Here is a 144,179-nt window from a genome sequence, read left to right as displayed (position 1 = left end):
AGTGACCATAAGGAAAATTCAAATTGATACTGCTTTGAGACTCCATCTTATCCCAAGCTGAATGGCTATCATCAAAAAGCCAAAAAAATAAGTAAATAAATGCTGATAAAGAAATAGAGAAAGAGGACCACTCATTACTGTTGTTGGTGAGAATGTAAACTGAAACCTTCACTTTGGAAATCAGTGTGGTGATTCCTCAGAAAATGAGATAAAACTGTTATAATAAGTGTACTGGCTAGTTTCATGTCAACTTGACATAAGGTAGAGTCATAAGAGAGGAAGGAGCCTCTACTGAGAAAATTCCTCTATAATATCAGGCTGGAAACAAGTCTGTAGGGCATTTTTCTTAATTAGTGATTGATTAGGAAAGGGCCTAGCCCACAGTGGGTGGTGCCATCCCTGAGCTGGTGGTTCTGAGTTCTATAACAAAGCAGGTTGGGCAAGCTGTAAGGAGCTATCAAGACAGCAGTCCTCCTCTGTGGTCTCTGCATCAGCTCCTGCCTCCAGGTCCCTGCCCTGCTTGACTTCCTGTCTTTGCTTTCTCTGACAATGAAATGTGATGTGGAAGCATGAGGCAAATAAACCCTGTCTTCCCCCAAGTTGCTTTGATCATGGTGTTAACTCACAACGATAGTGATTTTAACTAGGACAGTACTTGACTATACCATGCCTTGTCATGTAACCCAAAGACTTTACATGCTACTACAAATAAAAATCCATCATTATTCATGTGCATTACTGCCATTGTAGTCACAATAACTAGAATAAGATATCACCCTAGATGTCCATCAACTGATGGGTAGACAATGAAATGTTGCACATATATAGAGTTGAACTAATTCAGCTGTAAAATATAAATTATATTGCAAAATTATCATGCAAACGGGTGGAACTGGAATAAATTATATTGAAGGAGGAAAGCCAGGAATGGCAAAAAGGCAATTGTCCTACATTCTGTGCCATAGGTGGATCCTAGTTTCAAATCTCTAATTTCGTGTGATCTACTTGAGTTACCTGTGGGAGACCGGACAATAGAAAGAGGTCTTTGGGAAGAGATGCCTTAATGGAGGCAAAAGACTGAAGTGAAGGAAATTTGAAAATACAGAAAGGAATATGAGAGCAATGTGTGTAAAAAGTTACATAAAATATAAAACAAGGAATATGGGATAGAAAGAAAGAGAAGACTTGTAGAGAAATAGGTAAATAAGAATAGATAAAGAGAGTTAATCAAAATTAAGGGCACAGAGAAATCTAATATCTTATAACTAAATTTTCAAACATTATTTTTGAAAAAGAGGGTTGCAGGGGGATACTTTTGTGGCTGGGGAAAGCTGCTTTGAGAATCCATGTGTTGTTAAACAACATAACCTGCCAGACATAATATAGCTCTTCATGAGTTGTTGGTCATGGAGTCTCCAAGGCCCCCAAAACAATGCAGACTCTTTTCATTCCTTCTGTTTGTTTTCATCATAATTACATGATCAGATCCTATTGCTGAAGGCACCCCACCCCTTGACTGTACAAATTACACAGAACAAAATAGTAGCAAGGCAGAAGCTTCCTCCCTGCTAGTGCTAGCTTTCAGAAACACAGAAAATGCTATGCAGGCTCCTTTGGTACGAATCATATCTATGGTCTTGCCAGTTATGAATCCTGCAATCTATGAGACCAACCTTGCCTGGTCAGAAGCACACGCTTGTGCAATAGTGGCAGTATGGTTATGGGGGAACTAACTGATTTCTGATTGGATCTGAAGCCCACTCCATATGAAGGAATACTTGTCTAGTGCTGAAAATCAGATTGGGGAGATCATATGCCCTGTGGTGAAACTGAATTCGGGTGTTGAACTACATTGAAAACGTGGAGCTGCTCTGTGAATAATTGTGTTTATACTCATTATGGACACTACACCCAGCCTTAATGAGAGAAGCTTCTCTTTGAAGCTAATGGCCATAAAAGAAGAGAATCATGGCAACACAAGGCACTGAGATTAGGTAAGGGTTGTGTTTCACCCCTAAGAAAGTCATTTATACCATTTCCTAAGGCTCAGGTAATATTGCAGAAGGAAGAGCAGAAAGAATGTAACAGCAGGAAAAACGAGGAGAAGAGCTTCAAAATCAAGGATATGTCCTTGATAAGACATGGTCACACCAGTCACAGACTCAGAGCAGTTGGGAATATACACACAGGTTCTACACAAAAATATTCCAGTCAACAGACAGGTGTGGATGAAGAATGGATTATGGAAGGACTAACCACTCCCAGCTAAATAACTGACTCACAACTGATTCAAGGAGAGCAGAAATAATTTCCTTCAATCAGTGACCCACAAGTTAACAAACCAGGTGCTAATAGATAGTTCAAATCACCAAACTGCTGTATGGAATAAATGTTTCAAAACAAAACTAAAAATCGTGATCTCAAAAAGGAACTGGTAGAGAGGGAGATCATTAGATATGGGAGAAATAGTTGAGAGAGTTGAGGAGAGAAATCAGAGTACATTGCTTGCATAAATAAAAAGATCAAAGAACAAAGTTAATCAATATTGAATCGCTAGAGCAAATCACAGGAAATGTTTTCTACTGAGACAGAAATACATAGGGGAATGGAAACTTCCCATTGCAGGAAACACAAGTTACTGAGGTACTGACAGAACTGTGCCTTTAGAGACAGTGCCTGTACCCATATGTCTGCCATGTCAAGGAAAGTGGCAGAATGCTCACAATTGCAGCATTGTGAATAGTTGGGATGAGAGAAGAAAGGGAAAAAAGTACAAGGAGAGGGCACTGCCTTGGATCTCTGGCTTTAAACCTCCCACACTGCAGTCTGCCAGGCCACAAAGCTGTCATGAAGGACTTTCATGACTCCTGTTTCTGCAGAAATGCATGAGACTCCTTGGATTATCCATCCAAGTCTTAGTCTTAGTAACAGACTAAGAAAAAATGGATAATACTTTTAGAGAGAATGTCTCAAAAAGCATCTTACCTTTCCTCCATTCCACTTATGGGAGGTGGCAAGCTGGTCTGTGGGCAACAGGAGCGTCCCCTGAGTCAGTTGTTGATATGAAACGCGTCTGTAGTTCAGAAACTGCAGAGAGACTGGTGCTTGAGGAAGGATAATCAAGAGGGGAAGAAAGACCTGTGGTTTCCTGTGCCTGGATTGTCTACTCCTTTAAGTCGTGCTCTTCATGAGACTGTTCTCAATATTTGGCCTGGCTCCTATCTTATCCTCTGGCCATACAAACTCCTGTGGCTCCCATTCTCTGTTAATGCTTCTTGCGGCCAGAAAGCCAGCAACGCCAAGCAATGTGAGCCAGTGCTGTTGCATTATGTGGGCATCAGAACTATCTTTGTGTTTGCAGAACCAGGCCATGACTAAGCAACAAACATGAAGATAATATTCAAATTAGATGAATTTGCAGAATAGTGACTTCTAGACAGGAGTCTCAGTTTTGAAACTAAAACAGTTGCTTCTGTCAGATGCCCAGCCTAAGGAAGGATGTAGGGAATGTGTAGCCTGCAGGTTCCTGAGACAACATCCTTACTGCTAAGATGCCAATAGAGGAGGTCAACTCAGCACTCAGCACTGGGGCCATGAAGAAAGAAATCGAGATGTTGTCTACAAGAGTACTGGTTAAACCTGATTCTGCATAGGTGGAAATGAAGGAAATCAAAAATACAGCAGAATTAACCATGTATCCTGCCACTTTGCAGAAGGTGTTTATCAGCTCTAGGAGTTCCCTTGAAGAGTTTTTCCGAATCACTTATGTAAACTATCATATCATCTGCAAATAGCGAAAGCTTGACTTCTTCTTTTCCTATTTGTATCCCCTTGATCTCCTTTTGTTGTCATATGGTGCTAGCTAGAACTTCAAGTACAAAATTGAAGAGATATGGAAAGAGTGGACAACTTGTCTTGTTCCTGATTTTAGAGGAATTGAGTTGAGTTTCTCTCCAATTTGTTTGATGTTAGCTGTTGGTTTACTGTATATTGCTCTTTTTATGTTTAGGTATGTTCCTGTTATCCCTGATCTCTCTAGGACCTTTATCATGAAGGGATTCTGGATTTTGTCAAAGGTGTTTTTAGCATCTAGTGAGATGATCATGTGGTTTTTCTTTTGCAGTTTGTTTATACGGTGGATTACACTGATAGATTTTCTGATGTTCAACCATCCCTGCATTCCTGAAATGAAGCCTACTTGATCATGGTGGATGATTTTTCTGATGTGTTCTTGAATCCGATTTGCTAGTATTTTATTGAGTATTTTTGCATCGTTGTTCATGAGGAAAACTGGTCTATAGTTCTCTCTCTTAGTTGTGTCTTTGTGTGACTTGAGTACCAAGGTAATTGTAGCCTCATAAAAAGAGTTTGGCAGTAAGCCTCCTGCTTCTATTGTGTGGAACACTTTGAGGAGTATTGGGATTAGCTCTTCTTTGAATTTCTGGTAGAATTCTACACTGAAGCCATCTAGGCCTAGGCTTTTTTTGGTTGGGAGACTTTTGATGACTGCTTCTATTTCATTAAGGGTTATAGGTCTGTTTAGATTGTTTATCTGTTCTTGATTTAGTTTTGGCAAGTGATATCTATTCAGGAAATTGTCATTTCCTTTAAATTTTCAAATTTTGTGGAGTACAGGTTTTCAAAGTATGCCCTCATGATTCTCTGGATTTCTTCAGTGTCCGTTGTTATTTCCCCCTTTTCATTTCTGATTTTGTTAATTAGCATGCTCTCTCTGTCTTTTGGTTAGTTTGGACAAAGGTTTGTCTATCTTGGTGCTTTCTCAAAGAACCAACTCTTTGTTTCATTGATTCTTTCCAATGTTTAACTGGTTTCAACACGATTGATTTCAGCCCTCAATTTGATTATTTCCTGGTGTCTACTCCTCCTGGGTGAGTTTGCTTCTTTTTGTTCTAGAGCATTCAGTTGTATTATTAATTCTCTAGTATGACTACTCTCCAGTTTCTTCATGTGGGCACTTAGTGCTATGAACTTTCCTCTCAGCACTGCTTTCAGATTGTCCCATAAGTTTGGGTATATTGTGTCTTCAGTCTCATTGAATTCCAGGAAGTCTTTAATTTCTTTTTTTTATTTCTTCCTTTACCCAGGGATGGTGCAATTGTGCATTGTTCAATTTCCATGAGTTTGTAGGGTTTCTGCGATTTATGTTATTGTTGAATTCTAATTTTAATGCATGGTGGTCTAATAAGATACAGGGGGGTTATTCCAATTTTTTGTATCTGTGGAGGTTTGCTATGTTTCCTATTATGTGATCGATTTTAGAGAAGGTTCCATGTGGCACTGAGAAGAAGGTGTATCCCTTTGTGTTTGGGTGAAATGTTCTTTACATGTCTGTTAAACCCAGTTGGGTCGTAACTTCTATTAGTTCTTTTGTTTCTTTGTTAAGTTTCTGTCTGGAGGTCCTGTCTAATGGTGAGACCAGAGTGTTGAAGTCTCCTACTACTCGTGTGTGAGATTTTATGTGCAATTTGAGCTTTGGTAATATTTCTTTCACGAATGTGGGTGCCTTTGTATTTGGGGCATAGATGTCCAAAAAAATCAGCAGCTCTATTGATAAAGTGGCTGAAAAAGACATCAGAGAAACATCACCCTTTACAACAGCCATAAACAGCATCAAATATCTGGGGATAACGTTAACCTAAGAAGTAAAAGACCTGTATATCAAGAACTTTGAGTCTCTAAAGAAAAAATCAAAGAGGATACCAGAAAATGGAAAGATCTCCCATGCTCTTGGATTGGTAGGCTCAACATAATAAAAATGGCAATCTTGTCAAAAGTAATCTACAGATTCAATGCAATCCCTATCAAAATTCTGGCACAATTCTTCACAAACATTGAAAGAACAATAATCAATTTTATATGGAAAAACAAAAGACCCAGGGTAGTCAAAACAACCTTATACAATAAAGAATCTTCAGGAGGCATCACCATACCTGACTCCAAGCTCTACTACAGAGCTATAGTCCTGAAAACAACTTCTTATTGGCACAAAAATAGACAGGTAGACCAATGGAATCAAATTGAAAACCCTGATTTTAACCCACACACCTATGTACACTTGATTTTTGACAAAGAAGCAAAAATTGTAAAATGGAAAAAAGAAAGCATCTTCAACAAATGGTGCTGGCATAACTGGATATTGGCATTTAGGAGACTGCAGATAGATCCATGTCTATTGCCTTGCACAAAACTTAAGTCCAAATGGATCAAAGACCTCAATGTAAATCCAACTACCCTGAAACTCTTAAAAGAGAAAGTGGGACACACTCTCCAATGAATTGGTACAGGAGACTGCTTCCTGAACATAACACCAGTAACACAGATTGGGAACATGGCAGGAGGTCTGGGGGGGGAGTGGAAGCTGGAAAGAAGAGAGGGGAGGAAGAGGAGGAGATAGTAGGTCATGGGGGAACAGGAAGGTTGAGTGGGGGGTAGAATAGGGGGAGAACAGGATGAGAAATACCATAATAGAGGGAGTCATAGATTTGAAGAGAGATCTGGCACCAGTGAGACCTCTAGAGATCTAAAAGGATAACACCAACTGGCAAGCTAAGTAATAGTGGAGAGACCACCTTAAATGCCCATTCCTGATAATGAACTTGATGTCTATAACCATCCTGGAGCCTTCTTCTAGTGACTGAAGGAATCAGAGGCAAACACCCACAGCTAAACACTGAACTGAACCCATGGAACCCAGTGACTAAGAGAGAGGAGCGATGAGCAAATTGTCAAAAATGGCTGGCAAAACCAGCAGAGACAGCTGATCTGAACAAGGGGGAGCTCTTGGACCCCAGACCGACAGCTGGGAGGCCAGCATGGGACTTATCCAGACCCCCTGAGTGTGAGAGTCAGTGAGGAGGCCTGGGCAACCAATGGGGCCCTAGGCAGTAGATCAGTATTTATCCCTGGCATACAAATGAATTTCGTGTGTTCATAACACAAGGAGGGACAATCTCTCAACTTGGACTCTTAGGGGGAGTGTCTGGCCCCTGCCCTGAGTGAAATGACAAACTCTAGATATCCCCTATATGGAAGGATGTGGGGATAGGGTGGGAGGCTGGGGGGGGGATGGTGAGGGGGTGTGGGAGGAGAGGAGGGAGAGGGAACTGGATTAACATGTGAAGCAAGCTATTTAAAATTAAAGTAATAAAATAAAAAATAAAAAAGACAGTAGAAAATGATATATCTTTTAAAAAATCTAGCAGCTAGAATGGGAAGAGAGAAAAACATAAAGAGATCAAACCATAAAGTCTTGTCATGCATACCTTCCTGGAACCTCAAAGGTCCTGACCAACAGAGGCAGGCAAAGCCTAGAGAGAACCAACATAAAACAATAAGCCATAGGGTTGTAACGAAATAATTTGACAGATGTAATTCATTGCCAACTATTTGAATTAGGCAGTCTCATCAGGCCTTTACAGGATACTAAGCAGCAGATATAGACTCTATATCAGGGCAAATGCTAGCTGACCAGTGTTTTGGATAAAAGTAGTGATTCTAGATGGATTACAAGACATACAGGCAGTGCCCATAGGTAATGACACTGAGCATGCTCAGGCCTGTAGTGCAGGGAGTGTGACACAGTGGTGATGAATCTAGAGATGAAGACAGAATAATACATATGGTGATGGTGAATTTATATCATAACACCAGAGGATGTGGAAGTCAGCACAGAACAGCTCGACATTGTTAGACAAAGAAGACATCCTTGCCTATACAGAAGCCCAGGAGCCAAGAACATTCCATTTCCTTCCAGCTCCACCAAGGTGCTCAGGTTCAGGAAGCCCATATCCAGAGTCTCCTTATCTTAGGTTCTCAATATTTTGACAAAAGTCCTATAGTGACATTGGAATATTTGTATTCCCAACACTCTAACCTATGTCCCAAGCCATATTAAGCCCTAAAAGAAGAAAAATGGTCTGAGCAGGCTGTATGAGGCAGGGATAGGACTTCGGGCTCATTAATGTGTCTATCCTGGAACAGGGTGAGAAAACAGGAACCTTCAAGTCAAGATGCTTAGCCATTCCCAGTAACTGGGAAGGTACATCCAAGAGATGGAAAGATATCATGATGGAGATCCATGAAGGCACTGTCACCTCTTGCAAAGAAAGATGTGAGGATGGCTGCTAAGACAGATGTGAGGATAGCCATACTTCCCAACTAAAAAGTGACAATGGGGCAAGACCTTCTTATATATTGTGTATTGCAGGAGTCTATCTCAATGTGAATGTCATAGTGGATAATAATGAAATATAGGATCAACAAATGAATAAAGAAAGAAAGGAAGGAAATAAAGGCAGGAAGAAAAACGAAAGGAAAGGAGAAGGAATAGAAAACATTGCAGCTGAAAATTTCAGCCAATACCACAGATACTTTTGTTAATAAATTTAGTTCTTTGGCAAGTTCACACATACTCATAACACTTCTGGCTACTCCCCTCTCCCACTCTCTCTTCTTTCCCTCCTACCCTTGCCAACCCCACTTCTAACTTAAAACTATGTTTTCCATATTCATAACTTTGTGTGTATGTGTGTGATGTTGTGTGCATGCGTGCATGTGTGTGTGCATGTGTATGTGTATGTGTATGTGAGAGAGAGAGTCCACTGTGTGTGTGTGTGTGGTGTGTGTGTGTGTGTGTGGTGTGTGTGTGTGTTTGTGGTGTGTGTGTGTGTGTGTGTGTGGTGTGGTGTGTGTGTGTTTGAGAGAAAGGGAAAGAGAGAGTCAACTTAGGGTCATCTGTGGTGAAATATTATTTGAGAATTAATAAAACCACCGGAAATCAAAACTTGCCTGGTGTTTGCAGCTTTAACTGCATTAGAGAATCTGGTGCTCAGCTTATAGTGATGCTACTGACATCATGAAGTCCAGAGCAGGTTCAATAACACTTTCAACCACCTGGATCCATATCCTAACTTCACCCATATCCTAACTCACACAGCTGTGAGAAACATTACCTGCGTGGTGTTGCTGGGAAAAACCTTCACATTCGTGTAGAATGTGACTGTCAGCCAGAGGCTTATAGACACTCCCAGTTTCCCCTCACCATCTGTCTTCCGCAACACAGTGATTTAAGCTCTGAAAAACGACCAAAGTTCTCAGCCTCTCTTGATAATAGATGGCAGCTTGTGGCTTGATGCTTATAAATAGGAGATGGAAAGAGGTTTTTGCAAATATCTCTGGGTCCTGGTGACTGTATGAGGATGCATTTCAGAGTCAGGTAAGAGCAGAATATTGAGAAAAGTCCTTTCCAATGCATTAAGTCCTAACAAACTTTCCTTTGTATTTGACTATTCCTGTCTATAAAACCAAACCCCATACATTTTTAAAACACAAATACTGAGATTTTTCAGAGATCTACAAGGATGACACCAACTGGTATCCAGGCTACCTTAAATGCCTACCCCTTCTAAACTGTTCTATAAAGTGACAGAAAAAATGCCTACCCCTGATAATGAGACTGATGACTACCCCATATGCCATCCTAGAACCTTCATCCAGTGGCTGATGGAAGCAGACACAGACACCCACAGTTAAACACTGAACTGAACTCCTGGAACCCAGATGCAAAGAGGGAGGAGTGATGAGCAAAGGAGTCAAGACCCGACTAGTGAAACCCACACAGACAGCTGACCTGAATAAGGGGGAGCTCATGAACCCCAGACTGGTGACTGAGAGGCCAACATGTGACTGATCCAGACCCCCTGAATGTGGGTGTCAGTGAGGAGACCTCAGCAATCTATGGGACCTCAGATAGTAGATCAGTATTTATCCCTGGCGTACAAATGGACTTTGGGAGCCCATTTCACATGAAAGGATGCTCTCTCAGCCTGGACACATAGGGGAGGTCCCAGGGGACCTCATCTTCCCTGGGGAGCGGAGGGGGAATAGGATGGGTGATTGGAGGGGTTGGAGGGATGGGAGAGGAGGGGAGGGAGAGGGAGCGAGGATTGACATGTGAAGCAAGCTTGTTTCTAATGTAAATTTTAAAAACGAAAAGGAAAAAAACACAAATACTGACATTTTACTCATTTCGTTCTATTTTCACGATTGTTGTGGTAGCAGTAAGATTTCCACAAAAGTAACACTACATAGGATGTAATCAAACTGATAGGAGATAAAAGGAAAACACCAGTTTGTCATAATGAGACAGAGAAAGTTCTTAGAAATGCAAACTGTACGGATGATCCCGGAAGACACAAAGACACAAACTTTCTGCTGAATGATAAAGAAAAAATAACATTACCAAATTTGGGGGGCAAATTCAGCAAACTTTATTTTCTGTCCAACAGAACTGTCACCCTAAAGTGGGGTTTGAAGACACAGCATTGAACACAGGAGAAAGTAGGCTTTATATAGTCTAAAAAACTGCAAGACTAGGAGGTTTACAAGGATTGGGAGATTTCCAGCAGAATTTTGTTTATGTAGTAACTTGGCTAAACAAAAAAATTATTTGGCAGAACATCATATCTTAGCAGAGTACATTCAAGGTGCAAGTCAAACTCCACTGGGTGAGGAACATACCAAATTACAGAAACGAGTTAAAAGATGGTCAAGTTTTAATTTTACAGCAAACAGAAATGAGCTTATTCTGACCTTATAACAAAATGGCTTCTATAGTATGGATCTCCCTAGAAAAGAAAAATTGTATAGATTTTGTGGATGGACTCAGGGCAAGTTGGAATGGGAACAGGAAGGATCTGCTGGAAGAGTATAGAGAGAGATGACTGGAATTAGAGGGTATTTGGCAGTCATGTGGAAATCTAGTTCAGAAGAAACGCTCAGGAATTTTCAGGGGCTAGCCTAGTGATGGAAGAAACAGAACCTGAACTGTCCATCTTCTGTAGCCCGGCAAGGCTTCCAGTGATGGGACTGGGATACCAACCTAACCATAAAACCTTCGACCTACAATCTATGCTTTGCAATATGTGCTAGAGAAATTGAGATGCAGAACTTGTGGGAGTGGCCAACCAATGACTGGTCTAATTTGAGTCCCGTGCCATGGGAGGCGTCCCATGCTTGACATCACCTGGATTGCCAGGAACTGAGGCTGGATAGCCTGGAGATCCAGGATAAAGGGGAGAAAAACCAACAAAATGACTTCTAATGATGTTCTGCTTATACTCATAGAGCAGTGCCCAGTTGTCATCAGAGAGGTCTCTGCCGGCAGCTGATAGGAGCAGATGCATAGACCCACAGCCAAACATTAGGTGGAAAGAGAGATTAAATTAGAGCTCTCCATCAAGCCCCTCCCTTTGGAATTCAGTGAACCCCATGGAAGAAGGGAAGGAAGAGTTATAAGAGCAGAGGGGTCAAGAACACCAGTAGATGACCCGCAAAATCAACTAAGCAGATTTCATAGGGATTCACAGAGACTGGACAGGCAATCACAAAGCCTGTATGGGTCTGAGCTAGGTCCTCTGCATGTATGTTATGGCTGTGTAGCTGGATGTCCTTGTGGAACTCCCAACAGTGGATACCTGTTTCCTCCTATTGGGTTGCCTTGAGGGTTTGTGCCTAGTCTTACTGTATCTTGTTATGTGGTTTAATTGGTATCGCTAGAAGTCCTGTTCTTTTCTAAGGAAGAGTGGGTCTGGGGGAGAGAGGAGGTAAGGGACTGAGAGGAGTAGAGGGAGGAGAAATTGAGGTCAGGATGTATGGAAAACAACTGTTGCATGCCTAATCAACATGACAGTCACTTTTATTTGTTCTCTATGCTTGCATGCCTTTCTTTACAACTGTGTTGGCTAATTTTATGTCATCTAGATACACTCTAGAGTTATCTGAAAGGAGGGAACCACAATTGAGAAAATAACATCTGGACGTAGGGCATTTTCTTAATTAGTAGTGATGGTGAAAGACCCAACCTATTATCCCTGGGCTGGTGGTCCTGGGTTCTATAAAAAATCAGGCTGAACAAGCCATGCGTGAGACAGTAAGCAGTACGCCTCCACAGCCTCTGCATCAGCTCCTGCCTCCTGGTTCCTGCCCTGTTTGAGTTCCTGCCCTGACTTCCTTTGCTAATAAACAATGATATATAATTACAAGTCAAATAAACACTCCCCTCCCCACCACCAAAATGGCTTCCATCCTTAAGATGGAGTCAGGCTACTCCATCAGTATCTTATGTATCCTCTTTATATTTTTTCATCCTGGGGAAAGACATCACTGTGTCTCATCAATGGCTTCTCATTGGGGCTGATTTCTCATTTCACATAGGTAAAGCCGTATATTGACAGTAGTCAGGAGGAGAGCAATTTAATGGTGTGTTTATTATTTTGTTTGCTTTTAATTCTCTGCCTTGTTCTCTCCCTCTGTCTCCTTCTCTCTCCCTCCCTCCCTCTCTCTCTCTGTCTCTCTCTCTCCCTCCTCCCACCTTCCTCTCCCTCCTCCTTCCTCCCACCTCCCCCTCCCTCCTCCTCCCTCCATCCCTTTTTCTGTGTTCAATTGTGAATTGACAGTGCACCAGTACCCTGCCTGAACAAAGCAACACTACCTCGACAGTGTTCCTTTCCCACAACAGTGGCTACTACAACCAATTCTGAGGTCTTAAAACCTCCCTCCATCCCTTCCAGTTCTGGTAATAGTCATGCTTCTCTACTAAAATATGCTGCATGTTTCACTCGGCCCTCCATGCTTCGTGGTAAAGAGTCTGCATTGAAGATATCTAAGTTACACTTCTATTTCCTGAATTCTGTTACTATGGCATGTTTACAGACATGAGACACATAATGGAAAATAGGCCGTGAATAACAAGAAAGCAAAAGAAGCCTAAGGACATTAGAACAGCTTGGGAGGTGGGCTTCATTGACATCAGCCTTCTCTAAAACCATGAAGTCAGGTATCATCGGGTTAGCTGTGGACAGTTGTCACATGTGTGGCTGGAGGAAATGGAGCAATTCATTTAAGCTTGCTAGCTGGAGATGAAGAAGAGCCTCAGCCTGCACAGTAGGAGAGAAGGGGCAGAGGTGGAGACTGGAGGAGGCAGGAGATGTAAAAAAAGAAACCAGGTCGTGAGCACATGGGGTCCATGAATCACTGCATTAAAGGACCCAATCCTCCAGGAGACATCACTTTGTCATCTTGTTCTTACTGAGTAAGGAGCCCTTCCCTACCACAGGACAGCACATGGGCTTCTCTGATGCCTTAGGACACCAGATAAGACAGCATCTTCTATGGGGCTGTCCTCACTCAGAAAACAGAAGTTCATTTTAGGGTCAAGTAATGGCCTCTTGCTTCCAGGCAGCTCAGAACTGCTCTTGTAAAGCAAGTTCCTTCTAACTGAAACAGTCCCTCCTACAGGAAGGAAGGAGGCTCCTGAGGCTCTGACCTGCTGAGGCTGCCTGGAGAAGACTCCAAATGAACATGCCCAGCTGCTGTTTCATCCTGCAGGAAGTCTAAAGTTGAAGCTTTCATCTTTTGTTACCTGTACTGGGGTGGCCTTTTGGTGATGCAGCTGCCTTTGAGTCATCCATGCTCCTATAAGTAACCCCTCATCCATACTCCACTAGAAACCCCTCACCCCCAGACTTTTGTTAAGTTACCACGTTAAAATCTTTGGTCTGCCAAGACAGAATTCAGTAGAATTGCTAGTTTTGTCTGTTATCAAGTTCCTTACCTTAAATATTTAAATATGAGTAGATATTTACTAATGTATTCTGAGGAAAAAATCACAAATTTGTAACCATAACAGGGACTGACAACAACAAAGATGAGTTTGGAAGCAGTTACATATCCCTGTGATGACTCCTGCAACATGCAACAGAAACAGAGCCATCTGAGGAGATCTACGAAAACAATCATGATTTGTTTGCCTATGTGCTGTGTGGTGGTGTGCATTCTTTCTTTTTTGATGGCTTCGTGAGACTTGGTGTGAGATGCGTAACTTAGGTGAACCATTTTGAGCAAAAGTTATTGATGGGGGAAATTCAGGGTGCCAGCATTCTTTGTGTTATAGAGTGGCAGGCCTCTTCATGAGTAGAACTCCCCACATAAGAACAGAGACACCCCAAGAATGGTTGAAGATTTAGAGCAAACTGTGGTAGCTAGATAACCTTTAGCACGTGTGTTGCTTACTTTGGAAAAGTCATTAAAACAATCAATGAAAGAGCCTCTCACAGTCTACTTATGAGGCTGTGAGACATGGAGGTGGATTGGATCAGTCTGAGTGCTATGGAGGCAGCAAAAATAAATAACATGAATACCCATATCTCTGTAAGAAAACGGGTGTATAACCTGGGATGATTTGAGAGAAAGAAGTTCCTTTAGGGCTGGCACCTACAAGCAGTAGGGACACTTGATTATAACCAGCTTAAGTTCTCAAGAATGTCAAGGGGAGACAATGCAGGAAGGACAGGCACTACTTAAGAAACTGAGAGTCAGAAAGGTAATGTTTGGCACCGTGTATACAAGGCAAATTGTTAGGAAAGATGTTGATCCCTCAAGGACTTTGAGACTGGTGTGGGGCTTTCATGGCTTTGCTGGGTCCTGTAGTGGAATGATCTTTCCCAGGTTGGAGAGGCTTTGGTGCACATGAACAAGTCAAACCAGTTGTTGGTTCATCAAAAAGCTGAAGGCACAGATGGTCCCCATTGGACTTTCTGCGTTGGAAGATGCCCCGGATGGGAACCACTAAAGCCCCTCCTCTGATGGAGTATCCAGGCTTCCTAGAAGTTAGGGTCATAAACTATGAACTGAAGCCACATAGCAAATCACAGATTTCTTGGTTACCTACTCATGTGCAAAATGCTTGGACTCCAGTGGATACTGGAGTGGGGTTTACCTTAATTTATAGCAACCCCTGAAAGCACCAGAGTCAAGGAACAGCAATGAGTGGATATGGGATGAGAAAAAAGTCTGTCTTGCAGACTCTGGAGATCCCCCCACGGAGGCCCTCACCCTCCCTGGAGAGCACAGTGGGGATTGGGTGGAGGGATGGGAGGGGCTGGTAAGTGTCGGGGTAGGAGGGGAGAGAGAGGGAGCTGGGATTGATATGTGATGCAAGTTTGTTTCTAATTTAAATAATTTTTTTTAAAAGTCTGTCTTGAATACTCAAAGTCAAGTGCCGCAAGATTTGATTTGAGCCAGAATTCCTACCGCCAATCAACAGAAAACCAAACTAGTGAACTTCCAGGAAGCGTTAAGGCCTGGACAGCAGTTCACAAATGATGCAAAACATTAAAAAACCTAACCATAAGCTAGGGATGAGCATTTACCTCCCTCCCCACACCCAGGTGTGGTTAATGAAAAAGCAAGAGCAGTGGTGTTGGCCCAGAGCCTCTCAAAACCAAGGCTCTGGCTCCAGTGGCAGGCAAGGCAGGACGAGAATGTTTCCCGTGCCAAGCAGTGCGAGTCAGTTCAATCGAAACCTTTAGAAATGGGGGTGTGCAGATTATCACTGTGGTGGGAGCAGCGCATGAGGATGAGGAGGCTCAAGAAAAATGCCTGTGGGTCAAGGAGGGCCAGATGGAGTAGTGTCTCCCACCCATGCTTCTGTACTCAACATTGATCTTTTGGCTGAAGAAGTGATGAGTTATTTTCATGCTGTACTGGATCCTGCTAATGATTTTTCTATATTCATGGTTACACAAGACCTTTCTTGGAAAGGATGGTGGTGGGCGTTAAGTCATCTTCCCCACATTTACAGAAAGGTGCCCACGACAGTGCACTAGCCTTTGAGTAGCCGTAACTTATATTTGTTCGGTTTCTTCTCTGACCAATAGCTCCTGGGAAGGTGGCCCACCCCGTTACTGAGATCTCCTCCCAACAATCTTACGACTTTTCTTTTACTCGATAATGATGTTTTATTCAAACTCTCTAACTGTTGTCTTCACTGGATCTTGGAGAGAAGTACCAAGTCACTTACAAAGAACCCCCCCCCCCAGGATAATAGCAGACTTCTCATCCTGAAGTCCATAAGAGAACAAAATGGGAAACCCTCCCCCCATAGGCTCAGGTATGGAGCACTTAGTCCTCAGTTGGAGGTGCTGTTTGGGAGATCATAGAACCTTTGGGTGACAGCAGCTTGCTGGAGGAGGACCTCCAATTGTGGCGCCAGCGCCACAAGCAAGGTCCGAGGTATCAGGAAAAGAGAGACAAGACGTACAAACTGTTTGTACTAAGAGAATGCATGTGTTGCCTTTATTGCCAGGAGAATGTGTGTGTGTGTGTCTTCATTACAAGTGCTAAGAGGTCTCTCCCTTGTAGGAGGGAGGAGTTTTTTTATACAAGTTTACAGCACAGTAGAAAAAACCCCAGGTAGAAAAGATCATTGTTTTCCTCCTGCTGGATGTTGATGTCAGAGGGTCAAAGCCAGGGCAGTAAGCCAGGACTAGAAAACAGAAAGCACTTGGACTGGAAAACAAGTTGCACTTGTAGGCTGACCAGCAACCCACAGAGACCCCATGGGGCTGGGGCCCAACAGAAGTGGCCCACTACAGCAGGACTCGAAAGTTTAGAGCCTCATCCCACCTCCAGTCCTCTCTCTCTGCTTTCTGCCAGGAGTTGAAACTTTGTCTTTCTGCTTCCTGCTCCAGCTACCTGCTGCCATGCCTCCCACGCTGCCATGGACTCTTCCTCTGGAACCATAGGCCAAAATAAACTCTTTCTTCCACAGTTGCTTTTTCATGGTGTTTTTAAAAACAACAGAAAGTAACTAATACAAACATACATCTCAAGTGCTGAAAGAAAATAACTGTCAGTCAAGATTACTATATTCAGCAAAGTTACCCCCAAAATTCAATGATAAGTAAAGACTTTTGAAGACAAGCATAAACCAGTGTAACTCATGAGTAAGCCATTGCAGATGATATGAAAAAAAATGTGCACAGAAGGAAGCTTTGCACAGCTTCAGGCACTTGGGAAAGAATAAATCTTGCTAGAAAATAGATAAACAATTCAAATATAGAAATAAATATCAGCAACTCCGTAAACTAGAAAACTTCTAGGATAAAGGAGAAAAACACGGAGTATTTTGGGAGGATGGGAAAAACAAGCAACAAATCATAGAACTAAGTAAGCAAGCCTATAATAACCAAAATCATCCAATAGCCTTCTATCTTCTGCACAGCTCACATAGGAGAGGTAAGTGTAGATGGAATGTGAACATGCATCCATGAGGTCCTTAATGGTGGCAATAAGCTCTACAATACCCCCAGCAACCCATTACTGGTTTGGGTTTACTCTTCTCCCAAGTGACGGATCCCTAACAACTTTCATTTGGCCTTGCAAATCATAAAATCCTTTTCCCCATGTTAGGGAACCAATGTATTATCTTTCCAATTATAAATGTATCTATCCAAATTATGCATTATGAGACTGAGGAAATAGCCACCAGATTATTTCATAGACCAACTGAATAGCCTATGAGTCAGATTCTAAAGAAAACCCCATTGATCTCCTGTCCTCCATAAATCCTTACTTTGACCAGACAGCCACAATGCTGTTGGGATCTCCCAGAATCAATGACAATTTAGAACCCAAATCTAGTGGTTCCTAAAAGTCCAATTGTGCCTTTCTTCCCAATATACAATCATGGTGAAAAGGCTCTAGGTCACTTGGGGCAGGATGGAAGAATGGCTGACAATAAAGCTTTAAAGGAGGACAACAAGGTTCTTCCTCTATGGGGGTCTGGTAGCGCTACCATTCAAAGAGTTCTAGGCCCACAAACAAGGGAGGGCTAGAAACTGGTTCAGAGGCCACAATTCTCTGTTGCTGCGATTCAAGGTGGACTTTCCTTCGTTTGTTCTGCATCTTTTCACTAAGACTGTTGAAGAACGATTTACAGGTTTCCTATCTGTTTCAATTCTGGGAACATCATGATATTAGCCAGCACCATAGGTCTACAGGAGTAAGACAATGAAGGAAAAAGACCTGATTTCTGAATATTTTCTATATCCCCCCGGGGCGTAACTCCATGTGGCATGTTGTTTTCTCTGCATTTCCTCAAAGAATAAAAGAATGAATGGGGATCATTATGGTAGTGTATGGCTTGAATTTAGCAGAGAATAAACATGAAAAGGTAGTACAGCACAGGCATACCGAATGCAAATTTCACATTTGAGCATCTCTGTGCTCTGAAGTATGTGTATCCAGGTAACTGAAGTTGACTACTGAGGTACCTTGGTAGTGAGACTTTGACAGGGCTGTTTATCAGCACCTAGAAGCATTTTGGCATAGAGAGTAGGGGGAGGATTTGTTACTGTACTGAGTTTCTCAGCATTAGAGAAGAGGAAGTGGTAAGATAGGGCGAGGTCTAAGTGCTGCTGAAGAAGTATGTGAAACTTGGGAGTGTCTGTGGAGATCTGTAAAGTGATACGGTGTGGAGTGTACAGTGTAATCTTATGGCATCCATCCTATTCCATTCTGGCTCCCAGGATATCTTCAGCAAGGTCTCTCTGCTGATGAAAGCTTTTATCAGAGGAGACTGTGGGAGAAAGCACAAAAAAGGCAATGTTTGTAATGCAAGCAGATTTGTCTATGCAGACACCAAATGGAGGAAGAGAATAGTTCACACCTATGTGATTAATAATAGATGTATGAGAGTCCATGAGAGAATCTCTCAAACTTCTCAAGGGACTATTAGTTAGGAATTAATACTTTGTATAAGTGCAACTGGAGCACAAAAAGAATGATTTTCTTTTGGTCTCACAAGTGTGAATTTGAAGGCAACATATCATCATCAGTAGGGCCCACCCTTTTGACCAGTCCTTTGAACCTGCCAAAATCATACTCATCTAGATAAGGATTTTTTTTAAAAAATGATGCCCAAGGAGGAACAATTACCAAGAAACATCTAAAGACAGAAACTAATGTTCTGGAAGAAAATGAAATCTAGCATAAGCAAGGCAGACAGGAAACAAAGCTGTTGAGTGGAACAGAAAAAAGAAAATGCAGAGAATTCAATGGGAATTCACAGGAGAATTCTGGAGCCTTCCTGATTGGTACAGGCAACCACAGCTTCAGAACCCAGAGCACTAGGTGGGCAAGATTTCTCTCAAAAAGACAATGTGTCCTCCTTGGGAGGTGCAGAGAGTCATGCAAAGGGAAATGCCTCCATCACAATCTCTTTAGATACACAAGATCTTACAGATTTGGATGAGTTGAACAAGGAAGGTCAGAAAAACAAATTCTGCCATCTCCATTCAAGAACTTTACAGCTTGTTCATCTTTTAGGGTGGGTGTCTTCTTCACCAAAACAATCACTCTATGAGGATTAGATTGCAACTGTTTTATCAATTTTTATACCCTAGTACTTAACACGTATTCCTTGAAGACTATCTCTTGTGACATCTTCACACATAAAGAAACTGAGGCTTATATAAAGAGAAATTTCTGATATCAGATGAAGAGCATGTCCATTACCATCCAATGGTCTCCTGGAGTCCTCTCTGAAGTTTTCTCACTGTTCTTAGCCCAATAAGTTCTTAATTTTAAATAGCACATTTCTAGAACATATCCATCTAATCATTGAATCTGTGACAACTAGGAACTGAAAGGTCGATAATACTCTAAACATACATCTGTCTTTTGTGTCACGTAATAGCTGCCTAAGTTCTCTTTTATGGCTTCCAGTCTAAGCTGTTACTTTGGGGGATACAGGGGTTATCACAAAGCCATGTCTGCGTGTACACTGCCATGTTTCCTGCTATGGCAATAATGGGGAAGACTTTGAAACTGTAAGCTACCCCCAAATAAATGTTTTCCTTTATAAGAGTTGCTGAGGTCACGTTGTCTTTTCACGGCAATAGAACCCTTAACTAAGATACTACCAGACTTTTAAAAAAGAGTTAGTACCAATATTCCTTAAATAATCCACAAAATAGAAACAGAAGGAACATTGCCAAATTCATTTCGTGGGACCACAATTACCCTGATAACAAAACTACACAACGATTTAAGAAAGAAAGAGAATTACAGACCAATTTCTCTTATGGATGTAGATACAAAATTTTTCAACAAAATACTTGCAAACTGAATCCAAAATCACATCAAAAGATCATCCACCATGACTGAGTAGGCTTTATCCCAAAGAAGGGATGTTTCAACATACAAAAATCAGTCAGTGTAATCCAACATATAAACAAACTCAGAGGAAAAAAACTGCATGATTCCTCTCACTAAATGCTGAAAAAAAAACTTTGAAGAAATCCAACATCCTGTCATACTAAAAGTCTTGGAGAAATTAGGAATACAAGGGACATAATTTACAACAAGCCTATATCTAACATCAAATTAAATGGAGGGAAACTCAAAACAATTCCATTAAAATCAGGCACAAGAAAGTCTATCCACTCTTTCCATGTCTTGTCAATATAGTACTAGAAGCCCTTGCTAGAGCAATAAGACAACTGAAGGGGATCAAGGAGATACAAATTGGAAAGAAAGAAGTCAAACTATTGTTATTTGTACTGACTGGCTTTGTATATCAACTTGACACAAACTAGAGTCATCAGAGAAGTAGGAGCCTTGTGGTGATAGTTTGTTTATGATCTAATAAAACCTGCCTGAAGATCAGAGTGCAGAGCTAAGCCACTAGTCAGCCACTCACCTAGTTAAGAGTTAAGCCACTAGTTAGTCACACACACCTAAGCCACTGGTTAGAATAGAAGACAGGGCAGTGGTGGCCACACCTTTAATTCCAGCACTAGGGAGACAGAGACAGATGGATATCTCTGAGTTCAAGGCCACCCTGGGCTACTCTACATGAGAGGAAATTAGTCTAAGAGAGAAACACAGCTCCCACCTTTGATCCAGCACTAGAGAGAATATAAGCAGGAATCAGTGCAGGCTCAGTGCAGTTAAGATTTGGTGAACAGCATTGGAGTCTGCAGTCACTCTGAGGATGGGATTGAGCCTTCCCCCACCTCCTTTGGTCTTAGCCTTGGTAGAGGTAAGAACTCTTTAGTGGCTGGGCGGTGGTGGCGCACGCCTTTAATCCCAGCACTCAGGAGGCAGAGGCAGGCGGATCTCTGTGAGTTCGAGGCCAGGCTGGACCGACAGCCTCCAAAACAATCAGAGAAACCCTGTCTCGAAAAACCAAAAAAAAAAAAAAACTCTTTAATGGCTTGGCTGCTTTGCTTTTTCTGATCTTCAGCTTGAACTCCAGTATCTGTCTCTGAATTTTTATTATTCATGCTACGGGGCCTGAGTTGAGGAAATCCTCAAGAAGATCCAGCTGTAAGGTATTTTCTCATTTAGTGATCATTGAAGGAGGTCCCAGCCCACGGTGGGTAGCGCCATCCCCAGGCGGGTGGTCCTGGGTTCTATAAGAAGGTAGGCTGAGCAAACCAGGGGAAGCAAGCAAGTGAGCAGCTCCCCTCCATTGTCTCTGCATCAACTCCTGCTTCAGGGATCCTGCCCTGGTTTGAGTTCCCATCCTGACTTCTTCGGTGATGAACAGCAATGCTTAATAAACCCTTTCCTCCCCAACTTGCTCTTTGGTCATGGTGTTTCATCACAATAGAAACCCTAACTACTAATTCTAGGGGGTTGATGCCCTCCTCTGGCCTCGTCAGGTACAGGCATCCACTTGGTGCACACAGGCCCATGAAGGCAAACATTCAATAAATAAATCTCTTTCTAAACGAAAACAGCGCCTGCATTTATTCATTAAACTATGTATTTGATAGTCCTACCAAATTAAAGGAGACTAAGATTTTTTAATTTAATTTAGTCTATGTGTTTTTACATCATGTATCTTGATCCCATTCATTTCCCCCATCCCTTCCCATCTGTCCTCTACCCCTATACCTCCCCAAATAAAACAAAATCGAAAGGGAAAAATTCTTTAAGGAGAAAATTTTAAAATGTCCTCGTGGAAGCTGTTTGTCCATATATGTTTATTTGCAAGTGTTCGTTGCAAAGAGTCATTGGTCTGGTCCACAAACCTCTGGTTTCTGCTGCGCTGTCAATGCTGGGCTCTCACCGGGGCTCTTTCTAGTTACCCTGTTGTTTCCCTGCATTGTGGAGATCCTGCCGCTCTGGGTCTGTGAATCAGGTTCCTACGTTCCAGCAGATCATAGGTGGGGTGGATGGGAAACTAGGGTTATTTAGCTAATTCTTTTACCATAATCAAGACTTAAAGTATCAGGAATGGAAAGAGAACCCTGTCAAAAATGTTGGGGCTACAGAGATGGTTCCGTTGATAAAATGCTTGCTATGCGAATACAAGGATCTAAGCTCGCTCCCTAGAAACCGTGTTAAAAAAAAAAAAAAACCTGAGCACAGCAAAACATCTCTGTAATATCAGGCAGTGGAGACAGAGCTCCTGGGCTTGCTAACCAGGTAGTCTAGCTAAGTAAGTGATCCCTGGGTTCAGTAATAGAAGATAGTAACAGAATCAATTGATGGCCACACATGTGCACACAGGAACATGTATCCACAAACACACATGAACATGTGTGCACACCACACACACACACACACACACACACACACAGTAACATCCATTAGAGTTATCAAGTACAGCAGGTAAATAAATTGAGACTTCTTATACAGCACTTTAGCCTTGTGCTAAAGGAAGGATTTTCCGAAAGAGGAAATGGTCCTGCACCCTAGCATTTGCCAAGCTCACAGTGGGGTGAGTGGTAAGGCTCTGAGCAAGGCACTTGCAGACACACTGGGGTGGGTGTTTGGCAGGTCCTGACTTGTAACTTGTGAGGGAGATTATTATCTTAACTGCTCTCAGGTCAGCTGAACCACAGAACAAGGCTAGGGAAAAATCCTCCAAACTGATCGGGGAAATGCTGAAGCCGTATCTGTGTGTCCAAAGCAGAGGCTCTGGACCGCTCACCAGAGTGCCTGCGACTCTGAAAGCGCGCCTCCCAGTGGGTCCTGCACGGTCCATGGACAAGCATCCAAAAGATGTGCACACCAGCTTCCCCTGCCTAAAGGAAATAGAGAAGCAACAGGGTTGAGACAGCTGCTATCACAGGACAGGAGAACTGTTACCAGATAAAGACGACAAGAGATACTATGTGATGACATCAAAAAAAAAAAAAAACCGAAGTGGGAAGTAGGTGTTAGAAAGAGCCAGATACACCCCAAGCCTGCAGCTTTCCTATGATCCTAGCAGGCCAAAGAGGAGAAAGACCAGCACCGTGCAACCATGTACGTGATGGTATCTTGCAGCCAGGTTAGTGCGATTCTGCACAGTAGGGCTGGCTGCACTGTGCCTGCAAAGAATCAAGGCGTCACAAGACAATCAGCGATGCAGGCGTGATGAAATGAAATGCCCAACGCCAATCTTGATTAAGCTCCTTAAACAGGAAGCTCTGGCCTTCCCCTTCTGAGGTGCTCAGCAACAGGGAGGGAGTGCAGACTAGGGCACACATGATGTCTGGTGTGAATCTTGGGCTGCATCACAAGTGCCATGGGAGGCCAGGTTTGGTGATGCATGCCCTTAATCCCCAGCCCTTGGAACGCAGAGGCAGGAGGATCTTAGGGAACCAGAGGCCAGCCTATACGCATAGTGAGTTCCAGCACAGCCAGGACTATACAGAGAGACTCTTTCTCAAAACCCAAAAGCAAAAGAAGAGGAATAAGAAGGAGGAGAAGGAGGAGGGAGGAGGGAGGATGAGGAATTGTGTGTGTTATTAGACGGACACGCAGTGCCTGGAGGTAATGGCGCTGAGCAGGGAGGAGGGAGGACGAGGAATTGTGTGTGTTATTAGATGGACACGCAGTGCCTGGAGGTAATGGCACTGAGCATGTCCCAGCCTCCACCATAGACAAAGTGTTATGAGATGGTGAAGAGCCAGAGATACAGATGCAGAGGGAAGGAATAGGTAAGTGACATTCTGCGACTCATCGGTAATCTGGAAGCAGACAGAAGTGCTGGCCTTGATGAAAAAAAAATGTAGAAAGGGAGGCATTTGAATTTAATATAAACTTACCTCACAGAAAAATCAACTGGAATTTCACTCAGGTAAACCAAATCGTTTCCTATGTGTATGTACAGATTTGTGTTTAGTGGATGTAAATATGACAGATTTTAATCTGTCATACTTACTTTGTGTTGTTTGGGGTTTTATTCTGTTTATTAATTCTTAGAATTTCATGCAAAGCGTTTTGATCATACTCAACCCTTTCAACTCCTCCTAGATCTACCCCCTTCCCTACCCACCCAACTTGTTCTCTTTCTTTTTAACCCGTCAAGTCCAATTTCTGCTGCCCACCTATCCATATATCTGTACATACTCTGGAGCAGGCTTGACCTACCAGGGAGCACACTCAAAAAACTAAAACAAAAATAACATGTGTGCAAGAAAGTAAAAAGAGAAAGCTTGGCAAATTTGGGGTTAAAATATAACTATATGTTGTTTATTACACATTGATATAAAAGGAGAGACTAAAAGTAAAGGGAAATCACTTGTCAAGTGACTACAAACCTGAGGTAAATACTAAACAGACATAATTAAGTTGTATTAATAGTATACGGCTGTAAGATGGATATATGTTATTGTTCTTATTAGAAAATACTAATTGCATTTTCTATACAAGAAAAATGCCAAAAGCATAATTTAAGAAGATAACATAACTGTATCAAAAATGCACCTGGATTGTCATGAGTTCAAGACCAACCTGGATTACATAGTGAGTTCCAGACCAACCTTGGTTACAGAGTAAGAACTTGTCTTTAAAAAAGGAAAGTGAGCCACAAGATGCCTTATTGGGCAAAGGCATTTGCGGTGCTACCCACTTACAGGCGGAAGAGATGGTTCCAGGGCTAAGTGCTCTGGTTGCTCTTACAGAGGAGTCTGGTTCAATTAGCACCACCCACCTGGCAGCTCACAGCCATTTGTTCCAGGGAATCTGATGCCCTCTGCTGGTCTCTGTAGATACCAGACACACATGTGCATGCAGGCAAAACCACTCATTCACATAAAACCAAAACAATTAAAAAATCATAAGGTGTGAGAAAAGAACCAACTACACAAAATTGTTCTCTGGTCTCCAAGTGTATTTGCAGCATATGCACCAGATAGACAGACAGACAGACAGAAAGAAAGAATAGGCTCAAGGGATATCTTAACAAATGAGGTTATAGCATCTGTCCATGGACAGAAAAACATTCTGAAAATTAGAATTTCTCCAGTTTCTTTAATTATATATCCAGTGCTACTCCACTAATTCTCAACAGAATTTATGTACGAGTTTGGCAAGCCTTCTTTTAAATGAAAAAGAATCATCAGATAGAACAAATATGATTCAAGAAAAACCTGGGGAGAAAGGCCCATACTTCCCCTGAGACCATGATTTTAAGAACAAGGCCACGTGTGGTGACGCATGCCTTAAACCCACTAGAGGTCTAAGGGTCTCTATGAGTTTGAAGCCAGTATGGTCTACATGGAGAATTCCAGATCAGCCGGAGCTACTAACACATAAAAATACATTTAATTTTAAATTTTGAAAAGAAATGTATGGTACAGATCTAGGCTAAGACATATTAACCAGCACATTTGATGGTCAAACTGACCACCCATGCACCACGCTTCAGCTCGTAACAAAGCATGCCTGGGGAATGAAGTGGAAAAGGAGTGATCTTTATTAAAGCCAAGAAAAAATAATATCCTAGGGAGATAGGTAGTTGGGTAAGAGCAAAGAGCAAAGCGATTTCTTCGAGATCGCTCGGCTTCGGGTGAGTGTGGGTCCTCCTCGGGCCCCAACCCCCATCCATCGCACTCCTTCAACACAGTAATACTTAGATTCAAACCTAAGCCCAGGCACTGCCTCGCTCACTGTGTGAGCTGAATGACCTTGAAGGAGCCACTTCCGGCCGTCCCCTCTCCTTCCTCTTTAAAAGGGACTGGCCCCTCCCAACTGTGCCACTGGAATCGTTTAGTAAAGCGTCATGCTTCACAAACTAGGCTGTTGGCGAGTCCTGTGTGTTGGCTATCTGAGTAAGCCCTGGTTTTGAACGACAGCAAGCATTGTAGTGTTGTATTTTAATTGACATGTAAGTCATACATATCCATAGGGTACCATACGACAGTGCAATACCCTGTATGGTGCCCAAGATAGGATAAGCATACCTATTTCTTAAAACACCGTTTCTTTCTGGAAAAAAAAATTTCCTTTAGATTTTTGGAAAATGCATCGCCATTTTCATTATCACCACAGTGCCTGCACACCAACACTCACTCTTATCCAACTGCAAATTAGTCCCCACTGACCATCTATCCCAACCTTGCTACTTCCCCAGCCAAACCCCCACTTGACTCTGTGTGTAAGCGATTAGCTCTTGTAGGGTCCAAGGTGAGTTAATGGGGTATTTGTGTTTCTGTGTCTGTTTTATTTGAATAAGAATGAGTGGATTGGTTGACTTGAATGTCCCTTGCTTACTTACCTTCAGGGATCCTGACACTCGGAGAACAAAGAGCAATCTTTTAAATTGGCTTTGGCTTCTCAAAGGAAACACATTAGCCTAAGGCACGGAAAAGAAATGTGACATTACCACATTTGAACACTGGATGGCAGTCAATGGCGCTAAAATCAGGTCATCCTTGGTTTAGGAGGCACATGGGCTGAAAAGTCACCAGCGTCAAGAGCCTGCGACCCTCATCTTGGTATTCTTAACTGTTCCATTCTCCTCCTGGGCTTCTCCAAAACCTCTTAAGCCTGGTTTGGGGTGCAAGTCTCCAAAGCCACTCAGCACAGCTGACGCTGCCAGTCCTTAGGGTGGCACAGAGGACTGACGACAGAAACCAAGTAAGCCATGGCTCCCCTGCTGTCCTGCAACTGAGAGAAGCCCCAGGCTGCACCTATGCCGCTGCTTTCCTGTCACAACAGATGCCTCTCGTGAACATTTTACTTGAATAAGAACTGATTGGTGCCTGGTGGTAGCGGCTGCGCACGCCTTTAGTCCGAGCACTCGGGAGGCAGAGGCAGGCAGATCTCTGTGAGTTCGAGACCAGCCTGGTCTACAAGAGTGAGTTCCAGGACAGGCTCCAAAGCCACAGAGAAACCCTGTCTCAAAAAACAAAAATAATAAGAATAGGAATTATTATTCATTGGGTGGGTTGGTGGTGGGCTGGAAACCTTTCAAACAAGAGAGGATCATCTCCGCTTTTCTAATTCTCTCTCATCATAGGAATCAAAGTATGGAGACTGACTGCCTCATGGGTCTCAGCAGACGGCTCACCGAACACTGAATTTTGGGGCACCCCGGTGACCTCCCAGAAGCCTTCAGAAATGACACGGGCCCGTGAGGCCTGCTAGCCTAGTTTTTCTGAGTCAGTGCGCAGCCAGGGTGGGGCAGGGAGACTGTTAGTGGCCCCTGGGTGGGTCTGGGAGAGGTGGTGGCGGCTACCAGGGTAGGGCAGGGTGTGACTGAACTCCGAGGCACAGGGCTGGGTGACAGAACAGGGGGAGGAAGGTTCAGGCGCAGATCCACTTAGGCTCCGGGCTGAGGAAGTGAATGACTAATTCCCAGATGCTCCGTGTATTCTAGGATTTACTTGTTGGGATGGGAGAGGCTCTGAGTCAAACCAGCCCTTTGTGTCCAGTCTGACTGTAGGAAACCGGTTTGGGGCAGGCTAGCTACATCCAGCTTACAGACAGCTGGGGGCCGGGCTGTGCATGGGGAGGTGGGTAGCCAGGGTCTACCGGCTATAAGGGTCCCTATAAGTGTCTCCCCCAGCATCTGGACAACTGAAACCGATCCCCGGAGGATGGAAAAGGAAGAGCCTTGACAAGAACCAAGAGCATCCTGGTGTAGGCAGCCACGGGTTCAAGGCTCTGAACCAGAGCGAGTGGGCGACACATAGGGCTTGGGGATTGGGCTTATTCTAAGGATAAAGGCATTGAGCGAGCGGCTCTAAAGATGAGACCCAATCTGGACCACAAAGCACTGGATCACTTTCAGGCTGAGAGGAAAGGGCAGTGTACGGGCGTAGAGGCGCCTCGTGAAGCTGCTGCGGGAGCGGATGGCAGCTGGCCAGATGTGGTTCTGGAGGACAGTGGATGGTCTCGGATCAGGCCAGGAAGAACAGATGAGAAGGCACAGGGCGAAATCAGGGACGACTCCTTGACATCCCTGCCACCTGCTCTGCGCCCAGATGCCCCGAGCTCCTTTCTGCCTCGAAACCTCAGCTTGGGATGCTGGTCCCTGGTATGACGGGACCAGAGTGAGTGACGGAGGAGTAGGACTTGGGTGTTAGGCTTGTCTAAGGCCAAAGCCATTGCAGGGTTCTCGGGCAAGTGGCTCTGAGGGTCTGAGGCTCTGGGTTCTGTGGCACTGCAGTGTTGACCGTTCCCACAAGAGGGCGCCAACAGACCTCTTTCACAGGGCTCAACCATAAACCTCACTGCCCAGCTGTGTGTGCCTATGGTCATGTTTGCGGGGCCTTTTGTGTTTGCCCTTAGAGTTTAAAAGAAATGTTTCCCTATTGCTTGGAGATGGGGATGGAAGAGGGTGACACTCACAGGGACCTGCTTCTCCTAGTACCTGGCACCCTGTACCCTGGTGTGTTGGGCTGATTTTTGTCTCTACTGGCCTTTGAACTAAGGGAACAACACGTTAATGTTTCCTTGATCTTAACACTGAGCTTGGCAATTGACCCCAGAGATTTCTCAGCCAACTGGGTAAACTTAAGATTAGAAGATTGGAGAGGCTGGTCGGGGTTTAACGCAATAAAAGGAGGGGTGGGTCGGTCGTTAACTTAGCTCTAATTAGAGGTAGCTGTGGCGTACTGGGGAGAGAGCATCTTTGGAGGGCGGGTTTAAGTGCTGGCTCTGGCCGTTTCTAGCTGAGTGCGGTGTCTGCCTGTCTCCGCTGATGGCAGTGGTGAAATGGGGGGCGTGGTTCTAACTGCTGTCAGCCAGCATGCTTGGTTTGAGAGCCCCCTACACACCCGGAGTGTGTTCCTTAAATAAGGAGGAGGACCAGGAGTCAGTGCTGGGGGCTGGGGAAGGAGGCAGGGAACCCAGAGCAAGATGGGGCACGGCAGATGGGGAGAACAGGCAGAGGGGTGACCCCCCTGAGAATTATCCACCTGGGATAGCTGCTCCCTGCTACCGGCTCGGGCATGCTGAGTAACCGCTGGGGGGGAGACCTCGTTCCGGTTTTTGATACAATGTATTTTGATCATATTTCCCTTCCGGCAGCTTCTCCCCCACTTCCCAATCGATCCACCTGTAAAGCCCCTGCCCCTGTGTGGAGGCCAGGCCCCAATCTCCACGGGTAGCTTAGATGCCGGTCCACCTTGGTTTTTTGAGACAGGGTTTCTTTCTTGGTGCAAAGCTAATTCAGCTGGACTGGCCAGCCAGTGAGCCCTAGGCATCTCCCTGCCTGCCCCTCCCAGCCCTGGGGTTAGAAAGGCACGCCGCCACACCCAGATTTGAGGTGAGTGCTAGGACTCCAGCTGAGTGTTCCTGCTTGCACCCCATCCAGCCGAGCTGTCACCCCATGGCTCTGCCTTGCTCTGTCTGTCACGGCTGCTTCAAGGCGATGTTTCTGTGTGCGCTGCGGTTTTCACTGTGGGCCCCTAGAGTGGGGAATTTATAGGCTCGCTTGAAGGCTCACTCCTACACAGAGACTGAAATCGCTCCTGTCAGACATCAAGACATAGGGACAACAGCCAGGCGTCACTTGTTTTAACTGATCATCTTGGGGGTTTTGAGACCAGGCTTAACTTAACTGTTACTTCGCAGTCCCAAGAGCCTTCTTCCCCAAATCAAAGCAGACATGGAGTTTTATTTCTTTTCCTTGATCTTTTTCTTGATCACCTTTTTTTCGGGGCATAGCTACTCCTGATGGCTGTTTTATGCAGAGGCATCGACAGCACGATTCTGTACCCTGTACCCTGAGATCAGTGAGGAGTATTCAACCTTCCTTTTCTACCCAGCAAATTCTATGGCTGTAACGGGTTCCGTGCCATACATCGGCATAAAACTCAGTGCTTGCCAGTTCTCTCACACGCGTGCGCTCGGATCTGTCTTCGCTGCTGGCATGGCTCTCCTGCTTTAAAGTCTGTCCTGTGCATTGGAAAGAATGTTTCAAAAGATGCCCCTCTTGTGTGTCTGTGTTTCATAGGCTAAGGATTCGGAGACAGCCTCACTCAGGAACTCGTAAGACGTTTGCATCTCAAGCCCCGCCCACACCCACTGAATCAGAACCTGCCCCTTTCCCCGTGCCCTGGGAGTTACCCATGTCGCAAAGCACCTCGTTGCCTTTCGTATGATCCAGAACTGGAACGGGGTAAGAGTCTGTGTGACGGGTGAGGGTGGGACCAAACAAGACTGCTTCTCTCCGGGTCCAGTTGCTCAAAGAGAAAGACGCTTCGTTTTGAGATCTCTGTCACCTGTTGCCTGTCAGTCCATTCATTACACAGCACAATTGACAGAGTCAGCTCTGCTTGGGTCCTGAGTCAGGCATGGCCACCAGGAAGTGGGCTCACCGTTCTGCCTGGATCTCTCAAGGTGCTCTTGTATCTCCTGAGTCCTAACCTGCCACCAGCTTCCCTTACCCACACGCCCAGTCTGTGTGATTCTTAGACCCGTGCTGAGAACAGAAGATGCACCAACCCTAGGTCCCATCACTGCCCATCCTAACTCTCAAAGAAGGCAAGGCACACCCCTGTCCCCCAGGCTAGGTGCCTGAACTCTCAAAGTCTTCAGCTTCTCTCCATCGAGGATCTAAAGAAACTTCCTCAAAGCCAGAGGCATGACTAGACTTCCTTTGGCCGCTTGCAAGAATTTCTGACTGGCAGTGTTTTCATCCTTAGTGTGGAAGACATCCGTTAAGTGTCCTCAATGGCACAGCTAAAGAGACAGGACGTTGTCCTTCTGGGTACAAAGCCTACCGAGCCTACTTCTCTGGGAAGAAAGTGAATGGAAGAAGCCATCTGGAGTCTGGCGTCAAGAACTGTAAAAATAAGTAAAATTGCCTTAAATTCCCAAGTAAAATGTCCCACCGTCCTGCTCCTCACACACGGTTCATTCTGTACTCGGAATCCCCTGCCCCCTGAAGTGTGGCAGCTTCTTACAGCAGGCTCGCCCATGCTGCACCAGGAAGGAACTGGACTAATGTCCCCGTGAACCTCACCTCATGCTGTCCCTTAGTGTCCCCTCACTGAGGAGAGGTGAGATGATGATAGAAAGACTCAGGGAGGCACAAAGCTTGGGGAGGAGGATCCTGGGAAAGCTCGGGCAGCCTGCTGTCTCAGCTGGGCAGATAGTCAACCAACGGGGAGTGTGCGTGGCAGTGCGGGTGATCATGACACCCCAATCCGTTTTCTAGCCAGCCCTCAGCAGCCAATGAAGGGCTTGGCAAATAAATAAGCACTAAACAAACAAATGTTTGAAACAAAGGAACCTTGATGTGTGAGGATTACTTGGGTTTGGGTACCCTACGATAGGCAAAGGTTTTCTGTGTGTTACACATAGTCTCACAGAACCGAAACGGTTTGTTTTACCGATAGCCATACTAAAGATCAGGCTCTCTGAATTTCTCAGACAGGGTGAACGAGGTGTTGAGACAAGGTTTAAAGGTCTTTCCCTCTCTCTAAGGTGGAGGATTTAGTCTTGGATCACGTTGCCTCAGAGTTGACACATTGCCAGTGGCTCTGAGGACGGTGGGTGAGAATTACTCAGAGATGAATGATGGTTGGAAATGGGGTAGTAACCTGTAGCAAGTGACCATGGCGTGAAGACCGGAGCCCCTCAATACCCATGCTGTCACCTCATCAGGAAATCCCAAAGAAATGCCTTTGTGGGGTGGCTGGCACCATGACCTCTGAGTCCCCTTTGGTCTCAGTTGTGTCCCATGCCTCCCTTCTCTTGGTCAGCTCTGGACACGTCCTCAAGAATGACTTGACCATCCATCTAAGCAGAGTGGTTCAGAAGCACAGGTCCCCTCTCCAGGTTCCGAGAGGGTATCTGACAAAGTCTGGGTTGCTGAGGGGATCTGTGGAGAGTGCTTAGTGACTCCTCACTGAGACTGCCTCCCGTGCCAGCCTCTGCCAGTGACCATTGAAGAGGCCTGGTCTCTTCCATACTTAAGTGGTACACAGATGTGGTCAAGCCAGTAGGCTCTAATCTTCACTTTCATCTGTAGAGGGGACCCTGAAATAAATGGAACCCACTGAGACTTACAACTGAATGTCAAAGGTCTGCGCCTCTGAAACCCCGTCTTCTCATCGAGCAGTCTGAGCTCAGAGCTGCGAATGCTCTGGCCTGTGTTGGGAAAGGAAATGGCGTGTTTGGCCTCTGCCCTGCGTGGTGCGTTAAGCCAGCGTTCACCAGCCTGAAGCACAAGCATGGGCTCCTCCTTTCCGTGCTAGAACCTTCTCGAGAATGTCAAGAGTCACAGCTGACAAGATGTTCCCGGTGTTGCCCCTTTGATCCTGGGAGGCCCCATACCCACCATCAACACAGCATGCAACTCACAACACTTTATGATACTGGTGGAGGGCCCAGGCCCTGGTGACACAGAGGCCTTGGTTTCTAAGGAGCTCATCCAGATCCCCTTCACCCCTCTGTGTCTGTGTGTGTGTGTGTGTGTGTGTGTGTGTGTGTGTGTGTGTATGCATGTCCATGTGCAAATGCAAATCTGTGCATTCGGAGGCCAGAGGTGTCATTCCTCAGAACCCATCCATCTAGTCACTGGGAACTTGCCAATTGTCTGGTCTGGCTGGTGAACCCCAAGGAGCTACCTCTCCACACCTCCACACTGCTGGTATTAAATGCACCACCACCACTCCTGGATTTTGATGAGGGTCTAGGGACTGGATTTAGTTCCTTATGCTCTTACATCAAGAACTTTAGCAGCTAAGCTATCTCCCCATCCCTGTGCTAGATTTCTTTTCTAAAGGATCTGTTTATTTATTCATGGATTCATTCATTCACTCATTTTTATTTTCTATGTATGAGTGTTTTGCTTGCATGTATATATGTCCACCATGTGTGTGCCTGGTACCTCCAGAGTCCAGAAGAGGGCAGCAGACACCCTGGACTTTGAGTTACAGGTTTTTTGTGCGTTCCCATGTGGGAACTGGTAATTGAACCTGGGTCATCTGACAGAGCAGCAAGTGCTCTTTGCGGCTAAACCCCTTCTGCAGCCCCTGATCTAGGATCCTTGAATCTAAAGCTGATGATATGGATTCACTGCCCTTCCTGGGGGAGGCTTTTAGCTTCTTTCATCAAAACAGACCCTCAGAATAATTAAGTAATCATGAAGCCATCAAAGGCCAATACCACACACCTTGGACCCTAGTTTTACCCAGTAAAAGGTTCTGTTGGGGTGACGATGATATGCCTGTCTCATTTCACAAGAGAGGACAGTGTGGCCCAGGTTTAAGCCCTGACTCCCTCTCTGCTACATGGCCTTGGACAAATTCACTAACTAACCTGAACTTAAGTCTGAACAGTTGACCTTGGGTGGATACAATGATGGCTGAATGAAACCATAGCCTCAGAGAGCCTAGCAAAATATTTGACACGTTAGGGATACCCATGAAACATGGACCAGCCATGGATGTGCATGCGTGTATGCATGCGTGTGTGCTTGCTTGCGTGCATGAGTGTGTGCATGTTAATCACAGAGAGGCCCACACTCAGAGCAGCACACACTGGGCAGATTGCCCCAGGCAGTCTTCCCTGTGCAGTGTGTGTGTGTGTGTGTGTGTGTGTGTGTGCGCGTGTGTGTGCGTGCGTGTGTGTGTGTGTGTGTGTGTGTGTGTGTGTGTGTGTGTGTGTGTTAATCTCAGAGAGGCCCACACTCAGAGCAGCACACAGTAGGCAGGTTGCCCCAGGCAGTCTCCCCTGCACACCATTCCTCAGCTCTTCACAGCAGCCTAGTGAGGTTGGTGTTGCTACTGTCGTGGGCATCTGGAGATGACTTGCCAACAACCATCTTTCACACTATCAGAGCTGGGATATGGGCTCTGCTCTGCGTGACTCTCATACAAGATTCTCCTGTCACCAGTCTGCAAAGACCGAACACGTTGTGTCCTTGAGCCCGGGTGGTAACACAAACCCCAGAACTGAGATGACCTAGGCCTGAACCTCCACAGAGATAGAACTTTGTGATGCCTGCTGGATAGCTTGAAGCCCTCACATGACTCTTGGCCCCAGCAGCTTCATCTGCCACTCATACATGTTGGTTGAAGACAATCTCAACGGCCTGTCCTAGCTCTGGCCTACCACCATGCTCCTCAGATTTCAGAAAGGACTCCAGGACTCCACCCTTGAAGCCAGCAGACCTCCAATCTCAAATCAGCCTTCTTCCTTGAACCCATGCCTTTGTGCATGAATTCAAGATTTGCTAGGCGAAAGCTCTGTAATTATCCTGCGGGGACTAGCCTGGCTAATAATTACCCCTATTATTTTTAATTGTATTTTACAAGGTACCTTTCATCCATGATCTCAAAGGACTTCTCAAACATTTATTAGCCAGGCCCCACACTTACCTATATAGTATGAAAGACAGAGGCTGAGTTTTAATGTCAGAACTAAGAGGAGGGAAAGGGAGGGGGCTGCCATCCCTGGAGTTGATGCTACCTTGGTGTTCAAAGGAGAGGAGAGCAGACCTATGCGTGGAAATGCTCACCTTCTGAGCTAGCTCGTGGGACTTTCAGGAGGAGTGGCTTCATGGGGAAGTGTGCCTCCTTTGTGCTCAGCTCCTTAGGAGAGAGTGCTTTCAGCCTCGCTAAATTCACTCACCAGGCTGACTTCACCTGAGTCCTCTGCTGGGCTTTGGGCTGGTCTCCAGCAGACGGAAATGAGGTAGGCCACCCAAAAGACAAGAGTGAGCAAAACAGGCTAACCTCCACATCCCAGGACTTCGAAGCACCAGAGGGCTGTGCAGTGAGCACCGGGGAGGGACCTGTGAGCATGGGACAGTGGGCAAAAAAGTTGCCCAAGGGAAGGACATGTAAGGGTCGTCCCTGGCCCATGTCCAGTCTTTTGATGTCTGCCGGTGCCACCCTGGGCTCATACCTAGTCCCCAAGCTTCACTGTGCGTGGCGGCATCATCTCTCTACTTTGTGTCCAACCAAGCAGCACCCAAACCATCCTAGCCTTAAGATTTGTCGGCACGTGGCTCAGGCTGGGCCAGTGAGAAGTCTCTGGAAGCCCTTTCTAGAACTCCTAAGGGAAAAAGCGATCTTTTCTTTGGGGTCACCAAGTTAGAAGAATACAGACATGGTCACTGGATGGGAAGGACTAAGGACGCTGAAGGCAGAGGTTCGGGATAAAGGAGCCACAAACTCCTGGTGAGTTTTTAGCTGCTTACTGGATTTAATGCATTTCCTGTTCATCCCCGCATAGGTCACTTTGATTTACGTTTCTTACATTCATAACTAAAACACTTTGTTCATACGCCTCACAGATGCATAATGTTGTGGAATGGGTCCTGGGTCTGTCCTACTCCATCTTAGTGATCTTCCTCATCCACCATCCATCCAAGTAGTCATTCCATTCAGCCAGGCATCCATTCACTATGACACATTCGATGTAAATGAAAAGTTCTCTGCATAGGGCTCAACCTGGCCCCCTGAAAGTGGGTGTCAGTTGGGAAGCCTGGGCAGTCTATGGGGGCCTCTGGCAATGGAACCAGTATTTATCCCTAGCCTTTGGGAGCCCATTCCCTGTGAAAGGATACTCTCTCAGTCTAGATACACAGTGGAGGGCCTAGACCCTGCCCTAAATGACTTTGATGATCCTCGTGGGAGGCCTCACCCTTCCTGGGGAATGGATGAGGGATGGGATGGGGAGGTTAAAGGGGACATGGGAGAGGGAACTGGAATTAGTATGTAAAATAAGATAGCTTTTAATTTAAATAAAAATTACTTTTAAAAAGTTATTTGATGCATATCATTGCATGAATAGATGGATGGTTAACTTGCTATGACAGATTCAGTGACAAAGATCACTCACCCCCTATAATCCTATGTGGATATTAGTTGAGAAATTGTCAGGCAGACTGTGAGCTGAGAACTTGGAGCTGAGTCAGGATCTCAGACCCTCCCAGACCTTTACTGATGTCACCCACATGAAGTCAGACATAAGCCTTCTTTACCAAACAGGGTTCTGTCATTCTACAGTCCAAATGGGAGGGTCTGGGTGTCACTGGCAAGCATGTGGGTTTTCCTGTTGGAGCTGGTGCTGATACTGTGACTCCCTGGTGACATGAGTGAGACTTTCCAAGGACAACCCTTTATTGGACCTGTTTTTCTCCTTGTCCTGGGGTGGTCATTTCAAACGTGAAGCTGCCCAGGAGGTGAGGCGAGTACTAATTCCTCCAGGATGATTCTGCAGTACCCAAGGACCAGAGTATGTAGAAATACACCGGTCACCCTGTCCATACTCTGGTTTCTCCAGGGGAATTTGCAACTCACAGGGTGGAAGGGTTGTACCTAAGGTCACATAAGAATTATAAAAGAATGATCTTAAGCCCCATGTCCCCATCTGAGGTGCTCCAGATGTGTCATTCCTTCCTAGGCTACCATACAAAACAAGTAGAGTTTCTTCTCAAATGGTCCATTTCCTCTGATGAGTTGCTAGTGAGGCTGGTTAGTACATGCTTGATGGTACTACTGTCTCACTGCTGATGTTGTCTGTCTGTTGTCATCTGCTTGTGAACTATGTGCCTCCTTGACAAAGCAGTCACAGAGTTCGTGGAAAGGAAACTGAAAAGCTACACTGTCCAAACCTTGTCTGATGTTCCACGTCACAGCATACATCAGATTCTCGGGTGAGAGAGCCTGGCAGGAACTAGGAGCTGTGTTCTTGGTTCCCTTGCCTTCCTGACCCCTGTAGGACAAAACACATCAGCTGCTTCCTCCCCTTCTCTCTCCCGCTATAAAAACACCAGCCTTCTCCTCCTTTTTCTTAGCTAATATACATAGTAACTCCTTAAAGCAATTATGCTAGTAGTCTTCTTTTATTCTACCACATTCTAACAAGCTTCGTAGACTACATCCCGACACAGAATTTCTTGAAAGACACACGTGTGCCGCTGTCCACTCTTCATTATGATGTACCCACCCTTAGCCTTTAGTAGGATAACTTCTCCCAGTGATCACTAATGAATTAATAATGAAGCCTGGGGTCTTCACTTATCCAGAAACTTCCTTGTTCTTCACTATTGAGGTATTGCATTTGCTTTCTGTTTCCATGGCTCGTTTGCTTTTAGTTACTCCCCCCAGAGACCCTGTATGCACATTGATAGTTCTATTCATTCAGCTCTTAATTAAACGTAGGCACTGTGCCAGGAGATGGAGTTGCAGATATGGATCATATGTCATTTTTGAGCTCGGTAAGCTTATGATCAGTTGATACAGACAGTTAAGTTCATCCCCAACACCGTGCGGTGCTACGCACTAGACCACAGATGCAAAGAAACACAGGACTGGGAGACAAAGCAACCTTGGCAATCTTCAGGTTTGGTTCTTACACTGTGCAGAAGAGGGGACTGAGGCAGAGAAAATCAATCGCCCGTGGGCTGCAGTTAGCAGAAAAGTTAAAAATGGGCATGTGCTCTCTTCAAATACATTTCTCTGAAAATGACCAAAGATTTCTTTTCTTGTAATTAAAAAAAGGAAACTCCTAGGGGGCAAGGGGCAGGGGGACAGATGCATTTCACTCAGCTCATTCTGCAGCTGAACACCTGTCTTCCGTGCTGACAGCCCAATAGTGTGCCCTATTTGTGGAGTCTAGAACCAACCACCCTTCTTTACAGAAATGGCAGGGGTTGGAGGAAGCCACTGAACCCTTGCAATGAGACAGAAAACTAAGGCATAAAAGATAAATGACGCATAAATGTAGACGCTAAGTCAGGATTCGAATCAGGTTCCCTTGTCTGTTGCTCTTTCTTTGAACTGTGGAGCTGCCCAGAACAGAGATAAAACTCTTGCTGTAATTCTGCTCTGAATCCATCATAAGTTTGTAGATAGTAACCTGTGTTCATCCTTTTTCCAAGGCAGGGCCAGGATCATGAGCATATGATGTGGGCTTTGCTTTGTGTTGCCAAATTCTAAATAGTCAACAAGGGGCCCTGAGAATTACGTAGTAAGTTCTGTTCTCAAAGCCAAGGTTTCAAGGTTTCATTGTTGCTACTCAAAATGTCCCAGTTCATGAGTTTGACTAGTTTACCATTCTCTGTTTGTGTTCTGCAGGCTATGAAAAAAATTACACAAGAATGAGCCAAAACAAGGACAGCCAGGGGTCTCTCCAGAGTCCTTGAACTATTTCTTGGAAGGGCTTTGACCTTTCTAAACATCATGGAGTACTATTCTCCTGGAAATGACAGAGTGCATCAGACCCAGACACAAAGCATTCACCACTGCAACAGTCTTCTCCTCTGATTGATGAGCCTGTGGTGGCTCTCAAGCTCTAGGTAACTCTCCCAGCCACCAGAAGAATCCAGACTCCGGAGCTAGGATCCTCCATATTTTCCATGCAGAATTTTCATTCATCTCTCACATACACAGTCTCCTTAGCTGCTATAACTCTCCTAGCCACAGGCTCCTTTTCTTACCCTTATATTAATTCCTTACCCTTCTGATCAACTGATATTCCCTGATACTTTGAGGTCTGGCGGTGGCCCCATCTTCTTTGTGAACAGCTTTCCCTCACTGCCCTTCCAGACTCCCTTCCCCAAGACTGCACACTTCTCGAAGACAACCAGTGTTCATGCTGTGGTCTCCTTGCCCCCCACGAACAGCCACACACCCAGCAACAATCAGTGATGAGTTGCTGATGCCTTGATTCTCTCTGGAGGAGAAAAGGCAGGAAATCCACTTCCTGGTGTGACTGGGTCACAGGTTCCCAACTCCAGCTTGCCTGGCGTGGGTGGGTGAGTCAGAGAGAGCCTTGCTCAACCTGTTTCTCTGGCTGAGTCTCTCAGCGTAGGCCTGTTCCCTATGTCCAGGGTGAGCAGAGATCTCACTGGAGGAATCATGTTGCATTGGTGGCCCAGATGCTTACAGGAAGAGGTAGCTGTCACTTTAAGATCCAAATTGGGTGTGAATACTAGACAGAACTCTAAGCTCTGCAAGAGGGCCTTTCTACAGCTAGTCAGACTATCTAATGTTTGGTTGTGATTAAATCAAAAGAGGGGAATGAAATGCTACAGGGACGGGCAGCGCTCAGGAAGCCATGCCAACTGCGAAGAAGTTGTAGGAAGTAGAGGAAAGGGACCTTGGAGAATGTGCCTTATGTCTAAGGCCGCTGAGGGACTGCTGGGGACAAGTGGAGGGGGACTGCCCAGTGTGGCCAGGCTGGGAAGTCACAGGAAGCAAAGTTCTGCTCAACAGGGCCATCAACATTGGAGGCTGGGCTGACTTTTTCTCATTGGGAATGTCCAATCCAAGGTTCCAACCTCAGGTTCTAGTTCTCAGCGTGACTCCCGCTTCTCACTCACTAAATCTTCCTCTCGGTGCAAATGTGTTAGCTCTGCTCCACCCCCAATGCCCCATCTGGCTCCACTGTCCTTGGCGACAGTCTCCTAAGCACTGCCAGTCACCGTGCCTCTACACTTCCAGAGTGAGATCTCTGAAACAAAGATCTCGATGCCATCCTGTGAATGGTTGGCATTCCAAGGAATGGGATACCATGACCTTTAAGGGATTTTCATGTTTGGGCCCCGCCTCCCTTGTACTGTATAAGCCAGCAACACTGGATAATTAAGATCCCATGCCCACCATGCTTGCTGTGACCTCTGAGCCTTTGCTTGTACTGCTTCTGCCACCCTGGAAGACTCTTCTTACTCCTGCCCCAACTCCTCCTCCAGTCAACCTCACTTTCTACTGCTTATCCACTAGGCTCAGATTCTGGGTCACTTCTCCAGGAGGCATTTCTGGATCCTCTATCTGGATGAGGCATCTCTCTGGCATCTCTCTTAGCATCCTATCCCTGGTCACAGACCTTCAGCCGTCAGTGATGCATGTGTCTGTAATTACCCATAGAGCCACCCTTTCCTAATTTTAAATGATAGACTATCACATATAACAGGAATTTCCACTCTCTGATTCCAATAGCTTTTCTTAGGCTTGTATCATAACACACCAGGAAGCAGGAGTTTCCTGGGCACCCAGGATTGACAGCATTTGGTTGCACAATGGGATGACAGAGGAAAGACTCACTGGTTTGTTTGGTTTCTATAGCACCCAACTCCTTCTAGAACATGGGAGGGCAATTAATTTCTTGTAAGGGGCTGTTTACACATCCTGCCTCTCTGCATATTATCTTACTTCTGTGACTCTTGTAAAAACAGGTGTTGCCACCTCTCTTGGCAGAAACACAGGATAGAAAGTCAACAGTCAACAGCAAGAGTCCTGGCCTTCTCTTACACATTATACATGGACTCAGGTAGATCATAGTTATAAATGGAAGAGGCAAAGTCATGAAGATTCTAAATGACAACATGGGAAGCAATACTTGTAATCTTTAGTCAGGAAAAGAGTTCTTAGACATGGCCCCAAACAAATCACAGCACAAAATAAGGAGAAATTAATTGAATTTCATTGTCTAGATTGTTATGTTAGGTGAAAGACATTAAGTTAAGAAGGTTGAATGGAAAGTACTAAGTGAAGAAAAACACTTTCAAGAGATGTATATGACAAAGGGCCCGTTTTCAGGATAAAGAACTTCCAAACTCAAGGAACAATATAATGAGAAAGAGAAGAACATGGATGTTACTCTGTACAAGGTACATGGGTGCCCAGCATTGCTAGCTATCAGAGAAATGCAAATTAGAGGTGCCACATTCTAGTGCTTGTTACAATGCCAATTGCAAAACTACTGAGGAAGAGAATGCTGACCCAAGAGATGTTGGGGTCTTGAAGATTGTTAGCAAGCGTGTAACATGGTAGATCCACTCTGAAAATGTGCAGCGATTTCTTAAAATGTTAACGAAGCTCGTGCTATATGACAGGCCAATCGCAATAGTGGGTATTCATCTCAGAGAAATTAATAGTCACATAAAACCTGACAAGCAACACTCATAGCAGCACCATTTATAACAGAGAAATATTACAAATAGCCCAGGTGTCTTTCAGTGAACCCACTGTGGTATAGCTCCACCACGACTATGACCCAGCAATGAAAAGGACTAAATTACGGACAAAGAAAACAACTTAGAAGGACCATAAACATACTGTAGCAAATGGGAAAAGCCAGTCTCAAAAAGTGAGAAACTATATGGGTCCACTTACAGAATGACAGGGGGTAGAGAAGGGGAATTGCCAAGAGGTCAGGGTGAGAGAAACAGAGATGGGGTGAATCCACAGGGTAGCACCAGAGAGATCCTTTGTGGTGATGGACAGATCTGCGTTAGTTGTGCAAAGGCATTAACGAGTGAACACTTGCAGGAGCTGGTGATGTCACTATCACAGGTAACTGGGAAACAGGCATAAGGGACTTCCTTAGATTGTTTTTCAAATTTTCTGTTAGTATACACAATTATTTCAGCATAATTTGCAAAATAGCACATCATTAAAAAGCAGACTGAGAAGGACAAAGTAAGGTAGCCTTGCACTCGTTAAACATCTAACTTTCACCAACTTAGCTTGTTCACTTATTCAACTCATTTGCTGCTTTGTCTACACAAAGCGCTGTGCTTGGGAATACAAAAGTAAGCAAATTCTTACAGCCCTTTCGCTATTACAGCCAGGCTGACAAAGTTAAGCTAATGGATTCAAACCTGAGGCCCTGCTCTGGGCAAGACAATGGTGCCACTGGAACTTTTCAAGAGACCCGTAGCTCTCCTTTCCTGTTTCTCTTTGCTGCTCTGTAGTCCAGAGCCCCAAATGCCCTTGAATAATTAGCAATCCTACTTCCAAGAGTAGGACTTCAACCTTATTGGGATTTTGTTTGCTTTGTTTTGTTTTGCTTTTATCAGGCGAGACCAGCCTTTCCAGAACTGAAGCAGTATCATGGGAAGGCATGGTTTAGTTTCCCATTAGTTGGGGAGGGGGTGCAGAGGTGGCTGTGTGTTCATGTGTGTGCACCTCTGTGCGTATGTGTGCATGTGTATGTGTGTACGGGTCGCCAAGGTTAACACTGGCTGTCTTCCTCTATTGCTTGGCCCCTTATTTCTGAGATGGGGCCTCCCACTGAACTGGGAGCTCACCAGGCTGTTAAACTAGTTCTCCAGCGAGCCCCCCCCGGGATCCTGCTGACTCCACCTCCCCAGAACCGGAATTACTGGCTTGTACTTTCATGCCCAGCTGTTACGGGTGGGTACTGGAGACCCATCAAGTCATTTCCCAACTCTGACTTCTTTTTTTAGCACTTTGAACAGTTTTATTAATTTTTTTAAATTGTTGATTATAATTTAAAGTAAGTTTCAATAAGTATTTTTAATCAAGAAGGGATTGTATTACTTTAAAATTTCTAAGGAAAGAAAAACAATATCTGCTTTTTAAGATAAATATAACCTTTTGACACCTGACACCAAACTATAAGAAAAGAGGATAATTTGAGTCACTTAAGTGGTTCCTCTCCAATGTCTATCCTGACTGTGACCTCACTGACTTAGGGCTCCCTTGGTATGTTGTTACTTAGGAAGGCCCATCACTATGGTACTCTCTTCCCATATAATTAAGAGTGCTGAGATGCTTGAGTGTTGACATCACCTGGCCTTCGGGATAGGGCAGAGCCAAGGAGTCAAGCTTATTATCACAGCTTGAATGTATCATGAAATAATCCCAGCACATCCAGTGAGTCAGGGTCTCCACAGAGCACCCTGGAAACTTAGCATGTCATTCCTTTAACCTGAGAGTTCTTTCTGCCTTCCCTGTCCTCAGGGATGATATTTTCTGATCCTTATGGTAACTGACAGTCTTATCCATTTAAAAAGTACAGAAAGACATATAAAGGGAAAAACCGACTGTCACCTGTTTTTTTCTAGGTGTGTCGCGTTTCTTGCCTTTCACAGTCCTACACAAAATCTGACTGTGCCGAGGTCCATATTCAGTTAGCTAAGCAAAAGAATTAGCTGAGAACATTAACAAACCAAACGTTTAATTGAAATGAAAATGATAAAAGTGTGTTTGCATGTTTGATCTGTTACTCTAGCGTGCCAGTGTTTCAGCGTTGCTGCTTGAGTGGCTGCCAAAGGGAGTCCGACTCTGTCTTTCTCATAGACATCGTAATACCAAAGCAACAGGAAAAAAACCTAAAACTGTCTGTGAACATTCCAAGAAGATGATCCCAGCTCTGCAGGACAGCCCCACTCTCTTCACAGTTACCTTATCTACCCACAGGAAAACTGCCTTTGAGTTCTCTTGATTATTCATTTTTGGGGGGTCTTTCTATTTACATAACATTTAATTATGAAATTACAATAAAAGTGAACTGGTACACAGATAACTACACAGACAATTCCACAAGTGACTCCTGCTAAGCATACAAGCGGTCCACCAGGTGCAAAGGGGGTTGGGTGTGTGGGTACGAAGCCTCAAAGCCTTCCACCCTGAACTCTCAGCCAGCCTGAGCATCAGCCCTGAGGCTTCCCGTGGGCAAGGGAGAGGATTGACTCACCTGTCAGTTAACTAAGTGGTTGGCAGTTGGATAGGAAAGCTCATCCTGTCTGTCTATAAACACATTCGCGTCCCAGTGTGATTTATTTACAGAAGATAGGATCATATTATTGATATAATGTATGTCTTGGTTTGTCGTGTAACTTACCTCCAATAAATGTAGACTGACATCATTGCTGTGAGTGACAGCCCACTATCCTCTCTTTTGACTGCAGTGTCTTTGCATAGTCCCTTCCAAGACATTGTTACATTGTTCCGAGACTGTTACATTTGTGATTGTTTGTATGCTTAGAATGCTTCTGTGATTGTTCCATGGAATAACACTCTAGTCCTGGAATTCCGACACTGCGGGACACCTACATTATTAATTCCTTTGATGTATATTACCAACTCCCTGGAAGATGTGTAGCAACGTATATGCCCCTACAGGCCCCTACTCCTGTCCTCAGCCAGCCTCCCGCTGAGCATGAGAACCACAGGAGGAAAAGGCTTGGAGTGTAAGGTAGGGCTCCTCCATAGAGACAGTGAATGGGCTGAACAGTGGTACCAAGGTGATAAACCCAGAAAATACTGAGAAAGTGGAGTCAGACTACTGCCCGGCACAGTCTGGTAGCGATGACCAGGGATGACAATTCCAAAAGCCTGGATGTGGTGGATGGCTCTGTCATTTACGGGGCTCCACCAGTCAGACAAGTCACTTAATGTCTCTTAGCCTTAGTTTCTTTCTTTATAAAATAGCACCATCCTCTGATGACCACTAGTTGTCTGCTTTGCACAGCAGCTAGACATGTTCCAGCCTGACTCTCAAGGAACGGGAAAGGATCCAACATTGGGCTTCTGCTCTTGTAAGCCGGGTCCTGCCCAGCTTCTAAGAATGACTCCATGCTGTATCAGTGGCCTCTCCTTATATTTAACAACCACATTGCCCATACTTTGAATTTGTATGAGGCCGAGTCCAGGAACACACTGTGTGGCCAGGATAAGATACACAAAGAACAGAGACAGAATTGCTTTCTCGATATGGAAGTGTTATGCTGACCAGATGGTGATTAAGTCCACGGTAGTAAGGGTGGAAAGAATTATTTAAGGCAGGGCTATAGAGCAAAGGTAATTATTCAGAGCGCAGAGCCCTTCCCAGATGAAGCCTCCTCCACAAATAGCTTCTCCTGCATTGTCAATACATACTGCAATCTACAGAGGCTACTGCATCAGAAATCATCTCCTGTCTCCTGACACCCAATCTCTTCTATACTTTTAGGTTCCCAACCCAGGGACACCAGAGCATTGACAGTCTGCAACCTAAAGAGATGGTCCCTAATCTCCTACCCAGAACTGGACCTAGCGATCCTCCTGCTCTTCCCCCAGGAGCAGAGAAAAACAGCAGAATCCAGTACCTTGCTCTGTGACCAGCACATGGTAGGGACTTCCACACATACCTCAACCTTCCAGTTAAAAGCAAAGGCTATGGACAGCACTCGGGCCTGGTTTCAAAGCCCTCATCTTCTTCATGATCTTGGCTAAGTCTTTAGATATCTCTGGGCTTCTTATTCCATGTCTGTAAAGGGAAGTAATACTTGATCTATAATAGGGTCATAATGTACATTTATTTGTATGTATGCAAACACACACAACTGTTACCACTGGGATTGCCCCAACACAGTCCACCTGGTCTTGATCTTTGTGCTGCAAGATTTCAATTTCCTGGGCCAACTGCCAAGACTTTACTTGTGCTGGCCCCTGGCTTCTCTGTATGACCCCCGTTCCTTCCCTGCCCACTTGTGCCTCCTGCCTGACCTTATCATCTGTCTCGATTAAAGTAATCCTTTTAAAGTAATAGCTCATACAATCCTGAGTCTCATCCGATAGGAGGCATTATGCTAAGCATTTGACATGTACGGCTTCCACTAGCCATTTTAGAACCTAGGTATTAACATTCTAATGTTCCAGGCAAAACAAAAGGCAAAATCTGGGCCAGCAAGTTTCAACAACTTTCTCGTGGCCACTCAACTAGGCCGTGAATGAACCAGCATTTGAAACAGTTTATGTGTGACAAGCCTGTGTCCTTGGTGTTTGCCAAAATCCTTAGAAACCAGAATGGCAGCTGTTCCATCCTCTTCTTGTTTTATAGCAAAGAAAGCTTGATGTCAGTGCATGTCAGGGTCACACAGCAAGTTGGGCTGCAATAGAAGCAAGCTGTGAGCCAGTTCTCCATAAAAGCCTCATCAAAGCCATTTTGAGACACCGAAAGTTGAGGGACAGTTTTCCAGCTCCAGAAGAGGGAAATAAAAAATGAGATACTTGGAAACCTGGAGATGAGTCCCTGGGTTCATCCCATGAAAACTTGAAATGGACATGCAAATTGATGCTGGAGTTTGGAAAGAACTTGCTGTCTCACCCTAGTGGAGTCCATAGCTACTTGAAGGATTCTTACCATTTGAGTAGACAGGGTTGGTGGTGACCGGATGCCTGGCAAGCATACAGCCCTGACTTCAGATTATCACATACCAGACGGTTATTGTGAGCTAGGCAAGACTTGAGCACACAGTTTGAAAGCTCGATGATGTTATTTTTAAGCTAGCATGACTGAATGTTTAGTCTGTGTTTGTTTATGTTTAACATTCACAACCCGTTTCCCCAACTTACTGCATTTTTAGCCTTACACTATATGCAGAGGTAGGTATGCATGGAATGTTCCCATTTCATAGAAGAGGAAACAGATTTCTAAAGAGAAGTGTCAAATAGGCTTCAATCACACTGACTTCCCAGGAGGCACAGTTGAGAGTTCTGAGTCTAAAACCAGAGGGTAGACAAAAATTCGCAGTGTGATCAATTACCAATATCTTTGAGAAGCACAGAAGACTCAGGGTCCCTGAGGTGCAGCCCAGGGCTATTGCTCAAAGAAAGCTCATGGGAGGAACTAGAGGCTGACAGAGTAAGTGCTGGAGTAAAATGTGACCTCTAGTCCTAATCCTGAGATCTGTGAACATTACCTGATATGGTAAAGGAAGGAGATGGCTCTTTGCAGCTGCGCTTAAACTGGGGCTGCTGAGGTAGGGATGCTATCCTGGATTATAGAGAGTGGTCCCTAAATCAGTCACTGCATACTTTCAAAAGGCAGGCAAAGAGGTTCTACACACACAGGAGGGGGCAGTGTGTCCATGGGCCAAAGAACAAAGAATGCTGGAAACTCAGATTCTCAGAGCCTTCAGAAGGCTCGTGCCTTCTTGACTCCTTGATTTTGACATCGTGGATGCTGACTGCCCTCTAGGACTAAAAGAAGGAATTTGTTTTTGTTTTCTAATTATTTAATTATTTAATCAACTATGGTGACTAATCTTCTCTGTTAACTTGACTGGATTTGAAATCACCCAAACAATCGCTGGGCACATGTGTGAAGGTGTTTTCAGAGACATTTAACTGATGGGGACCCAACCCGAATGTGAGTGGCACCGTCCCCACGTGCAGGGCCCAGGTCTGAACAAAAAGCTAGAAAGGAGTAAGCCAGCTGAACACCAGCATTCATTGCGCCTCCCGCCCCAGCCTCCATGACTTTCCACCATGGTGGACTGGGTCCTCAGGCTGTGAGCCCAGACAAACATTTTTGTCTTTTTGTCAGATATTTGGTCAAGGCAATGAGAAAAGTAAGTGTATCAAGTTTGTGGCAACTGTTACAGAAACCATGGAAACTAATATACTTACTAAGTTTTCCTTTTCTTTCTCTTCCCAACCTTCCAAAGCAAAACACACACACACAAACAAACCTACATACATATGCACACACATTGCATAAAATATTATGTATTTTTCATGCACATTCCATCGCCAACAGGAACAGTCCCTATTATGAGCAGATATACTAAATATGATCTAGAGCACATTCATGCTGTACCACACAAGGTGTTACTGTACCTGGATACTAATTAATAATTAACCACTTGGTCTCCCCCTCCTGACAGTATGGTGTTCTGTCAAGCATTTCCTTCAGCTCGTGGACACAATGATAGCATTTTAAGTTGACGGCACTTGCCTAAGAGAAAGCTTTGTCGCTGCATCATAGCAGAGGCTTTTTCTTTGTTTACTTGTTTTGGTTTTTGAAGGTGTTGGGGCTGCAGGGTTTCCCCCTCTCCCCCCAGAAGAAATTGACAAGGAAGCAGAAGTTTGGTGTGGTACAAAAATCAACACACAGGCAGAGTCTAAGGCCATCAAACCAGAGACAACAAACCGTCTGATACCAGCTCCTTGCTTTTGGGGTCCAACTTAGGACAGAAAGCCATTATGAGAAGTGGAATTCTTCACAACGAGATCTTCTTGGATGACAGTGTTCTGTAGATGCCCTGGGACATGACTTGGAGAGGTTTGGAGTGCTAACATCCAGGACCCAGGAGATGCCCATCATGGGTAACCACAGTGCAAACATTATATCTCAAGCCAGTGTGCCACTGTGTTTTATTAACATTCTTCCCATGACGTACTCAGAATACAGCATCTGCTACAGAGAGACCAAGAGGACATGGAGCCAAATGAAAAACCACTTCACTCAGTGAAGTCTCCGCCAAAATGGACATGCCTGGTGTCTGGATGGTCTGCAGAGGAAGAGATTTGAGTAGGAGTTTAACCTTCTCCACCTTGTTGTGCAGGTGAAGAGTCTTAAGACTCAGAAGACCTACATTAGATGGACAATAGTGAACTAACACGAAATAAAAATTTTCCATTAAGAGTCAGGTGGTGGTGGCGCACGCCTTTAATCCCAGCACTTGGGATGCAGAGGCGGGTGGATCTATGTGAGTTTGAGCCCAGCCTGGTCTATAGAGTAAGTGCCATGACAGGCTCCCAAAGCTACATAGAGAAACCCTGTCTGGGGGGGGGGATTCCATTAAAAAGTGTAGCAGTGGGCACCTATAACACTAGCACTCAGGTCACAAGCTCCTCTGAGGCCAGTCTAGGCTACACAGAGTGACCTGCCTCAAATAACAAGTAAATACCCTCTACTCTTGGCCATTACCTTTTGATCTGCCATGCTGCATTAGGATATCACGCACATGACCCACACTCTCCATCAAAGCCAGGCTGTGCCTCATCTCCAGCCTTCCTAAAACACCTGCTGGATCAAGTTAAGCTTATAATTCTGAGATTCTGGCCTCTTCGCAGCTGCCCTGTTATTACTGTTGGCAAGCAAGGCTCCTCTTGAGCTGGGCGCCTGAATACAGGGGAAGGAAGCAGGACAGCTACAGTCCTCAGTCAAGGCACATCTTCTCTGGCTTCACATGACCTAAAATCCCTGTTGTCTCCATAGGGAGACCCTCCAGGAAACTCAACTGAGACAAAACTATATACAACTTCCCTCACCATCCCAGCAGAACCAAACCGCTCCAGTCTAAGCAAGCAAAACCTGTCCAGCGAATAGATGAAGTACTCCATTTCTGAAACTTGAATGATACATTTCAGTAGCTGCAAAGACCTGAAAACAATGGTGACTTTCTCAGCGTGGTGCTGGGAGAGCTGTGGAAAGCCAGGCCAGGCAGTAAAGAGCAATGAGCCACTGCTGTCCCCACTTGGAGACACGCAAACCATGATGGTTACAGTGGGCAGGTCCAGTGTCCCCAGCAAACAGTCAGCGAAGGATTATCAGCACTAGTGCTATTGGCTGACTTATTCATTGACTCCAGCAACTCTGGCAATTTCCCTCTCCTTGGCTTCCTGCTTTCTTGTGGAGGAAGCCTGTACTACCACCCCTCCCTAATTTCTGTCTCCCTTCTTCCATCCCCTCTCTTCCCCATCTCAAACATAAAAGTAACTTCCCTGGTGAGAGAGTTTTAGGAGACACACTTTGCAATCTTCGCTCAGCCGCTTCCTTCCTTTTGGGATCTGTCTGTCCCCACAGGGCATTCCTTTCTCTGCATTCCAGGATGGCGATGAGATGCTCACAGTGGTCCAGGAGCAGTGAGAATTGTAATGGGCTAAATTGCAATTGAAGAGGTGAGATGTTAAGTCATTAGCCAGAAGACCTAAGCATCTTTTCTGATTTTATCAAGAAGATAGAACATCTGTCTCTGTCCACCTGACTTTTCTTGGCATCTATTTTAATGGGTTTTCGATTTGTATGGAAGAAAGCACATACCATTCGTTGCCTGACTTCCACAACTCCAAACACAACTGAGCTTCTAACTGTGTATGAGCTAAGAATATACAAATACCAGATTGAGTAGGACAGGAGCACATCTCTCCAGCAACCATCAGGACAGGACAAAGAAATGGAAGACGATTTGCCCTAGTTAGAAAGTTCAGATGTGCTGGTTTGTCCTTTATCAACGTGACACAAACGGGGGTAGTCTGGGAAGAGGGGACCCCTAGAAAGAAAGAAAATCTCTCTATCAAATTGGTCTGTAGACGAATCTATGTGTCATTTACTTTTTTATTAATGAGTGAGGGAACAGCCTACTGTGGGTGGTGCCATTCCTGGTCAGGTGGTTCTGGGATGTATTTTTTAAAAAATGAACCATGGAAAGCAAACCAGTAAGCATCATTCCTCCATGATGTCTGCTTTAGGTCCTGTCCCTAGCTCCCATGCTGACTTCTCTTCATGAAGGACTATAAGCTATAAGATAAAATAAACCCTTTCCTTCTCCAAGTTGCTTTATGTTCACGGTGCTTATCGCAATCGAGAAGCAAACTAAAACACTAGCTATCCAGGAAGACTCTCAGTCCTTGGGGAAACCAGGCGATTTGTCGCCTCAAAGTGAAGGCTGTTGTGCAATAATGTAATGATAAAGAAGCGCGCAGAACCTTGAAGGGGGCCATAAAGAAAGCTGTGGCTTCCTGGAACAACGAACAGGTAACTTGGAGAGGAAGTGCCGCCTCCCTGGTAGTGAGGGGCAGGGGTTTGCAGTTGGAAGTGGGAGAGTAGGGTGAACAGGGCAAGTGACCCCCTTGACTATCTCTCTAGATTATCCAGTAGGTAAAGCTCAAAGTAGGCAGACATTTTTTAAGGTCACTTGATGCATTAGCCAGCCCAGAACCTTAAATTGGACCTCATGTCCCTTAGGTAAGACCCAAAGCTTGTTTCCGTAGAAATACCTTCCAATTTGTCAGTAGATGATGGAGACATTGTACACTATTCTGGTTTGCTTTTCTCCCTGAAGTATCTGTAACATTCTGGAATGAAAACACCACAGCTTAAAAAAGGAGAGCAGGCTGGGAATACAGATCAGGTGGCTCGGCGTTTGTTGTGTAAACAGGAAAGCCTTTCAGTCCCAAGGCCCTACATTAAAAAGCCGGGTGTGGCTGTTCATGACTGCAAATTTGATGCTGAGGAGCTGGAGACAGGTGGGCCACTGGTGCTCATGCCCCATCTCCGCCTAATCTGTGAGACCCAGCCGATGAAGAGACCCTAGCTCAAAAGAGAAGGTAGGTGGCACCTGAGGAACAATATCCGGAGCTGATCTCCAGTCTCTACACACGTGCTCACATGTGAACACGAGAGACAGAGAGTTATAATGACCAAGTAAGTGTGTATCTTGTACCAACATTCTTCTGCAGAAGACTGCCTGGAGGCTGGCTGATCCACCTCTACAGAGCCCAACTCTTTTGTCTCAAGCTGGGCAAACGTCCCAGGATAGTTTGCACTGCCAAGCTCTCTGTGGCTTTTTTTCCCCCAATGTCATGAGAGCTTTGGCTGGAACCCTATCTCTACTCTTCTCGGCCCGCATGTGAAGTAGTCACGATTCTCCAAGGAAAAAGACCCAATAGGAAAGACTGAATAAATACTAGATGACTAATGTATAAACACACAGGTGATAAGCAGAAAGGAGAAAGATAAGGAGACAGTTGGTAGAGATACATGCATCAGTTCATGAGTACATCGTTTGTAGGTTTGTGAGGAATTGGCTCATGCAGTTTTGGAATGACAAATCTGAAAGCCATATACAAGTCAGCAACCTGGAAAGAGATCTGGGTAAGAACTGATGTCACAGTCTTGAATCCAAAAGTTGGAATTTCTATATTGCTAGCTGAAGGGGGGGGAGGATCTGTTCTGTCTGGGTGGGGAGACCCTCAATCTTAGCTCCTAAATCCTTCAACTGATTAGATAAAGCCTATCCACACCACATATGGTGAAATTCTTAAAGTCTGCTGGTTTTAAATGTTATGTACATCTTTAAAATAACTTTATAGCAATATCTAGGCTGGTAACTGACTAAGTAATTGATCTCCATAGTCCAGCCCATGTTCCCTCTCCTGAGGATCAGCAGCTGCTAACACGGCTTCCAGCCTTTCATATCTCAGCCTTAGGAATGACAGCTTCCCCAGCAATTACTAAGCTGGAGGATCAACCTAGCCTTGGCTTTTCTCTCGGCCCTTCTAACACCACATAACCGCTTACGTTGTGTTAAAGTCACTGGCTTGAAAATTTCTAAAGAGGCACAGATTGACATGATGAGGCCCTCCCAACCATGATAATACCTGGGTCCTCAGATATACTAGCTAAATAAATCTTTGCCCACACTTGAATGTTTTTAAAATTCATAATTAAAAAAGAAAGACGCTTGTCTTTCCGAGAGTCTTCAGTGTTAGTTAAGTGGCAGGACTCTGAACAGGTTTGCTTTGCTAGCAAAGGCCTGGAGACAACTCCCTGGTCAGGTCTGGCTCCTGGACTCAGCGCTCACAACAGGCACGTACCAAGTGAGAAGGGCAGTCCACCATAACCAACGAGGGGGTACCCCTTTCCATAGGAGGGGCGAGATGGTAGAACCAACACTTTGCCAACACAGTCACTTCAGTCTGCAGGAAGAAACAGACAGGTCGACAAATGGTGATCATGTCACTAGAGTACCAGTGCTCACTGCTCTTGTCACCCAGATGCCAACGAGCAAACAGGAACTGAATCTTTAATGCTTCATTCAGAAAGTTAGCGATGCAAGAAAATGTGGGTTCACATACTAGAAACCGGCCTTCCATCCAATCTCTAGCTGACAGGTTATGCTGGGGGCAGGGAGCTAAGGCAACCAGTCATTTTAGAGCTGGTCCGGTGATCGCTGTGTTTCTGGGACTTGTGCGGTCTCTGCTTCTCTAGTTCCACCTTTCTCCTGCCCTCGTTCTGTAGATGTTATTCTGGAAAGTCTGAATCGAGTTAGTTTCTGCTGGTGTTGACCCTGTACTCCCTCCTGGGGCAGCTGGACTAGGAGGAGGTTAACTCAGAGAAGTCCAACCAGAAACGGCGTATCCTAGGTTAAAAATCACGTGGACATGGGGATTCGTCTTCACAAGGCGGAGTACACATGTGTCTATAACACAGATATGAACATGAATGTGGGGAAACCCCAGCTGGCTGGGAGCAAGGAGAGTCTATGCTGCAAAGTACTTTCACAGGTACCATGTAAGTTGTTCCCACAATGCCAGTCACTAATTTCACAAACCTCTTTGGACCTCTGTTACTGGTGTTTCCTCATTGTGATTCCAGTGTCCTTCTGGTTACACATCCTGGCCAGGTCACACTAGGCCTAGCTTTTCTTTTTAATTTGCAGAAATCTCAATAGCATTTCCCTTTTAACATATAATTCTCCTGATAAAGTAGTAATTACAGCTAATGTATCCTTAACCCGACAATGATTCTGGCACCATCCGTCACCTATAGCACTCATCCCCAAGTACGGTACGGTGCCATATGGTCCTCTCCTTTAGGCTTATAAAAAACCTTACAAAATGGGAGCAGACCTGTGAAAGATTGTGTGACTTGGCTAAGGGGACTCCGCTACTGGGCAGGAGTCCCTGGTGAAGAGCTAGCTCCATCTGTCTCCCAGATCAGCAGAGCCGATCACTTTGTCTCCATACCAACCGACGAATGGCTGAGATGAGTGAAGATGTTTAACCAGGAAGAGCACATACTGGAAAGAGGTGGTGTCATCGTGCATTCAGTTACCAGTGGACTTCACTGTAATGAGAAACGGCACCGAAAACGTGAAGACAAGCAGAACCAATAGTGATATAGAATTCTACCTAATATAATTGAAATTATGGATGATAGAGCATGTACACGCATTACTGTAGGTGTTCTGGAGATAACGGCACAGTGAAATAACCCTGACTCAGAGAACATGTGGAGTAGAGGACTTTTAGCATATTCATAAAATTTATTATTAATGAGCATGTATGTGTGTGTGTGTGTATGTGTGTCCGTGTGTGTGTATGTGTGTGTGTGTGTGTGTGTGTGTGTGTGTGTTGGGTGTTGCAGCACCTGTGTAGAGGTCAGAGTACAACCTAGTGGAGTTGCTTCCTTTTTCTGCATTTACCTGGACTCAGGATTGAACTCGAATCATCAGCCTTGCACAACAAGCTCCTTTACCTGCTGAACCATCTTGCAGGCTCTGAGTTAAAGACTTTTAATGACCATATGATTATGAAATTCTTTCTTTTCTTATTGATTTATTTGGGAGACAGGGAGACATGAAAGTGCCATAGCACACATTTGGAAATCAGAGAGCAAATTTTAGGAGTCTGTTCTCTCCTTCCACCATGTAGATTCTGGGGATCAAACTCAAGCTTTCAGGCTTGGCAGGAGGGACGACTGACTGAGGTATCACATTGGCCCAGAAATTACTTCTTGTATAATACCTTCTCCATTCCCTGAAGTTAGAGTCCTTGGAAATCTCGTTTATAATCTGGGTCCATCTCAGCCGATACATTGACCAGATAGATGGATAGATAGATAGGCAATAAATAAATAAACATACAACTAGAAATTTCCCATTGGTTAAAAAATTATCAATTTTATGTTGATGACTTTTGTAAACATCTATGTACCTGTAACTGCTCTAATCTACCTCAGACTTCCCAGAATTCATAGTTTCCTGTTTATTATTTAAAATACTGTCTGTATATATTTTAAGATAATATCAATTTTAATATTCTTTCTCAAGGTATAAGTGAGCTACCTAAAGGAAGCGAGGGCAGAATGCCCAGGCTTCAGGGAGTGTCCCACAGTTGCTCCCTTCCTTCTCCCCCTGCCTTGCTCATGGGCCCCTCCCCGCAGATTCTGTGTGAAGTAGCATCATGGAAGCGATTCCCTTTTTCAGAAGCAGGACTCCAACTTGTGCTTCACAGAGGACACTCTCCCTCAGGTGTCCACAGGTGTTTGGGGCTGGGATCAAACCATCTTAGCCTTGTATCTGATAAGTCTTTTTTTCTTGTGTGTCCTGTAAGAGGAACAGCACTAGCAGATTTCCCATGATGCCGTGTTCCAAAGTGTGCTCAGGTGTGCTGTGTACACAGATTCATTTTACAGGACAGGAAACTCAGGCTAGAGACTGACTGCCTTGTCTGAGGCTGTGTGTCAGTGGTAGCTGTGCAGACTTGAAGACCATTGGGAATCCTGCCCAGTGTTCCTTCATCAGCCCCACACAGCTCCATCACCAGGTTCAATTGCTGCTTCTCTAACGGAGGAGGAAACTGACAATTCTATGGATCTGTGAAGTGGCTTGACTCTGGCCACAACTGGAAGCCTGGCCTCTAGTACCCTCCATTCAGGTCACCCAATGACACAGTGTGTTCGTCTGTTCTGAACTGCTCTACCCTGTAGACATGCTGTCCCTGTGAGCTCTTCAGGGTTCTGTCATATGAAGCTTCCAGACATTTGAGCTCTTCATATGACTGGTGCAGGCATATCTGTACAATGGGTTTCCGCCAGAGGTCTGCAGGCTCCCTGATGGAAGGGAAAAGGTGAGCTAGTCTTCTAACTCAACCCTGAGGGGGCAAGGAACCATGCAGAATTTGGAAGCGAGTCACGTGACTAGCTGAATTGGGAGCTTTGGGTTAACTTCTAGCTTCTTCTCCCCCCCCACCCCAATGCTGTGCCTCCTCAACCATGCCTTTACTATAGAGTTCCTGGCCAGTTTTACCCTCCTCACCCAGAAAGGTACCTAGGATCTCCACAGTCACGGATTGATGGCAGTGACAGACACAACCAATAAGGTGAGACAGACACATTCCTAGAGTTCTGAGCGATGGGCCAGAGGCAATGGTCATCCAGGCCCCAGCTAAATCGTCTTTCCTCTCAATCTGTGTTCCCCTCCTTCCTTCTCTCCCTCCCTCTCTCCCTCCCTCTCTCCCTCCCTCTCTCCATCTCTCTCTCATTCTTCCCCTCTCCATTTTGCTCTCTTCCCTCTGAGTGCTTATTATGTTTTCTGTTCTCCTGGATGCTGTGAGAAGCTTTCTTGGCCAAGGTTCCATTTTTCTCCCAATTTCCTTATATTTTTGTTTCCTATCCCTTCCCATCCCCCGGGGATTCCAGTGGTCTTTACTGTCTCTTGGGTACCCAAAGCCCCTCATTATCCCATTCTCTTGGCCTCTGTCTCTAGAAAGCGCTTCTCATCTCAGGCTGATTTCTAGTTCATACCTCAATACTCCAACATCAAGCATGCTGCTAATTCAGAACCTTTCAGATAGCTATGGACTGGGTGAGATCTCACTTCCTCCCCTCACTTTCTGTTGTGTGTTGAACAGATGTTCAGATCTTAAGTCCTGACACCTGTGGATATGACTATATTTGGAGATGGGGTTTTATAGACATAGTCAAGTAAAGATGAACTCATATTGGGTAAGGGTAGAGCCTAATCCAGTGACCCTACCCTTACAAGAAGGGAAGAACAGTGTAGAGGCAGAAAATGAAGTGCATGTCTTGGAAGAAGCAGGAGTTGAAAGGATACACCAACAGACACAGCATGTAAGCATTGCCAGTGACCACCAGACATGGGGGGGGGCAGGGCTTGTGCCCGAGAGCTTCAGAGAGACCATAGGCCTGCTTACATTTTAATTTAGGTCTTCTAGCCTATAGAACTGTAAGGTAATGGTTATATGGTCTTTTAAGTCACCTATTGTATTTTTCCCCCCTCTGGAGACCCTAGGACATTGATAAACGGTCCTGAATGTGTTTAGATCTGACGGGGAGAGGGGATGACTTTTTAGTGCTTAGAATTTCGTGTGCTGTGGGTCCCCTTTCCTGGAAATTGTTCCTACCTAAAGCCCTTAGAGATCTTGGCAGAAACAAGATACCCCAGCACAGCTGTGTGGACAAGATGGGGAAGTAACTGGAGACCCCGGAAGTCACTGAATAAATAACTACAAAGTCACTTCTCTCTTTGAAGAGTCTGAATACAGATGCATGGGTTCCGTGACAATCAAACAGTAGGTCACGGGCACATGAATACAAAGTCAGAGCTGTCCCCATGTTCTAGGAGAATGTACACTGATTTCCTTTAATTCTCTGTGAAGTGGGTACTGTTACGATTCCCACTTTACCGATTAGAACGTAGAAACTCAGAGTGGTAGGTAGGGCCTTTCTAGAAGGAAGCAAAAAGTGTCCTCTGTAGCCCATGTCTCACCTTGATTCTCCAGGGCAGCTGGGAGTTAGAGAATGTCACTTAAAGCACCTGGATAAAGTTTTGAAAGGCTCTTAACTTTGAGCTAATTCCTGTTCCCAACATAACTCACCCTAGTGATTGTGGTACCAATGCCACAAATAGGAAACTGTGCTTGCTGCTCAAACCATTCTTGGCCTTTGCTCTTTGATATTATCTTGCTCTTGGACAACTGCTTATCCCTCTGAGGCACAAAACAACTCTGAGTCTATGGGGGAGGGGAGCCACTGATCCCTGCTGCTCCTGCCCCACAGTCTTGTTGGAGCCTAAACCTAAGTGGGAGTGAAGTCATGTGCAAACTGTACAGAGCCAGAGATAGGATTCTTTAATGTAGATCATTAATGCTTTTGAGTACTTGGATTGTGTTAGCTGCCAGAAACACAAATTAAAATGACTGCTATCTGGTTGGTTTTTGCACTCAACAGCTGAAGGTTGAGAAGCAACCATGGGCCCAGTACTGTGTTGTGTGTTTGGAATAAGTTTATGTTGAGACAAGTTGGGCCCTATATTCACAAAACTGCTCATGGTGTGTAAGAAAGACAGATGTTCTAAATGTGAATGCAATGCAGCCACAATGCTCTGTGTGATAGAAGCATTAGAGGGTGCTATTGGTATACGTGATGGGGCATCCTAACCTGGCCTATGGACCCAGGAAGGTCACTCCCAAGGAGGGGATATTTAAGTATCTTTGAGGAAGCTGGATATGCAAACAAGTGTTCAGTACTCCATCAGTCAAGGTAGACTCGATGCCCAAACTTAGGCATCAATGCTACAATAGGATCAAATCATCCTTTAAAAGTAGATGCTGAAACGTGACTACAGACGACTCAGATAATAACCAGTAAAAATAAAAAGCAAAAAATACATTGTGCCTATTATTCCCCTACCAGCTGCCTCTTTCTCTGCTACACACACACACACACACACACACACACACACACACACTTATACACACATATATGGTTCCTGATAATCTAGCATGTAAAATCTAAACCACACATGGGCTCCTAACTCAATACACATTCATGGTGTAATTAAAACAACTCATAGCTCATGACTAGATCTTGATGTTTGACAAAGGATTGAGCAAGATATCTGAGCAGGTTCCATGACTTTCTGAAGGGAATTCTCCATCACACCCTACCTCCCAGGGAGCAGAGATTATTGCCCACCACTTTTAGCCTCTAAAAGTGTTTTGGCTTGTACCTGGCCTAGAATCTCAGCTGACAGCTGTCTCGGCAAGCATCATCCCTATCTAACCGCCAGCCTGTAGTACGGAGCATTGGCATCCCCTACCTGGCTCATGTGAGAAGCTCTCCACAGATGAATGTGTGGTTTTTATTGCTGTCACTGTTTGTCTGCTTTGTCTTTGACATTTCAAAGGCCCATTTTGGTGCCACCATCATAATAATAACCATCATGGCCCCCTACTCAAAACATGCCCATGACCTTTCCAGAAGGAGGAAGAAATGAGTCAGAATCAAAAGCTTGGGCTGAACAAAGTCAGTTGTCATCCATACTGTGACAGCAGACATTGGGAAATCTGTCTCAGTTAGGGATTCTATTGCTACAACAAAAACACCATGACCAAAAAGCAAGTTGGGGAGGAAAGGGTTTGTTTGGCTTATTTTTCCACAGGACTGGACCTCAAGCAGGGCAAAAACCTAGAGGTGGGAGCTGATACAGAAGCCAAGGAGAAGTGTGGCTTACCAGCTTGCTTCCCATGTCTTGTTCAACCTGCTTTCTTATAGAACCAGGACCACCTGCCCAGAGACGGCATCATCCACCATGGACTGGTCCCTCCCCCGCTTAATCACTGAGAAAATGCCTTACAGCTGGATCTCATGGAGGCATTTCCTCAACTGAGGCTCCTTTCTCTCTGATGACTCTAGCTTGTGTCAAATTGACACCTAAAACCAACCTGTACAAAAATCCCAATATGAGAGAGATGCACTCTCACCCTGGACTCTTGAGGGAGGTTCTAGGCCCTGTCCTGGATGAAATGACAGACTATGGATACCCCCATGGAAGAACTCACCCTCCCTGGGGAAAGAAGAGCGTATTGGGTGGGTGGTGCGAGGGGGTGGGAAGAGAGGAGGGAAAAGGAGAGGGAGGTGAGATTGACATGTGAAGAAACCTTGTTTCTAATTTGAATTTAAATTTAAAAATAAAATTTTTAATAAAAAAATAAATAAAACTAGGAAAATACTAGAAAAAATCCCAATATGAAATACTCAAATCAAATAATTTCTCAACATTGCAAAAATCAGCACTTAGTACGGTTTGTGGATATGAGCTGAATTTGACATCATCCTTCTAGAGCACTTTTTACATTGTGGTTGTTTGTGTTTGGACATCTCTTGTTATGTTTCAACGCTTGCCAGATGTACAAAGCATGATGGAGGGAGGGATAGAAAAGATGGATGTTCACCAATAGCCCATGGCCATGAAAAAAAATAATGATCTACTCAACAACTATAAGAGTGAAGTACTGGTGAATGGATTATAGAGTCTTTCTCTTTGCGCTAGACAGTAAGCCATGGGAATCAAGAGAATGGGTCTCGTTCTTGCTCACATGCTTTCCCAATGCTGAGCAATGCCCGCTATGTAGGAGAAAGTTAATATGTGCTTGGAGCATGAGGACAGTGCTACCTATGTAAGGGTACTAGAGACAGAAAGTACATAATCTTGCTTGGGAAGTTACATGATCAAAGCTAAGAGGAACCATAAAAAGACTGCTTTCGACCTCAACTTCCATGAAAATTTACATATGAGAACATTTAGCGAAAAGGGGAAATGGTTTGCTCAGAATTATATAGTGTTATAGTAAGAACGACCTGCCTCCCCTCCTCCATACTGAAATCTTAAAACCCAGTGCTTCAGATGTAACTGAAATAGATATATAGATATAGGATATAAATACATGCAAAGGAGATCATGTGAAGGCACATGGAGAACATGACCATCTTCAAGATAATGAGACCAGCTCCAGAAGAAACTAAGCTTGCTAAGACCTGGACCTTAGGCTCCAGATTTCAGATCTCTGTGACAATAATTCCCTAGCACTTTTTATGGCTAGAAGCCAGGCTTGCTGTATCCCTATCCTCTCCCCTTTACACACAGCACCGGTGCTATTCAATGCTCTCCCAACCCCATTCCTGAGGAGGAGCATGGCAATTACAATAACTAACCCATTTGCAAAGCCTAGAATGTACCAAGCTGTCCTCTGGGCACTTCACTTCCCACATGTCAGTTCATTTAATCCTCTCAAGAGTACTGTGAAGTAAATATCATTGTGTGTCCTATTTCTAGAATAGGAAACTGAAGGAAAAAGATCACACAACTACTAAAGGCAGAGGCTGTGATTTAAACCCAGGCAGCTTTAGGGGCATACACACACGTTCACGCTTTTCTGCTGAGGCATGTCTACAAAGGTAATTTCAAAGGTGACAGTGACAGCACCTAGCAGCATCACTAGGCTCACTGTGGAATTAGACGTGGATATGCTTATTTTAACCTGGAGTAGCTTGTTGGAGGGATAAAACTAATGGGTGGAGTGGAGTCAGGAGCCTGGCTAGGAAGTGGAGTGTTGAAATTTATTCAGTGCAAGGCTTTTCCAGTATCTTAGGATATCAAAACAAAAGCATGGGATAGAAGATTGCAAGCCTCCCTCGAGTTCAACAGCACCTTAATAACTCCTTAACGATGAAAGACCCAAACCACAAGAAGAACTAAAGAAGAAACTTGATCGGATCCTCTCTCCACCACTCACTAGCCAAATGACTTGGAGTTTATGGAATCTGAACCATTTCACGGCTTAAACATAACGTATACAGAACACTGGCACAGTTACCAACACACACACACACACACACACACACACACTAAGTGATCAATAAGTCAATAAACAGACATTCGATTGGGTAGCCATTAGGAAGTGACCACACCAAAAGGTTCTCTCCTCTTTGAAACCCTTCCCAAGTTTCATCCTACCCTATCCAAATTAACTCCCTTTTCTTCCAGCTCGGAAGGGAGTCCCTTGCCCTTCCTTCTGTTTGTCACTTAGTCTGCTCTGCATGTCATCATAAAAGTGGATGACACATCTGTACATCCATCCATCTACTCACTGTAATTATGGTAAGTATTTTCTGAGTCTCAGTGCTCTTCTGGGTACCGAGAGTTCCAAGACAAATAGAATACACCTCCCATCTTCACTGAGTGTAAGTTTTGTGGGTAACCTACTGTGTGCCCAATAGGTAGAGCCACTGACAATAATAACAATACACTTATAATTTTACTGTTCCAGTGTAAAATTTTTTTGTAGGTAAGCCCAGCACTGTATTTCCAGACACTTATTTCATGGTTTATAGGATGTGGAGTCATTACAGTTTTAATTCTACTCTGAATTAGCTGCTAAGGCTCTAACCCAGCTGGGCTTAGCAGCAGAGGCATTAAGGAATTATTACAAAGTACTGTGTTGAGTGCTGGCCTAGGAAAGCCCCATTGCTTTCTGGATGATGAGGAAGGAGGGCTCCCCGCTGGCAGGATTCAAGAGTATCCTTGTTTCATAATCCACCATATCTGTGTAAGACTTAACATGCCGACTCCTCCATGCATTCCACCAAAAGGTGCAGGGTGGGGTATGTCTAGTTTACCTCTACCTTCCCTGTGGATACCTTCTTGTATCTTCTGCTTGAAAACAAAAACAGCAACAACAAAAGTAAACCCACCTTATTTTGTTGCATTTATTCATTTATTTGTGGGGGTGGTAGTGAGCGAGCCTGTGTGTGTGTGTGTGTGTGTGTGTGTGTGTGTGTGTGTGTAAGTGTGTAGATTAGAGGACAACTTTGAGACTTTTCCCTTTCCTGCCATGACCCCGGGGGAACACACTCAGGCCGTGAGACTTTGTTGGCAAGCAAAGCGCCTTCACCCACTGAGCCCTCCCAACTGCTCCTAACTTCTGCTTTCTAGGAGGAAATAGGCCGTGATGGGAGAAGCGCCTTGCCCAGGAGCACGTGACTGAAGAGCAGCAGACATTTTAACAGCTAATATCTGTGAGGCTGTCCCTGAGACAGAATGCTCCTCAGCTGTCAAACCTCCTCCGCTGAGGGAGGGGCTGTGCGTACTTCTCCCCAGTCCGTCCTCCGAATGCCTAGGTGAAGTTGCTCCGGACTCCATTTCACAGTTGAGGAGACTGAGGTGAGGTAGAGATTTCCGCAAGGACATCGAGCTTTGGGGATGGCCCACCCACCCCAGCACGTTGGCATAACAGCGCGAACCGGCGGGCACCTGCGGAGCCTCCCCCCAGAGGGGATGCCAAGGGTGGGGCTAAGGGAAGCAGCTTGGCGGGGGCGGGGCGGGGGCGGGGCAGGCCCGCAGTTCTCTATGGGGAGAAAGCCCCGCCTCCGTGCGAGAGAGAGGGCGGGGATTGGCTCGGCGTGGCGGGATTGGCAGCCCCGGGAAGCTCGCCGCTGGGGGGGGGGGGGGAGGGGGCGGGGAGCGAGCCGGAAGTGAGCGAGGAGGCGGCCGAGGCGTGCTGGCCGGCGAGCCGCGGCCGCCACTCTGCGCAGGAGCCGCTGCGGGGCGGGCGCCCGGCGTGATGGAGGGCCCCGGGCTGGGCTCGCAGGTGAGCGCGGCAAGGCGGGGCGGGGACGGCGGTGGGGCCCCGAGCGGTGGCCAGGTGAGGCAGCTCCGCGACGGTGCCCGGGCCTGGGCCTTGGCCATCCAGAGGGAGATGCTGCTTGTGGCCGCGAAGCGAGGGCTGGGCGGGCGCGCCTGCCGCTTCCATTTGGCTGCAGGGCGTCACGCACCGGCCTCTGGGTCGGCTGGGACCTGGAGAGTGTCAGGTGACACACCTCAGGTGGCCCAGCCAGCCTTAGACCTTGGCCTGCCTGGAGTCTGAGAGATTTCGGTCGTTTTCAGCCCTAGCGCCTAGGCTGCCGCCTTCCCTCCTCCACCCTGTGCTGTCCTGGCTCATGTTCCCACCCGCATCCTTCCTACTCCTTGAAAGCTTGGTACCTTCTGCAAAATCCCAAAGGACTCTGCTCTTCGCAGGGCGCCTGTTACATCGTCAGTTCCAGAGGCCACAGGGGAAGCTTTAAAAGCCGAGAGAACTGAGAATGTGTCCGTTTTGATTGTGACCTCTAAAGACTAATTAAATGGCTTTTTAGTAGATGCTTTTTCAATCCTAGCAAATGTTTAGCATGTGCCACGGACCTTTATGAGCATCTTTTTATCCCAGCAACCTTAAGCATAAAAAAAAAAAATCCCCTCTTACAGGTGAGAAAACTGAAGCAGCTTCTAATTCGAGTGAGCTAGAAGTCGATTTTCCAAGCAATTTGGAGTAATCACATTGCTTGGACTCCTTTAACTGTTTTTCCTAATCCCAAGAGTGTTCTTCACATCTTTCTCTTTTTTCTTCTTCAACCAGTTGGGTGTAGGTTTAAGTGGCAGTTAACATGCTGAAGTGTTTTCATGGAGAGTTCTTGCATTTTAAAAGAAAACGATGTGCAGGGAGACTGTATTTTACAAAGTGGCGTAGACTCTACATGGAACCGTGTCTCCTTATTTTTTTCAGACTCAAAAGTTGGTAACAGTAGCCATTATTTTTTTTTAACTATTGTCACTCATTAATAAAAGCCTATAGGGGCTTAAAGTTTATTCCTCCGTGCTGAAGGGAAAATTACCCTGCCCAAGTTCTCTGACATCAGAAGGGAGGATGATTTTAGAGATTGAAGTAGGTGGGCCAAGATAGATTGTTGCTAATAATGATTACTATTGTTACTTTCTTCAGTTACAATGGGGAGACCTTACACTTTGCAGTAGAAATCCCCCATTCTTGGTCCTCACTACTCACTTGTGAGCTAGTAAAGAGTAATTATTTCTAATTTTAAAAGTGAGAACTGAGACTCACGAAAGTAGAGTCACAGCTATAAGAGCAGCAAGGTGTCACTGCTAAGATTCCACTCATCTAGTAAATGTTTTGAATGTCCCCTAGAAATTAGGCTCTATTCTTCATGAACAAAGCCAACAGAAAAACATCCCTTTTGTTGAATTTGGTACTTAGCACTGATAGTTTTTTGTCAGAAATTTTCCACCCAACCTTGTTCTTGGTTATGTTTAAGACCTCATCTTTTACAGTTTTGTTTGGTCAGTAAACTCCCAGCTACACTGGTCTCCAGGCCTTTATACTTACTTGCTCAGCCTAGAATGTTCTCTCCTGTGCATTGATGTGGCTTATTCCTCCACATCTATAACGTCTTCAGAAAAATCTCACCTTGGCGTCTTGTTTTCCATCCCCTTGTACTTAAAGTTACAAGCCTTTCCCATTGTCATCACTAGCAACAACACTCTGTGACCACCTTCCTGGTTTCATATTTCTCCCCAGCGTTTAATATTATGCAATATACTCACTGATCCTGATGATGCTCTCTTTCCCCTCTGCCAGAAATGAGTGCTACGAGGGCAGTGATTGGTATCAGATGCAAACATCAAAAATGAGAGTCTAACTGGTGTCCAAGCAACAGTGAATTTAAAAATGTAACTCTCATACTTCTGTTAACATTTCGACAAATTTTAATTATTTTCTGTTATACCTCCCTACCCCCATTTTATTTGTTAGTCATGATAATGACCCTCACCAGAGTTTTCCAGATCATGGTTTTTCTCTTAAAGTCCATTGTAACTTCAAAAGTACTTGCTATTTTAAAAATAGTTTGATTGCATGATAATTCCCCTATAGCTTAAAGATGCTCTAATTACATGTTGTGGTATAACAAACCATTCAACACAATGGTATAAAGAATATCCATTGTTAACTCATGGATCTGTGCATCAGAAATTTTTATATACTGACTGGTTCAGGTTGGTTTGCCTTCCTGTTCCATTGTGTCTAGAGCCTTAGCTGGAAAGACTCATAAACTAGATGTGGATTGCTAGCTGGGGCTGGTATTATCTGGAAGTGTTTCTACGAATAGATCTGGTAGTTGATGCTGACTCTCAGCAGACACCTCTATGTGACATGTGATCTGGTCTTCTACATAGTTTGGTAGCTGCACCCTAAAAGAAGTGTGTCTTAGGAGACAGGAAGAGGAAGGTGCATTTCTAAGGCTTAGACTTGCAAACGGGCACAGCATCGTTTCTGCAATATTTTATTAGTGAAGCAGTTCACAGAGCTTAAAGTCAAGAGGAAGTGGCATAGACCTTCACGTCTTGATCTTGAAAAGAAAAAGAAAAAAAATTGGGAGACTATATTGTAAAGACTGCCACAGGTGTACCAGTATGCCTCTTACATAATGTTCCTATTTTGGCCTTTTTCCCTGTGAAGAAGTATTCAAGTAAGTGTGCTTTCTTGTTACTCCTTTCTTCTCTTTCTCCCCAACAATCCATGTCTTTTATGAAAACAGACAAGAAACAAAACATGTTATCCTGGTACCTTAAGTCATTTGTGAACTGGACTCCTAAGTGTACTAGAGAAAAATTGGAATCGTAGATTACTTAGAGCCAGGGACATTTAGCTTTTATCCAACTGAATAGATTGTAATTACTGTGATATACAAAGACTCCTAGAAGGTTCTAACTTTCATTATACTGTAACTAAGTGTATGTTGTTTTTGGCTATGTATGACTCCGTGTTGATTTTTTTAGCAGATACAGCAAAACACACCTATTCAAAAGAGCATTGTGGTTCTGGTTCTGGGTAAAATGGAAGGGTTGGAAACACACCTCTGTCTCCCACTGAGTGTAGCTGTGAAGTCTGGCAGACGATATAACATCATCAGGACTCCGGAAAATGATAGAAATAAGATTGAAGATGACCAGAAGTCAGACTCTACCAACCCAGCAGATAATTTACCTTTTTGCTTCTTATGGTTTCCCTCTGTTGTAGACTTAAGTCCTAAAGGAGGGCATGTGTGTATAGACAGCGCACCATAAGAAATCCAGTTCACTCAAGAAGCAAGCAAAGACTTCTGGCAGCATGGGTGCTGGAACTTTCTTCAGTAGCCAGAAGAATTGTGATTTCAAGAGTAGTTCCCAGAACTGAGCACAAAATAAAAATCCATCTGTGAAATAGCAAGCTGATAAACTGGACATCAAAATTTAAAGCTCATCAACCATGAATGATTCTTCTAAGAAAAAGAGCTACAGCCCAAGGGAAAATATTTGCAAGTCACATATCTCTAGTACTGTATCTAGATTGTTTAAAGTCAAGAACTCTTAAAATTTAACAGTAAGAAAACAAATAGCACAAATGAAGAATACTAGCTAGACAAGTTAGCGTATGCCTGATATCCTAGTTTTTAGGAAGCTGAAGCAGGATGATCACTACAAGTTAGAGGCTGAACTGTATGTAGTGAGACTCTGTATCAAAAAAGGGAGGATGGCAAAGACTTGAACAGAAACTTTCATATAAGATATGCAGAAGACAGGTGAGATGTGAAATAATGCTCACCCTCATTCACCATTAGGGAAATGAAAATTAAGACCTTTGTGAAGTGTGCTATACATCTTTGTGCTAACAGTTGACCAAGTTGATGGATTGGGTAGTGCTCTTTTAAAGTCTCTCTGACTCACAGGTTGTTGTTTTTACTTCTTAAATTAAAACATTTTTTTTACTTCATGAATTTAAACATTTAAATTCATTACACATTCAGTGTTGTTATATCTTCTAATTTAATTAGCTTTATAATATTATAAAGTCTCCTTTACTCCTCAAAATATTGTTGACACTTGCTTTGTCATTTAACCACTGTGTTCTTTATGCTTAATATTTGTGTACCTCTGTGTATTTTTATGTTCAAATTGAGTTTTCCATAGACAGCCTTGTACCGTTCACTCTGTACATACCTGTATAGAGTACATTCTTTTTACTTTTTAAAATTTAGAATATATGCAAAGAATATGTCTTTTTGTTTTTAGGAAGCATCGAGAAACTTTTAAGTATCTCATATCTTAAGCTTTGCCCCCCTGCACACACACGCACACACACACACACACACACACACACACACACATGCACACACACACTCTCTCTTCCCTGATTAGCTTATTTCTCTCTTGAAATCTGTTCTCATCTTGAGCCATCCCAGCCTATTCCATCCATTATTTCTGGCTTCTCATTTATAGACGGAGGCCCTGAGGCTCTAGTGTACTTCTTAACATTGCAACCCAATATTGTTACAAAGTAGCTTAAAATAATCACCAACAATTTCAATGTATTAAGCAAATTTACTATTTTGTTTTGGTTTGTTCAGCACATGAGACTAGTGGTAACTTTGAAATTTTTGGGTTCATGGTAAGGTTCACCCACGTCCCTTCCTTTCTTCTTAATTGAAATTTTTTTTTGTATACTGTGCTCTGATCATGGTTTCCCTTTGCCTTAACTTCTCCCAGATCCTCCCCACCTCCGTACTCCATCTACTCCATACAGTTCTCTTTCTCTTTCCCTCCCTCCCTTCCCCCACCCCTGCTCCCCCACAACTTTCTTAAACTCTGATTTCTTGGAGATCATATTCATGCCTCCTATTATTGTTCATAGTTAAAATAGCTTATTTCAGGTATTTTTCCAGTTTTCTAGGTCTTCTTTGAAGTAGCAAGACAGTCAGTGGCGAGATCCAATCCTGGTTATTGCATTGTGCTCCTGTGTTCCCTGCTCTGGGGACCTTAACTGATGTAGCCATTTTTAAGCTGAGCTTCGCATTTAACCTTTAATGCCAAACAGTTACACTTATGGCTACATATTGTTAAGAATCGCTTATGCGTGGGTACCCAGAGACATAGACAAGAGAGTGCACAGCAGTATTGTGTGCAGTAGCCCCAAACTGGGAAGATCCAAGTGGCCACTTTAGTAAGTTGATGGTGGCATGTTAATGCTGGATCATCTTACATCAATAGGAGTGAATTAATTGTAGCTTCTTACATCATCTTGTAAGTTTAACATGAAGCAAAACAAAGGTTACATATATATAACGTGATTTGACACCAGATTGAAACAACTAGTTCTAAGGTTGCACATATAAGGGATGGATGACACTGTAAAGAAAAGCAAAACCAGTTATTCTTAATAGGAGGAAGCTTTCTTCAGTGTGGGAATAGTATCTATTGGGGGCAGTATGATGGGGTGCCGGCAGTGTGCTTTCATGGCTTTGGTGATAATTTTGTGTAGTTCACTTAATACTTACGCTGTACACTGTTTAAAAGAAGCAGTCAAGGCCAGATATGGAATACATTCCTGTAGTTCTGGCACTTCAGAGGTGGAGACAGGAGGATCAGAAAATACATTATTAGATTTTTTTTTTCCATACTGCTCAGAGGACAGTTTCAGGAAGAAAATTCTAAAGTATTTCAAAGTGATGTAATAGCTAATCACCAAGGAAACTATATTGAAGGTGGTAAGTACTGCTGGTTTTTAAATCATCTTTAAGTTGTACGTAAGTACCTCTTACTTTGCTTAACAGTAATTCAGGAATTTACCCTCTCCTTCACTGTTGCTTCAGTCTTTGAGCAGTGAGTGCAGGCCCTCCTATATGCTGGGTAAGAACTCTTTATCACTGACGTATACCCCCAGCCTGCTCTCAGTGCCCCTTTCTAGCAAGAGCAATGCGTTTATCGACATTGAATACTTTATTTCCACTTGGAAGTTTGAGCAGTTTAAGAGACTGATTTGATTGGTTATCATACTAATGAATTACAGTTTTACCATCATTGAACTTAAATTTTAGGGTTTTTTTTTAATTTTAGAATATATGCAAATAGTATCTATTTTTAGGAAGCCTTGAGAAACTTAGTGTCTGGAATCTTCAGCTGATATGAGTCCCTCTCTCAAATAAAGTTAGATATTTGCTTTGGAGGCATTTAAGTGACTCAATGAGCCTCATTTGTACTGGAGATTTTAACCCATTTCCAACCTCTCTCCTGATGTTTGTGTGTACTTGATATTTTAATGAAGTTGTTGACAATTATCAAGTGTGCCACCACCGCCCAGCTTCTTCTGATTGTTAACTTGACTACACCTGTAATCAACTAAAACCCAAGCAGCTGGTCATTGCTGTGAAAGATTTTTTTTAATTGTTAATGACTTATTTCTTTTTATTTTATGCACACTGGTGTTTTGCTTGCTTGTATGTCTGGTGAGAGATTTGTCAGGTCCCTTGGAACTGGAATTACTAGGCCTGATGGGATTCCTTCCATGAACTCTGTGGTCACTATCTGTTGCTGAAGAGTATTTTTTAGGGTGTGCTCACAACCCTGAAAACAAGATCCTAGTAATGTTCTTACAATGTCAATAGCCATGACCCTCTACTACGACAACTACCAAGGCATGTCATGCCTTTTCAGATAACATATTCCACGACATTTATAATTTGCGATTTTCTAATAGTAAACATCTAAGATAAACTCTCTAAGATACTCTCTAAGAGTTTAAAGCATAGGTATTGTTGATAGTATTGAATAATTGACATAATTATGACGTTGATTCTTTTATATGCTTTGTCAATTGCTCTTACTCTTCAGTGCAGGAATCACAGCCATGGCTCGCACGGTCCGGGATTTGGTCGACATGGCATCTGTACTCACGAAAACAAAGAACTTTCGAAGACAAAAGAAATTCTTCCTCTTATAGAGGACTCCAGTAACTGTGACATTGTCAAAGCTACACAGTGAGTCTACTAGATACTCTGTATCATCCATAGAGCCTGTTCAGTTACGATAATATGTGTACAGTTGATGGTACTTTATGGCCACTTCCTTACTGTATCCCAGCAGCTCGAGACCAGCACCAAGTGTATTTGCCATATCAGTATCAGAGTACTTAGTGATTATGAGCGACTTCTTAGCAAAATTATGTATCCTCTTTGTTTGTAGCCCCAGGCCTCTTGCTTAGTTCTGTCTTTCTTTGGGTGCCTGGTAAATTGTTTACTGAATGAATGAATGAGTGAATGAATGAATGGTTAGATGGATGAATGTGTTGGAACAAGACTAAAGCCACCCTGAATTTGATTTTAAAGCATGTTGTAACCTAATACAGGAGTGGGATGGGAAATATCAGCTCATGTTTATAAATATTAACCATTAATTATTCTCTATTTCCTACATTTTTGTTTGGTGACATCAGAGGACAGATAGTTAGAAGTATATTGTCTGACTTGAAGCAAATAATGGGTCTGTTCCTTGTGCTAAAAATAGAAATGCTTTTGGTGGTCATTTGTGGACATCTGTATCATCAGTTACTACCCATGTTTTCATCTTCATGGAGCCTGTTTATTTCCGTGGCCATCTTACTTCTTGCTTTTGAGCATATTTTGAAATGTGTTGTCTATCAGACAGAATTAAGTAGTAATTTATATTTTGGTATTGAGAGTAAACATTATAATGTTTATTTAAGTCACACTCATCTAATCACCATAAAAAATTATTATTACCAGATTATCTTGGTATGGTTTCTGTTAAATCCCTGGTTGGCCTTAACACTAATGTTTATTGTTCATTATTCATGTATTGAGAATTATCTGAGTATCTGAGTATTACCAACGTTTATAAAGTTTAAAGGCTCCAGGTCTACTACATTGGGTGAATATAATCTGGTAGTTTGAGTTGTAGTGAAGACAAGAGTATTCGTAAGGGGAATGTTGTCTTTAATTAGAGTGGGAACATTGAAATGTCTCTGTCACCTGGAAAGCTCTGTTGTGCCAAATGCTAGATAGATATCAGATACATTTACAGGGAAGCCCAGTAAGAACTCATGTCTGATGTTCTGTTAGGTCTTGGACCTTCTCAAATGAACATGGAGATATTTTTAGTTAATTATTTAGGAAGGAGAAATGAACAGAGAGGCAGACATTAGAAACGACCAATAATATGTCCTCTTAATGTTTCTCAAATAAAAAGGAGAATTCTTTTCCAGTAAAATAACCAAGGTGACCTTTAAAAGATGGAGTATCCAGCTGTAGGGCTGCGTCGTTATCAGAAGTTTCCACATATTGTTTTTGCTTAGCATTGTGATACATACACCTCCACTCTTTAAAATGCTGCAAAGGCATGTGCACATTTTTATCAAGCAGAAACATTTTCATTTCACAGTGTGGAAAAGTGAGATCTTTCACCAGGTGATTTGATTTTTGACCTCTGAGAGCCAGTTGACACTTTCAGGTCCTTCTAGATAAAAATGAGTTTCAGACAAAGTGCTAAAAAATATGTTGTGGTTAGTTTCCATGGAAAAGTAATGTTGTGCGGTGGTGCTGGTGGTGCTGGTCAAGTTGGTGCTGGTGGCGGTGGTGGCGGTGGCAGCGGTGCACACCTTTAATCCCAGCACTCTGGAGGCAGATGGGATCTCTTAAGTTTGAGGCTAGCCTTGTCTGCTGATCAAGCTCCAGGACAGCCAGAGATACATGGAGAAACTCTGTCTTGAGAAGCCAAAAGGAGGTAGAGGTGTTGCTAATGAATGCTTTTTAAATTTATGCAAATATTAGAAGACATATGCCTCAGTAGATTTGATGTATCCTAGACTCCTTTTCCATTCCTGTTGTCTGCCTCACACATTAGGTTCTCATCACCTGTAGTCTTTGCTCCTGCCCTAAGCACTTTGTAGTCTTTGCTGTTTACCCCTATGTTGGTCTCTGAACTGTTCGTACGCTGGTCTAAGTAACTTCCATAGTGCCACTAATGTAATCTTTCTTAAAAGTCAGATTCTCAGCACTTTCCTTCTCAAGTTTGGTTTGAAAGTTCCTTGGTTTCCCAGTGAACTGTGGATGAGACACTCACAGTCTCATCTACCTTGTGTGGTCTTGCCTCTTGCCCTTCCCGGTCTACTGTATTGTTGGTGCTCGGCATTGCTAAGTTGCTTCTGCTTCTTTGAACATCTCTATAGTATTTCACATCTCAGTTTTTGTACATATGCTGTTTATTCCTCCTGTCCAGAATGCCCTCCCTTCTTAAAATACAGTATGTGTATCATGTTTTAGTTTCTCCAGGAGGGACTCATCATTCCCTCCCTGCCTAGGTCTACATTCTGGCCATTTCTTGTTGAAATTTTCCCATTCTAAGTTTACTTTTAGGGTTTTGTCTACATTGTGAGGTAGTTGCATAGATGTGCTTTGCTTCAGAGATAAAATTGTAGTCAGGAGCCAGCACCATATGTTGTTAGGCAAATGCAATTATTGAAGGAGCTCCACATGGATTAATCCATCAGTATGTACGCTGAGCTTACTTTGTTTGCCTTTACACATTGTGCATCAGTTAGACTTGGACCATATGTAAGAATTCTCCATTGTGGAGTTCAGCAACCAGTTTCAACCAGTTGGGTTCAAAATGTCTTCAAGAAATATGGCACTGAGTTAAGTGCCCAGCACAGGATAAGGCCTCAAATTAGGGGCTAGGGCAGTGGTTCTCAACCTTCCTGATGCTGCGATGCTTTAATATGTTCCTCATGTTGTGGTGACCCCCAACCATAAGATCATTTCATTGCTACTTCATAGCTGTACTTTTGCTACTGTTATGAATTGTAATGCAAATATATGATATGCAGGATATGAGACCCAGAAAGGGGTCATGACCCACAGGTTGAAAAACTCTGGAAAGGTAACACCAATGGGATATCTTCAGCCTGTTATATTGCTGTGTCATAAATATCATATGAAAATGTGAATCTGTTCTGAGTGTCAGTGCTTAAGGCAGGAGCAACAATGGAGTTTTTTTGAACCTAGGATGTTGAGTATGTTAGGCAAGCATTCTACTGCTGAGTTACATCATCAGCCTTTTTAATTTTATCTTACTGCATGATTTTCTTGTGTGTGTGTTCATGCTCCATGGCACACAAATGGAGGTCAGACAACAACTTACAAGACTCAGTTCTCTTTCCACTATGTGCCCCTAGGTTAGAACTCAGGTCATCAGGCTTGGCAGTAGGTGCCTGTATCCAACAAGGAATCTCCCTACCCTCTTCCCCTTTTCTAAATTTTAGTTTTGAGACTGGTTCTCCCTGTGTAGCCCAGTCAAGAAGGGTGGTTTTGTATGTCAACTTGGCACAAGCTAGAGTCATCAGAAGAAGGAGCCTCAGCTGAGGAAATGCTTCGATCCAGCTGTAAGGCATTTTCTCATTTAGTGATCAATGAGGGAGGAGCCAGCCCATGGTGGGTGGTGCCATCCCTGGCCTGCTGGTCCTGGGCTCTATAAGAAGGTGGGCTGAGCAAGCCATAGGAAGCAAGCCAGTAAGCAACTCCCCTCCATGGCCTCTGCATCAGCTCCTGCCTCTGGGATCCTGCCTTGTTGAAGTCCTGTCCTAACTTCCTTTAGTGATGAACACCAATGCTGAAATGTAAACCAAATAAACCCTTTCCTCCTCAAAAACAACAAAACCTGCACCAGCTCTTGTACTGTACATTCATAGAAATTTAAAACTTTGTCTTGGCTGCCTATACAATATCATATGATAGCTGTTTACATGGCATCTATATTGTGTAAGTAACCTATAATTGACTTAAAGTACGTGGGAAGATATGCATAATTATTATATATGACACTTTTATGTAAGGGACTTAAACATGCGCAGATGTTTGCATCTGCAGGGATCCCTCCAAGGATACTGAGGGACAACTACTTTCTATTTCCATGTTGACTAAAATGTTATTTGAATTAAAAAAAAAAACAGTAGTGGTAAAGGGAAGAAAGTTTTACGTATAAAACTATTGTACTAGTATTAACTATGCTTTTCTTTTTCTTATTTAAGATATGGAATTTTTGAACGATGTAAAGAGTTGGTAGAAGCAGGATACGATGTCAGACAACCAGACAGAGAAAATGTGTCTCTACTTCACTGGGCTGCCATTAACAACAGACTGGAGCTTGTAAAGTAAGATGGGGTGTATGTGTATGTGCGTGTGAACTGGTCTTTGTGCTTCCAGAACTCACTTCCATTTTGTTTTTCCTGTGAGATGGACCACCTGTGGTCTTCTTTTGTAAATGAATACCTGGAATTTACCACACATCTGTCACTATAGAGTTGAAGAGAACCAATCGTAGTAAAGGGGACCTATCATGAACATAAAGGCTAGTAAGCAAAAACTTGTGTTTTGAAAAGAAAGAAATAACATTACAAACATTGTCAGGATAGAAGTTGCATCTAATTCTAGAAAAAGCATTGAAATATTCTGTGTTGTAACAACAAGAGGGATAGTTAGAGAATTAAACTTTGAAAAAAGTTAAATGTGGAATACTGTTTGAATTGAGCATTTAATGGTTTAATATAGTTCTCCATAAAGAAAGCCCTGCTGCCTACCCGTTATTGTTTGGTATAACAATTTCTACTTGAGTGTGTAAAATACTGGTAGGTGGTAAGTATTTGAGTGAATATGTTTCATATCAGATGACTATATGTATAAAAATCCTTGAGTCCTAAAAGACAAAATTTACTAGTTTAAAATCTCATAACACATCATCCTGACAAACTCATGGCATATTCTTTTGATAATGTGATATATGATACACATCTTTGAAGTAAGGAAATAAACTGTCTAAACTAGAGATGAAAATTGTTTTTATTACAGTATAAGTTCACTGTATACAGTATCTCATACCTTACATTCTCAAAAAAAACATTCATAATTTTTAACTTGTCTAAAATGATTTTAAATTCATTTTTTGTTACTTTAAGAATTTATTCCCACATGCTACTTCTAATTTTGAACTGCTAAAAATGATAAGATCTCACCTTTCTCTTTTCACTTTTGAAGCTATGTAAGAGTGCTGTAGTCATTGGGATGTTCAGGGAAGTTACCGTGTGTTGGGTTTTGTGGGTGATAGTGGAATGCTAATTATAGCAGAAGTAATTATGTATATGCTATTAAGTGTTCCACCAGAGATTTGTCTGCTGCTGCCCTACATAGCTTTGAGACTTTATGTAGATCTGGGCCCTTCAGGAGAGTTACTCTAATTTCTGTTTTATAATATAGTGCTAAGAAAAAGTTGGGTTGGGTTGGTAGAGTCCTTGCCTGGATTGGATCCCAGCGCCACATAAAAACTGGATGTGATGGTGCACACCTGTAATCTCAGTAGTCAGGAAGTGGAGACAGGAGGATCAGAGGTTAGTTCAGGTCATCTTTGGCCACCTAGCAAGTCTGAAGCCAGCCTAGGATACATGAGACCTTGTCTTAGGATGGGGTGGAGGAAGGACTTTCCTTTCTCAGTATGAATGTAAAGTTTAATGTCTTATTTTTGTTGCTTTTAACAGGTTTTATATTTCCAAAGGTGCTGTGATAGATCAGTTGGGTGGTGATTTAAATTCAACTCCTCTTCACTGGGCCATCCGGTAAGATGTTTTCCAGACTGAAGTTAAACCCTATGTGACTGTGGCAGCAGGTCATAACCTTAGCTGTAGGCAGGGGAATGGGTTTCCTGTCCTTTGTCCCCTCTCTTCTTTTCAAAATAAAATACTGCTTTAGTGTTTCCAGAGAGTTGTTTAGTGCTTGATCCTGTGCTCCAGTATGATTATTAGACTCAAATGTATGGAATTTCTGTCTTAAAATGGAATGAGCATCTCTATTTAGTTCAACTGTAAACTCAGTTTCCAGCCTTTAAGAATGATTTCACTGGACAACAGTGGCTAATGCCTTTTAATCCCAGCACTTGGGAGGCAGGGGCAGGTGCATCTCTGACTATAGAGTGAGTTCCTGGTGAGCCAGGGCTACACAGAGAAACTCTGTCTTCAAAAAAGAAAAAAAGAGAGATTGGTTTCCTCTAAAAATAAAAGTAAAGAGTATCTCTGTCTTTTAAGATCAAATGTGTAACCTCCTTTGAAGTTGATGCAGGATGATATTGAGTAGGCTGGTTTATAATAGCACTTATGATGTCTAGCCTCACCATTTACTGTGTGGTACGCTGATCCTATGAAGGTGAGGGAATCAGTCTGTCTGTCTGCTTAACCCACTCTGGTTGGTGAGGTTGTAACTAAAATGAAAGGTTAATTGTTACTTCAAAGCAGAGCTTCTTTTCTCAATAGGCAAGAGTTTTGAGGAACCTAGGGATTATTCTTCTCCTTCAAACTATTGCTGTTGTTAGTTTACATGAAAATGAGCTATGTTTTGGGATGGATGGATGGATAGATAGGTAGATAGATAGGTAGATAGATAGATAGACAGACAGACAGACAGACAGATGGTTCTTTATCTGTATGTGGTTCTTAATGTTTTCACAATGTGCCCATAGTCTTAAGATTATGCTATCATATTTCTAGCTTATTACGTTTTAGTTTCTAAAACTGCAGGGTTTTAAAGTTTCCATTGTTGGCATTAGTCATTTGCTATTACTGTTTGCACATGCTATAGCAGCATAAGGTTTAATTTAGATTATGAGTTTATCAAGTTTATCATTTGCCCCAAGCATGATCATGTAAGTCTGAATTTGGAGTATTTAAATAAAAGATACTTGAAGCAGGAGAGAGAGAGATGGCTCAGTGCTTAAGAGCACTTGCTGCTCTTACAGAAGACCAGAGTTCTGTCTATAGAGTGGTTCACAACTGCCTGAAACTCCAACCCTAGGAAATCAGATGCCCTCCTCTGGCCTCTTCTGGCATGCTCACATATGTCTCTACACACCTATACATAAATAAAAATAACTCCTATTTTTTTTAAAGAGTAAGTAACACTTGTATAGCTGCCAGTATTTAAAACATCTTCCTATTAGAAAACACCCTTTCATCCAACCAGAATCCCTCGTGTCTTAGAGATGTAGTTTCTTCCCAGATATATTTTTGGTTTTCTGCATGAATTCTGCTTCTATAGGATACAGTACGTTTCGTATTTTTCTGTTTACAGACAAGGGCATTTGCCTATGGTAATATTATTACTCCAGCATGGTGCAGACCCCACTCTGATTGATGGAGAGGGATTCAGCAGCATTCATCTGGCAGTCCTGTTTCAGCACATGCCTATCATAGCTTATCTCATCTCGAAGGGACAGGTATGTTTTGAAATGTCCCTTATAGTCTAGGTTGTGTGATATGAAGATACTGGGAAGGTTATTGGCTGTTGTCTACCCTAAGTTTTAAACTGGAAGTTAATGGATGTCTAGATACTCAGAATTAACCTTAGTAAGTCAACCTAGCTGTTCAGCACTGGTTTTTTTGGCTTCATTAGAAGGAGGAAGACAGGTTATTTTAGCTCAGCATCATTTAATGTTTCTGAAACTTGTAAGCCTGTAATAGTTTTTCTGACAAGACCAGTAATTTTCAAGGCTTTTCAGAAACATGACCTCAAAGCCTGTATTTTTCTTCTGCTTGAGTGTAGAAATGGTAGTCAGATCACTATTAACCCATGGTTTACTTTCATTATTTGGGCTCAAATGGGGGCTAATTTGAATGTGTGCGTCTTTGAGTAATTCCATGAAAATGACGTCCTTCAGAGCACAGGTTAAATTATAGGCCATCAGCAGTGGGAGTTTCACTGTTAGCTGTGCTTGCTGGAGTGTGTTCTCTGACACCAAGGTGGTTAATGTGTTAGCAGTCTTGTCTGGAATGGGAGTGGAAACGTGTTTGCACAAATGCCACTGATTCGATTATTCTCCCTCTATAAGCACTTTATCTCAGACAGCCCAATGAAGTAAGATAATTATAACCTCCCGGGCTTCATTTTGGAAAGATGCATGAGAAGGGAGACCTTTGTGTTCTGTCTCTCCGGGGTCTTAAGAACCCCCGTAAACTCTCTGTTTGGTGGGCGCCACTCTTGTACCTCATCCCTGGCCGTTTTGTGAAAGACCGCAGCCTTCATAAAGAGTTTGGAGTTTTTCTTACTTAACTGTGTGAAGCGAGTGCAAAAAAATAAAGTGACTCTGAAGATAGGTAACTCACTGTTATTGGATGAATGTTAGCATGAATCCATGTGTCAAGGCTTCAATGAGATGACTTCAAGATCTCTTTGTCATTTTGGTGGTGATTGTCAGCTATTTTCCTTCCACATCTTAGAACACTTTATATCATATATTCAGATTCTCCCTCTAAAATGTTATGGATTTTTACCGTGTAAAAACAAAGCACTTTTTCTTTTTTGAGCTTAAATGGTATTTGAGCCATTTTTGTAGAACAGTAATGGGACCCAATGTGTCAAAGAAGTGTTTATTTACTAAGAAATGCAACTTTTTTACTGTGTTCACATTTTTGCTAATTGAGTCGTTTTTAACTAGAGTGTGAATATGACAGATGTCAATGGCCAGACGCCTCTCATGCTATCAGCTTACAAAGTAATTGGGTAAGTGTTACTGGATCCCCTCATTCTGCTTCCTGGTTCCTATGAGTTTTCTGTAAATAAAATCTTAGGTATCTTGTCCTGTGAAATGCTGAAGATTTTAATAGCTGTACACCATTGAAGGACTTTCTTTTCTCTTGGTAGCTTTGATGAAAAGTTTGAAAGTTTACAGAGTTAGTATTCCTTAGCATATGCTATTTCTTTTGAACCTGAAAAGATGACAAATTTAAATGTTCTCATAATCACAAATCTCTATGATAAACTCACTTTACTGAAAGCAGTGAAATTAAGGCTCTCTGCTGTTGCTGGCTGCTCTGAAGACACTGATAGAGCTGATGTGACAAGATTCTCATCATATACATATTCATAAACACATACTTAATGCTCACCATGTGGTCAGCTATCATTATTCCTTGTACACACAGGCGTGTTAAAGTTTTCTCATTAACAGTTTGTTTCTAAGGTTGTACTGAATCCCCAAGTCTGCTTCTCCTTGACACACCTCCTGCTGGAGCTGGATTTGTTGTAGAACCATTTTTCTGGTTTTCTTTTTATATAGAGATGGGGCTAACAGGTAGGATTTTGCTAGAAATTTTGCTAGAGCTTAATAGAGTAAGTAAAGTCAGGTCTTGTTCTTATTGGGTAGATCTCTTGAAGGAAAGGAAAGTATTAATAAAAAAGAAAAGTATTTCATTGAATTGTTTTCTTGATAATCAACTTTTTTGTTTGTTTGTTTGCTTTGAGACAGGGTTTCTCTGTGTAGCCCTAGCTATCTTGAAACTCACTCTTCAGACAAGGCTGACCTTGAACTCAGAGATCTGCCTGCCTCTGCCTCTCAAGTACTGGGAATAAAGGTGTGCACCACCACCATCCAGTTTAGTTTATCACTTTCTAAATGTACTAATATTTTAAGAAATTGAAGTTGAGATTCCTAATCTTGGCATTCTAAGTCCTAAATGTTTAAAATCTGATTTTTTTTAGATAACATAATGTCTGTATAAGTTGAGTATTACTAATCTCAGAATTCTGAGTCCCAAATGTTCAAAATCCAAATTTTTTTTAGACAGCATGATATCTTAAATAGAAAATTTCACAACATACATAATGCAAATAATCATTAAAATGTAACTTTAAACTATACAAATGATATATATGAAACAAGTGAATTTCATTTTAGATTTGCTGCTTGTCCTTAAGGACTAGCAGATATCCTAAAGTATCTACTCCCCCCAAAACAAAACACAAGATTCCCAAGCATTTTGGGAAAGAGATATTCAGCCTGTATTTACACCTGTTTTACCTAGTTGATAGAAAGAGAATGTAAAGGTAGATTTTAGTTTTTCTGCTTAAGTAAGACATACAATTAGTGTTTAATTGTATACCATTTCATATTAGCCAAGGTTAAATTGACAGTTTTAAAAATATTGATTACTAACTAGAACAACAACATGAAGAGAACTTCCCTCATCCCCTGTATTGCTATCCAAATTATGTCATTGATGCAGCAGGCTACCATTTAAGAGCTGTCTTTCTTGTTTGTTTGATCTTCCCTGCCTGTAACTAGACTAGAACTAGTCATTTGCTAATACTGTTTGCACATGCTATAGCAGCATAAGGTTTAATTTAGATTGTGAGGTTATCAGGTTTATCATTTGCCCCAAGCATGATCGTATAATTTTGAATTTGGAGTATTTAAACAAAAGACATCTGGAACTGGAGAGAAAGATGGTTCAATGCCTAAGCGCACTCGCTGCTCTTACAGAAGTCTAGAGTTCTGTCTTAGAACCCACTATAGAGTGGTTCACACTGCCTGCAACTCCAGATCTAGGAAATCAGATGCCCTCCTCTGGCCTCGTCTGGCATGCTCACATATGTCTCTACACACCTATACACAAATAAAAATAGCTCCTATTTTTTTTTAAAGAGTAAAAGACACTTGTATAGCCTCCAGTATTCTAGTTCTTCAGAATGGTTACTTGATAATTGATACACTAACCTTAAAACTTCTCCGTTTGCATTTTCTCCCCACATCTTCATCTCTTCATCCCTACTAATGCCTTGTGGTATTTTTGCTGTTTTGACACAGGCCAGAACCGACTGGATTTCTTTTGAAGTTTAATCCCTCTCTCAGTGCTGTTGACAAAACACATCAGAACACTCCACTTCACTGGGCAGTTGCAGCAGGAAATGTCAGTGCAGTTGATAAGCTGTTGGAGGCTGGTTCTAGCCTGGACATCCGAAACGCTAAGGTAGGACCTGGTATTGTCTTCCCTGGTTCATTGTATCTGCAGTTAAAGATGAGTACTTAAGCTGCTGGTAGCTATTCATTTGGGTTTTAGATACCACAAGATAAAATATTGACAATAATAGCTACTGTTAGAATAAATGTGTTGAGTCTGTTATTCTAATAAAAAAGTGTTTTAATACCTGTGCCGTATCAAAAAAATGTAAATGTAATTGTTTGGTTTTTGTTTTTAAGGGAGAAACACCTCTTGATATGGCTGTACAAAATAAAAACCAGCTTATTATTCACATGCTAAAAACAGAAGCCAAGATGAGAGCCAACAAAAAGTTTAGGCTTTGGAGATGGCTACAGAAATGTGAGGTATTCTTTGTGATAAAACTTTTTGTTAGCTTTTGTTTTTAGGGCAGCAGAAGAGATAGAGATTAAACTTTGACTGTGTTGCAGTGGATCTGCTAATGGTATTTTTCCCACGTATCCCACAGCCCAAAGAAAGAAATATGGCATTTCACTAGTTGTTTAACATTAATATGTTACCTGGCGGATATCTGCTAATTACTTAAGGAATTAATTGAAATGTAAAATGGGTTTGATTCTTAGAGTGGCACCTGCTTGACCCCAGTTCGGGGTCTAGTAGACATTTACAATAGGAGGTATCAAAAACTGGCGTCCTTCTCCTGCCCCCCTGTGACTAAGCCTCCTGATCCCCTTGAGGAGTGGCTTCTTTCTCATCCGTCATGGAGTGTGCTGTCAGTCATCTCCTGTGTCCGTGCTGGTGTGCTTCAGGCTGGTTCTGCTGACAGTTTGTCTCTAGAGCCTGCTCTCATCACTTCGCTAATGCCACATCAGGCCAGCCCCATTAGTCTCCGTGTACTTTTATTTTCCTATTGAACATAACTTTTTTTTTGAAGACTTAGCCAATATTTCCTTTTTTAATTTAACTTTTTACGCATATTTCTCCCAGTTCCCTCTCCCTCCCCTCCTCCCGCGGCCCCCGTCCCACTCTATCCCCCCTCCGCTCCCCAGGGAGGGTAAGGCCTTCTATGAGGGATTTTCAGAGTCTGTCATATCATCCTGGGCAGGGCCTAGGTCCTCCCCAGTGTGTCCTGGCTGAGAGAGCATCCCTCCATGTGGAATGGGCTCCCAGAGTCCATTTGTATGACAGGAATGAATACTGATCTATGCTCCAAGATTCCATAGGTTGCCAAGGCCTCCTCCCTGATACCCAGCTTTGGAGGTGGGGATGGAGGGTGTCTGGATCAGTCCCACGCTGGCCTCTCAGTCATCAGTCTGGGGTTCGTGCATTCCCCTTTGTTTAGGTCAGCTGTCGCTGTGGGTTTCATCAGCCGGGTCTTGATTCCATTGCTCATCACTCCTCTTTGCAACTGGGTTCCAGGAATTCAATTTAGGTTTTAGCTGTGGGTGAACATAACTTTTTTTTTAACTTAGCAATTCCTCTCTATAGTGTTCTGAAGTGAGCTAAACAGTAAAATATGGTTTAGGAACTTCAGCTTGCTTTCATAAAAAGAAAACCAAATCATGCTGGGAATTGGTGGCACACGCCTTTAATCCTAGTACTTGGGAGGCAGAGGCAGGCAGATCTCTGTGAGTTTGAGGCCAGCCTGGTCTACAGAGCGAATTCCAGGACAGGCTCCACAGCAATATCCTGTCTCAAAAAAAAAAAAAAAGAAAGAGAAAACTAAGCCATAGTTATGAATATAATTCACACTGATAAAATGGGTACTGGGTTAATTAATGTTTTTGTTCTCAAATATGATAGTCGCTTTAGCAGATGCAAGATTTTTACATGGAAAATCACTGTGAGTGCTATGCTGAGTTTTCAGTTGGAGTAAAGAAAGATGTTACTCACCAACTTCTTAGGAATAGCAATGCCAAGATTCTGTCCTAGGAAACTTTTCTACCTATTCATCCCCTGAATGACATTTGCATCTTGACATCCCCCAAATTTCTCTCTGCAGCATAGACCATCTGGATTACTAAACTAAATGACCTGTTGTGCACATCCAATCAGTGTCCAATGGACATTGCAGTCTAGCACATCAGGATGTATCCAGTAGGCATGTGCAGTGTGGGACACCAGAACCAGAGCTCCCACTCTCTTCCTTCTCCCCACTCCCCTCATCTCGCACATCTCGGGAGGTAGCACTCCAGCTTCCTGCTCTGTCCATCTGACCCCATGTTCGCATTGGAATGGTTCTGCTTGACCCTGCCTCACTTTATATATGAAATCTGCTTCCTTCTCAACACGTCACCAATGCACAATGCTGTTAGTCCTGCAGATGAGCACTTGAAAATATAAGTCAGATTCCTAGGTATCTCCCCATTCTCCTGTAGTAAAAGCTAAATCCCCACAGTCGCCTGCTGTCTTAGTTAGGATTTCTATTGCTGTAATAAAATACCATAAGAAAAAGCAACTTGCAGTGGGGTGAGTTTATTTGCCTAACTTACTCTTCACAGTCCTTCACCAAAAGAAGTCCTGGCAGGGACTTGGGGTAGGAAACTGGTGGTAGCAACTGGTACAGAGGCTACGTAGGTGTGCTGCTTATTTCCCTTGTTACCTTCACTTGCTCAACCTGCCTTCTTATGACATACAGGAACACCTACCCAGAGCTGACACCACCCACAGTGGGCTGGGCCCTCCCATTTCAGTCATCAGTCCTAAAAATGCCCCCACAGGCTTGTCGCTATACCCAGGGAAAAACAAAACAAACAAACAAAACAGATTCCCTCCCCTCAGCCTTCATCCCGTCTCCATCCCCACACTGCACCCCACCCTCTCTCTTTCTGCTTCTGGAACACGAATGAGGGCATTTTCTCAACTTAGGTTCCCTCTTCCCAAATAGTTAGTGTCAAGTTGACCTAGAAGTAGCTAGCACACCTGCAAAGCGTCACACGTTCCAGATTTTTATGTGCTTTTACATTTCTGTTTGTACTCCCTCCCGGGATTTCAGTTTCATGGGTGGGGAACAAAGAAGGCTGCCCAGTTCATTGTCTCCCCTGTGTGGAATAGCTTGTACCCAGGGTCCCCAGTGAATAGATAGTGTAACTCATGTAGAAGACTATTAGGTTCGAGGGTTACAGTTGTCATATCCACATTTCTATAGGGTCTACTTTATTCTCGTCAGTAAGTAAAAACTGCAAACTTTGAAGACTCGGTGCCATTTGAAATTATCTTACTCCCTGAATGGCTTGCAGGAGTAAAAATGGAAGAAAATAAGGCAAAGTGCATTTTTCCTCTTTGCTGTTTGAAAAGCTAGCTTTCTGGGGACTTGCACTCACGGCACTGAGGTGTTCCTTTACGGAGCCCAGTACTACAGCTGGCTCGGGGTTTCATTCCTTTAACTTTGTCAGCATTAGCTGAATCATTAGCATTCTGAAGAAATAGTTCAGTCTTTGACCCCCTGAGTACCAAGACTTCCTCCTTTTTTTCCCTGCTTCTCTTTCCCAGGTTTTCAGCATGGCCTTCCATTCAGTCTTTCTTGGTTACTTTGGGGAATTAGCTTTGTTCTTGACCTTGAATGCTTGGGTTGGCTAAGATTCTACTCCTTCTGCCTTTCCAGTCTTGGGGAAGTTGCTAATTTACAGCTTTCCCACCTCTGTGCAGATAAATCCCAAGACTTTGACAATCATAGCTCTGTTGTACAGACTGCCTCCTGTGTCTCCCTTGGGTGTCCATAGCCGTTCACAGTTCCACATGCTCCAAATCAAGCTCTTCCCTTTCAGAACTGTTTCTCTGGAATTCTTAGTGAGGTCATACCAGGCTGGGTTCAAGGTACAGTGACTATAGCCTTTTAGCTTAGTCTGATTGTACTGATTTTTGTAGTCCCTTCAGTTTATTGTTAGTGTGCAGAGTTCTAACTAAAAGAAATTACCAAGATTGTCTCTAAAGTATATAAGTCAATCGTATTTAAATTTGAAGAAAATTTGCTAGTTGGGTTAAGTTGTTGTTCTGTACTTAGGAAGTGGTTCTTGTACTTACAGAACTGATTATCGTTAGGAGGTGTGATCCGCAAAGTTCTAAAACTCTGATCTCTCAATAGCTCTTCCTGCTGCTGCTACTCTCTGTGATCACCCTGTGGGCTGTTGGATACATCCTGGACTTCAATTCAGACTCTTGGCTTTTGAAAGGATGTCTTCTAGTAGCATTGTTTTTTCTGACATCTTTATTTCCAAGGTGTGTATACTTGTCTTTGCAAGGCTGGTTATTGCATTTCCAATGTAATTGCCTATTTCTGTTCTAAATCAGCTGGGATCCCAGACTGGTGTTGAGTTACACATATTACCTAACCATATGACAACATCCTCAGAATGGTAGAAAAAGAGGGGTTTGCTGACATAGCTTTGGGCTGAAAGCAGACAATTGGTGGAAAATAAGTGTTGTGGGTCATACATCATATCATTCAGTTTGACAGTGATAGAGAAAGATTTGTAACCATTTTATGTCTGGAAGCATTTTACCCATTTTTCACATTTTTTTTCTCTTAACTCCTAAATTCATTTTGTACTGATTATTTTTCTGCTTGATAGTTTTTAGTTGAAGCAACCTGAATATAATAGGGAAGGTGTTGAAACAGTAAATACACTATAGCTCTCTTTAAAAATCTCACACACAGAGAGAACTAGACATGATTATACTGATGGGTCAGATATACTGCCTGGATCCAGGTTTAGCTTTAACACACACCAGTTGGATCTGAAACAAGCTGCTCTCCTCTGCCTCAGTTTCTTTATCTGTAAGTGAGGATAGTTGTGATGATACCCACTTCGTGGCTTTGGATGTAAATATTTTGCACAATGGCTGGCACACCGTCTGTACTTGTAGTCACTCGTGTCACATCCCAGTCTCCTCCCCAATTCCCCACCTTAGTGACAAGGTGTCAGTTCCTCACACTAATGGGGGTGTCATCCTTGATTAACCCCTTGCCTTCACTCCTAACCCTTAGCCCTTCGTAAGTACTTCCTGCCAAGCCTCCTGGCTGGTATACCCCCACGTAACAGTCAATGCAGATCCATTTCTGCCTGGTTTTCTTGTTAAAATCCCCTTTAAAACTTGTTGTTATGCTCAGGGAAAAACAAAACAAGATTCCCTCCCCGCAGCCTTCAGCCTGTCTCCATTCCCACACTGCACTCCACCCTCTCTCTTTCTGCTTCTGGAACACCAGCTTCTTCCCTGAGCCTCGCTGGTGCCCCGACCGCAAGTGTTTTGACACTGGATCATTTTGTAGCTGAAGAAGTCTCTTAGGCTGGGTTCAGACACCACCCTTTGTGGAGCCATCCTGACACAGGTCTGCTGCATCACTCATTTTCCTCTCTTCCTAGCAACTGCCTGTAACAGAAAGCCCACAAAAGTATAGTTTGTCTCTGCTGCTGCTGAACATTTTCATTCGCTGAGTGATAACCATCTCTAGGAAGGATCTGGAAGACAGTGCATCCTGCCAGCTAAGACTGTAAATGTGCCTGCCCCAGAGGCCTTTTGCTGCCTGCACTTTCTAGAATAACCATGCACTTTTTTTTTTTTTTGTCATAAGAAAAGCAGTGTTAGAGGAATCTTCACATAGTCACCCAAAGACCAGGATCATTAGGTGGAAACAGATCAGAATTTAAATGTGAAATACGAGTTCAAAGTTCTGAAAAATAACAGAATACCTAAAATTGTCTGATTCAGAAACGTGACTTAGAAAATACTCATTTTTTACTGGATATTTGAATACTTTTTTAGCCAAACTAGCAGGAATCAGTCATTAGATTTTTTTTAAGATGCAACAAGGGCTTACCCAACAATTCGTGCTTACCCACAACAGAAACATTTTGTTTAGTTATTTGAATGTTTTTATTAAAATCCAAATTATTAGAAAATTGTTGTCTGGACAGCTTAACTTCGTGAGGTCTTCAGTCACTATGATTGGCATGGGAATACATTTCAGATATGAGTCAGATGCATGTGGCAGGTTGATCTGCTGCCCTATTTTCCTCCTATTCCTCTGGAGTTTCAGTTTTATGGAGGTGAGCAGCTGCACATTTCTGTTGTTATTTGGCTTGAGGAGTGGTTGCTTCTTGATCTAGGCTCCTGTGTGACACCTGTCAGAAACAACAAGCCCTTGTGGATTTGGCAGTTCGTTGCACTATTTTACCAGACCAAGTGCACCTTTTTTTCCCTGAAGATCTTAGTTCAGTTGCAGTAGACTCCGTTTTTACCTGTTGTAGCACACGTACCTGGCGCCTCAGGCTGAGGTCCTTGGTTCTTCTCAGATAGGCTTTCATCCTACTTGTCTATGGTCATTGTGGCACTTTTTTCTTTTAACTAAACAACACTTGAGATGCTCCTGTCGTAGGCACCAGTTGCCAGCCCTTGCTTACACCTCACTCCCCCTCAAACACACTTTTTTAACCCACTAGTAGCCATTTCTGATAAGAATCCTAAGATGTATTTAGGTAGAGTATTTTTGTTTATAAGATGTCTATATTGAGTTTGATGTGGAAGACGTTTCCATGTATTACTTTTGAAACTACAGTATTAGCCTTTTGAACAGATTACACAAGAACATCAAGCTGTGTGCTGTGGGGCTGAGATTGTAAGTGCTGTGGTGACTACTGTCGTTTTAGCTATTACGTATTTTCACATTGTGACTGCTCCTCAAGCTAGCTCATGGTTAAGGCTTTGAGCACCTGCTATTTCATAAACATAGACTTGCCCTCTTGACAAAAGCTTGCTTACAAATGAAGGTAAATTTCCAAGTATTTACAGTTTTGCATTCTGGTACATTTCAAAATTACATGAAAATACAATCTAATATATTACAGTAGAAATACAGAATATTCACTCAAATGTGTTGTCATGGATGAAATAATTATGAGGAGCTGGCTGAGAGGAGCTGTAATGTATGCTTTTGGAAGGTTATTTACAGTTCTCTCATGTGAAAAATTGAACTGATACATAAGCAGTCTGGAGAAGCTACTGCTGCTGCTATGATTTGCCGTTGTTACTGAGGAATCAGAACTGATTTGACATGAATCATACCAATACTTTACTGCACTAACACCTTGTGTTTGCTCTCCCCCCCCAGGTTTTTGGTTGGCTATAAGAACCTTGTGTACTTACCAACGGTCTTTCTGCTGAGCTCCATTTTCTGGATATTTATGACTTGGTTCATCTTATTCTTTCCTGATATCCTTTAAGCTTCAATGAAGTACAATTTTGTTTTACTTTCAAAAATCAGTAATGCCATTGTTAGCAGCTTATATAGTGGGGAAAAATATCTAAGGATAGTGGGGAAAAAAATCTAAGGGATGCAACTTGTATTTGCACTCACACACTGATTTTGTCTGAGCTTAATGTTGAATATACTTGATTCTGTTAAATCTACTTGGTGCTATGCAGACATTAGTCTCTAGTATTCTTCCTTCCAGGAGAATGACTACAGAACGCATATTGCTTTGCTTGGGCCCATAGCCATATGATGGTGTTTTGAGATACTTGAAGGTCAGATGGCTCTTTTAACTCAGTCAGCAGTTACAATTGGTAAATAAGTCTCCTGGGTACCAAAATTGACTATGTGGGAGAGATTTGGGAAAATATGGTCCTCGGTAATGCTAAGCAATTCAAAGCTAATGACTCAGGCAGGGATCCTCAACAACATTAAATGTGCTTTGAGTAGGTGTGAAACAGATTTCAAGAAAACTACTTCTAATGTGTACTTTATCACGTTTTGTCCTTGGTCCTCTAAAAATTTAAGCCATGGCCCACTTTATTTTTTTATGGCCTACTTGTGTGGCTTCAAATGGAAAATGCATCTTATATCTAGTAAATATGTTTATTACATGAAGACAGGGACCCGGGTCTAAGTCCAGTTCATGGTCCTCTGGTCCTCTTGAGAGTGACCAGATTCAGTCACCTAGAAGTTGAAGAAGGATTGTTCTTTGGATTATATCCATCTGTAACACCATACACATGTCCAGGCTTCCATCTCTTTCCAGACTTCCTTCTCTCTTTCCTGTGAAACTGTTATAATTCTGCTTATGTGCCAGGGAAAGAGGAAGTATGGTGGGAAGAAATGTGCTTTTTAGCTTATTGCCTTACTTTCTGTGTCTGTGTGTCTTTCTGGTAGCATTTCTGAAAGAAAAGACTAGAGTGCTTATCGAAGAAATGCAAAGGAGAGATTTAAGAATGTTTCCCACAGGAATAAATGGGATGGGCATATGAGTTTTCAGAGTGCATACATCTACAGCCATCATGCCATGGTTTTGATTTAAGAATCTTTCCCACAGGAATAAATGGGATGGGCATATGAGTTTTCGGAGTGCATACATCTACAGACATCATGCCATGGTTTTGCTTTACTGCTGCTTTATTATTTCTAATGTGGTTTGTTTTCCTTTAACCTAAGTGAAAGGTATAAATACTATAGATGTCAGTAGACTTTTAAAAAAGCTACCTCTAATCTTGGTCTTGCAGTTACTGATTTGATAAGGATTTTGATTAACACTAGCTTTCTTATCACCATTTAAGGACAGCATAGTTTCTACCACATCATTCACAGATGACCCAGTGCTCATAGATGCTAGGACAGTGGACTGAAGGGGAATGATTCATACTTTCGTGTCAATGAATAGTTTTTGAAATTGTGGTTTTTGATGAATTTTTAAAATATAAGCAACTTCAGTTATTCCAGATTTTAAATTATTTTGGTTTTACAAACTCTGAAACTAATAAGACATATAACCCCATTATAGTCCATCAACTTCATTTGCAGAAACTAATTCTCACTTGACTGTAACTAAGACCTGCTTGATACTTGTGAAGGTATATTATGTTAGGAGAATTGGTTTTCTTACGAGATAGAATCTCAAGGTGTCAGAAGGAACACAGTATCACTCACATGTGGAACAGGCCCCGGTTTGAGCATGCTGCTGTGAAGGCATGCGGGCCAGTAGGTGGCATACCTCACCCAAGGCTAGTGTTTTCCAGGATGACTGTCATATGCTGCTGGAACTGCCCTGTGGGTTTGCTGCTGCTTAGCCTTGTAAAGACCTCACCCAAATGCTCAGGGTGCCAGTTAGGATTGACCAGGGGCTTCTGCCCCACTGCCTGTGATTATTATGGGAAGAGAGTCAAGAGTATTGTGGAAAGCATATTGTCCTTGTTATTGGGCAGTATGGTTCCGAATTTCAGGACCTCTTGTTTGTTTCAGATGAGGTCATACTTTGTAGTCCTAGCTGTCCTGGAACTTGCTGTGTTGACCAGGCTGGCCTCACTGAGAAACATCCCCCTGAGTGTTCAAATTACAGACATGCACTACTGACTCAGTGTAAAGGCTGGTTTTCCTCCCTGTCAGGGATTTGAACCCCGGTCTCACACAAGATAGGCAGGGATACTAGTAAGTGTGTCCTTTTCTTTTTATTACTATGTACCATTGGGCAAGTTACTTGACTTCACCAAGTCTGTTTTTCTGTCTGTTGGGGACAGCAGTACCTAGCTCTTAAGATGGCCATAAGGGCTGTGCAGAGTCCCCATTACATAATTGGTATTTATAAATAATACCTTGTGTCACAACTCAGTGCTCTTTTTCTTTAGGTCTCTTTTATGTGTTTAGTAAGTAATGTATTTGGCTTTTATGAGAGGGACTGGATGAAAGGAAAGAGAGCTTTAATAATGATTCAAGCTACAATTAAAACTTGGTTAAAGAAATGATGAACCACTGAATGCCTCCTTTGTGATACTGGCCGTACTTAAGTCTAAGAGCTGGATATGTGGTAAGCCCTCTTGGTTTCAGTCAGCTTTCGATATGACTTATTTTTAGATCAAGTAGCAGAGAATCAGGAGCTTGCTTTGCTGATACGTGCCTATGATTCCAGCACTTGTGAAATGAGATAGGAGAATGGAAAGTTTGAGGCTAGCCTGAGCTACCCAATGAGTTCAGGTCAGCGCAAGCCCCTGTGTTTGATATTTAACACAAGACAGAGAGGAAGAGAAGAAGAAAGGAGGGAAGGGAAACTTGGGAGCTTTGAATGAAGGCTCAGTATGACTAGTGACTGAGCTGTCACAGAAGCAGCCCTACTCTGATGTAGTAGTCCAAGGTCTTGAGTGTCCAGGCAGAGGACAACAGCTGTCCTCTGAAGTGGTCAGTACTTGCCCAAAGCATGTTGCCCTCTTGAATTCTATTCTTTTGGAGAAAAGGGTAAATCACACAAGCAAAGGAGCATGACCAGTAAACTGGTATGTAAGGAACAATATTGCTGCTATTCTGGAGATGGTGTCACTGATTCCCAGTTTCACATGCTGGGAGATGGTCATTTGGAATGACATTGTCATTGTAATGCCATTAAAAAACAAATGTATTAAACAAATGCAGGAGTAAGCTTATGTCAGGTAAATCTAAAAGACAGCAGTGGTGTAGAATGCAGAATCCAAGGGATGAAGCCAGGTAGCCATGTTCTAGGAGAGCAGGTTTTAGCCCTGCATCTCCAGTAGAGTCAGCAGCTTACAAGGGAAGCCAGCACATCTGCAAATACCTATATATATTCTTAACTCTAAGTGCCTTAGAGAGCATCCCTGGGTTCAGGAAAAGCTGAAGTCTTTCTACAGATCTGAAAGGACAAGCAAGAGAGAGGAGGAAGTGAGTCTTGAAGGCAGTTAGGATCGGACATCTGAAAAGTATGGCTTCAGTAGTAAGAGGTGGTGGAGAGTGTTTGTGGTTACCACGGAAGTAAGGAATCTGTTTGCCACTCGTGTGAGGCCTTTATTTGGGAGAGGGAACCCAGTGATGCTTCTATACTTGTCTTAAAGTTGGAGTGGAAGCACCGAGTTCAGTCAGCTTACTCTGCAGGACTACCCCATGACTGAACCAAATGAATCTTGAGGCTGTAACATGTAAGTTATCAGGACTTGGTGGAGAAAAGCTGCATCTAATTTTTAACAAAAAGTCATCTCTTGTGTATCATGTAGAAGTGTTCCTCTTCATGCAGTGTAAGCTTTGTTATAATTCCATTTCATACACCTTATCTGGCCTCTATCCATTTCTTAAAGCCGGCCCCAGTTATATATTAACTGTGATAAACTGTCTTGATTAAGGCTGCTGTTGCTGTGATAAAATGCCATGACCAAAAGCCACTAGGGTGGGACAGGGTTTATTTCGGCTTTTAGCTTGTTGTCCATCTTGCAGGGACATCAGGGCAGGAACCTGGAGTCAGGAACTGCTCCAGAGGCCATGGAGGAGCTGTTCATTGCCTTGTTCAGCCTGTTTTCTTATAGTACCAGGACCACCTGCGTTTCTCTGGGTAACAGCATAGAAAGCAGGGCCCTCTCCCCTCAGTCATCAATCAGTGCGCCACAGGTCAGCCTGGTGGGGACATTTTCTCAGTGGAGGTTCTCTCCAAATGACTGATTTGTTGGCATAAAATTAGCTGGCAGAGTCAGCCAACAGGAGTTGCTCTGCCTGTCTGCATCAGGAGTGTTTGTGCTAGTCTCTGGGTTAGGTCATTATTTCTCAAACTTTATTATGGGATGAAGCCCATGAAGAGCTCCTTAAATCCAGTCTAGTGCTGTCAGTGTGAACCAGTTGGAAGTAGGCCTTAGCTGCCCGCCTCTGCCTTCTGCCTTCCCTTCCTGCCCATTCTTTTTCTCTTCCCTCTTTCTTTCTCTCCCTCCCCACTTTCTTTCCATTTAGTTTCACTTCTGTTTGATCTTTGAGATAGTGTCTTACTAAGTAGCTCAGACTAACCTAGAACTGCCTCTGTAGCCTAAGTTGGCCTCAACTCAAAAAACTCCTGCCGCAGCCCCTCCATGTGTTAGCAGTCAGCTCAAAGCAGTTTTTCCTACAAGCCAGTGTTGCTGGTCGGTGGACCATTCTTTGAATAGTAAGAGTTGAGAATCTGTTTTATGGTCTCCTTTTCTGTTCTCAAGTTAACACAAGGTAGCTTGGTAGCACCGTGTAAGGCAATAGTTACTGTGTCAAGCCAATATGCTTACATTGGACATGGTCAGGGTTACTGCTGTCTAATTGACTTATTACTACATACTCATTCTTCTCTATATTTTAAAAAAGTTTGTAGTCTTTGCAATCCTTCTCAGCATAAACTTACTCATATTTTCAGTAGTATGTAATCTGTACTCATTTTACAAGGAGGGCAATTTTTAATTCAGAACAGTTTGAAGGGACAGGGTACTAAACTCTCTAGTGGGAAACTCACACAGATAATTGTGTACTTTACAGGAAAGTACATTGAAATCTCTACCCAAGTCTTGTGTTTCTTTGAATGATCTTATGAAAATTATCTGAGAAAAGCCAGTTATACCTTGAGAAGTTAAATTTGGGAGACTTGGAAGTTTTTCAGATGACAGCATTCAAAATGGTCCTCAATAATGAAGAAGCGACAGTTTTTACCAAGAGCAGACATCTGTAGGATTGGAAACATGGAACAGGGCCACTTTGGGTGGGTGGTATGTGTACACAGGGAAATTGGGGACAGATTGCAGGAAAGGTTCGTGGGAACAATGATGGTGTTTGTTTACATCACACACGATGCTTTTCTTGGATATGTTCCTTAGCATGACTGTAACATGTAGCAGGCAGCCCTTTCTACTTTATTTTCATTTTCAGCATCATAGCCTTTCTCTATTTTTTCTACAAGACGTGGGCAACTGATCCAGGCTTCACTAAGGCTTCTGAGGAAGAAAGGAAAGTGGTGAGTCTTTTTTAATTATATCTTTTTCTGAGAGTCACAGCCATGTTGGCTTTTGGTACGGCTATATCTGTAGTGCCTGCTGCTTAGTAGGACAATGTAAATGTGAACTGATTAGATCATCAAAATGGGGTTCCTGCACACTTCAAGTTTTTAGAAACATCTATTTTCTGTATATGTGATAGATACCCTACCAAACCTTTTCAGAGTTGACATCTGTTATGGGTCTCCCACTTGATTACACTTTTAGATTAGTGCCCTCTGTCTGGAGTGTCTACCTCCATGGAGTCACGATGCTGTAGTGGGTTCTTCCTCCCTAGTAGCTGAGGAGATAGCTCCTTTTCTCCTTCAGATCTTGGAGCCATCAGTTTGGGTGCTTGTCCATGAACTCTGTTTTTGATGAGTGTGTGTGTGTGTGTGTGTGTGTTCCTTCCTTTGTCATAGCAGGCTGTAACTGGTAGCTACATGCCATTTGTAGGTGGTAAGGAGTGTGAGTGTACAATTTTTATGCAGCCAGATTTCTTAGCTGCTGCATGAAAGAACACCTTGAATAGTTACATTATTTCAAGAACAGAGTGGTTGGGTAGGGAGTATTCCAAACTGCTGTTCTGGCTACTTCTGAAGGTGGAGGGAAAGCTATGAGAATGAATGGCACATAACCATGCATTGCCCTTTCCATTGCACGCTAAGGTCAGATTCTTGTCTTTCAGAATATTGTCACCCTTGCAGAGACTGGCTGTCTGGACTTCAGAACATTTTGCACATCATGTCTTGTGAGTCTCTTCTGTTACTACTTTGTTTTCCATAGTACGGGCAAATTCTTAGTAGCACTGCTTATGTAGTAAGCATTTGTCAGATCTTCATGGCATATGTATGCACTTTTGTTTTTTCCCTGGCTGTAATTTTGTATTACTCTCAGACCAGTTTTCCACCGTGAGCATATGAAAGAATATTTATCATCTCATGAAGCTCCCTGTGGTTAGTCTCTTTGTAAATTATCCATGGTGCTTTTATTTGCTTGTCCTGTCATGAAGTGTATGTTAGAATTCATTGTAAATCAGAGACACCTTATTGTCATCTCAAAATGACAAACAGGAAGCTCCTATTTTGCAGTTGAGTTGAGCCTTAGAAGAAGAGACTAAATGATTGGAAGAGCCGGGAATGGAACTGAGATTTCCATTTTCTTACTCCAATGCTCATGCTGAATGTGTCACTGCCTGAGCTTTCCTTAGCCAGTATGAACAGTGTCTGAGTTCAGATCTCTTCCAGTGAAGGCTTATCTCTGCCATATGCAGAAGTAAATATCAATAAGACCTTTCAGAGCTTATGTGTGAGTATGTCATCTAGTTAGGCTTATTTATGCCAGTCTTCTGTGACATGAGATTAAAGTTTTGCTATGATCTGTTACCAAAGACTGTTTTTGCTTAGCCTCTCTTAATTGCCCTCAGATAAGGAAGCCTTTAAGGTCACTCCATTGCCATGTGTGCAACTCTTGTGTGGCTCGATTCGATCAGCACTGCTTCTGGACTGGACGCTGCATAGGTGAGAGACTCAAGTCTGCTATCTGTGTGATTAAGAAGGAAATGGAAAGCCACCCAACGCCTCTTCAAGAGTCTTTGCAGCTAAGACTTTAGGAAATGATTAGCAGATTGTTAATGAAAGCTTTTGTCTTGTCATTTGTACAGTATTTTAGAGTTTATGAAATGATCATCAGAGTATACCTGTGAGGTCGTTGTTACTGTTTACTTTTCAGGGCAAAGAGTGTAAATAATGCAGATCATTTTGTAGTATTTGTTTTCCACTCCAAATGTCACACTCTTTTCTTATGTTGTGACTTACCTTTCTTACTTACCTCCTCCACCTGCCTTCTTCAGTGCTCAGGTAGGAGACAGAACCAGAGTTAACAGAAGGAGCTATGATTGTGTCTTCAATAGGGATTTGCTTTTATACCCCTGAGGACCTTGAGGCTTCAGGTCAGGCCGGCTCCTGTGATACATTTCTGGTGTTCTCTTCTCTTCCTGGGAAAGGTGGCTGGATGATTACTTGGGTCCCAGTCTTCCCAGGCCCCATTCTGTCATAAAGATTATGTGACTGGCATTATGCCAGCCAGATTGAATGGCAGCAAGGAAACTGTCTTAATGGGCCCGTCTGCTGTCTGTGTTTATCAAATTGCATTTGACAGGGTTTCCACATTCACAGTCATGTTTGGTTACCACAGGCCTGTGAAGTGAGATCAGAGAAAACCCAATGACCTTGGCCACAGGATCAAAGCTAGTGATCATAAACAAGGTCACTTTTTGCAGGGGGTATCAATACTACTGAATGTTGCTACTTCAGAGGAAAATGAGACTGATACGGTGCTGAGGAACGCTTATGTTGTTAGCCCCAGAATGTTCCCACCTCTACCATCAAGCAGCTAAGGCATTGTAGGAAGGAAGGGCTTTGGCCACAGTCTCCCCCACTTTGCTGTGTCCAGTGTCCACCAAGGTAGACTACGTACCTGCCGCTCTTCAGTTTCGCTGTTTCTGTTCCCTTTCAAGTTGGTCTTTGGTGTCGTAGGTTTTACTCACCCAGACCCATTCTATGGAAAAGAGACCAGGTGTGATTTCTCCTGCTGTTTCCCACTAGCATAGTAGGGCAGCCCAAAGCTGGTTTTTGCCCAGTTAACTTTGCTCTATGCAAACTGTCTTCTTTGAGGATAGTAGGGAACATTATTTAATATGGACATCTGACCATCTTATCAGGGCTGTCTGGTTTAGGCATATTCAAAAACAAAGTAAGCCTGTTTCTGTTTTTACTTTGAAGATTTTTTTTTACAGAAAAATAGTGTTGTGTGGGATGTGATTAGGAAAAGAAAATATTAAGTGTGTTTCTTTCCTTCTGACTCAGGTTTTGGCAACCACCACCATTACCTCTTCTTCTTGCTTTCCCTCTCCATGGTGTGTGACTGGATCATATATGGCTCTTTCGTCTGTAAGTATAAACGCCTCTTACAAGCCCGTGCACCCACGCCCAGTCCTCTTTCCTGTGAGCCCTTGTCCGCCACGCTAGCCAGTGTGTGAACATACCCTTGGGGAAAGAATGGTGTGGTAGCCTTTAAAACTCTTCGCGGTAGGAAGCTGCAAGGAGTGTAAGGAGAGGTAGCTCGGCATACTTGGGAAGAGAGCCTGGATGAATTTGAGTGGTCAGATAGAAATCCATTGTGTCGTGTGTAGACTTGTCCTCCTGTGAAGAGAAACGAGCTGCCTGAGTGCAGAGCAGGAGGTGGTGAGTGAATGAGATGGAGAAGGAAGAGGCTGGTGGCAGGGAGGGAGAAGATGATGGTCATAGTAAAAGAGAAAGCTCTCAGAGTGCAGGCCGTTTGAGAAGAATCTCACTGAAATGAGACCGGAGGGGGGAACTCTGTCACAGAGGAGAAATTGGGGCGAGAATATTGGCTCACTTGTTCTACAGTCCTGGAACAGAAAATAACCGTCAGTAGCACAAAGGATGTTGGTGAGCCCTTCAGAATTGTGTACCTAGCCGGGCGAGGGTGGCGCACGCCTTTAATCCCAGCACTCGGGAGGCAGAGGCAGGTGGATGTCTGTGAGTTCAAGGCCAGGCTGGACTGACAGCCTCCAAAACAATACAGAGAAACCCTGTCTTGTAAAAAAAAAAAATAATAATTGTGTACCTATAGCTGGGCGATAGTGGCACATGTCTTTAATCCCAGCACTCGGGAAGCAGAGGCAGGCGGATCTCTGTGAGTTCGAGGCCAGCCTGGTCTACAAGAGCTAGTTCCAGGACAGCCTCCAAAGCCACAGAGAAACCCTGTCTCGAAAAAACAAAAAACAAAAAACAAAAGAAAAAGAATTGTGTACCTACATTCTTCACACCTGGAAATAGTCACCTAGGGTACTAGTACTAGTATGTATTTATGTGAACTTTAGGCTTAAACTGTTTGTTGTTTATATATTTTGGAGACTGGAAAATGTAGACATGGTCTTGACTCCTAATCTTTTCACATGTGCCCCCCCTCATCCCTGCATCCCCCACCCTACCCCACCCCGCCCCCTCTGTTTTGTTGCCGTTAATGTCCTAGCTTATGGCTGTAAGCTGAAGTCTTAGAAGCACCTTGTTGCCTTATTGCCTCTACATTCCAAGCCCTAGCACCCTGTCCTGTCAGGCTGTCTCCTCTATTATCCTCACGTCTATCCCCACGCCCTTGTTTAAATTTAGAGAGGGTTTTGGGGGGGGTTGTTGTCTTACGTTTCTTCACTTGTTTGTGGGGGGGACAACTTGCAGCAGTCAGTTTTCTCCTTTCCCCACAAGTGCTGCAGGGACCAAGCAGACTTGGCAGCAACCCCTGAAGCAACTAAGTGAGTCACTAGCGCTAAGGCAGCTCTCTGTGTGCTGCTCCGTCTTGCACTCCCCTCGTGCAGACGGCAGGGCCAGAGTCTCTTGGGTTTGAGCTCTCTTGTTTGGGGGTTGTTAGCGTCTGTATGGACTGGGTCGCCTTGTGCCCTGACACAGGCATAGTGCAAGCTTCAGCCACTGTCGGACCTTTCCCTCCTGACCTGCTAGCCGTCTGTTCTCTAGAGAGTGCCTTAGAAAACGTAACCATGGCCGGCTCAGACAGGGCTCAGTTCTTGTCCAAGTCCACAGCAGCCCTGAGCATTGTAAACCCTCTTAGAGTGGGTCTTACAGAAAAAGCGCTCACGATCTCCTAACAGAGCATCCCTGACAGCTGCCCTCTAAGGCATGGGGATGAGACCTGTTCTTGGAAGCCTTCTGAGTTGGCCCATGGACCACCTTGTCCCTTGGACTTGATCCTAGCAGAAAGGAGCCAGACTTCACACCACTCTTGTCGCTCCCCACTAAAAATAGTCACGTTATTTGGTGTTGCAACCCAGCACAATGTCGAATTGATGAAGATAGCAGCAATTTTCCATCACATTCAGTCTTTCCAAGTTGGTTTTTATAACATATGTTTCTTCTTTCCCTTCTTCATTTTCTTTTACTGGCTTTGACCAGTTTTCATTTGGTATTTTATTTGTGAGGCGTTACATTGACTAAAATTCTGCAGGCCAGCTGAGCATACTTTGTCATTGATGAAGGGATTGTGTCATTTGTCATTTTTTTCCAGACAGTAAACACAAGCTTGCACTCCATTTGTCTTAACAAGGCCTCCTTGCCACCCTACCTCCTCTGTGGACCATTTTTCTTGTCATCATTAGAGTTCTGTTACTTACCCTCTTCATGTGGCCCACTCCCTGCTGCTTCTGTCCCAGCACAGACTCCATCCTCTTAATCTTGTGTGAGGTCCGTGTTGAGGGTAGAAAGAGGTGAATCAGGAAGTCAGCATCCTACAAGTTATAGGGAGAAGATCATTACATCATATCCAGAAGGGCTGTGTAAGTATCAGAGCTAATTCACGATGAGAATAACTGGCCTGGAACAAAAGAGTTTCTTGCCATGAAAGGGGGTGGATTTGGATGGAGTGGAGGAGGGGAAGAATTGGGTAAGGTAAATGGAAACTGTAAGTATGTTATCTGTTTTCAATAAAGGGGGGAGAAAATTCCCTGTCATTAACCATAGACTAGCTAGGAAGGCTGCATTAGCATGAATTAAATTGTTACCTTGCATAAGATAATGTAGATGGCCACTTGCAGCCATATCTTTGGAACTAAATCTGAAGTCAGTGTGAGCGCTTCTCTGTAGGTCATGCTGTTATCAAGAAAAAAAAAAAAACCCAGGAGGAAGCAGTAGAAATCATTAAACTAAAAGAAGCTAGATATTCTCCCCATTCAACAGCTGTTTCTTCTTCTTCCTGCTGTGGAAAATATATTCTTTCTTTTTCTTTTGTCCATCAGGTGCATAGGATGCCTCTTACTTTGCTATCCTAATGAGAAGCTCTGAAATGTGTCATTTGCTTTAATGTGTTGCCGTGATTGTTACTCAGCTCTTAGGGGGCTTTAGGCATATATTCATGAAAGATGCTTAGGAATCAAAATGGGGGAAATAGATCTTCAAGAGTAAAATGGACAGTCTTGGACTCATTTTCTTCCTGACTCAGGAGATGCTCATGCTGCTTTGGATGAATGTCTGAAACTGCTTACAAATTGTTAGAGGGCTTTGTGAAACATCAAAGTGCAAATCTGCAGAATTCTCACTTCAGAAGTAATCTACCCTTTGTGTGCATCATGACCTTGAAGATCTGTTTCCTTGTTTCTTCTGCCTCCTACCTGTTTTCTCCTTGCTGCTGCTCTCGGTTCGTGGCTTAGGGGTTAGAGTCATGGCCACAGTGAAGGCCTCTTTTAATTGTCATGTAGGGACCCTGGAAGAGAAAGTGGGCAGTGACCATTTGAATCTTCTTGTGTTGGACTGGTCTGTCTGTGAGGCTCTTTACCCTGGCCTTTCTTGAGAGGACTGTGAATCAGGCCAATGGCAGAGGTACACCAGGCCTGGCTCCCTATCACAGGCTATGTCCTGAAGGTATCTGGATGCTTGTATTATGTATTGTGCTCACAGCAATCCTGGTCACCTGAACCTTTAGTAAGTATTTATATTCAAACCTGCACTGAATTCGTAACATTCCTTAAAGTGAAGAGGATCGCTTTCTTAAATGATTACTAGGTGTCATTATGCTCAGTTGTCAAACCCTTAAAACATTCTAGCCTGTGTATTTTATGGTGAGTATGCTGTTTTTAGTGAACACTTTTCTGGGCCCCTTTTCATGTTATTCCTTTTCCTGTCGACTGCTGGTGTGGTACCATCAGAGCCTTACTTCCGCTCTGGTCCCCATTTTCACTTCCAGCGTCTGAACTGGCATTTAGAAAATCAATTCCTGAAGTTGAATTTCTGCGTTTGTTTGTTTGTTTGTTTGTTTGTTTGTTTGTTTGTTTTGCTTTACTTTTGATGCTTGGAGCTTGGGCCAAGGACCATGTACACATTGTTAAGGATGCGCACCACGCTGAGCTATTCTTCCTATTCCTAAAGTTAATTCTGATCTATGCTATTCTCTGTCATTTCTCCCTAAGTAGAACTATATAATTTTATCTTTTTGCAGAATAGCTAATTTTTTGTCATTGTTAATAATGTTTTTTTTTTCCCTTGTGAATTTACAGACTGGTCAAATCATTGTGCCACAACATTCAAGGAAGATGGACTATGGACCTACCTCAGTCAGATAGTGGCCTGCTCTCCCTGGGTTTTGTATATCTTCATGCTAGCAGCTTTCCATTTCTCATGGTCAACATTTTTATTAATAAATCAGCTCTTTCAGGTATCCTGATTATGACTTTGAAATTGTCAGGGACTCATAGTTGGGTAGAAAGACTTGACTTTAAAATCAGAGAACCAGCACCCAGTTCCTCCAGGGCACCCTCTGCGAGTCTAGCATGTCATCTCTCACCCTTCAGTTTGTTTCCTTGTCTGTAGGATGAAGGTGACAAAGTCCATCTGTTCTCACAGGCAGCTTAAAGGTTGGAATAATAAATTGCTTGCTGAGGCTGTGCCCACTCAGGAGTGATCTAATCTGGCCTTTTAATTTATCAAAGTCACTCAGTGAGTGGCAAAATCAGAAATGGACACTTAGTTCTTTTAACAGTCTCACCCAGGGTTCTTTTCACCTCACATTACACTAAATAGTGTGTGAAAACAGAGAGCCTGTAAGTATTGCACAAATGCAAAGCAGTTAATTCCTTCAGTTCTTTCGGTTCTTGGGTAACTGCAAGAGGGAGAAAGATGAAGACAAGCCACTAGCAGGTGGACGGGGTAGCCACCTGTTGAGGAAGTTCACTTGCCGGGCAGTAGCAGCCTCAGCTTTCTGCAGAGCCTCCTACCCTGTGCTGTGCCCCATTTCCAGAGCTGTCTGCAGGAGCTGGGCAACAGTGGTCAGTATACGGCAAGTGTTAGGAGGCTAAGGGTTAGGATATTACTCCGCAAAAGCAGAACGGATTCCACCTTTGTGAGGAAAATGGTGGTGGAAGTAAGAGGACAAGTGAAGGGAGTCAGGAAATGCTAAGGAAAGGTTAACACTGACAAAACTAAGCATCCGTCTTTAGCCTGCTGACGTCAGCAGCTCAGGCAGTAAGAATCGGTGTTACAAGAGAGTACTCACATACTAATACTCACTTTATAAGCACGTTTTCCAAAGCATTTACACATCTAGGTCATCGTGAACACTGAGGTAGGGGACATACCAGAGTAGTAGCTCTCTTGTCTAACAAACCTTGGTTCTGACCAGAAGCCTAACGATAAGGTCATATATGAGGTTCAGACACCCGTAACGCAAGCTCCCAAGAGGTTAAAACATGAGTATTAGAAGTTAAAGGCCAGCTTGGGCTACATAGCAAGACCTGTCTCCAAAACAAATGGATGGTGGCATTAATATTTAAAGAAAGATTGATATATTTGTCTGTACTAAGGGCTAAAGGTTTCAGATAATTTTCACAAACACAGTAGTTGCCTGACATTGGTGGTGCTCACCTTTAATCCCGGCACTCGGGAGGCAGAGGCAGGCAGTTATCTGTGAGTTTGAGGCCAGCCTGGTCTCCAGAGTGAGTTCCAGAACAGCCTCCAAAACAATACAGAGAAACCCTGTATGGAAAAAAACAATCATACAGTTGTTTGTTTATTGATTTCCTAATGTAAGATCAGTTTAACTGCATTAAATCGAGCTGAGGCCGATGGTTGGGAGCAGAGGCTGTGTCTCACACTGACCTGCCAGTCCCAACTCTGCCTCTCTCAGCTGTATGAACCCTCACTTCACCTCTCTCCACATCAGCATATGCCTTGGGTATGCTATCTTAGATCCTAGGGTAGTAGAGTAAGGATGCTGTGGTCACTCCATTTTACACATGAGCTAGCCATGTGAACTGTTGTGGTCTATGATTTGAGAGTTTCTTAATCATCTTAGTCCTTCCTCTTTAATTTATGAATCAGATGTTCTTCCCTTTAGTGTATTAACTTTTTTTCTCCGACACCTTTTTAAAGAAAAGTTCAGAAGAACTCAGAAACTGTGGTAATTGAGCCGATGCTACTTTATGTATGTTCCTATGTTGAAATCTAAATATGGCCACAAGACAGGGCTGTAGTGAAGTTATTTCATAATTCTGAGTCAATATACAATAAGTTTAGCTATTATTTTGTAGAGTATTAAGTGTTTACCACCATCCCATAGTGTACTTTTAAGATGTGATAATGCTTGATGTACCTCCATGTTTTTCAGATTGCATTTCTGGGCCTAACCTCCCATGAGAGAATCAGCCTGTTAAAGCAGAGCAGGCACATGAAGCAGACATTGTCCCTCAGGAAGACACCATATAAGTAAGTGAATTCTGGTCTGGTCACCGAGTCCTTGGAAGATTCCCAGCCACGGATTCCTTGACCTAGTTCCATTCTCTAACTTACTGTCTGGTGGAGGTGAGCCTGTCTTTCTTGGAAGCCTCGGTGTCAGGTTCTAAGTGATAAGGTCATATGCCCACTGGGGTCAGGAATTTAGTCTCCTGGACTCGGCACAAATGTAAGTTACTTTGATGTTTTGCCAAGATGGGGCCTCTCCGTTTGAACCAAGTGATCACAAGGTTGTGTGTTGCTGGCAAGGAGTCAGCATGAGATAGTTAAGCATGTGGCTGACAAGCCAGCCACAGGGTTCTGTAGAAAGCATTGGGTGTGGTATACTTTAGCATGACTTTCAAGCCCAGTCCTTCTTTTAGTTCTCTGTGTAACGTGCCTACCTATGTCAGATTTCTAGATTGGGATGTGTACCCTTAGAACATTGACTCTATAAAACTTGTCCTTGATTTTAAAGTTAGAGTGCTCTACAGAAACTCTGACCTTGTGGTGTGAAAGACCAAGCTTTATCTCCTGCCACCTACATCAGTGTCTGGGGGCTGGGGGTGTGATAGAGGTGACCCAGAGCCCTCAAGGAATTTGAGCACTCAGTACTTATCTCAGTGGCGTCTATCTCAAAGCCTGCTCTTGGTGTTTGGCTGTTAGACAGGGAATCAGGGACTGGTTTGATGTTACAGTGTGGATTTATGGAGGAGACAAGAGATGGCCATGCAGCGCTTAATTAAGCCAAGCAGAAGGAGCCTTAGGTAGAGACACATCTTCACAGTGTACAAAGAGATTATCCCACAACACAGTTCTACACTTGGCAGCCCTCTTCTGGAAAATTAGGTCAATCCTTTACCAGCAGCATCATGGTGCTCATGTAGAGCACAACCGTCTAACAGCAGCGTGGTCCAGGTGGTGTTTACGCAGTTTGGTGTGTATAGATTGACTGTATACATAGGTGTGTACGTTAAAATTAAGATAGAACTGTTTCAGGAATTTGATGGAGAAAAGGTGATGCTGAACATAGTTACAGTCATGGTAGCTCTTTGCAAGATTGGGGATATTGGTTGGACCTTGAGGATCAGGAGGAGATAAGGGTGAGGGAGTGTGTATTCCAAGCCCACAGTTCATAATTATGGGAAAACAGCCATCCTAGGAGTGCAAGATTTGCATAGGTGGGTTTGGGGAAGTAAATCTTGAGGTCATTAAGTATAATACTATATATAAAATGAGGAGGCTGGATGTGTTCTTCTGGGCAGAGAGATATCTTGGAAGGGTTGAGCTTGGGAGGTAAGAAGCTGTCAGTGTATCAAGGGTTCTTCAGGACAAGACAGTCTCCAGTGCATCAGGTAAATTATACGGAACTGGGACCCCTGTTGGTACAACTATTTAGAAGGCTTAAGGAAAGCCCACCTTCCTGGTTACAGCTCTAGCCTATGGGCGCTTTCAGATAAAGTGCATTGAGAATAGGAGTAAACTTAGTAATGGTAGTGAGTGGCATTGTAGTAGGAGGGGACCCAAAGGAAATGATCTCAAGTTCTTGATCTGGTGTCAGGGTCTCACAATAGCAATTCAAGTCCACAAATGGAGCTAGGTTTCAACTTTAGGGTTCCATACCAGGAGCTGCCACTTCCCTCTCAGCTTTCCACAAGGTCAGAGGGCAGTCTGGGTGAATGCTTGTGGTAGCAACATAAGAAGCATAATGACCCGTCTTCTCTTCTTTTCTTGACAGCCTTGGATTCACACAGAACCTGGCAGATTTCTTTCAATGTGGCTGCTTTGGCTTAGTGAAGCCCTGCATCATAGATTGGACCTCCCAGTACTCCATGGTTTTCCACCCAGCCAAAGAGAAAGTTCTTCGCTCCGTGTGAAGAAAAGCACCTCAAAACTCACTCTGACTTGTTTTTGTTTGTTGGTGCTGTGAGGTCTGAAAGTGAAGTAAGATGTGGAGCTTACCACAGTTCAAAACTGTGGCAACTCAGTCCTCAGCAAGTGTGCACCCCCTGTCAGACCTAGAGAGAGAGCCTGTTATTGAGAAGTCTGACAGGATCCTTAACAAACTTCCATATTTTCCCCACGAACATGAGTTACTTTTTAAAAAACATAATAGTCACTGATTATGGATAAAATAGAATATTTTCAGATTCTATATTGGCTTTTTAAAAATAGTACTCTTGAAACATGTAATTTTTGATAAGTTATTTGTCTGTATTGTATCTATAAATATGTAAAGAGTATTTAAATAGATGTGCCTGTTTTGCTTTCACACTTAATAAAAACTCTTTTTTTATACTTGAGACTTGTTTCTGATGCTTAACTTCTGTAGAATCTTGAGAAGACAGCTTGACAGACATAGGGAAACTAATTCATGATTTTAGGAATGAGTTGAAATTGCTGTTGATGCCAGTAATCAATATTTTACTTAGTTTTCCTTTTGGAATTTGAATACATGAAGTCTTAAATATTCATCTCAATTTTACCCAGTACTATTAAAAGATTAACTGATTGGTGATAGTACTTACTGGTTTCCCTTGTCTAGGAGAGATGCTGATATTGCCAAACTCTTGGTATAGTTTGTACAACTCTACCAGTTACTTTTCTTACTGAATCCTTCCTTGGGTTCTTGTCTTGGGGTGAAAGCTAAATTTCTAGTGATGGCCTGTGAACCCTTGAATGATGCTGTTTTATTGTACCAGTGTCATCCTGGGCCACTGTTCAGTTCTTCAAGGATCCTTGTTACATTAGGAAGGACCTAAATGTAAAAGAAATGAGTATCTTCTCCAAGGTCATATGGAGTTTAGTGTGGTTGCCCTGTAGAGTGCCAATCACTTAGACTATTGCCTACTACAGTGTTCATAGGATAAATATTTGAATTAATGTGTTGAATGAAATAAGGAGTTTTTAAGTAAGTCATATAATCAGAGTCACAGATGGTAGACACAACTTTCCCAAACTATATTCTCCCTTTCTCACCAGCCCCTACTACCTTAGTGTTCTATTGCTGTGAAGAAACACCATGACCATGGCAACTGTTATGAAGGGAAACATTTAATCGGGGGTGGCTTACAGTTCAGAGGTCCATTATCGTCCATTATCATCATGGCAGGAAGCATAGTGGCACTCAGGCAGACATGATGCTGGAAAGGTAACAGAGTTTTATACCTGGAACAACAGGCATCAGGAAGAGAGAGTGTGCCGCTGGGCCTGACTTGAGCTTCTGAGACCTCAATGCCCACCCCCAGTGACACACTTCCTCCAACAAAGCCACACCTACTCTAACAAGGCCATAGCCAATAGTGCTGTTGCCTGTGGACCTATAGGGGCCATTTTCATACAAACCACACATACCAAGAATGCTTTCCCAGATTGTGCACAGAACATTTAGATCAGAATGAAGGAAACTAGGTAAGAAGCCAGAACTCAAATTCAAATTCTCTGCCTGAGACCTTCGGAACCTCCATATTCCAGGTCTTTACAGATGGAAAGTGCATTTCACAATGATTTATTGAGCTATAACAATCAAGGAGCTTTAAAGACAGGGATAGCTAAATATAAATGAAATTGCAGTATAAGGTAGCAAACATTAAAAGCCATTCAGAGTAGTGCAAATAAGACATAAGAATTGAGAGGCTAAGGAGAGACTCAGTGGATACTATCAAGGAAGTGCTGGTGAATGGCAGTGTTTACAAAGGACAGGGTGGGCCCCAAAGCAACAGGAAGTAGGATAACTTGGTTGTAGTAAATTGATACTTCAAGTGTGCGTTAGTCAAAGGAATTAATATGATAATAACTATCTCCTCAATGCCTTTAAATACTCTCAACACGGGTCTCTAAATACAGCATAAGGCTCATTTCTTACGCCATCATCTAGCGGTCAGCAGGTGTCCATTCAGAGACCCACCATTACTGAATGTCTCCATATCTATTGCACTTTCTGTGTCCGGAGGTGTGGAGAGAGCATGAAGACTCTTCCAAGAAGTTTCAGCAGACAGGGCTCCCTTGGCCAAACCCCATCATCTGTCCCAGATGGTAACAAAAGAGTCTAGGAAATGAAGTGGATTCAGGTGCCCAGGAAGCAGAGAAGTCCAGTGTCCACCGTGAGATTCTTTCATTGTCTTTCAAGTTTCTTCACTGCATGTCTTCAATTCTAGCACAGTCTGGGTTTTGTCTGGTTTCTGTTCTCTTCCACTGCATTGAACAAATATGTGTGAAGTGCCTTTGATTTGTTGAATGTTACAACATTCTAACAAGGATACAAGGAGATTCAAAAATACAGTGCAAGGAGATTGCACCCCAGCCGTGGGAGTGCAAAGGTAGGTTCACCTGCTCAGGTACTTCAAAAACTTGTAAAGCAACTGGCTTGGTTAAGGAATAAAGATGGAGGTGTGAAGATGAAGTTTTCTGTCCCGCCAGGTCCTGTCACCCGTCAGCACACAGAGACATATTAATTATTAAACTGTTGGCTAATGGCTTAGGCTTCTTATGGACTACTCTGGAAGTAATTATTAACCCATTTCTACAAATCTATGTATTACCACGAGGCTGTGGCTCACCCGTAATCCAACATGTTACTCCTTCAGCAGCATGGCGTCCCTACACAGCCTCTCCCCAGCATTCTCCTCGTCTCCTAGTCCCTCCTATCTCCCTGCCTCTACTGGCCAATCAGAGCTTTATTCATCAACCAATAAGAGAAACACATTTATGGAAGAACACCCCCATCAGAGGGGCATCTCCATTTTCCAGGAATTTAAAGTAGAAAGAAGAGCATCAGCAAAACCATGGTAGGCGGAGAGTACAGGGCAACTTGTTATGCTCCCTATGTGCTAGGCTTTTACTGGGTGGAATTGCCTCCTCAGAACTCACATGTTAAGTCCCCACATGAAGTCCCTCAGATTATGACTTTATTTGGAGATAAAGCCTTTAGAGAAATTAGGGTTGCAGCAGATCATAGGGATAAGCCTTGATTCACTCATTAAATGCCAGCTTTAGGACATAGACACATCAGTGGTAAGGTCATGTGAAGACAAGAGGTAGCCTGGATAGCCAAGGAATGAGACTTAAAAGGAACCCACCATGTTGGCCCCTTGATCATAGACTTTCAACCTCCAGCATTGGAGAAATTTTCTGTTGGTTGAGCTACCCAGTCTGTGGTACTTTGTTACAGCAGCCCTAGTAAACTAATGCATAGACCAGATAGAGGTGGAGAGATGTGTTCTAGAAGTACCCTCGAGTCAGAAGCAAAGAGGCATAAAGAGTGGAGGAGGGGGATGAGGGGCAGGGCAAAGCTGATGGTGACAGTTTTAGCTTCTGTCTCCTGGGTGTTTACTTGGTGGGGCTGGTATCTGAAATGCAGCAGAGGAGGAGGAAGCTGCATTGTCCTGCAATCATGACACACATGTGTCTTCGACTCCTGGGCAAGCCTGGAGTCTATTACAAGGCAAAACAGTGTGTTGTTTTAAGATCCACATAGGAGTTTGTCTAAGGCAGCACATGTGCAGTGCTAAATGCCTGCTTATTTTAAAGACAACCTTTCTTGGGACTCAGAGAATAGAGAAATAGCTTTTATATCTGTATTCCAAGTAATTAAGGAATTGCAGAGGTGGGAAAAAACAGCATAGTTGCTTAAAGAAGATGATACATATATTCAAGCCACAAAAGAGGCAGAGAAAGACATATCTAATTGGCTTTGTTTCGTTAGTGAGGCCAGCAATTTGATGTGAGAGGGGTTTTAAGAAAATTGCTAAACCCCAAGGAATTGTATATTAAGAGAAATTCCTCCTGCCATTTGTAACACAGAACCATATGTCAAGCTTTGTTTTATTTTCCAGTTTCCATAGTTTTGCAAAGCCCATGATGGGACAAAAGGATAAACCTTTCACTTTTTATTAGTTTTGATTTTCCTCTTAATATTTGCTTTGGGTTCTCGATTTCCTCGGACCTCCTGTTGTCTTCTCTGCTCTCTCAGTGATGAGGGAGTCAGACGCTCCTGTAGAGACTGGGACACTGTCTTCCCTTGTGTCTTTTTCCTGTCTCTCAGTGATGAGGGAGTCAGACGCTCCTGTAGAGACTGGGACACTGTCTTCCCTTGTGTCTTTTTCCTGTCTCTCAGTGATGAGGGAGTCAGACGCTCCTGTAGAGACTGGGACACTGTCTTCCCTTGTCTCTTTTTCCTCTCTTTTCACGGCTGATACAGAAATTCATACTCTGCAGCTAGTTTTTCTAAAAACAAGTTCTCTCCTCTTTAAAAGCCTTCCCCTCTCTGCAAAGAAGACAGACACAGTACCACTAAAACATTTATTGCCTCTCCCGCCCCAAGAATAGTAAATGATGAAGCATCTGCTGCAGATCGCATTTCTGGTGTTTTCTTCCGAAGGTCTCTTGTTACTTGGATGCAGCCTATGGCTGCTCCTGAGGGGCAATGCTGTCCAGCTACAAAGGGGCTGTCTGGGGCAAACTCTGCATCTGTGGGCTTACTCGGCACTGCCGTCAGCTGGCAGCGTCGTGAGAGTGCCCACCATTTCACTCTTTCTTTTCCACTTGCTGTGTAAGGCCGCCAAACCCAATGCCCGTGGGGCCAAAATTTTTGGCATAGCAAACTGTAAACCAGAAGATGAGAAAGAATATATTGATTAGCATGGGTAAACACCTTTCTTACTTGCCAGTAGTAGCCTTTGGTGAACTTAATTTTTAAAGAAATGAAGCTGTGCTTAGATTTGCTAATAATCTTTGTTTATACATCTTTGCACTTGACAGTGTTACTGATGCTTTCTTATACGATAGTCCACAAAAGTCGACTCGAATTGCTCGCCCACCCAGCCCTCCACCTTGCAGCTGCCCAGGGCTCTCTCTCTCCCTGCATGCCCTGTCCACCAGACTCTCAAGAGTGCTTGCAGTTCCTGTACTGTACTATAATGTCTCCTGTTGCTGTTCCCTGTCCTTGGAATGCCCCTCCCGGAGCCCACATCACCCTTCAAGCCCAGAGGACTGTGTCTCCAGAATCCCCCCCCCCGTACGCCCCCCCCCCCGTGGATGCCGGGGCACTAAGGGCGTTCTCCACTATAGCTCCACTTTTATTTCTTTGTGTTTTCTACTCTGAAACTCCTCTTTGCATGCTGGGTTTTTTATGGCTACAGCAAGATTGTAGGGTCTTATGAGCTATATCTCTTCTGCCTGTCAGACCAAGTGAATTCCCATCCTGTGTGGGGAAAGTTCTGTCAGTCTATTGTCTTTGGCTCTGTTTGAGACAGACTGTCCTACAACTCATCCTGGCCTTGAATTTGCTATCCACTTGCTTCTGCCTTCCAGGTGTAGGGATGTTTTTTTTTGTTTGGTTTGTTGTTTCGAGACATGGTTTCTCTGTGTAGCCCTGGTTGTCCTGGAACTTGCTCTATAGACCAGGCTGACCTGGAACTCAGAAATCTGCCTGCCTCTGCCTCCCGAGTGCTGGGAAAGCATGCTCCACTAAGCCTGGAGGTGTGGGGATTATTACAGGTATGTACTGCTACACCTGGTACCTAGTCTCAATTATCAATCTCTCTTTAAACCATCCCACCCCCTTCTCTCTCTCCACCACACACATTTGAAGCTTCTTGAACACCTTCATTAGGTGTCCTGAACTCCAGAGTAAGCCTTAGAGATCCTGCAGGGTTGAGGACATGCTGTCTTTGCTCCCTGGTATGTCCTCTTTTCTTGACGTCAGGAGGGAGCTGGGCCTCACCATCTTTACACATGACCAAGGGATTATGGAAGCAGTTTATGGGCAGAGCTGGAAGGATCAGGACAAAAGACATTTCTGTCCCTGTGGTTGCTTAGTGACTTGCAACACCAGCAGCGCATGTCAGGCGGGTGGAAACATTGTGGGAGAGGGGGAGGCATACAGATGAGGCCAGGATAACCTTTCACTCACCTAGACACCCTCTCTGCCTCCCACACAGATTGAGATGCTTGAGTTTCACTCTCTTTCCTTACCTGCGCTCCTGAACCCCTGAGCCGGGGCCAGGGGCTGCACCCTTCCCTTTGGACAGTTTTGCTACCTTCCAAGAGCCCCTACTGCCAAGCTGAGTAGTCTGACTCCTGGCAAACGCAGTCAGGCCCCTGAGCATGGCAGAGCTTCCCATCATCTCGGGCCCTTGGAAAACCAGTTTCAGGAAAGTCTCTGCAGTCACTTACCTTTGCAGTAAAGCTCCCCATCCTTGTCAGTGACATTTGTGGACTCCAGACTCTTCCCACAGATGGCGCAGCGGAAGCAGGTCTTGTGCCAAGGCTGGGAGTCAGGAGAGAGTTATTTACCAGGGAGGCAAGCAGCACATTGTAGTTCCACTTGAAGGGCACTGAGAAGCAGTGCTCAAAGCAGTGTGACTGCCCTGGTCTTTCTCCTATGAAAGAGGGCCCTCAGCTACTAATGCCAGGGGGTTCAAGAAAGAAAAAAAAAAGATGCAACGGCTGTGGCCAGCCATTCTTGGAACCCTGGATTTACAATGACAATTCGCAGAGTGTTTCTTCAGAATCAACTCAGCAGGAAAGATCTTCCCCAGAGTGACAAGATCCAGGGGACAAACTGGTCAAGAGACTTGAGCATGAGACAATGGTCATGTTTGTGTTACATAGGAAGTTCAAGGAAGCGAAGGGGGAGGAACCAGGCAATTATCCAGGCGAGCCGCTTGTTTTTGTCTGCCAGGCGTAGCCTGGGGCTCTTGCATGTCTACAAATGGCCAGTCTTTGTGTGGGGACACCCCTAAGCTTCGAGCCCTTCATGTCTCCCCTTCTCCTTACAGAGAATGAACACAACTTTCTTTCCCCAGCTCCCGTTCCTTTGGTGAACACCCTGGCTTTGGGCCTGAAACCAGTTGCCAGGGCAGTGTGTGCTCCTGTGTACACTTGAAGACTTTCCCCTGAGTCAGAGTGTGTGCAAGTGTGTGATAGCATAGTCAGGCTAGGTTACACAGGGGTGAGGGGTTCCCAGGGCTGACACCTCTAGAGGGATGGGACACAGAAGCGTAGGAGGAGGAAGAGGGACTCATGCACCTTTGCATCCATGAGGCTTAGCTGCATTCCTCCCCTGCCCCCCCTTCCCCGCCGTACGTTCTTACTGTGACAAACTCAAAGGGCACTATGTAACAGGCACAAAATTGGGAAATGGGCGGGGGGAGCATGTGTGCCTTCCAAACAGGTTGTGGGAGCTAAGGAGAACGAAGGGTCTGGGCCCCACCCACAGTCCCCATGGATTTCATTTCTCCCACAGATCCAGCGGAGACGAGAAGCTACCATCTGGCTCGCCCAGACGTCCTCACCTTACCACCTCCCATGACTTTCTCCGCAGCATACACCGACTTCCCGCATCGTGGGCACTTCTCTGACTCTCCAAACTTTGCCGAGAACTTGGAAGGGTTGCTCGTGGTGGCTGCGCGGGCCGGCTTTGGAGATCTGGTGGAAACACAAGTGGAGTGAAGACTGCCCTTGCACACAGTTTGACAATGGTGTCTCTCATGAAGTTCCTCACTCCACTGTGCCTCTCTCTCTTCGTCTACGAATGGGCATAAGCATGGGTCCCATCTCAGATGCTGAGAAGGTTAAATATGGTGGCTGTGTTAACGCTCTGAAGACAGCACCTGTTGGTGTGGATGGGCTGATGTGTGTTATGTCTTCCCTTTTACACTTTAGTGAGTGTTCCTTGCATGTGCATGTGTTGTCATTGGTTTGCTTTTTTTCTTTTGATTTTTTTTTGTACTGTCACAAAGCCAGATGGTTATCTTGCATACTTTTCCCAAAGTCACCTGTCCCCTTGAGAGCAGTATCCAAAATGGAGGCAAAGACTCAGCTCCTTGCATTTTGAGTCTTTGATGTCCCTTCATACGTGGTATCTCCTGACCCTCACCAGTGTTTGAAGTAGATATGGACTCGTGGGAAGAGAGGGAGGAGCAACAGGCATAAGATTAGGCATCTCCTGGCTGGTGGAGCTAGGAAGACCGTAAGGTCCCCAAAGGCTTTTCACTGTTTCCCAATGTCAGAAAAATAGGCTTTAGATAATGCAAGACAGCATGCCGTTGTCATCACCCCATTGACTTTAACATAAGGTCACTAGCTGGGATGGAGGGTAATGAGAAAAAAATAATAGAGGTGGCCTCTGGTCAACATGCAAGCACACATCCCTCTATATCCCCATGCTCTGTGGTGGATGACTCTCTTCTTCTTCTTTTTTTTTTTTTTTTTTTTTTTTTTGTTGTTTTTCGAAACAGGGTTTCTCTGTGGCTTTGGAGACTGTCCTGGAACTTGCTTGGTAGTCCAGGCTGGTCTCGAACTTACAGAGATCTGCCTGCCTCTGCCTCCCGAGTGATGGGATTAAAGGCGTGCGCCACCAACACCCGGCGATGACTCTCTTCTTAAGGGACCAAATGGCAAACTCTTCTCTGAGGTACTTACTCAGTTCAGCTAGCTCTTTCCGGACAATCACGACAGTACTAAGCCCAGACAGATAACAGTTGGCCAGACAGCAGCCATGGACCAGCCACCATCAGACTGTTTTTAATTCTGGCTAGTGGTCAGTGATGATCAACAGTGAAACTCGGGAGCTGGCAGTGGCCATTGTGATACCCCACGCCCTTAGGATCGTGTTGGGGAGCATTGGTGCTGTGTGGGTATGGCAGCAGGAAGCCAAGGAAACCCACAAAGCCATCAACACTGATGTTTCCTCCTGAGGGTCTGCTCCAGATCCTTCCTCCGGCATTGCAGGCATTACTCATCTTACACTCCAAGAAAGAGATCTTTACTGACAAGCACACAGAGAGTGACCATGGCTTTCCTGCTGTATTTATGTGGTTTACACAGAAGCTCTCAGAGGAGAAGAAAAGAGACTCCATGCAGTTTGCAAAGGTCAAATAAGGGAACATCTGTACATTCTGGGTCTTCTCTTGACATGCAAACTGAGAACCATCATGTAAAAGTAATTGCTCTTTAGAAAAGTTAGATAATTTAAAGAGAGAGAGAGAGAGCACATTGTTAGGACTTGGTCAGAGTGAGTATTCCTATTGTTGGCAAGTCAACAATAGAGTCCATTCTCCCACTTCCAGAAAATGTTGCTATGGGAACAGAATGAACTGTCTTGATAATTGGAGACTAGCAGAGGGGGAAGAAGCATGGCAGTAACTTACTGTTGGAACTGCAGGCCGAGGTGCTCTCCTGTGTCGGTGCTGAGGCAGCCAGCGCCTTGTCCAAACCCGATCCCCTTGGGGCCGTACCTGCGCCCGTAGCAGACCTTACAGTAGATCTCTGACTCATGAGCTGCCACTGTGGTGCTGTCCAGAGCCTTCCTGCAGGCCACTGTAGAGGAAAGGAAGAATCAGGAAGTTAGGATTGACCTCCCCATCTCTCTCTTCTGCTCCCGATGCTGTCTATGTTCAGAGCCCCAGGCCAAGAACACATCTGTGATTCCTGCCACATCCAGAGCCTCTGTTCTGAGTCACTCCCAATGGAGACCTGGCCTTGCAGATGAGGAAAGGGGCTCAGACAAGAGGAGTGGTGTGTTTGCTATACCCAGCTGGAAAGGGGTACCGCCAGCCCTGCATCGAGTGTGTAGTCTTGGGCCTGCTAGCAACAGAGTTCCTGACCAACTAAGGAATCCTGCTGAATGACATCAAGAAGTTGTGGGGTGGGGGCAGCTTATTTACACCTTAGTTTTATAGGAGCAATTTCTGAACCCATCAAGGTTTCATTTACTTAATTTAGTTTTTCGAGACAGGGTTTCTTCATGTAGCCTCGGCTGTCCTAAAACTAGCCCTGTAGACCTCACAGAGTGCTGGGACTAAAGGTGTGTGCCGCCACTGCCAACCTTCATCCAGATTTTTAAAAGAGAATTGTGATATTGTGTCCAGTTCTGGGGCAAGGGGTAGGGCAGAAGGGGACACAGCTGACTCACTGGTCCCCTTGGTCTCCCATTGGCTCAAGCTGCCTTGTCACTATATACTTACCTTATGTCATTTGTCCCCAAATGTAAAGAAACTAAATTCAACGACAAAGATTACAGAAAGAGTTGTTTTTAAACTCAAAAAGGCTGTGTGTCTGTCTGTGTGTGTCTGTCTGTCTATCTGTGTGTGTGTGTTTGTCTGTCTGTGTGTGTGTGTCTGTGTGTCTGTGTGTGTGTGTGTCTGTCTGTGTGTGTGTGTCTGTGTGTGCGTGTGCGTGTGTGTGTGTGTGTGTGTGTGTGTGTGTGTGTGTCTTATCTGTGTGTGTGTGTGTGTGTTGTTGGGAATTTAACCCAGGGACCCAGGCGTCTGACGAAGCTCTCTACTGCTGAGTTACACAGGCAATCCCAAGGGTGGAACTTTTAAAGACGTAACTGAAAATGTCAAATCATCTTATAATACTTAATAACCCACATGAAGAATATATTGGAAATGCTATTTTCCCTAATCTCACACAAACTCAGGGATTCCATTCTTTCTTGGCATCGTTCCTACCACTCACTTTTGGGACAGCTGATTATAGATAGCTGCCCTGAACAGCTCACATTCACTTAGATCTGTGTCTGAGCCCTGGACAGGCAGCCCTTTATGTCCCCTGACCAGGAGGCTTTAGCATGAAAACGATCTCAACACACAGAGTTTATTACCTACCACAGCACTAAGGCAGCTGTAAGGTATAAAGAGTTTCCACAACTTAACAAAACACTGTAGTGCTTTGCAGTAATGTTAGATGTTTATAGGAATAATCATTAACTGAGATCATAACCTCAGAAATAATAAAACGTGTACATTCAATTTATTTGTTCCCTTAAAAAGCAAAGCAAAACAGTTTCACCAAATGATCTTTATAAGTAACCTAGCATGGATGAGATCACTGCACGTTAATATGCCTTTCTGAAAGGGCATTTTCTTGCTAAAAAACAGAGCAATTAAAACAGGCATAAAAGAAGCAGCTTACAAATGCAGTAGGATGGGCCAGAGGCTGATGGTTGTGGAACTTGGAAGACAAACATATGGAACAGAATTTATTCAAGTATCTAAAGGTTAAAGTCTTTGCTCAAAAAATTGGAAAAATACAAACAAAACAGAAAGTCTTAAGTCATTGAGAGAGTGTCCAATAGCATGAGAGACTTTAAAAGGCTTTGAATAAAGACCAAAGGGGAAGGGAAATGCCTTACCCTGGGGCATGAAAGGCAGACAGGAGTCTGCGCTGTTGCCATGAGTTACCACTCTCCACAGCAGCTCCCAGAGGACAGGAGCTGTTCTACCTCAATATCCCAGTCCACGACAGAGGGCCTGGGTCTGCAAATGCTGCCTGAGTGACCGAGTGAGTGTCCTTGTCATTAGAGGTCAGTGACTTCCTGTCCTACAGCCGGGAGTTACAGAGCTGTCACTGATCTCCCTTCCCCTGAATTTCCTACTTTTCACTCTCAACGCTCCATGACAGCTTGTGGAGAGTGTCTCACAAGGCCTGGCCGAGTCCAGCCTCCAAAGAGCTTTTTGTAAAATATATTTCATTCAGTGTGCGTATGTGCATGCATGCGTGTGTGTGTGTGTGTGTTAGCGTGTGAGTGTGTGTGCGTGTGAGTGTGTGTGTGTGTCAAGTGGAAGGCAGAAGGTAATCTGCAGGAATTGTTTCTCTCCATCTATCGTGTGGGTCCCAGGGATTGAACTCAGGTCATCAGGTTTGGCAACAAACATCTTTACCCACTGAGCCATCCTGCTGGGCCCTGAAGAGCTTCTGTACGCAGCAGTAGAGGACTGTGCTGTCCATAGCAGCCATCCAGATGTGAAGTGCTGACAGGCTCACAAAATTGGATTCAACTTCAAGCAGTGCAAACACCCAAAGAGTATAAAACATTTCATGAGTAATGAGACATATTTGACTTATGTCTCATGTGTACTGTGTTAAATGAGCTATTTCAAATTTGATTATTTTTACCTAGTCTTCATCGATATACTTGTAAAATGATGACTACCGTGGAATGCTTAAATTTACATGCACGGTTTACATGTATCTCTTCTGGGAGGACTGAAGTGGCAGATTCAGGCAGTCCTGGAGTTTATCTAGAAGCCAAGGCAACACTGGGAGGACAAAGTGAGGTGAAGCTGCCCCTCTGAGTCTGTTTCCTGCCAGCAGAGATGTGGCAGGGTCTGGTGAGTCTCTTAGAGATAATACAGAAAAGGGTGCCTCTCCCCAGAGGCCCCACCCACACAGCTGAAGCCCACAACTTCTAAGCTCTCATCCCGCCCATGGGCTGGGTCAAAGGGTACCCTTCTCTCGTGGCTCCACTGAACACAGCACCATCCACTGGGAAGTCAAGGCAACCCCCAGTGGGAAACATCCAACCTCAACTTCCCGCATGGCATCAAAAGCAGGACAAAGTCTAGAAGGCTGGATTTCCAGGTGTAGGACCCATAACAAATCATCTTTATCTTACAGACAGAGAGACGAGGCCCACTATGGTAAAACAACTTCCCAAAGTTAAATAGCTAGTGAATGGAAAAGCCTAGACTTGAAGCTGACTTCTTGTTTAGTCCCAGTATTCTTTCCAGTTCTGTTCACTTTAGAAAACACTGGCTACTTTTTTTTTTTTTTTTTTTTTTTTGGTTTTTCGAGACAGGGTTTCTCTGTATTGTTTTGGAGGCTGTTCTGGAACTCGCTCTGTAGACCAGGCTGCCCTCGAACTCACAGAGATCCGCTTGCCTCTGCCTCCCGAGTGCTGGGATTAAAGGCGTGTGCCACCAAAGCCCGGCAACACTGGCTACTTTTAAGAGACGTGCCAAAGGCTTGTGGAATGGATAATAAGTTGCAGATAATTATAAGGGAACAATGGTGGATATGAGGGAAGCGTGAAATGACTTCACAATCCAAAGCATCGGTGAGTTTGTCAACCTAATCACCCAAAGCAGTCCTCTTTTTCCTCTAGAAAGATGTTTGTGGAGGAGAGGAAGGACCGTGGAAGTGCAGCTGGGAACATAGCACGCACTGTTTCTGGCAGATACAGTTGGGGCATGTATCTCTCGGCCGGGACATTTAGAACTTGGGCATTGAAGTTCACCTGGAGCTACATCGATAGATGCCTTGCAGCCACTAGAGTGGAGCATAGGGGTGAGAACTGAGCCAGCTGAAAAATCCTGACAGAGACCGAACAAAGCTGACCTGTGAGCTGTTGCTTTTAGGAGCAGAGGAGGTGGGTGGCCGTCTCAAAGCCATGGCCCATTTCTCCCAGGAAAGGACGGGCGTGTGATGTCAAGGAGCACCAGGGTAGGAGTCTGAAGGTGCAGGGTTAGCCCTCCCTCTGCTACAGGTGCATGCCACCTGCGCTTAGAGGCAGGAAATGACGTGACCAAAGTGACAGACCCTCGGGTAGGTCGCTGTAGCTCAGAGCTCCTTCGGTTTGGACATTTCTAAATCTGTCTGGCAGCTGATGCTGACGTTCCCTCGTGGAGTTCTGATGTCTAACCCCGACATGTGCTGCCCACTGCCTGCCCCAAGTCCTTTCTTAGGGAAGAGTAGTCACAGCTAGCTTCAGTGACAGCTGACCGGCGCCGCACAAAATGCCAAATCCAGTTTGGCTGCAGACAGCTGCTAGTTCCCTTTCTCTGCCAGGTCACACTTTGTAAATGTCACAGAGAGCAGGGCCAGGCCCACTTGTCCCAACTTTGAGCCCGGTGACCCCGCCTCTGGGCTGGTGCACGGCTAGAGAGAGTGCCGGAGAGGAAGCTCTGCCTCCTAGAGTGGAGCCCACAGGCAGTGTTTCTCACAGCCCCTGGTCATGCTCCTGCACGCTGCCCCACTGTAAACTGGGATTCACTGAGAACTCAGAAGCCCCCTGGGGGTCTGTCCAACTCACTGCAGTGGAAACAGGTCTTGTGGAAGCTCCTCCCATTGCACTGGATTTCTTCTGCATGGTAAACCGTCTTTTCGCAGGCTCCACATTTTGCACCTCCGCCCCAGTTTGGCATGGTGAAGACTCTGGCCAAGGTCAATCTAAGAGGGTAGAAAGCAAATGCTCTAGGTTTAAATGGCATCGAGGGTAAACTGACCTAGAAATACAGTGATCTGAGGACCGAGGAACAGCCTGACTCACTCACTCACTCACTCACTCACTCACTCACTCACTCACTCACTCAGCAAATGACTACCTTCTACAAATAGCTCAGACCCTGGAGGTTTTGAGATATCTGTTTATTGAGTCAGCTGTTAAATTTCAGCGACACCTGTCCCCATGTATCTTACAGGGTTCCTGGAAGGAATAGATATCCCCATATATCTCACAGGGTTTTTGGAAGGAATAGATGTCCCTGTGTATCTATCTCATAGGGTTTGCAGAAGGAATTAGATGCCCCTCTATACCTCACAGGGGTCCCAGAAGGAATAGATGTCCCTACGTATCTCACAGGGTTCCTGGAAGGAATAGAAGGCTGGTCTTACGTACATAAAATTGTATTCCAATACTATTTTTTCGTCATCTAAAGTTTGGCCATTATCTCATGAGAAGTAGGATTGGCTTCTGAATGTGACATGTTCTTGTCTGTCTACCATAGATCTCAGTACAGTGAAGGTTCTGGTTTGGTGTGCCTCAGAACAGGCAGTAGTGATGCTGCGAATATGGCTTACAGTCTTAGCTTGTCCAGATGGCAAAATACGTAGAATATGTAAATTCTCTTGTCGAGTGTTGCTTCCAGCACCTGTGGTTGAAGAACACCATTGCCAGGCATACGGGTCAGTGCTATAGCAGCTCAGCAATCTGAGGAGGTAGGCTGTGCTCTCAGCTGCCCTCGGCATGCTCTGTGTATCCAGAGAGGTTACAGCACTTGTCTCTACCTCACCTCCTGACACTGTTCTCTGGGGTGTCACAGTGCTGTTTAGGGGACCAGAAGATTCCGTGTGTGGGAAGGGACTTAAGAGCTCACAGGGCTCAGTGGGAGATGGGACGGACCCGTCCCCTGCATCTTGGAAACACATTCTGCCTACAGCCAGACCTCTCCTCTCTCAGCTTTTCACTGGAGGATGGTGTTTTAAGAGAGGTTCACAAAGGATGTGGTGAGCCGTAATTTTCATGGACCTCTAAGTATGAACCCAATTTTTTGGTCTCCTTGGAGCAAAGCTGAATTAAGCTGTTGATATCTAGTAGACTTCAGAAGCCTACCATGTTCCCAGGGGACTGGATTCTCCCCGGGAACCTTCGGCTTCATGGAAGGTTGACGCATCGTGATAACATGAACACTAAGCACCACCGGGCACTCTAAGAGGCGGTTCTGGCCTTCCCTCACATTTCTGGGAAGACAGTTCCTTCTTATAATAGTTGTGATTAGCACTAAGCCCTCTTGGGTTAGCTCTCTGGGCTGAGTCGCACGGTCTCACAACACTGACAGTTTTGCTAAGAAACAGAAAGTAAACAGAAAACAGACCACTGAACATGACACTGGACTGAAGGCAATGTCCCAATCCGAGTGTCTCCGAGATGCCTTTCCCTGAAGAAGTCACCTTAAACACCCCATGCTGCCTCCCTCCCTGTGTCTTTTTCTGTTTGTCTAGAAAAAAAATTTTAGGAAACAACTTCAAAACAGGAAACATCTTCTAGAAGTTTCTATTCCGCCACTTGGTTTATTCAGTGGAGTGGGGAGAGAGAGATGAACAGCTAGAATCGAGTCTGCGTTCATTCGTTCACTCTAAGTGCTTGCCACCTGCCTGGCTGGTATACGGTACTAGCTCCTGAGTGATGGGTCAAGAAGGGAACGTGGAAGAGTGAGTGGGTTGTGTCCCGGCATTGAGAAGCCCACGCCGAGAAAAGAGGCAGGAGGAGCCAGAGCACCTTGGACCCGAGTGCTGTGGTGATTCAGATGAGAGAACAGCGAGGATTGCATTGTGGGGCACAGAAGAGACCACATTCAGCTGGGCTCTAAGGCTGACCAGGAGTCCAGCAGATACAGGAAAAAAAAAGGGCAGGGTATTCCAGGCAAACTTAGGGATTAGCAAAAAGCAATAATAACTTCATACCTCTAAAAAGAGCCATTGATACTGTAGACTCTTGAGTTGGAATGAATTTTGAAAAGTATCTGACATAGTCATTTTCAGCAAAGATGACTACATAGAAAGCAAGCAGATAGGATTATTTCTTATCTAATGTTTCCCCCCCTGGATCCGTCCTTCACGTATGAAAGATAACACAATTTCAAGAAAAGAGCAGAATCACTTAATTGTGTTCATGTTCATTTTGATCCTGGGTTTCAACATAGTACAAACAGGAGAAGTGTAATATGTTTCATCTGAGAACATGACAGTGACCCTTGTGAAATAAATGACATGGAAACTTCCAGTGGAAACAACATCAGGTCAGATTTCTCATTTCATCTTCTCAGTGATTTCATCGGCATGCCCAGAAACCTTACTGGGAGACTGATATGTCATGCATTATCCTCAGCAAACTTTTCAAAATGAGGGTAAAATTATATATAATGCCTCCTCACCAGCTAATGCATCTCAACAACCTTATTTGTAAGTGATCGTAGCTCTATGCCTTACATACATCAGGAGTCAAAACCCAAAATAGAAACACATAAAGATTCACTTAATGGGCGTGTGGTCCATTCCCAAAGAAGGGAGCACAGCAACGGAAGCTACACAAGGAAAATGTCTTTGGTGCTCACAGGCCAAAAGGTATAAAGGTATCACAACATGTCCTGGATTAGAAAACATGGGCTCTGATTGTCATTTATCACTTGAACTTGAGGGAAATAAATGTTAGCGTCTTCTTGTGCACATGCCTGTTGTAAAAGTCATAAAGATGGGGGAAATTTAAAGCAGCAGTACCGAGCTATTCCAAGGCAAATGTGATGCTATTGAAACACCACCGATGTGCTAGTTAAGTCACTATGACTTGAAAGTCCATTTAGGTCCTGGTTAACAGATGGCCCTTTTGGCTTCTGCATTGCTTTGGAATAGCTGTATTTCAACACCCAGAGCTGGGATCCAGATGAGCATTTACCTTGGCACAGAGCCAAGAGATGGGCCATTTGTTTATCGGTGTTGCTTGGAACTGGCAAGGGTCATTGAAGGTAGGATACCAAATATAGGCTTGCCTGTCAGTCAGCACTGTTTATCACCTGGTCACCATCACACCACCTGGCACTGCTCTCGGGAACTATTCTTGAGGTTGCTCTTGTCATAGACAAGTCATAGGCCATGGTTGAAAAGGGAGACAAGAATTGATAGGGATCAGTTAGAAAGTGAGGCCTGCTGTACCATCTGGGAGCAGACTGGACAATCTTGGTTACTCTGATCCCACTGAGAGAGGGCCTAGAGTGGGCTTCTTCAATAATGGTGCTTTGAGAGAAAAGTAGGAATTCCCTCTAGTGTCAGTGGGACCAGGTTGGGGCCTACAATGCAGGCCTTTCTAACCTATCAAAGCTGCGGGGTCCAAGAAGACCATCAACCTCTCTGACCTTTAGTGTCCTTTCCGAAGTGAGAACTCTTTGTGAACTGCTCAGAGGATTGTTCGGTGCAGACACTGTCACACACTCTGTAAGCTGAATGGTACTCAGTTATAAAATGTAAGTTTTAGCTGAGCCTCCCGCCGCTCTGAACTGCCGTGCGTCATCTGAATTGTCTAAAATCAAGCCAAACGGTTCATTGGACAGTCCTCCGGGTTTCCCCCCAACACCCTCTTTCTTCTTCCCTCCCTTCCTCTTTCTCCTCATCCCCCGTAACTACAAGACTTAAAGGTGATGTTTTAGGGAGAAGTGGGGTAAACAAACACAAGCCACTCAGTGACTGTGTCACTTCCAAGAGGCTCATTTAAAAATCCGGGAGAGATGCCTAAGGCCAGACTCTGAGACAGACGTCAGCAGGTACGTTCAGCTTACGGTTGGCTCGCCTGCTACCGCCAAGAGTAGCCTCCACACTGTGAGATGAACTGTCTACACTGGCTGAGATGAGTTCTCCCAGGAACACTGTCTGGGCTCGGGGATGGTTAGAGTTAGGACCATCTCAGACATAGCAGTGAAGTCAGAGGTTCTAGAGCACAGCAGTAACTCATGGCCAGGAACCCTTCCAGGCAGATTCTGTTGAAACCATCTTTTCAGATAGGGAAATGTGCCCTATCCCTGTCCTATATCACATCGTTAGACTGGAGCTCGGATCTCTGACTCCAGAGCTGTGTTTGCATACTAATGCTGGCCACTGTTCATGTTTACATCAATGCATTTCCTATACTATCTTTGGTACTTACACTAGTTCAACACAGTAAGTTGTGTTGTTTCCAAGTTGTGGATGAGAAAACTATACAGAGAGCTAGACAGCTTGACCAGCCAAGATCACACAGTCAGGAAATGGTAGAGCTGCATCTCAAAGGCTAATTAGGTTGACCCATATGCAAGCTTCTGCTGCAGTGTGTCTCCCGGGACCAAGCAACTCATCTGGTGGGAACTGAGATCTTACAGATTCATCACCTCTGCACAGGGCGTAGGATGTATCATGGGAGGAGTCCCGGGGACTTCAACGTAAGGGACGTCCGGGAAATCCGTGGTGTTCAGACATGGAAAGGGCTCCCTAGAGTTAGAGGTCGCTCTCACTGTTGATTTTCATGTTCTGTGGGGATGGACATCTAAGTGACTGCAGTGCAGCAAAGCATCTTCTAGAATTCTTCAAGCCCTGAGACTAGTTTAAGGACCTGAGCTGCCAGTGATCGAAGCCTCTCTTGCATAAACCCTGCTCGGCAGTGCTCCCTCTCAAGTACCTCTCCCCTCATAATCCAGCGAGGAAGACAGTGGAGTGCGAACGGGCACAGGCTTTGGAAAGAACCACAGCACACTCAGAACACTAACAGTCTGATCTGGCATAAGGCTCGGATTCCTGAGCACAGGCCCTCTGCATGGCAAAAGGACCAGGTTTGTCCCAGAAGGCTAAAGGCAGCGACAGTGCACGCCATGTTCATCCTTGGTGCACACAGAGATCCAATTATCGTTGTTGCCCTTATATTGTTATGATGGTTGATTGGTGTCATTTGCTCCGTAGTTTTTAAATCAGTTTTTGCCAAACAAACAAAGCTCTCTGTTCTTCCTCTCCGTAGATCTTTGTTGCAGACCACAAATCAACTGTGTCTCTCGGTCTTCAGAATCTCAGAGTTCGCCACCCGTGTGTGGCCTGCACAGGGGCGAGGGAGTCTGTTTCCTTCTCAGGCTGCCTGAACCATTGACCAAGGCCTCAGGCCCACCCTGCCTCTCCAAAGTTCTTGGCTGAGCTTGCCTTGGCAACCACTGGGGCTTTGGATGGAAGCAGCCCACAGAGTCCCTGTGGCCAAGGGAAGGTACACACTTTTCACTCCGAGAGTAGGAGTCAAGGTCAAAAGGTAGCTTCCTCATGATGTCACGGACCAGGTGTGTATATGAAGTCTCTCCACCACCGCCTGTCACAAAACCTTGGAAGCTTAGAAATAACCGTGAACATTGGCTCTCAGGCATGGTGGACGCGTGGTTAGACAGACTAAGGCACAGTCGCAGTGACCCTGCTCTGAGATTATCTCTGACTTCTGCCCTTGGAAGCCATTCTTGGTTCTGCTTTGACCTTTGTGCCTTAAAGGCCACGTTGTACCCTGATCACATCCTGGCTCTGCCGCTTTCTGGCCATGTGACCCTGTGTGGCTGCTACAGTCCCTTGAACTTCAGTTTGTTCCCCTAAAGAATGACTTCTCCAGGACTTTCCATGACTCTAAAGAGGCCCACGCTTATTCTGAGATGGGCAAGAGAGCATGTAAGCAGCGTCAGATGCTGATCCTGGTACCCAGCGATGTCCTTGAATGGAGCTCTGCATAGGTTCCATGCTTCACAGACCCTAGACCATCCCTGTGTCCCTCGCCGCCTCCCTCCCTGGGAGGGACACTCAGTTTTTCACCTAGGCAGTGCCATGTTTCTCTTTGGCTGTGACTCCCAGCCCTGTACACAGTAAGTACTCTCAGACGTCTGGGCAGCGTGCTGGTGCTTGGAAGGCTGCCTGCCCGGAGTTGTATTTCCTGTGAAGGCTACTCCTAGGGCCTGCATTCTTCCTCTTGACAAACACATCAATTAGCTTTTCGTTTCTGGTGAGCTTGTTAGCCACTCCGGCTGCTGGACTTCTGTCATCATCTTGTGCTTCACAGGACACCTTTCCTATCCCAGAGAAGGCCCTGAGCCCTTTCTGAAAGGCTTCATTTATTTACGCAGTCCTGTGAATTTTGTGAAGCACTTCCCTGTGTCTTATTCCGTCCATACACATTCCCCCTAGAGGTAGGTGGTCACCCTTGCATTTTACCCTTCCCAAAGTGAAGGCTGGGAAGCTAAGGGATACCCAGAGCTGTAATTTGAATCTCTGACTCTGCTCTCTTTGCTTCTCTTCTCATTGTCCCCAAGAGCTAAGGATTTGCGTCTGCCATGGTTCCGCCTCCACTTTTCTGGGTGAGGCTCTTATTGTTCGCCTGCTGCTTGCCCCTCTTACCCTGTCCCCATGCTGCCTCTCACCCTGTCCAGCCTCTGTCCCATACGCTGTCTTGTCCCTTACAGGTATTTTGTGTGTCCAGGCTACAGATCACCTGTCGGCCCAGCCTGGGAGCAGGCACCAAGCCCCGGCTCAGCTACAGCTCCTCCTGACAGCGGAGCTTCTGACACTGAGCACAAATGTGAGGGTTGTTCAGAAACGAACCAAAGCTAAAATCAGGGAGAAAAAAATCTCCATGTGTCCTGGGACACAAAGCAGGTCTACACCCATTGCGATGAACCGGCCAAATGATGGGGCATGTTGTAGTTGGGAGAGGTGTGGTAATTTCACCCAGATGGCCATAGCGTCAGTCCGCGTGAGATACCCCTGGTCTCTTCCTTTTAGAAAACAGCATAGCATGTTCATCTTATGTCGTTTCCCTTGACACCCAGTCCCCCAAGTAAACTGAGGACACGGACTGCCCACATTCCCCTACCCAATTTCATAGCTTATGCCTCCATCTGCCCCAATTCTGAAGCAGGAGACAGTTCATAGGACCTATTAACTGGCATTACGTCACTGCAGTTAGACAAGCCCCCCCCCATGGCCACCTGCTCCTCTATGGAGGGTTCACCACCCAGGCCAAGGGCCGGAACAGAAATTAGAAGCGGCAGCTTTGATCTGCACAGCCTTTCCACCCAGGCCATTGCTTAAAACCACTTCTCGTATTCATTCACTGCATATTAAAGAAAAATCCTTGACTGGAACCTGTAAGAAGCACTGGGGATCAACCTTGCCACTGGCAGTGAATTAATCTTCCCTTAAGTAAGAGCTTTTTAATGGATTTTCAGCATCACAGTGTCTTCCTTTTTTTAATGACCATTTTTAGATGGCCAAAAGCATGCCTGTCACTGGACATCTTTGGTGTGTATCTATTTTAAAGCAACAATCCTGGAATCTCACTCATCCACCCACGCCTTGTGAGTAGCCAGGTTTCATGATTTGAGCTGGGAAGGGCTCTCTTCTGGACTGTTGGATCTATGACACCTGCTTTGCAACTGTGTAGTCCTTTAGAGTTTAGAAACAAGTCACTATATTTGTATCAAACCCTTGGACAATAAGAGACCAAGACCCCAAGGGAGGGACTTCCTTAGAGCCACTCACCTGCTTCTTAATGACAATTCAGAGACTGCAGGGCAGGTCTGTTAAAATCCTTTTTCCCCTTTCCTCTGCCATCTGACCCAGAGAACCCGGCCACCCCTCTATGGCAGTGGCTTTAGACCCAGATTAATCCCATGCCCGCTGCTCTGTCTGAGAGGTTCCCTTGAATTCCCACCATGTTTTTTAAGATGCTAGGAAATCAAACCCAGACCTTCACACACACTCCCCAAACCCTCCAATATTAATCATGCTTTTAGGAAGTAAAATAACTGCCATGTCTACATGTGGATCAAGTATACAATTTGACCCTCCTCATATGTAGCCAGAGTGGGTGCTGGGAGTTGGTTGTAAGATATACCTCCACTCTGTAGAACTCTATATAGTCCCATCAGCCACCCAGTCGGTCAGTCACCCTAGCCCAAATGCCTGTTCAATTCACTTACCTGCCTGTGTGGTCTCTGTCAGCTCAACTGAGTAAGGGGACTCTTGTCCTCTTTAAATATATTGAGGCTGTCACCAGCCTTGGCTTGCTGAGGGAAGGGCTGAGGGGAGGCTGAGGGGAGGGGGTGAGTAAGACAGGAGTAACACAACCGCCAAAAATAGCCCGTGACCAAAGCCCTTAGTTGTGCTCCCCAGCCCCTCCCCACCCCACGGCAGCGGGGAGCCTCCTGGATAACAATATTAGTTGGGTTCTATTTTAATTGCCATCTGCCTAAGGCAGCAAGGGATGCATTTGTGAAGTGTACGGTTTCTGACCGAAGACTTGCAGGAGGAGTAAAGGGTTTTATGTTGAAAATCACTTCTCAGCCCCTCCCCCACACCCTGCCTGTTCTGCAAACCAGTGCAGGGTACCTGCAAATGAATCATGAGCCATGTCTGGGAGCCCTCTGGAATTCCGAGACCCAGGTCACCGTACTTGCGAGGAGAACTCAGAGCTAAAAATAAGAGTGATGGGGTCTGGCACACACTTAACTAATCTCCTCAAGGAGGCTCGCAGAGGAGGTGGGGTTGACATCAGCTAATCATCAGAGGCCTATTTGTCCAAGGAAGAAAAGTTTTGTCTGAAGTTTTGGGTCTCAAATCTTGATTAATGGTCCATTTCACGGTTTAGACTAGGGCTTGTGGTAATTTCACAAGGATGGGCATGCCATGGCTTTAAGTGAAATACACTTGGCCCATGTTATCATGGAAAACAGCACAGCTTTTTCATCTGAGAAATAAGGCAATGATGACTGACCTGTAAGGTGAAGGATCTTAAGGATTCTGGAAGGATAGCAGCTTTTAAAGTTGTGCGTGTGTGCGTTCGTGCGTGCGTGCCTGTGTGTGTTCAGTCTTCAATCAGTATAAACCAGCAGTAGTGGTGCATTCCTGTAATTCCAGCATCTGGGAGGTAGAAGCTAGAGGATCAAAAGTGACCATTCTCAGCCACATAACAAGTTCAAAGCAAGCCTGGGCTGCATGAGGCTCTGTCTCAAAAAAGAAACAAACAAAGCAAAAAAACACAAAGCAGGTATACCAAAATTTCTTTTGTGGGCTTTGACACCAATATGTTTTTAATGTAGCTAATGTTAAATGGGATATCAACACATAAAGCCAATAAACCTGGAGCTCCACACGGCTTCTCGTGTACCTTCTAATGCTGCACTTTGAAGTCAGGCGTGAGAATACAGTCCTGAGAGAGAGAGTCTGCGATGACTTAGCTAAATTCTCACACAACTGAAAGGGCCTCAGCTGCGTCTAAGTGTCGCACGTGATGATTCCACAGGACTGACTTCTCTGCAGACACACTCGTTGGCATGTGAGTGAGTCTTGTTATGTTTTCTGGGATATTCCTTTGGTGTATGCGTGGTCCGTATTTTCTTATAAGGATTCCAGTTATATTGTATTAGTGTCTTCTTTGAAATGCCTGTCTCCAAATACGGCACCACACTCTGAGATTCTGAGCCAGTTAGGATGTAAATGTGGATTTTAGAGGGATCCAATTCAATCTTCATTTTGCACTCCTTTTGGGTGATTATCATGCTTACATTGAGAATCTATATTCAAGATGAATATAGATTTATGTCTTCGTTCTTTATTTAGATGATTATATTCTTTAGTCAGAATTTAGACGAAACTGTCTATAATTGCCCAGTAATGTTGTAGTGGGTAATAGTATCAGTTTATTCTTGTTTCTTTATTAATTTGATTTTTTTCCTCTGGAAACTTTTGGATCTCTTAAATTTCATGATTTCTTTTTGTCTTTTAAAGTTTATATCACCTGTTATTTAGTGGGTCATTTCATCTAGAAGAACCCGTGTTTTTCTTTTGTTTTGTTTTAGCTTTGGAAATTTTTGTTTTTTTAATTAATTCTTCCTTCCAACACTGATTAAAACCCAGAACATTGTCTTTTTGTGTTTATTCAAAAATTTCTAGCTCAACATTGCCTAAAACAGTGGTTCTCAACCTGTGAGTCATGACCTATTTGGGGAGGGGTGTTGAATGACTTTTTCACAGACTATTACATTAAAATTCATAACAGTAGCAAAATTACAGTTATGAAGTAACAGCGAAAATAATTTTATGATTGGACATCACACAAGAGGAACTGTATTAGAGGGTATGGCATTAGGAAGGTTGAGAACCATGGCCTAGAATGAATTTGCATTACATCCAAGTATATTCAGCCATTTACTCATTCACTAATTTAAAAAACCATTTCTTTTTTTTTTTCGAATTTTTGTCTTACTGTGTATCCCAGCCTGGTCTTGAACTCAAGATTTTCCTGTCCTAGCCACCTGATTTCTGGGACTGCAGGTGTGTACCACCACACTTGACATTATATAATTTTTAGCTTCACTGATTTTTTTGCCCAGCCCATTCAGGATGACATACCAATCAGAAAGCAAGGATGGGCTGGGCAAATGTTAATGACTCAATTGGACAAGTCCGTTTATTCTATTTTCTTGGTTATTGGTTCTTTTGACTCTAGGGCTCCTCATAGGGCTAGTTTTTATAATGTATTCAGGATTCTTGGCTGCCTGTTTATAATTCTGAGAATTTCTGTTTCTTCACCTCCTGGTAGACAGCACTTCCAATTGAAGGAATTTCCCTTCAGTTGTGGGCCAGGGATAGTTTATGCTGTTCTGTGTTGTCTTGGTCTGGGGTAAGAATTTCCAGCCCCTTTTGAGGTCTCTGGGAATATCTCTAGGCTTCTTCTTCCTCTTCCTTTGTTTGTTTGAGACAGATGCAGCTCCCTAAACAGCTGGTTCTCCAACACACATGTGAGTCCTGCAGGCTTAGGCTAAGAAATCACATACCCCCTCCTCACTGCCCCTGGAGGAGCTAATGCCTAATAAGTCACTGGGACACACAGAGCACAAAAGGACAAAGCATTCACATGCAGATACAACTCCAAAACCCTTTATTCAATGGTCTTTTGCTTGATCATGGTCCGTTCAGCAAACATTTTTGATCAGTATACCGTGTGTGTGTGTGTGTGTGTGTGTGTGTGTGTGTGTGTGTGTGTGCGCGCGCGCGCGTGTGCGCATGCACGCCCCCTCTCATATTTACATGTATATTTATCTACATCTAACTTACTATCACATTCCTATAAAATGCATATTTTGAAGCACATTAAAACTACACACTGAAAAGGAAAAAATGTAATAAAAGTTCTTATTCTTTTACTCCATTATCTCGTATGTTCCCCTGGCTGCTGCTCACCATTCCCGACTTTAGAAATCACAGTTCTGCTCTGTGTCACACAAAAGAAGGAATTAAAAAAAAAAAGAATCTGCAGCCTAGGAATCTCTGCTTCCATCTGCTCATCCAAACTCGTCTAAAAAGAAACATAATTGGACCCTGATGTATTCAATGTCAGCCACATTCTTGAAGTAACTAGGGCTTTTTGCTATTTCTATGCACCAGTGATCTGACATTTGTCTTTGGTTCTTATTTCAAAAAGAAAATTAACTCTAAAATGCCAGTCAAAGGTTGATCCTAGCCCTGTGTCCTGTCTGTAAAAGGTGCAGAAATGGACAGATGGACACCTGGGTGTCACAATGGTGGTTTCTACCTAAGTTGGTAATGATACTGTCACTTTTTATGAAAGGAGCTGAGACTGGAAAAAGAGAAAAACTCAATTGTTCACATTATCTGGGCAGTTTTAATTGGTCACCTCTGTGACGACAGTGTTTGTGATACTCCTCAGTTTGAAAGCCCTCTGCTGCAATCTAATTCTCTTGGGTTCATTTCTGTCTGTGCCCTTTTATCTCTGCTTTTGTCTCTGAAGCAGAGGGAGAATATAGGTGCATTCACCCCTTCTACAGATGAAGAAGATGGCTGGAGAATTTCAATCATACCACATACCACTAGTAAACAGCCAAGTCAAGGCTTGAATCTGGGCCTCTGCATCAAAGGCTATGGCTTGGTGGAAACTTTCACTACAGTGGTATTATACGGATATCAGAGGGAACTCTAGGTCTGATGCCCACACAGAGAAAGTACAAACTCAACTTCATCTTACACTGAGAGGTTAGCAAGGCTTTATGTAATTAATCCTTTGGAGTTGGAAGATGCTGCTCTTGTACTGAAGCCTCTAACAGTAAACTTGAGTAATGCAATCCTTGACGTCCCACCACAGGCCAGCAAACTGACCAGGCCAGTGACATAAACACCATTCAGTCTGTGAGACTGTCCTAGGAGCTATTTCAATGATCTGAACAGATGCTCACTGGTCACCTATGTCAACAAGATGTCCAGTGTCTTTTGAAGTCATCCGTTCTCTCTCTTCCTGTTGCTCCTCCTCTTTTGTCCCGGATGTCTTGCTAGACTTACCTGGAAGCTCTCACCAAGCTTCCCACCTCTCCCTCATGTGGCATATCCACCAGAGGCATTTGAAGCAGGTCTGGCGGTGGCAGCCTTGAGCTGGAAGGCCTCCGCTAGTGCCCCACTGCCATGAGATCATGCTCAGAAATTTGACATGGCATTTGAGTTTCTTCATCTTACTCCAAGCCCGCTTTCCATCTTCTCCTCAGCCCTTCCTCTATCCTATCTTTCAGCCTCTCCAGTCTAATCGCTGTTCTCCAAAAATAGCCAGGGCTTTCATGCCTCTCCGATTGCTCATGTCCTGTGCTCTGTCTGGAATGTCCTCCACCTTCACGTCCTCCGTGGCGGAACCTTCCTCGTCCCTCGGAAAACGGCACACGTGACGCCTCTTCGCCAGAGCCTTCACACCTCCCCTTTCCAGGTGGGATGTGCTTCTCTGGGTAGCGGGGCCCCAGAATAGTCTACATTTTCCATTACGGGGAGCTTTTAACTCATTAGCTCTTGAGCTTGCTAGGAGCTAGGAGGGTCTTGGTGATCTGTGGGTCTTTGGTTTAGATACCTAACATGTGTTCAGAAGTTTTTGTTTAAAATTTTTGCTATAACCCCAGCATTCAGCAGGCCAAAGCAGAAGGATCAGGAACTTGAGGCTAGCCTGGGCTACTGCATAGGAAGACTTGAGCCTCCCCCCACAAGAAGGCACAGTAAATGTATAATTTTTAAACATTAATTTATTGTTATTTTATGGGTGTGATGTATGGATATGTGCACGTGTGGTAGGTCAGAGGACTTACGAGTTTCCTCCTTCCACCATTATACCAGGTTTGGAAATGGAACTCAGCTTATAAGGTTTGGAAATGGAACTCAGCTTATAAGGTTTGGAAATGGAACTCAGCTTATAAGGTTTTTCAGCAAACACTACCTGCTGAGCCATCTCATTGGCCAGATTTTGAGCAATCTGAAGAAGCCAAATTCCCAACACATCGAAGAGAAACAGCAACTCATAATGTAGAAATTCAGTTAAAACATTACTTATTTAATGGCATAGTCACCTCACTGACAGCATTGAATGCCGGCTAAATGAGGTTCCACCATGGCTAAAAATCCCTTTCTGGCATTACTTAAGTTTATGCTGTCCCGATGGTGCAAAAACACTGGATTAGGATGGATAGCTATTATGTGTATTTTTTTCCATGCTGGGAACAGTAGAGTCTTGTACACATTAGGCAAGTGCTGTCTGCTGAGCCATACCCTTAGTCTGTCTGCAATGGGTTTCTAGTTACAGCTTGGCTGCTAATTAGCTGGCCACCTCTCTAGTTTCTTTATCTGTAGTGTGCTCACACTAGATGAGTAGACTTCTGGGGCTTCTTCTAAGTCTATAATCTGATGATCCTTATTTTCCAGTGACATAAACTAAGCCTTTATTTCCCTCCAAGCCTGACTGACCTTTCTCAACTGGAGTGGTCAATCTACAATGTCATTAAGAACACCTGTGTCTTTGGTGGTCCTATTAATAAAATGTATTAGGAAAGGTTCATGATAGCTTATAGAGTGGGAGTTCTTGATATGGAGGGAAGGAAAAGCCAGAGCTCCCAACTAACAGGAATTTTATGTAGTGCCAGAGCAGACTCTTCCTTCTGAGCTGGGTGTTAACAACCCAAGGAGAATGGAAAGACTTCAGAGAGAGCTCGCCTAAACTGAGTGTGTGGCTCACACCAGATCTTCAGGGATGAGGGGGGAGGGGGCAGGAAGACTGTCATAAGTTTGATGGCAGCCAAATCTGCAAGGGGAGTTCCAGGCCAGACAGAGCTTCCTAGTAAGACTGTGCCAATCAATCAATCAATCTTAGTTGATTAGTGAGGTCCTAAAAATGGAGGATGGAACACATCTTTCACACCCAACAAGCACTTGAGGATGAAACAGAAGATTATTGGACGGTGAGCTTAAATTCGGATCTTTCTAAAGCATTGTCCAAAACTGGCATGGGCCCGGTTTTAGACCATTCAAAGTGGTATGCATCTTGGGATCTTGGGACACAAACGGACATGTGACAACCTTTCCATAAAAGATACCTGATGTTTCCATTTTTCCATACTAGTTCTAGTGTCTTATAAATATTGGGGTTCACAGCAGAACTGGGTAGAAGTCACAGCTCAGGCTTGCTTCAAACATAGTTCAGGGAGGCCATGACTAGATTGTAATCCTCCTACTTTGGCCTCCTGGATGCCAGGATTACTGATGTGAACTGCCACTCCTGGTAAAAATAGACTGTGTTTTATTTGTATTTCCTTGACTTAAGGTTTAGGAGATGTAAAATAATTTGGTTTTGATCAAATTTAATTATGATTTATAATGTGCCTCAGAAATTTGTTGTGGGTCAGATATCTTGGGAATGGCAGACTTCAAACCTGATTCTGAAGTATTTTGCTGTATATGATGTCACAGGTCGGAGGATTTCAACTGATGATTCATAAACCAACAAGGAAAACTGCATATCTTAGTGAGACTGTACAGTGTCTATCGGCTGCAGTGTGACTGCCAAGACAGTGAGGAGCTGCCTGAGTGAGGAACACTGTTCTGAGATTAGCTGGGACGTACACACATCCTGATTCCTGGAAGATGAGGGGCGTTTGCCTCTCATCTGAGAGTACTTGAGAGGAAGTGGTCATGGCAATCATAGGATCAGTAGTGCTGGGAAGATACCGTGCATGGTATGAACTACAGTTCTTTTTATAGCGGTGGATTCTTTTATAGCTGCTGAGATATGGTGATAGGACTGAGTGATAGATGTTGTTGATTTGCGTGGTAATGTTTCAGGTCTATGAATTCCTTTGGATTGTGGGTTGTCCCCAAGTCCTAGACTCTCCAAGCACTCTAAGAACTCCTAGAGGCTATAGAACCAGAGCAGAGTAACCACAAAAGCTGATGGCAATGTTGACTGTTTGCAAGGAAAGATTGCATTATGCATTCTTTGCTTGGTTGTGAAATCAGAAACTTTGGGAACCATTTCAATAACAAAACCTATCTTTGTAGACTCCAACTACTTGGAAATTAAGTATCATACTCTATTATAGTAAGTGAGAAGAAATATTTAAAATTTTTAAAATTTTAAATTTTAAAATTTAAAATGAAGGTCATACTCTGGGGAATGATAATCTTAGACACTTGTTATGTGAGAAAATAAAAAAAAGAATCAGACACATATACTTAGAGAAGACCTGGAGATGATGGGGATATGAAACATACAGGAAATCTTTGGATATTTGATAAACCATCATATATAAGGAAGGAATCAGTTTCTTTAAAAAAATGGAGCTAGAGAGAATTGGCTTGAAGAAATCAGCTAAATGGTTAAGAGTTTGAGGCCAGCCTGGTCTGCAAACCAAATTCCATGACAGCCAGCGAAACCAGAGAAACTCGTTGATTTTATTTCAACATAAAAGAAAAAATTTAAGCTATTTTAAGCTTCATGTCCAACTCTGTAACACTGATAGAAAATGAAACATCTTACTTACAGCCCACTCTGGAAGATCAGTGCCATGGTTCCCACCTGCCTGAGGCTGAAAGGATGGAGATCTTAGCAAACTGTAACCACTTCCCACAGTCGATGGTGGAGTGGAAGACCTGCTTTAAGGGGGATCTGTGATCTTCAAAAGCAGTAAATTCTTCATCACAGGAAACCTTAGGTAAGGTTTGCCCCTTCCAGAATGTCACATAAATCAAATTATACAACAGGCTGGCAAGGGATATTATATTCATAGTCGAAACAGACTTAAAGAGACAGAGCAAGTAAGCATCAGACCCCAGCTGGAATACAGCAAATATGTTGGAGTGATCGGACTAGGAATTCTAAATAATTTTGATTCACATGAAAGGGGAGCACAGACGACATGTAAGAGTGGATAGGCAAAGTGACCAGAGAAAGGGAAACTCTTAAGAAGCAAAAAGGGGAAAGTCCTATAAAGAAATGAAGGTTGCCTTTGGTGGGACCATTAGGCCTCAAGACACAGGTTAAAGGGTCAGTGAGCTTCAGCATATGCTTACAGACTCCCCAGACTTAAAGCTAAAAGGGAAACACTGGGAATCAGTGGGAAAGAACAACTGAACACTGGGGGTCAGCCAGGAGAGATGCTAACTCACAGAACAAGAACACCAGGCTGGAGAGAGGGAGAGGTGAGAGAAATGTTGGGAGCACTGATGGCTGAAAATCTCTCCAAACCAATGTCAGACACCAAAAGACACATCAAGCATAGTGAGTGGAGAGCTGCTTGATTTGCTTTTTCTAGTTGGGGACAGCTATGAATCAAAATGTGCTATGGCTGTAGGGACTTATAAAGTGTCTTTTAAAAATGCTTAACTTTGTTTTTAAAGGTATTATCTGAGTAGATATTCTGAGTATTTGAATAAATCATTGTTGAGCTTCACAAGAAACAGCCAAGATACTTTGCAAAGGCTTTATTAGTAATGTGTGAGTGATTCAGCTGTGGACATCCTCATCAGCACTGTGTACATGGAGAGTGGTCCAGCTGTGGGCATCCCCACCAGCACTGTGTGAGTGGACAGTGGTCCAGCTGTGGGCATCCCCATCAGCACTATGTGAGTTGTCCAGCTGTGGACATCCCCATCAGCACTGTGTGAGTGGAGAGTGGTCCAGCTGTGTACATCCCCATCAGCACTGTGTGAGTGGACAGTGGTCCAGCTGTGGGCATCCTCATCAGCACTGTGAGAGTGGAGAGTGGTCCAGCCCTTGGCAGGGCAGTTTGTTTGGTTCCTAATTGTTAGTCATTGTGATAGTAATGTAATAGCATTTATCACAATTTTAGTCTGCAAGTTCCCAATAGGTAGTGGCATGGAACCTCTTTCCTGTTTCCCTACTTAACCCAAGGTAGCATTTCTCCTAAATGTCTGTTAAGTTTATATTTTGTACAGAATAGCTTTTTTGCATGGTATAATGCGTAGATTGGGGGGGGTCATATTTTCATGTGTGTGGCTACCAACTGTTCTAGCCCTACTTGATGTAAAATACTGTCCTTCCTTCCCTAAAGTGTAACACCAACTTACCAGCTGGCCACAGTTACTGTGAGTTTAATTTTGGACTCTCTAGTCTATTCCATTGGCTCTGGGCCTGATAAAAAGCTCTGGAAATAAGGCATTATGCCTATTTGTTGTTCTGTTGGGTCCATTCAATCGATTTCTGTTTTCAGGTGTACTTTAAGCTCTAAAATTCCCACTGTTCTTTTCTTGGAGCTTCTATTACTCTGATGAGAGCCTTTGTTCCCACGCACCTCAGGAGAATTCATCTTTACTCACGAAGGCATCGCAATAGCAGCCCTTAATTTTTTGTAATTGTTTACTATCTATTGATTCTCTTCCCTTCAGAGCTGGCCAGAATTTTCTTCCCTTTTGTTTTGTTTCTTTTTTACCTTTATGTTGGCCAACTAATTTCCAAATGTACCATACAATGCTGAGTATTATGAATGAAATCTATGTTCCTCTTAAAACCCTCTAATGGACATCGTTTTCTTCATCGTTTACTTTGGCAGTGATCAACCTGATGTGTCACCTTCTGAGGGTGGAGGTTCCAGTGTCCCAGGTGAGAGATTGGGGGAAAGCAGCCCCCCCATCTCGCTGCCCCATGCTTACTCTTTCACATGGATGGAGTATTTGCACTGTCAGTGGAGAGAGCACTGCCTTGACTAACGCCAGAAGTCTTCAATGACAATTTGGATACTGTAAGATTTTCCTAGAGTGTTAACCTTCATAGCTAGCAACTAAAAACATAGGTTCAAGAACTCTACCTTATACCAGCCTTGGGAAATAGAAACCCAAAAACCTAAAGGCCACACCTTACTGGTGCCTTCTGGGTGTTTTTTGATACAGCCATCCTAGCCCTGGTTGAGGGGCCCAGCATTAGGGTTGAAATCGAAAGTGTGTGAACTCTTCAAGGTAAGACCTCCAAGGTCCTTCAAGACTCTGTGTGTTCCAGGATGACTCATTCACACAGCTTCTCCTTAGCTAGGTGCCAGTCTACTGACTAACTCCAATCTTCATGGCAAGCTCGGGATCATGTGGGTCATAACAGAATCTCCACTGCATGCTGTAGATGGATCATAACACAGACGATGTTCTAAAGAGGACAGAACAGTTCTGGAATGGAGATGGAAAGTGAAGGCATTAAACCCAACAAGAGAATGAAAGGGATCCCAGTGCTTAAGAGTTCTTTCATGGCAGTAGCCACTTCCTGAAATAGTAGCAGCAGTCAATTCTAAATCTGCTTTATGTGCTATTAGTCCAGAGGAATGCCCTGTGTGTTGAAGTCTGAGGATTTGCGGAGGCCCTGTTTCCTCCTTGGGACAAGCTCTTTCCCATGTGCTTGATGACACTGGCTGAACACCCTTTCCAGTTATGCACCCTGAATCATCAGTGTGTTTCAGTGAGTTTGCTTTTCATAAGGGACCCCAAAAACAACTCTGTAAAGAGAAGACTTTTCCTTGCCAGCAGCTTTGGTTTATCACCCGCCAGTCTCCTGGGCTCTGCCGCGTTGTAGTCCCCAAATAACACACAAGACGCTGTATTAATTATGAAGCTGTTGGACTTGCTTGTTTCTTACTGGTTAGCTCTGACTTAAGTATTTATCCCATAATTGTTAATCTAAGTATTTCTCTTACCGGAGAACTTTCCAGGCTTCTTATCCCTATGGCAGTTACATCTTGACTCCCTGTGTTTCTCCTACCCAGAGTCCTCCTGGACTCTTAGTCCCACCTATCTTGCTTCCCTATTGGCCAACAGTGCTTTATTAACATATACACAGGACTTCCCCCATCACAACTCCTTAAGATTGTTTTTTTTAAAGTTAATATAATTTCTTTTCATTTTCTAAAACTTTCGCTAGCACATTAGTGTGTAAGTGTTATATTTTCATGCATGTGTAGGTTACGCTTTTGCCTTATCCAACGCCCCAATGACACTATCCTTGTTCACTGATGCTCTTCCTTGTCTTAACTAGTCACCCTTACACTTTCATGTCTTTTCTGGGAGGCAGTGAGCTTCACTGAGGTTGCTCATAGAGAGAAAAATCGATTCTAAGTGGCTAAGTATCTTATATAGGGCACCCATGCGGCACTAGACACTGGATGTCAGCTCCTAGGTCATGCTTTTCTATCTCAGTGAGCTGAGTAAGTGCTTGGGCACAGTAGCTCCAGCTGGGTCAGAGGCTGCTGGGAGGTGGCTGAACTCCAGGTGATGCTTTTGTACAGGGCACTCTGATCAAAGGACACTTCGGCTCTTGGATTTGCAGCTTTAAAAGAACTGGCCAGTAAAATAGGCACATCTTGCCAAGTTGTGACTTGGTACATCCTATTCTCTGGGCTGTGAAAAGTGATGGCCTCTGGCTGTGTCTCCCCAAATCCCACCCCCTGACCCGTTTCCTCTGTAAGTCCCACATCATGCATTTGGGTTTTAATAAGGAAAACAGAACTATTGTGAGTTAGGAATAGCTTTTTTATTATTATTTTTAAAACAATCTTATTTTACCTAACAATCCCAGTTCTCACTCCCTCCCATACTCCCATTCCCCCCACCATCTCCCTATCCTAATCCCCCCCCCATTCACTCCTCAGAGAGGGTGAGGCCTCCCATGGGGAATCACCAAAGTCTGTCACATCATTTGGGGCAGGACTGAGGCCCTCCCCCGTGTATCAAGCTGAGTAAAGTATTCCTCTATAGGGAATGAGCTCCAAAAAGCCAGTTCATTCATTCCACTGCCAGTGGCCCCCCCAAACTGCCCAAGCCTTCAACCGACACCCACGTTCAGGGCACTAGTTCGGTCTTATGCAGGTTCTGCAGCTGTCGGTCTGGAGTCCGTGAGCTCCCACTTGTTAGGGTCATCTGTTTCTGTAGGTTTCCCCAAAATAGTCTTGACTCCTTTGCTCCTACTATCTGTCGCTCCTCCCTCGCTACAACTGGACTCCAGGAGTTTAGTCCAGTGAATCTCTGCTTCTCCTTCTGTCAACTACTGGATGACGGCTCTATGACGGCATTTAAGGTCATCATCAATCTCATTATAGGGAGAGGGAATTTAAGGTAGCCTCTCCACTAGTGCTTAGATCTTAGTTGGGGTCTTCCTTGTGGATCCCCAGAGATTCCCCTAGAGCCAGGTTTCTTGTTAAGCCCATAATGGCTCCCTCTATTAAGGTATCTCTTTCCTTGCTCTCCTTCTCTGTCCTTCCCCCAACTTGACCTTCCCAATCCCTCATGTTCTCCTTCTCCTCTCCTCTCCTCTCCTCTACCTCTTTCCCCCTCTCCCTGTGCTTCCAATTTACTCAGAAGATCTTGTGTATTTCTTCTTCTTGCCAGGAGGGTCCATTGCTGGGGGGAGTGCAAAATAAACTTGTACAGCTACTTTGGAAATCAGTTAGGCAGTATCTCAGAAAATTGGCATTCAAAATCTACCTCAAGACCTAGCGATACCACTCTTGGGCATATACCCAGAGGTTTCACACTCATACTATGTTCATGGCAGCATTATTTGTAATAACCAGAACCTGGAAGCAACCTAGATGCCCCTCAACCAAAGAATGGATAAAGAAAATGTGGTACATTTACACAATTGAGCACTACTCAGCGGTAAAAAAACAAAAACAAAAACAATAACATCTTGAAATCTGCAGGCAAATGGATGGAACTAGAAGAAGAAATATCTTTTAAAGGAAGTAGACTTTGGCACCTTCGGGGGACAAGAGAGGGAAGTGGAGGTTTGAAATGGCAGGTTGCTTGATCAGTGAAATCCTGGAATATCTGCCCACAGCTTCTAGGAAATTGTTTTCCAGAATATGTGTAGAAATGACTGGTCCCAGGGTTGAAATGGTAGTGAATATAGATACAAAATTTCTATTTGACATACTTCCAGGAATATCATGGTTCTCTGATGTTAACACAGTTGAGCCTGTGGGAGGAAGGGGGTAAGAAGACTAATTGTCAGGAGGAGCCTCAGTACGTAGTCAGAAAGGAATCTACTGATTTGGAATGGCTTGTAAAGGCAAGTTTGGAGACAGGAGTTCACCTGGAAACCTTCAGATTTTCTGGTCAGGAAAGATATCCATCATAAGAGAAGACAGACAGAGCAAGTAGAAGATGATGTCAAAGCTGGAGACCAAGCACTGTAAAACATAGACCGGCTGCCACCAAACCTGATAACCTGAGTGCAATCCCTAGGTCCCACACAGTGGAAGGAGAGAACGGACTCTGCAAGCTGTCCTCGGACTACAAGTACGGCATAGTGAGTACACACAGACACAGTGAGTAAATAAATGAATTAGTAAGTAAACAAAAATAATAAAAAATTAAAATATATGACTAGAAACATCAAATTCTGGGCTGTTGGTCTCAGAAGGATGTTGATTTGCCCAATTAATAACTTCTGAAGCTCTACACTATTGAATCTTCAGTTGTCTAAGTGGTGTTAATTGTGTTTGTGTTCAGAAATAATAGGAACCTACTAGGCATGAAGAGGAGTTTAAACTGTGGTACAGTCCTGTTTAGGAGGCCAGGAATCACACTATCATTTTAGGAAGATCCTAAACAACAACAAAAATGTTTCTTTTTCTTTTCTTTCTCATTAGCTGAAAGTGGTCTTGGGGTCACTATGTAGCCTTGGACTTCTGATCCTCCTGCCTCTACTTCTTACGTGTTGGGGTTACAGGCATGTGCCACCAAGTCTTTTATAAAACAGGGCTGGGAATCAAACTCAGAGCTTTGTGCCTACCAACTAAGCATACTACTTAGGTACATCCCCAGTCCTAAAAATATTTTCATTCAGGATGAAATTTGAGAAGATTTCACACAGAGAATATTGTATGAAACAGGATAAAAGACAGACCAAATTGTCTATGTGTAAAGTTGAATGCATACATTAAGCACACACATATACCTCTGCTTAGGATGGGATTACTTCCTGGTGGATCATCCTGTCCTAAAATAAAAAGAAACAATGTGTTTAATCTCCCAACAGCATCATAAATCAGCTGCACAATGCTCTATGGGAAAACATCTGGTTTCCCTCACGGTTCCATGAGCCGGAGAGGTGCGGCAAGACTATTGTAATGCCTGTCACTAGCCCAGGACATGATCCAAATTCAAATCCAAAGCCCTGTTTCTGATGAGTGCCTATCACTTTATTACTATAATAAAGCCTCATAGTCATAAAGTGAAACACACACCAGGGACCATCTGCAGTATCTAAGCATGTTACAGATGGCTTGGCTGGAAGATGATGATAGTATTTCCTATCTGCTTTTCTACAAGTTGACCATTGTGATGAGACTTCATGGTCTTGTCAGCAATTCATTGTAGCTTACCAAAGTAGAACATGGAGGTGTAAAACCTCTTCGATAAGTGAATTAAGCCTTGATACATTTTTAACCTAAGAAGTTTCCTTTGAGAACCACATGTCCATGGATGGTGAGTATGAAGCATCTACAGTCAGCCCATACTGTCATGCAGTTAATATGTCAGCTTTGCCATAAGTTCCAGATCTCTTTCTCCTTCATCTTGGGAACACCAATCACTTGAAAAACCAGCTTCATGGATGGTTTTAAGTGGGTGGTTTTTGTCGTTGTTGTTTGTTTTCTTGAATCAATTGTACTGCTTTGGTTTCCTCTCTCATATCTCATATTTCAACTGTCCTCTTCAAGTCTTTGAATTGGCTTTTGTACGTGAGTGAGTCACTTACATTTTCTGGTGACACAGGTATTCTGAAGGCCTTTGCTGTGGTTTCTCTCTGTGATCTGGTGACTTTTGGTTTTCCAGCCACATGAATGACTGACTGCTCTGAGCAAGAGAAACTTACTGGAGAAATAACAAAGGCTCAGGGAATCAGCAGATGGCTACAGCTCAGATTTGCACATAGGTGGGTGCCTATGCAGAGGCTGGGAAATGAGAACCAAGGTGCAGAAAGGAGTCAGAATGGCCAGGTTACTGGTAGAATGAGGCACAGCACCCTATTCCAGGAGTTCAGGCAAGGCTGGATGTCTGGTCCACTCTTGGTAGGAAGGATGTGGCCTCCAGCTATGGTTCACTGGACTCCATTCCTATTGACATAAAATTCCTAAGAAGAAATGAGCTGGGAACATGGTTCAGTGGGTAGACTGCTGGTTTGGCATACACAAGGCCGTGGTTCGATCCCTAGCACTGCATAAACCAGGAGTGCATACACAGACCTGTTATCGCAGCACTCAGGAGCTAGAAATAGGAGGATCCTATTTCAGGGTAATCTTCCTCTACATAGTGAACTTGAGGCTACATTAAACCCTGTCTCAAAAAAAGAGGCATACAGAGGGAGAAAGGAGGGCAGTTTGGGAAAAGAAATTGTTGTTAAAGTGTTCACAGTTGTAGTGCCTAGCATCTTGAAAGTTGTTCCCAGCTGAAGAAATGAATTTTGTTCCTAGAAGAGTCCACAGAGTCACATTCCCTCCTGTGAATGCCATCAAACAATGAACCATACTGTGACAGGCAGGAAGAGAGTATTTATGAGCACCGGTGGGCTATGTGGCTGCATGCATCTACTGCTGTTCAAGAGAATTATCACATAGTATCTTAAAACAGCACCCATGTGCTATCTACTTCAGTGCACCGGGCGCCTGGTATGGCCCAGGGTCCTCTGCTTGGTGTCCAAGGCTTCAGTTTAGGTGACAGTTGGGACTGTGATCCATTTGAGGCTCCCACATGGAATAGCCTTGCCAGCTTTCTATTGCTGTGACAAAATATCTCAGAAAAGAAAATGGAAAGGAAGATATTGTGACCAACAGCTTCAGAGGGCCCTGTAAACTGTTTTGTTTTTTTTGGAGGGGGGGCGCTGTATGAGGTCAAGCTGCTCACCACATAACAGCCCTGAAGCAAGGATTGCCAAAGGGGCCAGGACCAGATGTGCCTTTCAAAGGCTGCATTCCCCACAAGTGAATTACCTTCTCTAACTAGGCCCCACTTGCTAAGGTTCCTCCTGTTTCATCAACAGTTTAATCGTTCATGCTCTAGCCCACCTGCTAGAGGTCCCCACCTCTGAACACTGCAGTACTGGGGACCGAACCTTCATTCAACACATCAGCCCTTGGGGACCTCTCATACTCTGCTCTCCAGTCAGGTTGTTGGCAGAATTCAGTGCTTTGTGGCTACAGGTAGAATTAGAGTTGTTTCTTTCTGGTTGTGATAGCTGTCGGCTACCTTTAACTCCAAGACGCTGCCCATACTTCTTTGTAGTGAAGTCTTCAAAACCAGCAAGTGGGAAAGATTCTAGATGTGAACTAGTCTGACATAATCATATACACATGCACAAGATTATACACACCCCATTCTGTTATGGTGTCTTAGCAATTGGAAGCAAGGCACAGGACCTACTCAGACTCAAGGCTAAGTGTATAAATACCAGGAGGTGGTGATCGGGGTAGCTCTACAACTCTTGAGCGACACAACTGAGATTCCATTCCTAGAGCTGAACCGACAACACCTAACAAAAACATCCTTTTTGTTCCTGGGGATCTGATTTTCACAGGGAGGTCCTTCACATGGAGGACTGATGACAAGTACAGAACAGGGTGTTGCTTTCCATCCTGTCACATGGGCCACCAAGGGCAATTTAAAGAGCCCCACCTCCTAGGAGCTCATGTCTGTCTGGGTTGGTGTCTGTGCTATGTACGCAGTTAAGTCTAATGGCTTCTGGTCAATTATTTCCTTCAAATCTGTTGGTAAGAACTCTAGTGAATGTAAATGCTTTCTGGATTTATATCTTTCTCAAGTATGCTCTCAAGTGCTGTAAGCAGGGGGCCATTTTTTTTTTTTTTTTTTTTTTTTTTTTGCAGGACCATGTGCAAGTTCTGGAGATAGAAAATCAAAGGTGATTTTCTCAGAGGAAATTCCTTACACTTGGTTCTCTGGTGCTGAGGAAGAAGGCTCTCTAAGTCAACCGGAAAAATCTGTCATCTTTCCTGTGCTAAGTCATACAAACAATGCATACTTAAAGGGGGGTAACTGTATGAATGTTCAGAACAGCTCAGAATCTCCCACAGCTGGACAGTTTCACCCACTGTTGGATGGGAAGGTTGAGTCCTGGCTCCTAGCATGCAACTGAAGTGTCCTATAGTTCCTGACATCAGCAGAAATGAAGGAGATATAATGTTCTTGAAAGAGCCCAGCCACAGGAGGCTCTTAACTTCTCAACAGGCAGTTTGTCTCCTAACAGCTCGAGAAGAAGCACACTGGACATACCATAGCTTATTCTTTCTACTGGAGCTCACTGGGGATATAGTGCGTGGTAGTTCCCTGACTAGTTCCTTCCCTAGAGCTGGATCACAGAAAATGGCTGGCACTCCTCTCTGCGGAGCAGGCCTGGAGTGGGTGCTGAACAGAGCCA

At 43.9% G+C, this 144,179-nt stretch overlaps 2 protein-coding genes and 1 long non-coding RNA gene across 6 annotated transcripts; 2 read left to right on the top strand and 1 right to left on the bottom strand.

The window, feature by feature from the left end:
• The first annotated feature begins 28,895 nt into the window (after positions 1-28,895).
• Positions 28,896-31,284, top strand: LOC121134757. Its single transcript, XR_005871957.1, has 3 exons — positions 28,896-29,359; positions 30,050-30,214; positions 30,741-31,284. It is a non-coding gene; the product is annotated as an uncharacterized LOC121134757 (long non-coding RNA).
• Positions 31,285-62,412: 31,128 nt separating this feature from the next.
• Positions 62,413-104,694, top strand: Zdhhc13 (zinc finger DHHC-type palmitoyltransferase 13). 3 transcript variants are annotated; one of them, XM_005083210.4, is made up of 17 exons: positions 62,413-62,531; positions 69,419-69,564; positions 73,629-73,751; positions 75,129-75,206; positions 76,711-76,855; positions 78,074-78,138; positions 80,222-80,384; positions 80,615-80,740; positions 84,439-84,572; positions 87,463-87,563; positions 92,955-93,079; positions 93,787-93,849; positions 94,525-94,618; positions 95,966-96,049; positions 100,183-100,340; positions 102,288-102,385; positions 104,130-104,694. In XM_005083210.4, exons 1-17 carry the CDS (start codon positions 62,505-62,507, stop codon positions 104,266-104,268), a joined length of 1,869 nt encoding a protein of 622 aa, XP_005083267.1. In that variant the 5' UTR covers positions 62,413-62,504; the 3' UTR covers positions 104,269-104,694. The 3 variants fall into 3 exon arrangements, with proteins under 3 accessions (XP_005083267.1, XP_021090438.2, XP_040589209.1); XM_040733275.1 differs by lacking the exon at positions 62,413-62,531 and having other exon boundaries at positions 66,674-69,564; XM_021234779.2 differs by lacking the exons at positions 62,413-62,531; positions 84,439-84,572; positions 87,463-87,563 and having other exon boundaries at positions 66,641-69,564; positions 93,026-93,079.
• A 3,983-nt stretch (positions 104,695-108,677) lies between these two features.
• Csrp3 (cysteine and glycine rich protein 3) lies at positions 108,678-126,843 on the bottom strand. 2 transcript variants are annotated; one of them, XM_040733331.1, is made up of 6 exons: positions 126,824-126,843; positions 118,212-118,348; positions 113,545-113,713; positions 111,688-111,820; positions 110,567-110,660; positions 108,678-108,993 (listed from the first exon to the last, which is right to left on the bottom strand). In XM_040733331.1, the coding sequence occupies exons 2-6, from the start codon at positions 118,321-118,323 to the stop codon at positions 108,917-108,919; spliced, it is 585 nt and encodes a 194-aa protein (XP_040589265.1). In that variant the 5' UTR covers positions 118,324-118,348; positions 126,824-126,843; the 3' UTR covers positions 108,678-108,916. The 2 variants fall into 2 exon arrangements, with proteins under 2 accessions (XP_040589265.1, XP_040589264.1); XM_040733330.1 differs by lacking the exon at positions 126,824-126,843 and adding an exon at positions 126,415-126,570.
• Positions 126,844-144,179: the final 17,336 nt, after the last annotated feature.

The sequence above is a fragment of the Mesocricetus auratus genome, unplaced genomic scaffold (genome assembly GCF_017639785.1).
Source record: "Mesocricetus auratus isolate SY011 unplaced genomic scaffold, BCM_Maur_2.0 Super-Scaffold_100030, whole genome shotgun sequence".
In the NCBI taxonomy this organism is placed as follows: Eukaryota; Metazoa; Chordata; class Mammalia; order Rodentia; family Cricetidae; genus Mesocricetus; species Mesocricetus auratus.
Note: the sequence above shows the minus strand (reverse complement) of the source record. Positions and strands in the feature narration are given on the sequence as shown.

What these genes read in the sequence shown, in the direction of transcription:
- Csrp3 (XM_040733331.1), bottom strand. Translation starts at nt 118,323, where the DNA reads ATGCCAAACTGGGGCGGAGGTGCAAAATGTGGAGCCTGCGAAAAGACG. An exon ending in CTCGGCCTGCAGTTCCAACA is followed by an intron (nt 111,821 to 113,544) that starts GTAAGTTACTGC and finishes TGTTTCCACCAG; the next exon opens with ATCTCCAAAGCCGGCCCGCG. An exon ending in AAGTCATGGGAGGTGGTAAG is followed by an intron (nt 110,661 to 111,687) that starts GTGAGGACGTCT and finishes CCTGACTCCCAG; the next exon opens with CCTTGGCACAAGACCTGCTT.
- Zdhhc13 (XM_040733275.1), top strand. Translation starts at nt 69,371, where the DNA reads ATGACGTTGATTCTTTTATATGCTTTGTCAATTGCTCTTACTCTTCAG. An exon ending in GACATTGTCAAAGCTACACA is followed by an intron (nt 69,565 to 73,628) that starts GTGAGTCTACTA and finishes TTCTTATTTAAG; the next exon opens with ATATGGAATTTTTGAACGAT. An exon ending in TGGACATCCGAAACGCTAAG is followed by an intron (nt 80,385 to 80,614) that starts GTAGGACCTGGT and finishes TTTGTTTTTAAG; the next exon opens with GGAGAAACACCTCTTGATAT.